This window comes from Mercenaria mercenaria, chromosome 13, assembly GCF_021730395.1.
Source record: "Mercenaria mercenaria strain notata chromosome 13, MADL_Memer_1, whole genome shotgun sequence".
NCBI classification, from domain to species: domain Eukaryota; kingdom Metazoa; phylum Mollusca; class Bivalvia; order Venerida; family Veneridae; genus Mercenaria; species Mercenaria mercenaria.
The window spans coordinates 52,266,969-52,408,526 of NC_069373.1; the positions used below are offsets into that span (position 1 = coordinate 52,266,969).

The following is a 141,558-nucleotide window of genomic DNA, read 5'->3' on the forward strand; positions in this document are numbered from 1 at the left end:
TACTTGATTGTACATAGGGAAATCTTCATAAATTCGCTAAAAATAAACCAGAAGGCCTAGATCTTAGATATTTGATATGTAACATTTCCTAGTAGACTTCTACAAACTTTATTCAAATCATGACCCCCGGGGTAAAATTGGCCCCGCCCCAGGGGTTACTTGATTGTACATCGGAAAATCTTCAAAATTTTCTAAAAATAAACCAGAAGGCCTAGAGCTTAGATATTTAACATGTAGCATTGCCTAGTGGACCTCTACAAAACTGGTTCAAATCTTGACCCCCCCTCCTCCCCAGGGTCAAACTGACCCATCCCCAGGGGTTACTTGATTGTACATAGGGAAATCTTCATAAATTTGCTAAAAATAAACCAGAAGGCCTAGATCTTAGATATTTGATATGTAACATTTCCTAGTAGACTTTTACAAACTTTGTTCAAATCATGACCCCCGGGGTAAAATTGGTCCTGCCCCAGGGGTTACTTGATTGTACATCGGAAAATCTTCCAAAAAATTTCTAAAAATCATCAGTTTGACATTAGAAACATGTAGCTCATATTACTCTGGTGAGCGATCCAGGGTCATCATGACCCTCTTGTTTTTCATTTTTAATTTTCCATCAATATTTATAATCAACATGTGAAATTTTGTTTCCTCTCCCATTCCCCCACACCCCCACACCCTTAAAAAATAAATATATATACATATATATATTTCCATTCCTTTTTTTTTTGTTCTTTTAAATGTTCAAACCTTCAACATGTTAAGTTGTGACTGCACAAGCCTTGCCCTCAGTCATGTTCAAGATATCTTACCAGTGTTCTCATAAGGACATCTGTTTTTTTAAGTTCAAATGTACATGTTAAACAACAACACCTGGTGCCAAACCACCCAAAGACAATATTTCGTTCCAGTTAAACTTCAAGCTCATATTTCAGTTAACTGCATTTAATTTTAAAAGCTAACCTTATTACAGTAAGCATATCCCATTCAAAATAAATTCTTTAGTCAGGATCAAAGTATCATACATTTATTATGTACTCTTTAATTAAACATTTGTTTTCTGTTAGATTGATTTTGACTAATGAAATTATTTGCTTCTTATCAACATCCTTAACTTTTTGCCGGATATATTTTTTTGCCATTCCTCACCGCAAACCCTTTCGGCGGGGGATACCAATTCATCGAATTTGCTTGTTCAACCTGTTATTATCCATTTTACTCATACGAACAATGAAATTATCAATGCTAATCCACTGTCTAGCGAGTGGCGGTGTCCAGCCCATATCGCCTGCTACTGCCCCGGTCGGCGTATATCGCCCCACACCGAGGAAAAACCTCATAGCCCTATGCTGAATAGCATCAACACAGGAATATGACCTTTCCCCCCAAATAGAGGCACCGTATGCAATAACAGGCCATACAAGACTATCATATAACTTAGAAAATACATCGAAAGGCATACCGCCTAATTTATTACATCTAGCAATAAGCAAGCCTAGAGCTCTACCAGCAGACTGTGCAACAAATTTTGCAGTTATTCCATATTCCAAATGTTCAGTTAGAGTAAGGCCTAAATAGACATATTTATCAACAACAGCTAGTGTATGTGGGCCACAGCAAAAAGCAATATTACTTCGAGGTTCACTCTTTGTCCTGAAATGGATAACTTGGCTTTTTGTTGCATTGACAGACATATTATTTGTCTCGGACCAGACACTAAGGACATCAAGCAACAACTGCAAATCTGTCTCACTCTCCGCTACTAGAACAATGTCGTCGGCATACAAAAGTATACATAGCTTTTCGTCTTCACCAATGTCTATACCAACATTCAGTAGTTTAACATTATTTACTAGGTCATTTATGAACAGATTAAACAAAATTGGGGATAAACTACATCCCTGACGTAAACCTGTCTTCACATTGAACCAATCACTATTGACCCCATTTAGTCTAATACAAGACTTAACTGAGCTATACAAAGATCTCAAAGCATTTAACATTTTTCCTTTCACTCCATAGTTATACAATTTTTCCCATAACTGATTTCTATCAATCAAGTCGTATGCTTTTCGAAAATCTATGAAAGCGCAGAAGGTCGACAATTTTTTCTTAATACGACTATCAACTAAGTTGGTTAATGACGAAATGTGATCAACAGTGCTCCTATTTTTCCGGAACCCGTTCTGTTCATCAGCCAGGATATTGTTATCCTCAACCCATTTTGACAACCTATTGTTTAACACTGCACAGTACAGTTTATACATACAAGGTGCTAAGCATATCCCCCTATAATTCATAGGGTCTCTTGGGTCTGCAGTATTAGACTTAGGTATTGGGTTGATGATACCCCTACCCCAGTCTGATGGAACATATCCATTACTAAAACAAGAATTGAATAATATATGTAAGGCAGATGTAGCATTATCATTTTTCAAAACTTCCATAGGTATATTGTCAAACCCACAAGCCTTGTTTCTCTTTGCATCAAGTACAGCTTTTCTTACTTCAAAAATAGAAAACGCATCCTCAAATAGAGTTTCATCTGTTAACAGTGTGTCATTTCTATAAAAATCAGGTGTAAAATACTCTGTATTATACAAGTTACTAAAACTAGTTTTCCATTTATCAAGAACAACATTTACATCTGCTGAGATAACATTATCATCTGTAATAACTTCAAAAGGAATAGATGTTTTTGAAGAAATACTTATTTTACCTATTCTCTTCCAAAATTCAGAACCATTACTATTAGCTTCATTTAAAATATCATTTTGTACCTTAAACCAGTAAAACCTCTTAGCCTTTTGTACCAATTTATCAAACTCTTTCCTTTTTTTACATAACATGCCTTTAAAATTGTTTTATCATGAGCATTTTTACACTGCAACCATCGCTTTTCATGTACACACATAGTATTCCATGCCAAAGTCAAATCATTATTCCACCAGGGTTTCCCCAACTTTCTCTTCTTATTACATGTACCTGACAAGATTTGGATAGATTTATGAGGCAAATGTTTCAACATATTTTCCTTTATAATTACACAGAGACTACTATATGCCGAATTTAAGTCAGATAGATTTTGGTGGCTGCTTTCAAGTTTAAAAATAACATCATGGACCTCACGTATACTATTTTCATCCATCAAAAACTGATTATCTACATTTTCAACATTAAACTTTATAAAAGAAGAATCTGGATTTGATACATGTACTGTCCTCTTCTCATGTTTAAAAGTACAATCAATATTGACATTCCATGTTAAAATCGAATGATCCGGATAGGATGTACATACATTTTTTATTAAACAATTATCACTTAAAATATCTGAGACTTTATGCACACAAAAATCTGTAAATATGTCTAACTGATTATATGGAACCAAACAGAAGTCAACAACAGAGCTTCCGAGGGTGTTTATACAGGTAAAATTATTGACTTTAGTATTTCTGCCATTTAAAATGCAAAAATTAGAATTCAGTAAAAAGTCAATTAATAAGTGGCCATTTTTATTGACACTATAATCTATAACTTGCCTTTCAATTACATTATCTATACCCTCAATATAGTCTGTTAGATCCCCACACCTACTATTAAGGTCTCCACAAATGAACACCTTGCCAAGAGACTGAAATTCATAAATATCAGCTAGCAGCGTATCATAAAAATGTTGAGCATCCACTTGTCTTGATGAGTTTATAGGTGGCAAATAGCAAGTACAGAAAATAAGTCGTGTATCACAAAATTTGTGTTCTAATGACAGCCATAAAATACCCTCATGACAATTTCTTAAAACCTTGACATTAAAATCTTCTAAAATACTATTTCTAATTAAAACTCCGACACCTCCAGAACCTGCTTTAGCATTTTTATGTAGTTTTGAACGATTATGACCATACCATGTATAATTATTAACATATAAAACTTGATCATCAACCAGATGAGTCTCTGCAATACCAATGATATCTAAGTTTAATTTTTCAATACAAGATGTTCGTAAAATACAATTATCAGATGATATGTCACTTGACCACTTCCTAACGTTCCAAAAACCCGCTGCTACCTAACAAGGCCCATAGCCCCGAGTAGCCCTGCGCCTTGAATAACTGCCATCATGATTACTCTGGGGTCTGTCATCATGACGGTATTCATCTCGTCTGTTGTAGTCGTCTCGCTCGCCATGTTTACTGTAAAAATCACGGTCGTCCCTGAAATTCCTTTGATCACGGTTAGTACGTTCCCCGTGCTTGTTCCATTCATAGTTGGGCCGGGAGTAGTCCCAACCCTGATCATACTTGCTGTAACCCTTACCACCAGAGTATTTCACTTTCCCGGAATAAGTATTATCTTCATATCTTTGATTATTGGGCCTAGACCGGGAGTTTCTACTGCTTTCATTTCTAGACATTGCATTATAGGAATCAGGCGATGCCCTATTGAAATCAGACTTTGCACTATTGAGATTAGAAACATTATCACTATTAACTACTCGACGGCCCTTGAAGTTGATATCTTTGTGTCGATTGTATTGAGGTCAACTGCCACATTATCAAAGTTTATTAGTAGGTGAAACGAAGTATAAATGAAAACAAGTCAAACTAAACAAGTATTCAAAACAAATAGAAAAAATAGCCTTTGTCAAGCGTACCATTACGCAAATTACGAACTGGAAAACCGAAGTTATTTTCGTACTTCAGCTAAGAAATATGAGGCCGAGTTTAATGGATATATGTGTTACATATGTCAATCGACATTTACAACCGAAAATATGTCAATCAGTAATTCATTATTTAACTGAGTCTAGATCAACATTCAGTACAGGTTTAATTCGCAAATGCCTAATATGAGGTTTCACATTTATTTAATTTTATTTCATACAATTTTGCTATGTATAGTTTACCATAATCTTGCTTGCATTAACTGTACAAAAAGCACAAATCTTACATTTAATTTAATAATTTAATGCTTAGATGACGCCTCTCAAATTATGTGCAACTGATTACAATCTCAAAAACCGAATTTTCCAAAGTTTTACTACATTTCGTTACGGAGTTGGCATCAATACTAGGTCACAAAGAGCATAAAAAATATCTGATTTAATCTTCTAGACAAATGTAACAGTTATTACAAAATCGAAGTTGTTTTTTACAATCACTGACAGTAACTGTTACTATCTTAAACCAGAGTTGTGCGGTATAATATGTTCTTCGGTTGTTTTAATGCATTTCTTTTTGTGCGTTTAGACGGGTATAACACATATTGCGACTACTTTCAAATCATGGTTTGTTTTACGTGCTTATTAAAAAACAAACAAAATAAACATCTTGATATCAATCTTTTCAACATCTAAATAGAACAGCCTAAATCGCCCGCCCACATAAAAGTGTAATCCAGTTCTTGATTTTTGTTTACATCCGTAAACCCAGATAAAAATTATTTAATCTTTTTGATTCAGTTTTGATCTTTACCGGCAAAAAGGCACTGGTTTTAGCTATAGTTTAATGCTCTTTTTGAATTTTTGTGTACAATTTTGAAAGATTTTTTTCGAACGAATTGTTTTTCATCTTTTATGAATAACATCAGACAGCGCGAGTAATCTCACTTGATACTATTGCCCCAATGCGGTTTATACAAAAAAACGTTGTTTTTTTCTTTCTATACAAAACATATAGTGGATATTATCTCTTAAAACAAACAAAGTAAATAATGACAATAAGGGAAAGAAGAAATCATGATATTATGAACAATATTTTTTATATTTTGTAAACTTTGTTCCTTCGTATAGTAGATCAGAAACTCAAAGATTATACTTGTGAAGATGTAACTTTTGTTTGAAAGTAGACTATGAAAAAATGAATGGTCCGCTGCAATTTAAGGGTCAGTGTCTTCCACTCGAAATTACGGAACGAAAGCAAGGGTTTTGACCATTAACCATTAGCCTGCTGGTGGCTAGTGATTCTACCTTTGCGACCAGTGCAGACCAAGATCAGTCTGTACATCAGAGTTCGCTTTTCAGTCAGTAAATTTTCAGTGAACAACCCTTCAAATGATAAATGGTACTGCCCAAATTGAATGACAGGCTAGTTTATTTTAGAAGTTTAGCAGGGTAAAGATTAAAAAAGCTGTTGAATGTTTGAATTTGTTTAGATGTTTATGACGAAGCAAACTTGCAATATGATGGATGATGAACAGGACAAAGCCTTATCTATAACATAGATCTAAGTGATTTCAGCTGATACAATCTTACCTGAAAACCTACAGAAAGATAATTAGAAACTTCCTGTTTCGTATACTAAAGATTATTATCACTCATAACTGCCATACAAATGACATTACGTAACATACAAGCATTTCTTGTATACAGTGGCACTCTGAGTGTCTGAAAGTTCGTCTAATGCGAAAATTAACTCAAATTCTAGTACCATAATTGTATAGCATGAGTGCACAAATCCACATTATTTCAACTGATAGACAAGTTACTTATGTATCTGAGAAGCAGTTGCTAATAAGTTCATCATTGATCTGATCCAGGGTGATATCTGATTTGTTAAACCTTTCTTTAATTGCACAGTAGTGCCTATATTTCTTTTCACATTCTTAATACCTTATTTTTGGGTTTAAGACTTTTTTTAAACTCTCAATGAGCGACTGCTCCTCACTTTTGTTATATAAATATGTGTTGATGTAAAAGATATGTGTGTGTATAGATTATCTGTGATAATAAGTATCCTGTAATTCAGTATTGAATTGCATTGTACTTTTACTGCATGCATAAATATGTTAAATACTTGAGCCGTGCCATGAGAAAACCAACATTGCGACTGGTCAGGATCCATGCTGGTCGCTAACGGCTTCTCTAATTGCAATAGGCTTTGAAAGCGAACAGAAAGGATCCTGACCAGACTGCGCGGATGGTCTGGATCCATGCTGGTCGCAAAGCCGCTATGTTGGTTTTCCCATGGTGCGGCTCATATGTAATCGCACGGTAATTTCCAAATATAATTCCGGGTTCACTACCTTAGGTTGTGATTGGCATATTATGTAAACCTCTTGAAAACCTCTCTGGAATAAGAATACGTCATGAATTAACTTTGGAATTACCATTTATGCATAAATATGTTAATTACTTGAGCCGTGCCATGAGAAAACCAACATAGTGGGTTTGCGACCGGCATGGATCCAGACCAGCCTGCGCACCCGCGCAGTCTGGTCAGGATCCATGCTGTTCGCTAACAGTTTCTCTAATTGCAATAGGCTTTGAAAGCGAACAGCAAGGATCCTGACCAGACTGCGCGGATGCGCAGGCTGGTCTGGATCCATGCTGGTCTCAAACCCACTATGTTGGTTTTCTCATGGCGCGGCTCACTTGTTGTACACTATTTCTGCTAAGTGTGGATTAATTGCCTATTTAAATGGCAAACGAATGACATTGCAATAATAGAAATTTACTGACTGTCAATTATTAAAATAAAATTAGGCGTGTGAATAACCGTTGATATGGATGAAAAGGATTGAAGTGCATTTATAATTGAAGGGTACAATAAACTTTGAGAATACTATAAATGCAACTATGCAGTGATACTTACCGTAGTATACTAAATATGTTCACTTGCGACTTCATTTTCGCGGGATTCGCGATGGATATGATTCCGCGAATATTTGTATCCGCGAAAATGTCCACGTTTTGAAAAACGCGAAATATAGTATCAGAAAACATTTCTAGGTTTACAGTAGTTCAAATTATATGTGTGTATAATACAATATACATAACAGTTTTTAAAAAATGTCTCACGATATGTCTGTATTTTGTAACTTTATCTTAAGAATTGACCAGAGTCAAATATGTATATGAGTCAAAAACGCATAAATCAAATAGTTACTCATGCCTTATAGAGAAGTCTGAAAAAGAAATTCTTATAGTCTGTTACATCATCAAGGATTTCCCTTCCCGGTGTAATTTAATGATAAGATTATTTGATATATTTAAGTCATAAAATGTTGTTTTTTTTTACACTTTTACTTTATGATCTTGTATAATCTAAAACAAGAAATTCTTAACTTTAGCCTACTGGCGGCAAGTGATTCTGCCTTTGCGTCTAGTGCAGACCAATTAGGTCAGCCGTGTAGGCTGATCATGGTCTGCACTGTTCGCTGTGCAGTCTGTAAATTTTCAGTGAACACCTTTCAAATAATAAATGGTACAGCCCAAGCTGGATGATAGACCAGTCCAATTCATAAACGTTAAACATTTATTTTGGCACATACGTAAAAAACAACAATCGAGTTATTGATATTCGCAAAGCGTGGGGTTATTAATTTTTAGATTTATACTCTCTGCGTACAGTGGTGTGTGTCTGAAAATTTAAATATGGAAACAAAAACTTCAGTTACAGTTTTAGATAAATATAAAGATGGAATAAATGTTGAGGCGGAAACAGCAAATTGCGGAAGATCTCTTTTTGTCACTAATGATGTTACGGAAGATCAAAATGCAGTAACGACAGGGGACACAAATGAGAAGAAACATGAAGGAGACAATAGTCATCTAAAAAGAGATCACTGGTCAAGTGATCTGGACTTCCTATTGTCTTGTGTTGGCCTGTCTGTTGGACTTGGAAACATCTGGCGATTTCCATACCTGTGTTACAAGAACGGCGGAGGTAAAATCTATGACACACAAACTTAATCAATTTATTCTTTTTCATTTTTTTTTTTTTCAAATTAGCGAATTTTATAATTCACACATGAATTGATATTTAAAAAAATTGTATTATTATTATATGCTCCAGGTTTAAAATGTTATCCTTGGTTTGCAATATAGGACATGAATTAAAACATTAAATAACAAATAAAAGTAATTATGTCTCCCCCAGGAGACATATTGTTTTTGCCCTGTCCGTCCGTCCGTCCTTCCGTCCGTCCGTCCGTCCGAACGTCACACTTCATGTCCGAGCAATAACTGGAGAACCATTTGACCTAGAACCTTCAAACTTCATAGGGTTGTAGGGTTGCTGGAGTAGACGATCCCTATTGTTTTTGGGGTCATTCCGTCAAAGGTCAAGGTCACAGGGGCCCGAACATTGAAAACCATTTCCGATCAATATCTAGAGAACCACTTGACCCAGAATGTTGAAACTTCATAGGATGTTTGTACATGCAAAGTAGATGACCCCTATCGATTTTGGGGTCACTCCATTAAAGGTCAAGGTCACAGGGGCCTGAAAATTGAAAACAATTTCCGGTCAGTAACTTGAGAACCACTTGACCCAGAATGTTGAAACTTCAGAGGATGATTGATCATGAAGAGTAGATGACCCCTATATGATTTTGGGGTCACTCTGTCAAAGATCAAGGTCACAGGGGCCTGAAAATGGAAAACCATTTTCGATCAATACTGAGAACACTTGACCCGAATGTTAAACTTCATAGGATGATTGTACATGCAAAGTAATGACCCTTATCGATTTGGGTCACTCCATAAAGGTCAGGTCACAGGGCCTGAACATTGAAAACCATTCCGGTCATAACTAGACACTTACCAATGTGAAACTTCACAGGATGATTGTCATGAAAGTAGATGACCCTATCGATTTTGGGTCACTTTGTCAAAGGTCAAGGTCACAGGGCCTGAACATTGAAAACATTTCGATCAATAACTAGAGAACCACTTGACCCAGAATGTTGAAACTTCATAGGATGATTGTCATGCAAAGTAGATGACCCCTATCGATTTGGGGTCACTTTAAAGGTCAAGGTCACAGGGCCTGAAATTGAAAACCATTTCGTCAGTAACTTAGAACCACTTGACCCAGAATGTAAACTCAGGAATTGTCTGAAGAGTAGATGACCCTACGATTTGGGTCATTTGTCAAAGGTCAAGGCCCACATTGGGACCATTTGACCATAACTGTATAAACCATTGACAGAATGTTGAAACTTCAAGATATTGATCTGAAGAGTAATACCCCTAGATTTTGGGGTCATTGAAGTCAAGGTACGGGCCGAACAGAAAACCATTTCCGACAATAACTGTTGAAACTTGACCCAGATGTTGAATTCATAGGATGATGACATAAGATTATGACCCTATTGATTGGGTCAATCCAAGGTCAGGTCCGCGGAAATTGAAAACCATTTCCGATTCAATAACTAGAGAACCACTTGACCAAGAATGTTGAAACTTCAAAGGATGAATGTCATAGAGAGTAGATGACCCCTATTGATTTTGGGTCACTTATCAAAGGTCAAGGTCCAGGGCCTGAAATGAAACCATTTCGATCAATAACTAGAGAACCACTTGACCAGAACGTTGAAACTTCATAGGATGATTGATCATGAAGAGTAAATGACCCCTATTGATTTTGGGGTCACTTTGTGAAAGGTCAAGGTCACAGGGGCCTGAATATTGAAAACCATTTCCGGTCAGTAACTTGAGAACCACTTGACCCAGAATGTTGAATCTTCATAGGATGATTGGTCATGAGGAGTAGATGACCCCTATCGATTTTGGGGTCACTTTGTCAAAGATCAAGGTCACAGGGGCCTGAACATGGAAATCAATTTTCGATCAATAACTAGAGAACCACTTGACCCAGAATGTTGAAACTTCATAGGATGATTGTACATGCAAAGTAGATGTTCCGTATCGATTTTGGGGTCACTCCATTAAAGGTCAAGGTCACAGGGGCCTGAACATTGAAAACCATTTCCGGTCAGTAACTTGAGAACCACTTGACCCAGAATGTTGAAACTTCAAAGGATGATTGGTCATGAAGAGTAGATGACCCCTATTGATTTTGGGGTCACTTTGTCAAAGGTCAAGGTCACAGGGGCCTGAACATTGAAAACCATTTCTGATCAATAACTAGAGAACCACTTGACCCAGAATGTTGAATCGTCATAGGATGATTGATCATGAAGAGTAAATGACCCCTATTGATTTTGGGGTCACTTTGTCTAAGGTCAAGGTCACAGGGGCCTGAACATTGAAAACCATTTCCGATCAATAACTAGAGAACCACTTGATCCAGAATGTTGAAACTTCATAGGATGATTGATCATGCAGAGCAGATGACCCCTATTTATTTTGGGGTCTCTCCATCAAAGGTCAAGGTCACAGGGGCCTGAACATGGAAAACAATTTTCGATCAATAACTAGAGAACCACCTGACCCAGAATGTTGAAACTTCATAGGATGATTGTACATGCAAAGTAGATGACCCTTATCGATTTTGGGGTCACTCCATTAAAGGTCAAGGTCACAGGGGCCTGAACATTGAAAACCATTTCCGGTCAGTAACTTGAGAACCACTTGACCCAGAATGTTGAAACTTCATAGGATGATTGGTCATGAAGAGTAGATGACCCCTATCGATTTTGGGGTCACTTTGTCAAAGGTCAAGGTCACAGGGGCCTGAACATTGAAAACCATTTCTGATCAATAACTAGAGAACCACTTGACCCAGAATGTTGAAACTTCGTAGGATGATTGTACATGCAAAGTAGATGACCCCTGTTGATTTTGGGGTCACTCCATTAAAGGTCAAGGTCACAGGGGCCTGAACATTGAAAACCATTTCCGGTCAGTAACTTGAGAACCACTTGACCCAGAATGTTGAAACCTAATAGGATGATTGGTCATGCAGAGTAGATGACCCCTAACGATTTTGGGGTCACTGTGTGAAAGGTCAAGGTCACAGGGGCTTGAACATTGAAAACCATTTCCGGTCAGTAACTTGAGAACCACTTGACCCAGAATGATGAAACTTCATAGGATGATTGGTCATGCAGAGTAGATGACCTCTAACGATTTTAGGGTCACTCTGTTAAAGGTCAAAGCCACAGGGGCCTGAACATGGAAAACCATTTCCAATCAATAACTTGAGAACCTCTCGACCCAGAATGTTGAAACTTCATAGGATGATTGTTCATGCAGCGTAGATGACCCCTATTGTTTTTGGGGTCATTCCATTAAAGGTCAAGGTCACAGGGGCCTGAACATTGATAACCAGTTCCGATCAATAACTTGAGAACCACTTGACCCAGAATGTTGAAACTTCATAGGATGATTGAACATGCAGAGTAGATGACCCCTATTGATTTTGGGGTCAGTCTATCAAAGGTCAAGGTCACAGTAGCCTGTTCATGTAAAATCATTTTTTGGAAATAACTTGAGAACCACTTGACCTACAATGTTGAAACTTAATAGGATGATTGGACATGCAGAGTAGATGACCCCTATTTATTTTGAGGTCAATTGATCAAAGGTCAAGGTCACAGAAGCCTGAACAGTGACTTGAGAACCACTAGGCCAAGAGTGTTGAAATTTAGCGGGATGATTGGACATGCCAAGTAGATGATCCCTATTGCAGCCAACCATCAGTGTCTCTTTGACTTTCGCTCCTGACCCCTATTGACTTCTTGCCTATAGGACTTTGCATTGGGGGAGACATGCGCTTTTTTACAAAAGCATTTTCTAGTTTACAACTGATATTCCTTAATTAATATGAATGTTTTGGAAGCCTATAAATCTACAACTAATTTAGATTTTCTTAAATTCATACTCATATTAAAAGTAATATTACAATCTGACAAAACCTGACAGCCAAGTGGAAATTGGTTGACTGCCGTGCAATTCATTTAAAAAAAGAAAGAAAATAATTTTAAAACTCTGCAAACTGACACAAGCTCCACCCATTTTCTGATAAATCAAATCTGCAATAGGCTTTTAAGTGAATCACAGCTGTTAGATACGCGAATCTGAATGTCATTAAAAAGTGGCAGTAGGTTCTTTTTGAATTATTAACAATATCAGTTTTGAGGCCAAAATATATTCTTCTTTCTAATAACAATTTCGAAAACGAAACAGTTTCTTTAAATCTTACAAATATTTTACATGACAATGTTGCTTTTATGCTAACTAAGGTATCCGGTAGGTGTATAACTATCAATTCACAAAAATGTATTTTAAAGAATAGCATCAAAAATGGTTGACATTTACAGTGAAAAGTCAAAAATGGTTGACATTTACAATGAAAAGTTAAAAATGGTTGACATTTACAATGCAAAGTAAAACAATGACTGACATTTACAAAGAAAGTCAAAAATGGTTGGCATTTACAACGAAAAGTCAAAAATGGTTGACATTTACAATGAAAAGTCAAAAATGGTTGACGTTTACAATGAAAAGTACCCATTTGACGATAATATAAAGCTGATCAAGATATTTTGAAAATCTAAAAAGTTCAGTTTTATAAACTTATGTAAATATATGGAAAATGACACTGTTTCATCAGGAAAAATTCTTTTTACACAAAAAGGTTGATGAAACAATGGTTAAAGACCCACCACGACCTAGTGACCTACTTTTTTCTCCCCCAAGAACTTCATGAAAATCATTCTTATAATACTGGTATAATACAGCTATATTACATGATGATAGGTGGACAATTTAGGCCCTCCCTGAATTAATATGTTTTCACAACTCCATCTACAAACTTATTCAGTCAATCGCTTTTCAGTATAGGTTTGAAAATATAGATAAATTACTATCTTACCACTCAGCTTAATATATCAAGTACTTTTCTTAATGCTACATTCATCCAATACAATGTTTAGACATTAAACACATTGTCTTGGCCTTATATATGTCACAGTAAACTTGTTAGTAGATACTTGTACTTCTCACTTTTTTTCATGCAAATCATGTATAATTACCATCATGGAAATACAAAAGAATACAGTTATTTTGTGGCGCGTCTTTAATATACAGGAAATGTATTGCCTACTGGATTGACTTGAAACCAATATGTACCCAAATAGTGTTATTTTGATATCTTTTACTCTTTCAAAGTTCCTCACAAATATTAAGTTGTAAACATTAACTTTCCACTCTTTGGGAATTTTCTAGAAGTGTTTATATCATTTATACAGTGGTTTTTATTGTGAACCATAATATTCCTTATGAAATCAAAGCACTGAAAGTACTGGAGGATCGATTGTCTCTGAACAACACAAATTGTACACATTATGCGTAAATATCAGGGGAACGTTTTGAAGGGTACACAAAATTTGACATTTAACCATATCTGTGAACTTTACTTTTGATATAAGAATGCATGTGCTTGCCTTTTGCATTCAGTTATCATATTTAACCATCCTACGAAGTATCACAGCAGTATCTTGAATGGTAATCGAGAGGTAGATTTTTTACAAAACTGAACTAAAAATCTACAGCTTGCACAACTAGTAAGTAAAGCGTACATTTTTTAAATTCGATTCAATATTTATCTATTGTCTGTAAACAATATAACATTACGAACATAAGCTATGTATAGCTTTCGACTTTAGTATATCTATTCGAGAGAGATTAGACTATATTTTTTACACTTTTTAAACACTTTTTTGCAGAGCAGGTGTGTTTTTGTCCAGTCTACAACTTTCTTATAGTAAAATACTCTCCACTGGGACTTCAACCCAGACCTCTTCCTACGTGGTGTAAGAAGCATTCTTACATTGAAATATGGTGAGGCAAAATGTTGTAAAACTAGACAATACAATATTTAAGCATATTTATCTGTAATCAGAAGAATTCAGAACAAATGTATAAATGTATATATTGTTATGCCTACATGAACTTTCCTCCAACTATTTCATTTCAAGAAAATGAGAATCATTAAGTTAATCCAGATGTAAATTCTTCAACCAAATTCAAGTTTAAGAAATTACTTCTGTAATCATTATAAAATAGGATGAGAATATCATTTCTTCATAAATACTTTCAAGTCTCTGTTGTGCAGCATTTTCTAAACCTTTAATTCTCTTGTCAAACTAGGAATAATTCAGTTATATTGGTAAAAAAGAAAACTAAAACTGAGTTGAAAGAACATACAAATTGGACATTCTGTTTTGGTTTTTTTTTTTTTTTTTTTTTTTTTTTTTGTAATCAGGAACAGAAGGAAAAGCACTTAACTGTAATGCATCAAATCAGAATATTTTCTACAATAATAGGGCAAAGTAGTTTTTAGATAAACTAAAAGTTTTAAAAAATGCTATTTTTTAAAAACTTTTGAAAATGTATTTCTAAAATAACTACCAGGAGTAATAACCATTAATCAGACATCAGTTGAGTTGTGACTTAATTACTAATATTCTAAAAAGCAAATCTGAGTTTCAATGAACTTATGGGAATTTATTTGGCTAGATGGAATCCTTAAAAGTTACCAGTGACAGAATACACTTATCTTTGCTCTTCATTATGTATGCATTGAAAAAAAGTTAAATGAAACAATATGTTGGTTAGGATTGTTTAAAAATGAAGAAGAAAAACATGACATTCAGCCCTAACATTTACTCAGTCATGCTTTATACAATGTAACATACAGTGAAATTCAAATAAGTTTTAGTTCATACATCATTAATTTCATCATCCGATTCAGGGACGTACCTGGGCATACGCCTATACACCTGTGCTAAATTCAAATAAGTTTTAGTTCATACATCATTAATTTCATCCTCTGATTCAGGGACGTACCTGGGCATACGCCTATACACCTGTGCATACAATTCAAAATTCGGCATCGTGAAAATCTAAAGGCTCAATATGCTAAAAATGCAATAAAATGAAAAGCTAAAGGAGGTTAGGTGGCTATTCAAAGTTCTTCATTTGAACAATATCATCTAAATGTGATTATCTAATTCGTTTTCGAATTATTGGACATACTTTGTTTTTTTTAATAATCGTAAATACCAAAATAAAAAAACATAAAAAGTAGGTGGAGATTTCCCGGAAGCATAGCAAACACAGCAAGTGACACAGATCGTCAAAAAGGCATGTCATAAATAAAAACTCGCACGCACGCACGCAGAAGTACACAAACTGACAGCGAGACCAAAACGAACGGATAAAGGAACACACTATGCACTGTCAATGAAGAGCCAGTGGCAACACAATCGAATGATACATCTATTTATATCTTTCTTCTTTCTAAGTCATATACTTCTTAAAAAGAAGCAATTTTACAGATGAAAGCTGGTCTTACTGACAGTGTTTTTCCTGTTTATCATATTTGCAGTTTGCAGTTCTCATTATAACCAATTTTTATCAGTGAAATCAATATTATTGTAACCAATAGCTCAAATGTAAACAAACTGGTATAAACTATTAGTTACACAGCTTGTTGGTGACATGATACGGGATATACAGAACAGAACAGAACATATTTTATTTCTCACAAAAACTATTACAGTTTCTAGTTACAAGCAAAAACATTTTAATATTCATGTGATAACGAAAATGTGACATTAAGAATACAGATGTGTCCAAATGAATGGATGGAAAATATTTTCGGAAGCTCGAGCCTGATATGGATTTTTCGAGACAGCGTATATCCCGTATCCTGTCACCGACAAGCTGTGTAACGATTTTATCTTGCCAACTACCCTTTACTTACATGCTATAATCTAATATTTTGTATATTAACAAAGCGGCAGCCATTTTTTTTAAATCAAAATTCGTATCTGAAATGTACTAGCAGGATATGGAATATATCCTGTCTCCACGTGACGTCTATTGACCAATAGAAATGCAAGAAACTTGTAGGAGGCAAGATAAATGTGTATATTCATATTGGACATCCCTTGGTTAAAGTTTTCTATAGAAAAAATTCACATAGATATGTCTCACAAGAACCAACAAGAGCTGTCTGTAAGATAGCACGCTCCACTTTTCTCAGTGCTTGACTCTGAATGAGAGTTTGGCCAGTAAAAAAATCCAAGTTAAAAAGGGACATAACTCTGTCAAAATTCAAATAAGAGTTATGTATGTTGTGTGTGTTATGTTATGAAATTGTGTCTCCTGGTGTAGTCTTTGATAGTAAATAACTATTTTGAGTTTCAAGTCAAAAGCTTTAATAGTAACAGAGATATTTGACTTCATCAAAAAATTCAACAAAAAAAATCTAAGTTAAAAAGGGACATAATTCTGTCAAAATTCAAATCAGAGTTATGGGGATTGTTTCTTCTGGTGTAGACTTTGATTGTAAACAAGTATTTTAAGTTTCAAGTCAAAAGCTTTGATAGTAACAGAGATATTTGACTTTATCAAAAACTTTAACCAAAAATTCTAAGTTAAAAAGGGGCACAATTCTGTCAAAATTGGAATCAGAGTTATGGGGATTGTTTCGCCTGGTGTAGACTTTGATGGTAAACAAGTTTTTTAAGTTTCAAGTCAATAGCTTTGATGGTAACAGAGATATTTGACTTTATCAAAAACTTTAACCAAAAATTCTAAGTTTAAAAGGGGCATAATTCTGTCAAAATTCAAATCAGAGTTATGGGGATTGTAGACTTTGATAGTAAATAACTATATTTTAATTTTCAAGTCAATAGCTTTGATAGTAACAGAGATATTTGACTTTATCAAAAACTTTAACCAACGGCGACGCCGACGCCGATGCCGGGGCGAGTACAATAGCTCTACTTTTTCTTCGAAAAGTCAAGCTAAAAATGCTCAGTTGGCAAACTGAAGTAGAAACATTCGAAAACATGTAAGTGAAGCAAGTGTATTAATGCAATGGGAAAGATGTAGGTAAACCCTAAAACGCTAAGGAAGTTTTTGCTAAAAATGAAACGTCGCTGAAATACATATTCAAAGATTTGACATATTACGAAAAAGCATCCGGTGCTAAACTCAATAAAGATAAAACATTTGGACTTTTTATTGGCAAACTAAAAGGGAAAACGCCGTCTTTCAAGGAAATCAAATGAACAAAATCGTATGTAAAAACACTTGGCGTTCACCACGGTTACAATATCGACAATGATGCAATATGGCGGGCTAAAATAAATAAAATAAAGAGCTCTTTACAAGTCTGGAAATCAAGAAATCTGACCATACAGGGTAAATCTTTATTGATAAAAACGTATGTTTTTTCTGTATTGAATTTTGAAATTGAAAGTAGAGGTATTCCGGAAAAATATGAAAAAGAACTTGAAGATTTGATTTCGAACTTTTTATGGAACGGAAAAAAGTCGCTTGTTGCTAAACTGACGTTGAAAAAAGAGAAATGGCAAGGGGGAATAAATTTATATAATATTTCAGATATACGAGAATCACTTAACATTAAAATGATTTATAAAATCATACACTCAAAGTTAGATAACTGGAACTCAATTGGTAAATATTATTTACAGTCGTCAGATAACATCTATTCACAGACATTCTTTCTTTGCAGATGTTCATATTTAAATAATATCAATTATGAAAGAAGAATGTCTTCGTATTATGCACTGGCAATAAAGCACTGGAGTAAACTACTTCAAAAAATAACACCAGTGACGGTAGAAGATATTTTAGATACTTCCTTGTTTAATAATATACTTTTTCATATGAATCCTATTCTCATTAAATCCTTTTTAGAAAGCGGTATTACAAGTATTAGACATATATGAGATCTGGAAAAAAAGCAATTTATATCAAGTAATCAGATTTTTCAAAAGCTAAAAAGAAGGGTAAATTGGATACCTGAATGGTCAGTTGTAAGAAGTAGTATTCCAGCAAAGTATTTATCTATTTTAAAGTCAAATGAAGACTCAAAAACAGCAAATAAGCCCTTTTTAAAGTTTAAAAATCTTGAACTTTTGACAAATGGGTTTAAATTGGTACATTACTCGAACTTGCAGATAGAGCATAAAATTGGCCCAATTTGGTGACACACTTTGCATATGTTACAAGAATAACATCAAGTAACAAGATGTAACATTAAGTAACATGTAAAGACGTTTAAATAGTGTTCAGTAGCATGCAGATAGTCGCCTACAAAAAGACGCCTCATTTCAAACACGCGTAACATAAGTAACATCCATGTAACATTCTTGTAACATCCTTGTTACATCTATATAACACTACTAAAGACGTTTTTCGGCAAAATTTAAGAAATGGGGTGTAACATGCGTAACATTTTGACTGCAAAAAAACGCCACTTCTCAGATACACGTAACATAAGTAACATCCATGTAACAGCCTTGTAACATTATTGTTACATCTATATAACACTACTAAAGACGTTTTTCGGCCAAACTTTAGAAATGAGGTGTAACATGTGTAACATTTTCACTACAAAAAGACGCCACTTCTCAGAAACAAGTAACATAAGTAACATCCATGTAACATCCTTGTAACATCCTTGTTACATCTATATAACACTACTAAAGACGTTTTACGGCCATATTTAAGAAATGAGGTGTAACATGTGTAACATTTTGACTACAAAACCACGCCACTTCTTAGACACACGTAACATAAGTAACATCCAATGTAACAGCCTTGTAACATGCTTGTTACATCTATATAACACTACTAAAGACGTTTTTCGGCCAAATTTAAGAAATGAGGTGTAACATGTGTAACATTTTGACTACAAAAAGGCGCCTCTTCTGAGACACACGTAACATAAGTAACATCCATGTAACAGCCTTGTATCATCCTTCTTACATCTATATAAAACTACTAAAGACGTTTTACGGCCAAATTTAAGAATTTAGGGTGTAACATGCGTAACATTTTGACTAGAAAAACACGCCACTTCTCAGACACACGTAACATAAGTAACATCCATGTAACATCCTTGTAACATCTTTGTTACATTTATATAACACTACTAAAGACGTTTTTCTGCCAAATTTAAGAAATGAGGTGTAACATGTGTAACATTTTCACTACAAAATGGCGCCTCTTCTCAGACACACGTAACATAAGTAACATCCATGTAACAGCCTTGTAACATGCTTGTTACATCTATATAACACTACTAAAGTCGTTTTACGGCCAAATTTAAGAAATGAGGTGTAACATGTGTAACATTTTGACTACAAAAGGCGCCTCTTCTCACACACACGTAACATAAGTAACATCCATGTAACAGCCTTGTAACATCCTTGTTACATCTATATAAAACTACTAAAGACGTTTTACGGCTAAATTTAAGAAATGAGGTGTAACATGTGTAACATTTTGACTACAAAAAGGCGCCTCTTCTCAGACAAAAGTAACATAAGTAAAATCCATGTAACAGCCTTGTAACATCCTTGTTACATCTATATAACACTACTAAAGACGTTTTACGGCCAAATTTAAGAAATGAGGTGTAACATTGTAACATTTTGCCTACAAAAAGACGCCACTTCTCAGACACAAGTAACATAAGTAACATCCATGTAACAGCCTTGTAACATCATTGTTACATCTATATAACACTACTAAAGACGTTTTACGGCCAAATTTAAGAAATGAGGTGTAACATGTGTAACATTGTAACATTTTGCCTACAAAAAGACGCCACTTCTCAGACACACGTAACATAAGTAACATCCATGTAACAGCCTTGTAACATCCTTGTTACATCTATATAACACTACTAAAGACGTTTTTCGGCCAAATTTAAGAAATGAGGTGTAACATGTGTAACATTTTGACTACAAAAAGGCGCCTCTTCTCAGACACACGTAACATAAGTAAAATCCATGTAACAGCCTTGTAACATCCTTGTTACATCTATATAACACTACTAAAGACGTTTTACGGCCAAATTTAAGAAACAAGGTGTAACATTGTAACATTTTGCCTACAAAAAGACGCCACTTCTCAGACACAAGTAACATAAGTAACATCCATGTAACAGCCTTGTAACATCATTGTTACATCTATATAACACTACTTAAGACGTTTTACGGCCAAATTTAAGAAATGAGGTGTAACATGTGTAACACTGTAACATTTTGCCTACAAAAAGACGCCACTTCTCAGACACACGTAACATAAGTAACATCCATGTAACAGCCTTGTAACATCCTTGTTACATCTATATAACACTACTAAAGACGTTTTTCGGCCAAATTTAAGAAATGAGGTGTAACATGTGTAACATTTTGACTACAAAAAGGCGCCTCTTCTCAGACACACGTAACATAAGTAAAATCCATGTAACAGCCTTGTAACATCCTTGTTACATCTATATAACACTACTAAAGACGTTTTACGGCCAAATTTAAGAAATGAGGTGTAACATTGTAACATTTTGCCTACAAAAAGACGCCACTTCTCAGACACAAGTAACATAAGTAACATCCATGTAACAGCCTTGTAACATCATTGTTACATCTATATAACACTACTAAAGACGTTTTTCTGCCAAATTTAAGAAATGAGGTTAAACATGTGTAATATTTTGACTACAAAATGGCGCCTCTTCTCAGTCACACGTAACATAAGTAACATCCATGTAACAGTCTTGTAACATCCTTGTTACATCTATATAACACTGCTAAAGACGTTTTTCGACCAAATTTAAGAAATGAGGTGTAACATGTGTAACATTGTAACATTTTGCCTACAAAAACACGCCACTTCTCAGACACACGTAACATAAGTAACATCCATGTAACATCCTTGTAACATCTTTGTTACATTTATATAACACTACTGAAGACGTTTTTCGACCAAATTTAAGAAATGAGGTGTAACATGTGTAACATTTTGACTACTAAAAGACGCCACTTCTCAGACACACGTAACATAAGTAACATCCATGTAACAGTCTTGTAACATCCTTGTTACATCTATATAACACTACTAAAGACGTTGTACGGCCAAATTTAAGAATTGAGGTGTAACATGCATAACATTTTAACTAGAAAAACACGCCACTTCTTAGACACACGTAACATAAGTAACTTCCATGTAACATCCTTGTAACATCTTTGTTACATCTATATAACACTACTAAAGACGTTTTTCGGTCAAATTTAAGAAATGAGGTGTAACATGTGTAACATTTTGACTACAAAAAGGCGCCTCTTCTCAGACACACGTTACATAAGTAACTTCCATGTAACTTCCTTGTAACATCTTTGTTACATCTATATAACACTACTAAAAACGTTTTTCGGTCAAATTTAAGAAATGAGGTGTAACATGTGTAACATTTGTAACATATTGCCTACAAAAAGACGCCTCTTCTCAGACACACGTAACATAAGTAACATCCATGTAACAGCCTTGTAACATCATTGTTACATCTATATAACACTACTAAAGACGTTTTTCGGCCAAATTTAAGAAATGAGGTGTAACATGTGTAACATTTTGACTACAAAAAGGCGCCTCTTCAACAATAAAGCTCCGCAGCTAGCCAGGAGAATGCAGAGCCTGATAATAACCTGCAAAGTAGCACTTCAGTGGATTCCATCCCATTGTGGACTTGCAGGCAATGAAGAGGCATACAAACTGGCTAAGCTAGGAGCTCCGTCAGAACAACCAACAGAACCTGTGAGTTACAAGGAGAAAGTCACCATCATCAAGGCACTAACGAGACCAAGGATGGAGGAAGATGCTTTTCATCTCATTGATCGGTCTGAACAAGTGATGATGGTCAGGCTCCGGTCAGGGCACAACAAGCTCAATGCTCACATGTACAAAAAATACAGACTGACACCATCACCAACTTGTCCATGTGGTGAAGAAGATCAGACTGCGGAGCATATACTTCAGAGATGTAAAAGGCATGACCAGGAGCGAGCTGCGACTTGGCCGATAGATACCTCAATCCATCAGAAATTGTATGGAGGCATTGAGGATCTGCGGCAAACCACAAGTTTCATCGAGGCTACTGGTCTGACAGTGTAGTCGCGAACGATAAGAAGAAGAAGAAGATGTGTAACATTTTGACTACAAAAACACGCCACTTCTTAGACACACGTAACATAAGTAACATCCATGTAACATCCTTGGCTAGGGGATTTTTGAAGTTGTTAAAGAGTTTTGCATGGATTTTAATTCTTTGGGGAATATTGATAGGGGCACCAAAGGAGCGTTTCTGTGAAATTTAGTGTATATCTGCCCAGTGGTTTTGAAATTTACAATAGGGTCACCAAGAGATCATTCCTACAAAATGTCTTTTAAATCCGGCTAACAGTTTCTGACAAGGGATTTTCAAAGTTTTTCCTTTCGGTTACCATGGCAACTAGTGGTCTGCGTGGAATTAAATTCTTTGGGCACTCTAGAAAGGGGGCCACCCAAGTATCATTCCTTAGAAGTTTGGTGTAAATCTGCCCAGTGGTTCTGAAGTTTTTTTTACAAATTGTTGACTCACGACGGACATCAAGCAGTCACAAAAGCTCACCTTGTCACTACGTGACAGGTAAGCTAAAAATGGTATATATGTATGTATGAATGTATGTATGCATGTATGTATGTATACTGCTTGACGCCCCTTTCGGGTATAACTAGCAGGTGCGCGTCTGTACCAGAATAAAAGTTAAAAGAATGACAGTAAGATGTCAAAGGAAGACAGTGCAAGATAAAACTGTATTAACAAGAGTAAAATCAGGATAAAAACAGGGTGTGGTCACTTAATAGTAGTGGGATGCGTTAACAGCATGTCTGAAATGTTCAGGATCAGGCTGATTAACGATCAGGGGTGGCAGTTGATTCCATAGGGTAACGGTGTATGGATAGAAAGAGACCTTAAAAACATTAATGTTTGTATGAATCTGCCTAAGAGAGTGGTCGTGCATATGACGTGTTCGTCTCCATGGCTGTACTAGATACGGAGGAATTGGAATAGCTACGTAACCATGAGCGATTTTGTAAAACATGAAAAGTCTAGCAATTGTCCGTCTGTCCTCGAGTGTCTGCCAACTGAGATCATTTAACATATTTGTTACACTATCATGATATGAGTATTGACCCTTTACCCACCTGGCAGCTCTTCTTTGCACCATTTCTATTTTATGTATGTTTCTTTGTGTGTGTGGTGACCATACCGTAGAGGCGTACTCTAGTTGTGGCCTAACTAGAGTCTTGTAGGAGGTTTCTTTAATATTTTGGTTTTTGACTGGGAGGTTTCTGCGTAAGAAACCAAGTGATTTGTTTGCATTGTTTGTGATTCTATCTACATGTGTGTTCCAGGAGAGATCATTTGCTATATCTACCCCTAGATATGGTGCGAGGGGGCTGGGGGAAGAGAAAGATATGCGTAATATTTTGACTACAATTTGACGCCTTTCCTCAGAATGGCGAGATACTTCCAATAGCTGGCACTTAATAGCAATTTTTTAAACACTTTTACCGTGCCGTTTTTTTTTATATAAATTTATGGTATTTCCTCAAGCTCAAGTAGAGACAAATTTCAAAGTGGTTGCCTTTATCCAAAACGTTTGCAGAGAATTCATTATGCCATTATTTTTTTATGAAAGAAACATCAAACTGTTGGTAAACAATTATAAAACTTAAAATAAAACCTGTCAATATCATTTTTTCTAGGGTGCCTCGAGTAAACGGATTTAATGAGACAGAATTCTAACTCCAACATTGAAATATTAAGGTCGAATCCTGCGGGTCTGCTTTGAATTTTGCTCACTTTATTCAAAAATAACCTTGGGGCAGAAGTAAAACCTACCTACATTTCTTCCACAATATGTAATCTAAAGAATTAAGGCAAAATAGAGAACTTTTACCGCATGTAACTCGGTATTTTTAAAGATGTCTAACCCTACCCCTTCTGTTTCAGAGGTAAATTCACTTTGAACAGCAAGAAAACGCTTATCAAATGAATATTTTCCATTTTTGTACAATAAAATCAATAACAGTCTTGAAAGAAGTTAAAACTTACTAGAAAAAAGGGAAAATAAGGGGGAAAAATTGGTCCCAGTGGGGCTTGAACCTACGCCCCCCTGAAAATTGCAGTCAAAGTAGGTTTATAGTAGGAATTGAATACTCTTCAAAAAGGAGGTACTCTATTATGGGCCTAATACCTTAACATGATCTTCAGGATCGAATGTAAAACATGTTTTTATCACGTGTCACAGTCAGAAATTTATCAGGTTTGAGAAAGAAATATGTTGCATTTCGTATCTGTTAATATAATGAGACTTATATGGTATTAACATTATTCAAACTCTATATCGCGTTGGTATTAATATTATTCAAACTCAATATCGCGTTATGTGAAAAAAGACCGTTTCCGGCAGGTATGCATGTTCCTTTTTGTCAGGACTTACCATTTATATATCAATTTTATACACTATTTAATTAATAATAATAATAAAATATAATTTTATCAAAAACGGTGTAAATATCAGATTGAAATCAATGAACATTTAATGTTCATGCCTCGCGCGGTGTCTTAAAAAAATATTTTTAGTGTTTTGGTTGTTGTTTGTGTGTGTGTGTGTTTTTTGTGTTTTTATTTTATTTTTTCTGTAAATGACAAGTTTGAAAAGGCAATGGTTCGAGATTATATGGCTATAATGTTACAAATGATTTAGTTATATTCCACGGAGTAATAAAAAGTAAAGGTGCTAAAACCCAAATAACCACTTTATCAACTTTGTGTACATAATAATATTTTATGATCGGATCAAACGATTAAATGTGATAAATATTTTGCAGCAAATATGACACGTATTTTTACATATCGTCGCGTGAGTGGAACGATGCTCTATCTACCATTTTTTAAACATGGCGAAAATCGCTTCCAAAGTTTAACTCTCGTCTAGTTTCTTTATGTCTGGGCGAAAAAGATGATAAATATATCTACTTGTTCCTTGCGTTTAGTTCTTTCAGATTGTAAATGTTTTCAAATACCTTTCGTTTTTACTTTTCTGCAATTATACATTTTTCACTTTGGAGATAGAGCAAATTTGAAAAAAAAAAAAATGTTTAAGGTGTATTGCTCTATCGGGACATAGAGCACTGTAAATTTACAAAATTGGACATAGAGCAAGATAATATTTATTACAATTGTATATGGAAAATAGGGCAAGAGCTCTTAAACAGTAATTACAGTCGTTGTACTCATTTTGAAATTATTTAAAGGAGGATTGGTTTTGGTTTTAGTATCGTCAAACTGACACAATATTATAGCCCATATTGCAACTTTTAAGATTGTCATTGTAGAGGAGGACTCTAGGCGCATTATTTTTGGCACGGGCGGATACCTGGGTATATGACTTCCTTCGTGTCAGCTAGATGGCTTCCTCACATGAAAAAGCGAGGTTTCAAACAGTGGTGAGGGGCAGGTGTTCAAAAATCAGAAGATTTGGACTGATTTGCCTATTTTTTACCATGCTGTCCAAATTGTTCAGAGTTAACTAAACTACTACGCTACAGACATAATTGACTATTAAACTAGGCATATTGGTCGAAATTATTTGCAGATATTGGATATTCGTAAAACCCTATCGTAGTATTGTGTTAAACAACAAAAAAATTTGAAGTTTAATTACTCAGTGACCGCAATAATTATTATCAACAATGAAAAACAGATCTAAAATCGTTTTTAGTCGTAACTATTCTACATGTATTTGCCAAATACAACTAACTTCTAATTACGCTGAGTAAGATTGTCCATGTTTTGTTATCGGTTGGCATTAAGTTTGACATAATACTAAGCATTATAACAATACCTAATAACATTGTCTTTGCAATTAAATATTCTCAGTAATAACTGTATTCTTTCATAAAACAACAGTTTTTATATTATGTTCAATTTCTGCATGTAACACAATGTGTTATTCATGTCTCTTTTTAGCTATTAGTATAGGTGGATTGTACGGCGTCCATCGTCCGTCTTCCTGCGTCAACAATGTACTTAAAATTCTTCTCCTCTGAAACTACTGGTTACATTTATACCAAAACTTGGTCAGTAGAATTTTCAGATAGATCTCTATCAAGTTTGATCAAATGGTTAATCTTGGCCCCTTTAAGGGCCGCCAGAGCAGAAAAAAAATAGGAAAAAACATTTAAAGAACTTCTCATGAACCTCTTGGTGGATCTTCATCAAACATAGTCTGTAGCATCATTTTAATATCCTCTCCCAAATTTGTTCAAATGGGGACGAGTGGCCCCTTTGAGGGGTTACCAGAGCTAAAATTATAAATGTCTTTAAATGATTTCTTCTCATGAACCACTCGATGGATCTTCTTCAAACTTGATTTGTAGCATCATTATAAGGATCTTCACCAAAATTGTTCTGTTGGGGGCATTTGGTCCCTTTCAGGGGCTGTTAGATTTCAAAATAAAAATACCTTTAAACGACTTCTCATGAACCACTTGATGGATATTCACCAAACTTGGTCTAGAGATCAGTATAAGGTCCTTTCTCAAATTTGTTTGATTAAGGGCACTTTGTCCCTTTTAGGGGCAACTAGAGCTACAAATAGAAATACTTTCTTGTCATGAAACCGCTTGACGGATCTTCATCAGAGATGGCCAGTGGCATCATTGGAGGGCTCTCTTCCAATTTTATTCAAGCGGAGGCTGTTTGCTCTTTCTAGGGCTAAAATTAAAACTACCTTTAATAACTACTTCTGATGAATCACTCAATGGATTGTCATCATTCTCTGTCCGTAGCATCATTATAAGGTCCCTCCATTTCTTTTTAATTGTGGGTAGGGATGGGGGGCACTTGGCCTTCTAAAGGGCCACTAAACCTTAAGCTACAAATGCCCTTAAATGACTACTTCTCAACCGCTTGATGGATCTTCATCAAACATTTATTAGGTCCTTTAACAAGAGTTAAAAATAGAGATATCTTTTACTAAATTCCTCTCTAACTCCTGAATGGGTCTTCATAAAACCTTGTCTGGAGCATCATTATAAGGTCCTTTACCATGTTATGTCTTATAGTCAAATAGGAACACTTTGGCCCTTTTAGGGACCACTGGAGTTGAAAAAGAAATAACTTTAAATGATTTCTTCCTATGGTTATGTGTTTTGGTGCGTGACAGCAAAATGATCATGATAAAAAATAATGACCAGCTTAAAAGATTTTCACCAACCCTAGTTAGAAGCAAAGTCAGATTGTTAAGGTTTTCTTCAGTTGAAGCATTTAGGCCCATTTAGGCCTCTTGTTAACTTTTCACATAATTCTGACAATTAAATCAAGGCTCAAAGATATTATATCGCAAATAATATGTCCCGGTCATACCTTTCATACTAATCTTATTGTATATATTCATTTTAGTTTCTGCATGTCGTACTCAAAACTGGTGGCATACATTTCAACTTAATACTGAGTATCATAACAAGAATTCATAGCATTAATTTTACAATTAACCATTTGCAGTCACAGCACATATGTTTTATATTCGGTACAGTTACATCATGTGATACTTTAATAGTTTTGTGGCATTGATTTTGATTCACACCAACCATTTGTAATAAGTATTGGTTACTTGAAATTCTAAGAAACATCTATTCTCTCTTACAAACACAATCGTTATTTATATTTCTCACAGTTTCTTCATGTACGTACTTTCATTTAGCATTAACGATAGGATTTTTGCATCTGGTAGTAGGGATATTGTACTGCCAGTTCTTGTTGTCTTATACTAAACAAGAAATATCTTTAAAAATGATGGTCGGCGAATTGTAATAAGGAAAGAAGTTTATGAATTTTTCATCTAACATTCATCTTTCATCTAACATTTTTCAAATTGCAAAACTAAACACCGCATTTTAACAATTTAAATGGTTCTCTTTTAATTTTTCGCAAAGGTTTCGTAGGGTTGCAATTTTGTTTCGTTTATCCTTAGACGAATAATTACAGCAGTAGTTTGATGAAGATTCATGAAGCGCTTCATGAGAAGAAGTCATTAAACGTGTTTATATTTTTAGCTAAATTGGTCCCTATCCCCATTTGTAACAAAATAGCAGGAGACCTTACGATATTGTTACACATCGAGTTTGATAAAAATCCATTACATTTTAGTGGTTAATGCGAAGAAAGGCATATCTACTTTGAGCTATAGTGGTCCCTAATAGGGCCCAAGTTCCTATATAAATAAATTTGGAAGAGGACCTTATAATGATGCTCCAGACCAAGTATGACAAAGATCCACCAAGCTGTTCATGAGACGCTGTATAAAGGCATTTCTAGTTTTAGCTCTAGCAGCCCCTAAAAGGGGTCAAATGTCCCAGCTGAACAAAGTTGGCTGCGGGCCTAATAAAGGTGCTAAAAAACAAGTTTGATTAGAATACATGAGAAAAAAATCAATTAAAGGATTTTTTTATTTATTATTTTTATTTATTTCTAAAATAGGCCAACTGATCCCGCCGCAAACAAATGCATATTCGCTATTCATGAATCTTTGGACAATGACGTCACACCTATAAAAAAGTGAAGGTCAAGCAAAACGTACAATTGTAATTATATCAATATTTCTGTTTCATAAGCAAAGTTTGACCGTAGTCATATCACATAGATAAACTGTATGCAGCGTACCTTCATTTCAGTGTAATGAGATCCAGTCATTATATAGCATATATATAATAAAACAGATTTCAACCGAGTTCAATATTTGCATACCATACTAAAGAAAAATATTCACATATAATAAATCAGTTAAATAATTTATAACAAATATATCAAAGCAAACAAGTACTCATTTTAATATGCAATCTGAATAAGTCACAAAAGCAAGAAACCTTTTCATATACAGACGACAATTGTAACAAGGAAAATCTTTTAAAAAGCACTTCTCTACATAAAAGACTCTTATCACACCCTTATTCATGTCATACGCAGACCGTATTCAGCTCTTTCTTTAATTTGATATATGTTGGTATTTGAACAGGTTTTTATCATATTTATTAAACTTACTTATCATTTTGAGATATATCAATATTCTTGCTAAATATACTGAGCCAAAGAAAGCTTTAAAACTGTGAACAGCGTCGTTTAGGATAAACGCTTTGTCTACATTTCACTCAGCGTAGCACAATCAACAGAGTGAAAGAAATTGACACTCTCGTCCAATCAGGCAGAGTGTTGCATAAATCTTCCATTTTGATAAATTATCTATAATGCGTTATCAAGTAGTTTGACTTGCAAACTGAAGTCACGTGGCATAGGTAACGAAAACGAATTTAGACGGCGTTCGCCGAAAAAAGTGATCAAAAACAAAATTAGTTGGTGCCTTATTGTAACTTTGTAAAGTAAAATATGTTCTGTTTTGGTTTTATTTCTACTGCTTTTAATAGACAATAACACAAATTTGCTTCACGGAAACATGTTTGCAAATATCGCTGTTATATCAGGCGCGTAGCTGGGACATTTTACATAGTACGCAGAGGCGATGTGGGGGTCGGGGTATCCACCCCTTGATTATTTTTTTAATGTGAGAACGGCAAATGGTGCAAATTTTAGCGTATATTTGAAGCATAAATATTGCAAGAATAATTTATCCTTTCTCATTTCTTTTATATAAAATGTATTGTTTTACTAGCTGTTCGTGTAATATTGCACATATAAACTGTGGTTCATGTAGGCCTACATGTGTGCAAATATTTATTCAAAACAGATGGTTCGTGGTAACACATTTTCAAAATATTATTATGACTGGATATATCATTCAAGGGATATGTCTATAAGTATATATATATGCGATAGTTGTTAACAGGAATTTTGCCATATCGCAAGCTTTGCCATCGTGATTCCGCGCTTCACGTATCGCCTGTCCATGATGGAGAAGCGTGACACGCGAAATGACGACGACGAAGCGCAAGATTATGATTGCAAAGTGCGAAATTAAGCAATGTTCGTGATTTCACGCTCTGCTTTCTCTATGAATATGAGAAGCGCGAGGCCACGACGGCGAAATGGGAGATTTGAACAATTTCGTGCTTCGCCATTCGCGTATCACCTGCGCATGTTAGCGAAGCGTGAAGAGCGAAATAACGGTGGCGAAGCGAGAGATCACGATGGCGAAGTGCGAAATTAAGAAAATTTCGAGATTTTGCGCTTGTGATCTCGTGCTTTGCCGTCATGATTTCGTGTTTCGCCGTCGTGATCAAACAGTTCGCTTATCACCTGATGGAGAAGCACAAAACGCAAAATTATGTTCGTGATCTCGTACCTCGCCATTATGATTTCACGCTAGCAAAATTAATGTATACAGTTAACTTCAAATATAACGAGCACAGTTATAATGAATTTTCGATAAATTTTTGGTTATAAGGAACAATTTAAAATGTCCCTTCAATGTAAAACAAAGTGGTTATAGCAAACATGATTATAGAAACTATCGGGTGTAAGGAACATATTTCCACGTCCCAGTGTTGAAATATACATTGAAATAACATATATTAGGCTATAGCCTAATAGTCCTTTTAAGAAGTTTTATACAAGGGTTGAACATTAGCACTGGGCAGACATTGTACTAACATACTGATTCATAAAACAAATGTTAAAAACATAGCGTGATGGCTGATATATCTCAACGACATCTAAAACCAAGTACATTGTATTACTCTGAAATCTTGATCTGATAAATTTTAAGAATCTTGTTTAAGGTCTTCTGAAATATAATACATATAATTTAGTTACCTATTAGGCCATTGAAAATTATGTAATTACCAATAATAAAGAAAGAAGATATTTATCTCACTGTGAACTGGTTCACGAACTATCTGAATTAGTCTCTAACCTAGGATGACATGTACCGGTGTCATACCCGGGCAATAATTGGGTATAATTATTTGATTTCTATTTGATTTTATTTTCTTCAATAATGTGACCATGGAATAATTGATAATTGTATGGCGTCTGAAAATAACTTAATAACCACTATGCATGAAAATTACGTCTGCAGTATTATATATATCCTATTCAAAATTTCTTTTAGGCTTGAAAGCCACCAATTTCTTTTCAATTTTTGATATTGTGTTATAGTTCTATTATAGAAGTTTGCCTTTTTAAACCGTTAGCATAGACGGCGTACGATTGTAATATTTCACATGTTCAGGATTATTACAAAATAAGTAATCAAATAGTAGGATAGAGCGCTCTAGATAACGAAATAAATTGCAAAACTGTACCTAAATTGTTAAACAGAATATGAAGTAAGCAATGATTGCGTATGAAGCAACTTCCGTTGCATGATATAGACTTCTTATTGCAACGAAAGAGATTAGCCAATTTAATTGCGTATGCTTGCCAGATTTTCACTACGCAGCTGCGTATCTATAATATTCAGTGGTATTTCTCAAGATACAGCTTCAGAATGATGAAAATAACTTCTATCCGAAATCCACATCACTACAGGTTTGTTGAAAAATCTTGCATGTATTTTCTTGCCTATAGCTTGACAAAGCTATGTGTTTGTATAAGTATTAAAATGATAAAATAATTAATCTATGTAAGCAATCTCGCCTATGCATGTCGTGTAGATAGGCATTCTAAGTATATTTCAAACTGCCTATCCGCCATATTTTGTTGTGATCACTATGTAACTGTGCATTCTATTGGTTAAAATGGAGTTAGGGCAATTCTGGATTAAGTTACCTGGAGATAGAACACTCCTTTACAAAGTCTAATGATGATCACATGATGTTAGTTTATGTGTATGATTGGTCAGAATAATTTTAAACATTACAGTGCTTTAAGTCCTGGAGATTACTTTAATCGTAACTGTTACATTCGAACAGAGGACATAGAGCAAAGTAATGCCCAGGATCTTCCTCTATGACGTCAAAAGTTACGTTTTCTTGCTCCAGAACTAGAGCTCGGCGCGACAAACAAAATGATGTAAAAATCTCATTTTTTCAAAACATGGAGATAGAGCACTATAAGAATCAGGCGACGATATGGATAATGCTTCAATACTTTCATTCAGTAGATTAATAAATGCATGTTATAATGCTTTTCATTCGACGACCTGTCGGCGTTAATCTCTGGCTTATGCAAATAATGGTAATCGAAAAAAAAACACGAGCTAAATGTATAGGATATAAGACGAAAACGATCCAATATGTGAAATACTGGACTGTCCGAAGCGCGTCAGTGCTGAGGACAGTCTAGTATTTTACATATTGGATCGTTTTAGGGTTATATCGTACTTAAAACATTGTTTTTATGACATGACCATTAAAAAAGTACGTATAAACCATTGACGTATAATATTCTTAAATTAATTCGGTTTTTATTCACTTTACCGCATTTAATAACAGTTTCTACATGATTATGAAATACCCTGTAGATCCTCATGACCATTCTACGCACGTTTTTCTCATAATGCACGATTGCGTTTTTCCCGGATTTCTCGCCTTCGTAATATTGGACTTTCTTTAGCCCGGGATTCTCGGGATGATCATGATTTACACATGTACGGAATAAGCAGTAGTATTCCCACGAGTGGCAGAGGGAGGAAAGAAATTTTGTGACATTTTAGGAAAAAAAAAACTGGATTTATTTTAATTCATGGCAAGGGTTAAGTGGTTCTATTCTTTTTATTTATACGACTATACCCCTAGCTTTTGTAAAAGTGTCTTCTTACGGTTGTAAGCGGACACTTTATAAATAGAAGTGTCCTGTATTAAAGACCTGCTCCCGTCCTACCTTTTAATCTTAAACTATCACTGAAAAAGCATGAAAATCCTGACTATACACAGTGCCGCATGTCAGTATAGTGTCTATGGGCTTATATCCATAGTCGTCACTCAAACTCACACTTGACTCAAACTTGGGTAAGTAACACTCAAGTGAACCTCGAGTAGACCTTGCGGGAGTGTGAGTGGAGTTCGAAAGTCATATTCATAAATCCCACTCAATCTTAACTTTCGGAAGGACAGCTCGTGTAATGGTTTCATTGTACACAATGGGTTTAGAGGATTATAACGGTTTATATGACAATAACATCAAAGTGCTGATCATTATTTTGGTAGTTGGAACTTGTCATCTTATTGCTCGTCTGTATGTTTATCCGTCCGTTTGTTCGTCTATTTGTTTTATAATACATCCTTCTGTCCGTTCGTCCGTCCATCAGCCAATCTACTCATCTGCATTAGTAGAATTTAATTAATATTTAGAAATACAGAGTTTAACTTTCGCTGAAATTGAAATTTATTTAAACAGCTGAATTTTTAACTCTGCCATTAATTGTTGGTGTTTCCCGAATGCCAGTCCGCGTATCTTTTTAAAGTGCAATTACTAAAATCATAACTGAGCTGCACCATGAGAAAACCAACATAGTGCGTTTGTGACCAGCACAAATCCAGATCAACCTACGGATCGGCGCACTCTGCTCATGATTCATACTGTTCGCTAATAGTTTCGCTATTTGCATTAGGCTTTGAAAGCGAATAGCATGGATTCTGACCAGACTGCAAACGCATTTTGTTGGTTTTCCCATGGCTCGGCTCATATCTTTTTGTATAATTAAACAATGAGATTTAATAATGATAGGTTCTTCATGACATTTAATTTGACGAATTGTATATATTTCAGTATGAATGAACGGATCTCTAGGCTTGTGAAATGTAAATATTTGTTACTACGTCGTGTGTTTCTGGGAAAGACTGATGAGCCCCGTAAGGCTAGGTTTCGTAGATGTATATTTGGTTTCCTATGTCTTTTTCAACCGTTTATATTAATTAAACGGTCTTAACTTGTTGGGTATTATTTTGCGTTTTCGTCGTCCTCAACAACATGTATTTAAAAAAGAACATAATATATTTTTCCAAAATACCTTGCACAAATATGAACTTCCGCTTTAACATGACACTGTTATCTTACCTTCCAATAAATTAAATACTGTAAATTTATCATCTAAACTTACATTATGAGACCTTGAGAAACACTCAAGGGACCCCAGGCCCTCCCTCAACAGTCATTCACTCTTGGGAGTTGACTCGACTGTCACTCACCTTTATGAATACAAATGGAATCTTTCCTGAGTAAAGACGTGACCGTTAGACGATTTATTTGAGTGTACTCAATGAGTGGTGTTGGAGTATTGTCTATGAATATAGCCCTATTTTATATTAAATTCTATATAAAATACCTGTAGTTTTGCGTGCAGAAATGAGGCACGTGGCCGTTAACTGTTACATATTGTAATCATGGGTTGCATACACACAATAGAATTTGAATAGCCGCGGAGCAGATCTTTAACGCACTCTATCAGTTAACTACCTGCACGTGAAAATCGTGAACAAAGTCATAAACTGTGCCTGATGTAAGAATGTCCCTTTTCAAGACGAATTAATTTTTGACTATCTTCTGTTGAAGATATCAATATGCAAATAAAGCTTTTTAAACAACATAAGAAAGATTATTACATACCTAAAATTATTTTCCATTGGGTTTCAATGGACTGCGATCGTGCAATATTTTTCCATATCATGACGTGGAACGCTTTCATATCGGACGTGGAATGTTTTCTTAACGTTGTAATGGAAAGAATCGCGTGACGTCCATGGCGTCCACGCGCACGTTGCGACAACAAGTTGACATCATTTTTGCGGGAAAATATTTATGCGCGTCAGTTTGATCTGTTTATTACATTTTCGGAGAAATTCTTTTCGTATTTTTCTTTGTCTTTCGTTACAAAACGATAATTTAGACATAATATAATTATTTGTTTGTGGGTATGTAATAAAAAGGTTATCAACTTTGTATGTGGATATATGCACTCGTTCTTTCGCGTCATTCAAATATATATTAAGACAAATACGATATGTCTGCGGAACTGAAACAAACGCATAGGCTTATTTTGATGTTTCTAATTTTATTTACCAAACATTGCAGAGTTAGCAACTACGCGCCCAGGGCGGGTTTACCCACCCGGGAAAACCCGGGTTTTCCCGGGTTCGGCAATACTCACAAAAATGAATGAAGAGGGCAATACTGGGCAATAAGAAGTTTTTCTACTTTTTTGGAAGATACTGTGTAAATCATTACATGAACTGATCATGACATGAACTGTGTATTTTGTATAAACCTATTAAACTATTTAATATACCTACATGTGAAAATATTTCTAAGTGCTATACCTACTATATGAAAAGAGAAATTTATGTGGAAACAAACAAAAAGTGAAAAGTATTTTATCAAATTGTGCATATATGAACTATCACATAAACATATACTATTAAATGTTCCTTGACACGAGTTATTTGTCAACAAGCATATAACAATGATATATTTTTATGAGACTATAACATATTGCTACTGCTCATATTCATGAAACTATTGCATAAATATGTAGACATTATATTTTGAAAAAGGTACAAATATGATACTTTTTATAATGTTATAACATTATATTTTGAAAAAGGTACAGATATGATACTTTTTATAATGTAATAACATTTATTGTCTAAGACTGAAATTCTGTCCTGCATATCTATAGGTTTGGACCAACTATAACTGTGGATTTTATAAAAAGACAAGGCTGTAAAAAGTTTTAATGTATAGCACCATTTAAAAATGAAACAGCCCTGTAAACAAGTCTTTTTTTCGCTTTTCGCTTTTTTAACTAAAACAGACTAGTTTCACATACAGGAATTATAAATTTATTCTTCAACCAATTCCTACGTTTGCTCTTTCTTTGCTTTGTAATTGAAGTAAAGGGCAAAACGTGGATCTTTGGTAATCTGACATCCCTTGATTTTGACGTTTGTCAACTGTCAAAATATTGAGGGCAGTAATGTTTACAAAACAACACAATCGCTCTAAAGGTATATGACCTATGTTTATGCACCACTGATAAATTATTCTTTCAACACACCACTACTTTTAACATTGCATTAAATAGAAAACAGGGATGTTCAATCATTATACCTAGTTTCTTTTTGTTTCTGTTTTTGTTTTTTTGTACTGCGTAATATTGAATTACACGTAGTATTTTTGTTTTGAGAAATTAGTTTGATAAAAAGTAGCACCGTGTCCAGTATTCTATGTTTTTTTCCAATGCTACTACTAGCTCTATGACGCATTTCAGCTTAAAAAATGCATGTGGTATCTACTGATAAATCTGTATTTTATTGACAAACTAAACTCGCTTTAAATATTTAAAATCATGTTCATATGATAAATTGTAAATGATCATAAATATTCTGTATGTGACAAAATACAAAAAAAAACATATACCTTTAACAGGTGAAATGAAAATCACCAGTGCATTACTGATCATGTTCAAAATAGACTATTTTTAACACAAGGTCAGTTATGAATAAATAGTTGTAGCTAATTATAGATCTGGAAAACCTACAAAAGTAAGATAATTTAATACAAATAAGAATGTTTTCAAAAAATGATAACGGAACATAGAATATTTAATCGGTATTTTTTTTTCTTTCTTAAGCTGAAAAAGAATTCTAAGATCACATGTTACTGGTCATATATGAATGTTGAAAAATGGCACTGAGGCCTATGTTTTGTATTTTTGTGTTTTTTGTGCGTAGGGTGTGTGTTTTTGTTTTTATTTTTCTAAATGTAATTTGCATTTATCTTGCGTAGAAATAACTTTCAGCTATAGAAAAAATGTTGATAGTTCTCACTATATATAAGCTCACTACTTAAAAACTGGTACCCTTGACGTCTTTTCAAAATATGTTTTCCACTAAAAACAAATTCAGTGTTAGGAAAATGATCATTTCCATGTTAAGTAAGGTTTTAGTAGCACTACTAAATAGTTCATGGCATCCGTAATTAGCTCAATGAATGTTAGGGGTTTAGGAAATTCAAATAAAAGAAAGCATGTATTCCAATGGTTAAAATCTCAAAAATTCTCAATATGTCTTCTTCAGAAAACACATTTACCAGATAACAAAAGTACATTCTGGCAATCTGATTGGAATGGTGAATCTTACTTCAGCGGAAATAGTTCCAATAGCGAAGGAGTCGCTATTTTACTCAATATAGAAGAATCACATAATATAATTAGTTTCAAAGAATTAGTTAAAGGACGACTTATTGCCTTAGAATTAAATTATAAGGACCAAGATATAACAATGATTAATATATATGGCCCAAATAAAGATGACGTCAACTTTTTTTAAATCTCTTGAAGATTTTTTAATTGAAAATAATGACAAAAGCTTTATCATTGGGGGAGATTTTAATAGAGTATTAGATATAACAAAAGACAAACGAAATGGGAGAGTCGACACTCAACTAAAATCAAGAAATAAACTTAAAGCAATTATACAAGAATGTAGCTTAATTGATATATGGCGAAATATGAACAATTCATCCACCCAATTTACATGGAAATCAAACTCAACACAACGTATATACTGTAGACTCCATTATTTTTTAATTTCCGAATACTTATGTAACTTATCAAATAATTGTTATATAAAACCAGGCTTTAAAACCGACCACTCGTGTGTTAATCTGCAAATAAATTTTGACAAATGTAAACGAGGTCCAGGTTATTTTAAGCTAAACAACAGTATTCTTTTAGATGATGATTTTAAATCATTGATAAAAGACAATATTAAGGAAATAGTTAGACAAAACTCTGAAGCTGAACCTGATATTTTATGGGAAATTATCAAAGGTACTATTAGAAATACAGCAATTAAATATTCTACATACAAAAGGAAAATTGAAACAGACCAGGAAAGTAAACTGATAAAAGAAATTGAAAGTTTAAATAATCAGGTACTTCACGAAAATGAAGACATAAATAATATTAAAGATACAATAACAGAAAAACAGAATGAGCTGGACTGTTTATACGAGAAAAAAGTCAATGGTTTTTTTATTAGATCAAAAGCTATACATATTGAAGGTAATGAAAAGAATTCTAAATATTTCTCAAACATAGAGAAACGACGTGCAGAAAAAAAGAACATTACAAAACTAATAATTAATGGTCAAGAAATAACAAAAAATGATCAGATTTTAAAAGAAGAAGTAAACTATTATAGAACTTTATACGAAAAACATGAACAAAACCAAAGAAATATAAATTTTTTGGATCAGAACATAAACAAATTATTAAATGATGAAATGGAAACATGTGAAGGTTTATTGACAGAAAACGAGTGTAAACACGCACAACTTGATATGAAAAACAACAAAAGTCCCGGTTCTGACGGGCTAACAACAGAATTTTATAAACTCTTTTGGAACGAAATAAAACTCTACCTCATAAACTCCTTAAATTTCTCGTATAGAAAAGGTGAATTAACAGATTTACAAAAGCAAAGTATATTGACACTATTACCAAAGACTGAAAAAGTTTAATCATTACTTTCAAACTGGCGACCTATCAGTCTTTTAAATATAGATTACAAAATTGCAACCAGAACTATTGCCAATAGAATTAAAAAAGTTTTAGATAAAATTATTACTCAAGAACAAACCGGTTTTATGAAAGGCCGCTATATTGGTGAAAATGTTCGCTTAATTTATGAAATCATTGAATACATTGAAGCTAATAATCAACCTGGTCTACTCTTTTTTTCTGACTACCAAAAAGCGTTTGACAGCTTAAATCACGGCTTTATGATGCAATGTCTCCATCATTTCAACTTCGGACCATCTTTAATTACATGGGTATAACTATTTTACACCAAAATAAACAGTGTAATAATAAATAATGGTTATATGTCAGAAAGCTTTCCAATAAAGAAGGGTGTTAGACAATGATGTCCTCTCTCCTCTTCTTTGTTCATAATATGCATTCAATTACTGACAAATTTTATAGCAAAAGATAATACAATAAAAGGTATAACAATAGACAACACAGAAATTAAACAAACCTTGTTCGCAGATGATGCCACTTATGTAAATAACGGACAGAAAGAATCTTTTGAACGACTTATACAAGTTATAAATGAATTTGGCAAAATGTCTGGACTTACACTTAATACAACAAAATCTATAGTTCTAAAGGCTGGCTCACTTAAACAGAGGAACTTAAAATATGCTGAAAAACAAGCTAGAACACTTGGAATGACATTTTACGCAGATTTAGAATCAAATAATAATCTCAACCTCGAACCTAAATTGCAAGAATTCAAACATTGTCTGCAACAGTGGCAACATCGAAAACTAACCCTATTGGGTCAAGTAACTGTGATTAAAACATATGCTCTACCGAAACTTGTTTATCCATTTACGGTGCTTGAAAACCCATCGGAAGATACTATCAAAGATATAACGTCAACTATTTTTAAATTTTTATGGGACGGAAAAAATGAAAAAATAAAGCGCAAAACATTAGTAAATAACTATGATCTGGGAGGACTTAAACTCACAGACATTAAAGTTTTTCTGTACTCAATCAAAGCATGTTGGGTTAAAAGAATAATTTCGAATGAAAATAACGGCTTTTGGAAAATATTGTATAAGAAATTCCTTAAAAACTTTGGGGGCAATTTAATTTTCGAATGTAATTTACACACACAAGATATTGCTAGAATTTGCAAAAATCACAAATTTATGAAAGATATATTAACTTCGTGGTTTACAATCATGAATTCTTCAAACACAAATAATGAAGTGAAAAAACATATAATATGGAACAACTCCGACATTAAATTACAACAAAATACAATATATTGGGACAATTGGAGCAGAAAGGGAATAAAATATATTGATCAATTATTTGATTTCCGAACAAACAGGTTTTATAAGTTCGAAGAAGCAGAACGAATACTTAACTTGGAAAAAAGTGAATATCTCAAATACTACCAATTGGTTACAAAGATACCGAAAATATTAATAGAAAGCATCTCTGAAAATTTTCTGTACGGAAATAAAACAAACATTCATATAGAAAAACTAAAAGTTTGTAAAACACCCAACCAGTATCTTTATAAATTACAAGCAACCAATGTACCATATGAAAAACCAACTGCTGCTGTGAAATGGGACTTTTTTTTTTTTTGAAAATGAACACCTAAATGCGGAAGAATATTTTTAGCGTACCATTCCTTTCTACCATTGATACAAATCTACGCAGTTTTCAATACAAATTTTTAATGCGTCTGTTGCCCACAAATAAATATCTATTTATCTGTAAGCTGGCCCCCAGTAACCTATGTGACTTCTGCTGCATGAATACAGAAACAATTGAACACATAATATGGGAATGCCCCAAACTACAAACCTTTTGGAACAATATTCAAAATCTATTGACTACTAAAGGAATTGACGTGAAACTGAACATCAAAGACATATGTTTCGGTGTAACACAAAACAATAAGAAAAATGTTCTAATCTTTATAATAATAGTATGTAAATATTTTATATTTAAATCTAAGTACAGCAAAAACATTCCAATGTTTGACTGCTTTGTACAATACTTGAAAGCTAGGATAAATTTTTTAAAAAGATATCGCATTAATGCAAAACAAGTTAGATAGACATGAAGAAAAATGGTTCAATGAAATATAATAGCTGACTAAACTAAACTTTACAACCCCTAAAACTCTCGTACACATACTAGTATTGAGCACTTACTACTGAAACCAGGAAACGATCATCTCTTGTGGGGTAATAGAAATAAAGTCAAGTTTGTTTCTAGTCGCTTGATAATCATTGTCAGGAAGGTCCTTATTAGAGTCGATTAGCGAAGCCTGGCTGCAAAAGAATTCATTCAATAGATCAGATTTTGATTTAGAATCAAAGACAAGTTCCCGAGTGGCAGGGTTTGTGAGTGATGGTATAGTTTGTTTATCAGTTGTAGAGATGAAGCCTTTAATAACTTTCCACCAATCTTTAGCCGTAGTAGAGTCAGATTTAAGTGTGTCAGCAAGTTTTGAGAAGTGATTTTTGTTTAGCTGTGCGGATTAATGATACAATTTCATTACGAACCTTTCTGAATTTATTCCAGTGCCCTGGGTTCTGAGAAAGTTTGGCTCTGTGATTTTTTGCGTTTCTGAATTTTTTTCTTAATTTGTGCTGTGATCCAAGGTTTATCATTAGGTTTCACAGTGATATTTCTTCAAGGAATACATTCCTTAGACAGTTCGAGGAGTTTATTAGTAACAGATGTAGTATAGTTATTAATGTCTTCAGTTTTGAAAAGATCCTAGTTGGTATCCTTGATTTTACGTCTTAGTGATGTATAATCGCCGCGGTAGTATTGCCATATTAAACGTTTAAAGGGCTTGACACGAGGCGTAGAAAATGTAAATAGAGCATAAACAGGACAATGGAACCATTGATTCTGGTCTAGAATTGGTTCCCCAACGCCAGAGGTTATAACTTTATGACTACAAGATACAAGAAAGAGGTCTAGAAGAGCAGAAGAAGACTGTGAAGTGGGTCGGTTCATTAATAAGTTGCTCTAGATTAAACTGCTGGCAAATAGAATTAAGGAGGAACCACACTATAACTTTTTTTCAGAGCCCACGTTATTGACTGGTACCAACAAAAACTGGAGGATATTTCTTATTTAGATCTGTGTGTATTTTTACGTTTAATGTATCAGTGACGTTTCCATGACGTCGCAAACATGACCACTTCGCGCACTTTTGACGTCAGATATACGGGGACAAAATCTGCCTTGAAATTATTGTACCGGCAATATTTTTTGACGTAAACCTATAAATAATACATGAAATGAAAGCTGACATGAAACTCCAGACGATGATTTAATCGGAATTGCTCTACGTTTTCGCGTAATAAAATGAGAGCCAAAAAACGAGTTTTCTTTTTACTTAAATTTTCCACAAAAAATAGCTTCGCTCAGCATTAAAAAAAATCCATCCGTAATTTTTTTACCAAAATTGAATATGTTTTACACTAATACGTCCTGTAAATATGTAGTAAAAAACAGAAAGTTTTACCGTGCCGTTTTGTGGCTATAAGAAATTTTTAAGCATCACTACAGTAACAGTTTTCGACGCTGAAAAAAATGACGTGAATGTGAAGATATGACCCTTAAGGTTAGGCAAAAAAAGTTTGTTTCTGGTAACATGCTAAACAAATAGGGTAGGTAGCTAAAGTGCCGCCAGTTTTTATTTACACGTTTACAATCAACTATAATAAATTTTTATTTAATGATGATTTAATCGGAATTGCTCTACGTTTTCGCGTAATAAAATGAGAGCCGAAAAACGAGTTTTGTTTTTACTTAAATTTTTTTCACAAACATAGCTTCGCTCAGCGTTAAAAAATATCCATCCGTATTTTTTTTACCAAAATAGAATATGTTTTACATTAATACGTCCTGTAAATATATAGTAAAAAACAGAAAGTTTTACCGTGCCGCTTTGTGGCTATAAGAGCTTTTTAAACATCACTACAGTAACATTTTTCGACGCTGAAAAAAATGACGTGAATGTGGAGATATGGCCCTTAAGGTTAGGCAAAAAAAGTTTGTTTCTGGTAACATGCTAAAAACATAGGGTAGGTAGCTAAAGTGCCGCCAGTTTTTATTTACACAATTACAATTAACTGTAATATATTTATTATTAGGTATAAGGCCATGTCACGGCTACGAAGTAGGTTCGAAGTGGCTTTTTTGACCATGTCTGGAAGGTTTTCAACCCAGTTGGGTCCCTTTTGACCTGAACTTGTACCATTTTAATACATGGTCGACTAGGTATGGGTCCTGGCTACGGATTAAGACCATGTTGAAAACCTGGGTTAGCCATATGTGTCAGGGGAGGTAATACATGGAGGAATAGTATTTTATTAAATTCATACATATGAATTTCAGCTGATAATGACACTATGTAAGATTTTGACCCTTGTTCGAGTCTCTACAGACCAGGTACCTACCTATACCATATATGAATATGTTTGTAGATGTCTTAGCTTTACATTTAATCTACTTACAAGTCCATATGATGCCATCAGAGCTCAGGACAGGTATCAGAAAATGACCAAACTTGTTATTTGCAGTAGGGTGCTGGCCAAGACTAAGCTCACCCGTCCCGGGGAGCCGTGAGAATTGCTCCAATGGCGTCATTGGACTCAGTGATGGTAGTGCTTGAATTTTTAGGACTGCCTTGACTGCTCTGAAAAGTTCATATTTTGAGAATATTACCGGAATTTGACCTATGACCTTGACCCCTAGTCGACCGGGTTCGAACCTGACGTGGCCTGTTTTCTCTAGGTACTTGCTTGCCCTTCGCAACAAGGTATCATTTATTAAAATCGGACATCAGGTTATGAAGATATGACTCCTCTGACAAGGCCAGCCCCTCTATTTAATATATGAAAGAAGTATACAGCTTTTATCCTAAATTACGTACAGACGGACGAAAAGATGTTGTCTTTTTTGTCACAAACTTTCAAATTTTGTCATTTTCTGTCAAAACAAGTTTTAATTTGCAGTTATTTCGCCAAAGTAAATATTTTATAAGCACTTTTTCCTTATTTTACGGCAAATATTTTAAGCCAAAAATGGCAAAGTTCAGCAAATGTTCCCGACGGCGTGCTCATCGGAGAAGACAATTGTTTTTCATATTCGATTAGACAAAATTTCCAACTACTTTTTAAAAGAAATTTCAGTTTGATATCTTACTCTTAACGCATTTTATAATAAAAAGAAATTGATGAATTTTTCGAAAAAAATGCGACCAAGATTAGCGTTATACGATCCCTATAGCAAGTCTACAGATCGTACTGACGGACAAAACTTACCTTAAACTATTTATTTCCATAGAAATAATTGATATTCGCCAAAACGTGTTACTTAAGAGCCTTAGTTGATGTAAAATATTTCTTCACAAAAATAAAGTGTATTCTCGTAATGTTTTTGCTTTTTAACTCCCTGGGGCTGAAATGCGACTATAGGCGTTATATTTTCTACCCCTGTAGCGTCGATATGCGACTATACGCGCGTTATCAGGACTCCCCAGGACGGCGATTGACGAGTATAGTCGCGGCATCGAGATCATGATGATTGCGATAAGTACTTGTTAATTTTTGATAATCTTGACAAAAGAAAAATTACTTTGCATACTGGCTATTATTTCTTTGTTAAAATAAATGTCTGTAACTATGCGGTAATGTAAATGAAATAAAAAGACGATCTCCGCTGTGTTTCGTTCATACTGTATTTCAAAAGAGTAAAATAATGTCGTCGGCCAGAGATCTTTCTTAAAATGATGAAAATATTTATTTATTATCATGCTGATTCTGAAATATTAGTTCCGTCGGATGATGATTCCGACGATGCGATTCCATTATCAGATAAATGAATGGTCGTAAAATGTTAAGTTTTAGAAGGCTGAAATATTGGTACACTTACATTACATACGATACAAATGGATAAAAAAATAACACAACAAAGCATGTTTCATAAAATACAAAAAAGTATATGTAAATAAACGCATATTTGTAACTTTAATAATTATTCAAAGATGGATGTAAATATTACAACTTAACTGTCTCAGCGCGTGACACACAACAATTGTGTACATGTTTAGAAATAGATTATGCATCAAAATAAACCACTGACATTCACACAAAAACGGGTGTAAATTTATGTAATGCTGATGTAAATATTCAGTGTTAATGATGCATTTCTATTTATGGGAATTTAATGTTCAAATATCTATTAAACGCAGTAGCTGTGTTAAAATTATGAATATTTCGAAGTGAAAATTTCAATGTATATTTCAGTTTACACCCAAGTTAATCATGTTTCCCTGCATGATTTCAACTGACTGTATGCGAGTGTGATTATGATAAGGTTAGATAATGTTCTTCGACGTCAGGTGGTAATTCTTATCCCGCCGCAGCAGGTATGTTACGATATCGATGGCACCCATGTTCGAGCCCGGACGACCCTTGGGGTCGGGTTTGAGCCTTGCGCTATACCTTTATGAAATAGTTCTTGAATAGTTCTACAAATGAATGTAACTTTCATTAAGATATCTAGAGTAATATATTGTATACCTAGTAATAAAGAAGCGATAAAAATCGTAAAATAATACGTCGAGAAATCCGTGCAGAACTTAGCGCTATTATCTGAGTCTACATGTCTTTTTGACCACACCAAGCACGTGATCGCGATCGGCCAATTTGCTCTGAACAAATGTGTAATATTTTATGCTATTATAGACAAATTTGGTCATTTCTGTAAAATTACTATATAAATATGGTACGCTTTATACAAAGTATATAAAATATGTTAACTATTTGCGTTGTTAAATAGGCTCAGGTCTATAACTCTCTTTTGCGGAAAATGTATTAGCAATAATTTTGTATATGTTAGAAGTTTCAAATAATACATGTTTATTACCTTGCATAACTTCGAATATGACCACGCAGATAATGAGGTCACTGAAAGGAAATTTACACTAGTGTTTCCACTGATGTGATACTTATTCTTATCACTATAAACGAATGCCATAGTCTCAGTCTATTCTTTAATTAGCACTTATCCTCGCAGAAACATAATATTTCCGTATTTCGGGTCTGAACGGTAGATATTCGGATCTGGCAGTATGTTAACTAATGATAGTGTTACCGTCTGTGTGATTACACATTCCATAAAAGCTACCACAATTACTAAAAAAAAAATGGGATAACTAATGTAATTTCACGTTTATCTGAACGTCGCGTAACTTGTCAATTCTTCAAAAACAATTTGAAACGGTGACGTCGAAAAAACGTAAATTTGTTGACCTAGTATCAACGCATTAAAACAGCTATTTACCTAAAAACGACACCGCAGAACTTTCTAAAATTTGACAGTTTTTCAGAAAACATACTAATGTAAAACATATTCAGTTTTAATAAAAACAAGAGCTGTCTCCATAGGATGACACATGCCCCCGATGGCACTTTGAATGAATAGTTATGGCCGATGTTAGAGTTTAGGACCTTTGAGCTACGGACCTGGGTCTTGGGCGCGACACGTCGTCTTACTGTGGTACACATTCATGCCAAGTTATTTGAAAATCCATCCATGGATGACAAAGATATGGACCGGACACGCCCATCAATGCACTATCCTTTAACGTCTAAGTGTGACCTTGACCTTTGAGCTACGGACCTGGGTCTTGCGCGCGACACGTCGTCTTACTGTGGTACACATTCATGCCAAGTTATTTGAAAATCCATCCATGGATGATAAAGATATGGACCGGACACGCCCATCAATGCACTATCCTTTAACGTCTAAGTGTGACCTTGATCTTTGAGCTACGGACCTGGGTCTTGCGCGCGACACGTCGTCTGACTGTGGTACACATTCATGCCAAGTTATTTGAAAATCCATCCACCGATGACAAAGATATGGACTGGACACGCCCATCAATGCACTATCCTTTAACGTCTAAGTGTGACCTTGACCTTTGAGCTACGGACCTGGGTCTTGCGCGCGACACGTCGTCTTACTGTGGTACACATTCATGCCAAGTTATTTGAAAATCCATCCATCGATGACAAAGATATGGACCGGACACGAAAATTGCGGACAGACTGACAGACCGACAGACCGACAGACGGTTCAAAAACTATATGCCTCCCTTCGGGGGCATAAAAATTGCGAATGGATATTTTTTTAATGCTGAGCGAAGCTATTTTTGTGGAAATTTTAAGTAAAAACAAAACTCGTTTTTTGGCTCTCATTTTATTAAGCGAAAACGTAGAGCAATTCCGATTAAATCATCATCAAATAAAAATCTATTATAGTTGATTGTAAATGTGTAAATAAAAACTGGCGGCACTTTAGCTACCTACCCTATTTGTTTAGCATGTTACCAGAAACAGACATTTTTTGCCTAACCTTAACTCATTCTGCCCGCGCGACGCATTATTGCGTCGGCCGATTGTTATCTGTACACCGCGTGCCGCTTCTAGGCGGTGTTGTTATCTACATCTGGAAACCGCACGCCGAATACATGCGTCTTTACAGTAATAGCTCTGAATTCCGCGTAACGCTTTCAGTCGTCACATTTCATTGGTCTTAAACAAAATCTTTTGGTTCTTTCTAACAAATTGGACCAATCAAAATATTTTTGGTGCGTAACATTTTTAGAACATAAATAAAACCGGACATTGTGAAAAATGAATGCTTTCGCTGAAGAAAGCTGTAAAAGCTACCGTCGTTCAAGCTATAATTTGTTTATTTTTTCGAAGCCTGAAAATTACTGATGATTTTTTATATGATCGAAACATGAAAAATATAAGTAAAAGATGAATAAATAAATAGATACCAACGAAGATTCACTGAGCAATGGCAATTGAAATTAACGCAACCCAAAATATAAACTTTTTCGCTCGCCGCTATGCGGCAAATAATGCCATCTGCGGGATTAAACAATTTTACGGCTAAATCGTTCTTACGTTTTATTACAATAAAATAATCATTAAATATTGTGCCAACATTTCATTCAAATCTGTCAAAATTTAGCGGAGATAAAAAACAAACCCCAGCTACGGAGCTAGAAAAGTTGTTGAGTATATTCTTTATAAGTACGGATCTAAACATTTGAGTGCGGAAAAAAAATGTAAATAATTGGGGGTTGTTATAAAACACACTTCAGTAAAGACAGACGTACATAATTACTGCACAAAAATAACGTGCAGTCATCATACCGATCAAAATGCAAGAAAATCTCATAAAATTATTTTATATTTTCATACCGCGTGAACTTTGTCAAGTGACGATGCATATTGAAAGGAAAAGAACTAAAATATTTTCTTTCACATATAAGATTAAACTATCTTGCACTCATGCACACCAGACCTTTCATTTTTACCTATGCGATATGACAATGCTCATGTGTGTACGAAAAAGTAAAATCATCTTCCTGGGTATCTATTTAATATTTATTTATTTGTTGTTAAACTTCAAAACTGTCTCTTGATCTATAGAATAAACTGTTAATAATAACTCAATCAATTTGACACTATAGAAACTCTACAAAATTGTTTCAAAATTCAAATTTTCATAAAGTACATGTTTTCTAAAAATTAGTCCAAAATAATCTCATTTTCAGGCTAGTAGTTTCTGTCTAAAATAGTTGAAATATTTACTTATTTTCATTTTATTACATCTTCATATCAAATACATACACTACTTTTATGAGAAATAACTTTATTTTGATGCGTTTTGATTGCCTTAGTGCATATAACTGAGTAAAATCAGTGTTAGAAAATGACAATAATATGTATTTAAAATTATTTTTAAGAATTGTTCTTATTTGTTGTTTAAATCTGTGCATGATAAAATTTAGCATTTTATAAATGTTGTTTAGCCCAAACAAAATCTTACACAGCTGCATGAAATTAGCTTTGTTGTGTAGCTACTTCAATTTACTTACAAAGAGTGCAAATTCCATACCTATTAACACATATTTGATGTGATATGTCATTAATTAATAACAATATCCCAAGCAAAAAAAACTACAAAATCAATGTTATCTCTCAAAACACCTCTAGGTATTCAGGGGCAGATTGGCTTATCAGCTTCCTAGGTGGCTGAAAGATAAATATCACCAGGGTAGAAGTGGAGATAACACTTTAGGACAGAATGAGTTAAGGGCCATATCTTCACATTCACGTCATTTTTTTCAGCGTCGAAAACTGTTACTGTAGTGATGCTTAAAAGGTTCTTATAGCCACAAAACGGCACGGTAAAACTTTCTGGTTTTTACTACATATTTACAGGACGTATTAGTGTAAAACATATTCAATTTTGGTAAAAAATGTACGGATGGATTTTTTTTTAATGCTGAGCGAAGCTATTTTTTGTGGAAAATTTAAGTAAAAAGAAAACTCGTTTTTTGGCTCTCATTTTATTACGCGAAAACGTAGAGCAATTCCGAGTAAATCATCGTCTGGAGTTTCATGTCAGCTTTCATTTCATGTATTATTTATGGGTTTACGTTAAAAAATATTGCCGGTACAATAATTTCAATGCAGATTTTGTCCCCGTATATCTGACGTCAAAAGTGCGCGAAGTGGTCATGTTTGCGACGTCATGGAAACGTCACTGATGCATTAAACGTATAAATATACACAGATCTAAATCAGAAATATCTTCCAGTTTTTGTTGGTACCAGTCAATAACGTGAGCTCTGAAAAAAAGTTATAGTGTGGTTCCTCCTTAAGAATGCGAGTCATGTGTGGGATCGGCTGATTAAAGTTAAAGTCGCCAGTGACAATTATGTCTGATATACCTGTATCTAGTGCTAAACCGAGAGAATCTTCAATCAGATTTGTATGATAGGCGCCGGCGTTGGGGGACGATAAAAACAGCAAACAGGATATGCTTGGAATGAGAAGGGATCAGTTCAATCCAGATACACTCCAGACCTCTGGGTTCGAGATCTAACCTTCTTTTGTAGTGTAGGGTCTCCTTTAAGTAAACTATTACTCCACCGTAGCCATTCTCAGTTCTGTCTTTTCTTTCTGGAGTGTGAAAGCAAGGAAGATTAATATCGTTAGAAGATATGTTTGGATTAAACCATGTTTCTGGATACCAAACTCTGCACCTAGAAGGTCAGTCTTATTTAAAAGGCTTTGTACATTATATTGTAAGACTGAAAGGCATCTAGTACTAGTTATTATTTCTGATAAAGTGTTTGACATTGAAGAAAAGGCGGATGAGGAAGAACTATTGGAACTCACTGACAGTGGGCCAGGATTCGGTTGAACGTCACCAGCTAAAGCTATTAAGAAACATAGCCAAGTTGTACACAAAGATCCTGTAAACACAAGAATAACATATCTCATAAAAGAAAGGTTTTGTTTGAATTTAATCCCAGGAATCATATGCTTATTTGGGTATATAATGTTATCTTTCAACTGGAGCTTTAATTGAATGGTCAGAGAGTATGTAAATAATATGTTTGAAATAGTGACCAGAAGTACAACACAGTGCAAAAGTAATGGGAATTTCCATGGGCAAGTATAAGTTTGCATGACCGTGGGAAGGAACAAGTTATCCATTATGTTATAGCTGACAATGACAACAAAAACAGTTTAGCCACAGCCATGCGCACTCGCAGAGGAATACTTGATGCCAAGTGCATTCCATTTGAATTGGTCCGAATGATTAGGTTGAAACTTATAAAAAGAAATGTAAGAGTATTAAGTAAATAGTGAAATTGTACTGAATTACAGAAAAGTGCGTATAGAGAAAGTAAAGAGTCCATATAATATTGAACGAATTATGGTAACTGAAAAATGATATAAACTGACGTTTAAATTTCACGTTATTATACATAGTTAGTTGTATAACTGCGAAAATTTGACTATGAGAGTGAAACAATATTTTTCTAAAATATTGAGAATGAAAGCTACGTCTAGATACACAGATGAATCTGCTGGCAATGCTATAGTACTTTTATTGGTAGGTAGTAAATATTTATGTTGTCTGAGTAAAATATAAAAAATATACAACATCAAAACACACAGAAGCAAAACTGAAAGCTACATATACAAAGGGATATGCTGGGAATGTAAAGGTACTTGGTCACATTCGTAAATACTGTTTAGAAAACATGATGAAAAGGTTACATATATCTGTCTTTTAACTGAGATAACATTGTTATTTAGCATAAGATGTAAGGATTTTGATAAGAAATGAAAAACCAAACTCCAACAAAACGACATCATATTCTAAATGATATCAGTCCGAAGAGGATTTCACTTTATACATGACTCTAAAGAACAAATGACTTTGTTAAGAAGGTTTCAATTTTCAAACCTAATATAGTAACTATATAAAGTACGTTACATGTACTGCAAGTATATCCGATATATATAGGTACTACAAATATTAACATGTTTCAAAATAGGTATATACCAATAGAATATCACCGCAAAAAGAAAACATATCTACATATATTCACAATCTGAGATGAAAACTTTAATACAAAATACAAAACTATCATTATATATCTTTCAATCTTGTAGTGACAATCAAAATTCAAATATAGAAACCTGACTATATTGTCAATGTTTATAGCCCATGTAAATCAAAAATACATTGTGATAATTCTATAAGATCAATAGAGCATCACTGCAAATAGAAAATATATCTACATGTATTTACAATTTGAGATGAAAATTTTCATACAAAATGCAAAACTATCATTATCTTTCAATCGTGCAGTGACAATTGAAATTCGGATATAGAAACCTGGCTACATTGTCGATATTTATGGCGCATGCAAATCAAAAATACATTGTGATATTTGCTATAAAATCACTCAAATTTTGTTAAGTCAAGTTCTCCTTAATAGCGCCCAGTACTATATAAAGCGTATCAATATCAAGGTGAAGTTTACAGGTTATTTTATTGTACGGTTCAGTAATTTTGCACAGGTAGAGTTGTATATATACTGTTTATCAAAAGTGCAGAGTCAATAATAATTTTAGTCCAAATTGACGTCTGCTCCATGATATAAAGTAGAGTCTGGTCTATTTTGTGGCTGAGCTGGAATTGGTTCAGGACTTTTTACCTTCATCAGGTCGTTTTCACTGGTAATACGGTGTATCTTACGGACTGAGTCCTTAACCATTACCGTGCCATCGTACGTCCAAGCACCGACTAGGTGATTGCCCTTTACCAGCTGCCTGGCTTTGAAGAAGAGTGCTGATCGCATGCGAGTAAGGTCTTCATTTATAAAAACACCAGAGTGGCCGCATTTTTTCAGACCTACCCTTGCCCTGTAAACAGCATTTCTCACCTTGTATGAGGAGAATTTGACAATTATGTCACGTGGTTTGCCATCCTTCTTTTGTCCTACACGGTGTGACCTGTCAATGTCAGAAATGTGCACATCTAAGTCAAGCGCATTAGCGATTTCTAGAATTTTGCCGTCAGTAAGTTCGTTGTTATGTGAAGGGACATTATCATTTATCATGGCTGTTTCTTCGTTTTGCTCCAATGGAGGAAATTCATGACCAAAGGAGTTAGTAGGTGTATGTTTGACTTCAGGAATACCACTAAAACGAAGACAGTTTCGTCGGCTGTACTGCTCTGCAATAGCATCACGCTCTAGTTTTGAAACGCGCATGCGCAGTTTGTCATTTTCTTCCTCTAAGTGGCGAATTTTGGTGTTTAAACCAGCAAGAACACCATCTACAATAGCTTGGACTTGCGTGTCTACATCAACAACGTTACGGTGACTTGGAAAGTTCAGACCTAAATGTGTCCCTTAGTACGTTTGCTATTGACTGGATGTCTTCACTAGAAAGAATTATTTCCGATTCCGCCATTTTTGACTTTTTAGTGTCCATATAATCTAATGGAGATGATAGTCCTCTCTTTTTGTTTTCAGTCACTGGTGTTGAACAATCAGCTGTACTATTGTCACTCATAGTATTTTAATGTTACAAACTTTTTTCGATTAGTATAGATCTCAAAGATTTTGCGCGGGTGGGATCTCTATTTATAGCTTTTTCTATATATATATAGAGGGTGATACACAGTTTTCACGAATTTCACGAGATATAAATGACTAAAGTGCAAAATTTCAGAATTCAGAATTCCAACTCTTGCTGGTTCACAAATTACTTTTAAACCATAACCGTCAATATCTGTTCACATCACAGAGTCCTCCGTCCGTCAGTTATATCATTTTACAATTTTTTCTTTGTTTACATTTTTTTCATAGCTGCCATACCAGAAGCGGAACTCTTACTGTTTTAGATTAAGGGCATATTAGAATCGAAATAATTTATAGCAAAAGAGTGTTTTAAAACTATTTATACACTTGGGCTGTAGTACGTCATACAAATAATTTCACTTGGGTTGCGCCCTCGTGCAATTATTACGCCCGACGTATAACCGCCCAGCATGCATAAATAGTGTTTAAGCACTCTTTTGCTATAATTTATTTATAACATTAAAAAGCACCATTATCATTATAAACAAACGATCCGAAAGTAATCTTACTTCAAAGCGTTTGCCAACTTGATCAATCGTGATCAACAGACGCTTACAATGAGATCTCATTCAGCTGTCATGGGATGTTGGCGAGATTTGCCCTATATGCCTTTCAAGTTGCCAATTTATTTATTTTTACAGCTCTTTGAGATAAAGAAGCTGATTGTGTGTCTTTTATATTTTTGCTTAATCTGTAATTTACACAACATGCTCATTTAAAGTTTACTGGACCCAATACTATTCTAAAATCTGAAAGAAATATATAATGTTTCATATTCAATATTCTAACATTATCACAGTAAGAGAAACAAGAGGGCCAAGATGGCCCTAGGTTGCTCACCTGAGAAACACACCATAATACACCATAACAGTGTAAACATGTTTGACCTAGTGATTTCATGGAAAAAAATATTCTGACCAATTATCATTAAAATTGGAGCAAAAACAAGTATTTTCTTTGATTTGACCTAGCGACCTAGTTTTTGACCCCAGATGATCCATATTAGATCTTGACTTAGATTTCATCAAGGCTATCATTCTGACCAAATTTCATGAAGATCAATTGAAAAATACAGCCTCTATCGCATACACAAGGTTTTTCTTTGATTTGACCTAGTGATCTAATTTTTGAACCCAGATGACCCATATTCGAACTTGACCTAGATTTTATCAAGACTATCATTCTGACAAAATTTCATGAAGATCAGTTGAAAAATACAGCCTCTATCACATACACGAGGTTTTTCTTTTGATTTAAGCTAGTGACCTACTTTCTGACTACAAATGACCCATATTCAAATTCTACCTAGATTTCATATAGGCAATCATTCTGACTTACTTTCAGGAAGATCAATTGAAAAAAAAAGGTTTCCCTTTGATTTGACCTAGTGACCTACTTTTTGACCCCAGATGACCCATATTCGAACTTGACCTAGATTTCATCAAGGCAATTATTCTGACTAAATTTCATGAAGATCAATTGAAAAATACAGCCTCTATGCATTCACAAGGTTTTTCTTCGATTTGACCTAGTGACCTACTTTTTGACCCACAGATAACCAGTAATCAGACTCAACCTAGATTTTATCAAGGCAATCATTCTGACCAAATTTCATAAAGATCAATTGAAAAATACAGCCTCTATCGCATACACAAGGTTTTTATTTGATTTGACCTAGTGACCTAATTTTTGATCTAAGATGACCCATATTCAAATTTGACCTAGATTTCATCAAGACAATCATTCTGACCAAAATTCATGAAGATTAATTGAAAAATACAGCCTCTGTCGCATATACAAGGTTGATTTGACATAGTGACCTAGTTTTTGACCCCAGATAACCTATTTTCAAACTAGGCCCAGATTTTATCAAGATAATCATTCTGACCAAAATTCATGAAGATTAATTGAAAAGTACAGCCTCTATCGCATACACAAGGTTTTTCTTTGATTTGACCTAGGACCTAGTTTTTGATCCCAAATAACCCATTTTCGAAATCATCCTAGATTTCATCAAGGTAATCATTTTGACCAAATTTCATGAAGATCAGTTGGAAAATACAGCCTCTATCGCATACACAAGCTAAATGTACAGGACAATAATATGAATAATGTGAATGGTATAATTTACAAAGAGGAGACATATTTTATCTTTAAAATCAGGAGATGATTTCAAAAGTTTGCTCACGTACCATTTTTTTCTCGTACGTTTACATGGTAAGTGACAGGAAACACAAGTATTTGTAATTCTTTAATCTCCGGTGAAAATACAATCACAAATTCGACAAATAATAAAATAGCAATTTCACTCCGGGAGAACTACGTTCCAGCGTAAGTCATGTCTCTACGATATCATGTGACATATCTCAACGCTGTCTGGTTACGGTATCGCTCAATATGACGCGGTTTATATACTTTTCATATATTATAATTACTTTGATCATATTTTCTTGTTTCTTTGCGTGAACATGTACTCAGGTTTTAAAAGTAATCGCATAATTATGTTGATTAAAACATTTAGATTTTAAAAACAGTCGTCTGTTACTTGAAAAATAGAAGTATTTTGCTATTTTCCAGAACAAAAATATACTACACGTTTTCAAAAACAATATTTACAGACAGTCAATGATCGATTGAAGGCAATGTCAGTTTTAATCTTAGAAATATATTTCTGCAACTGCCTTATCATAAACAGGCGATATTTATCTAATATCCTGTTCCTCACTCTAACCGATGATGTTACTAACTCTAAACGCGACATAGACAAGCGTTACTGACACTCATCGAAGTCTTGCGGCTAAACACATTACTTATATTCGAGTAAAATATACCAGCAAATCTAAATGTGACTGAAAATCAGATTTTGTTCTAAGTATGTAGTATTTTCTGCCTGGTTTTCCATTTATTTAGGAAGAATGAATGCACATTTCTCGATGCAAATCTAATAATCTTTTTATAATTACTACACGTGTATTATTCATTATATCAACGATACAAATTTTGTTCTTTAGCTCGAGTTGAACTGAAAATGTCGTGGTTAAAGAACTTAAAAACAGGACGACATTCATGAATCAATGAAAGTTACGTCACAATTGACGACACGCACCCAATATGAAACTGGAACGTCAATATGGAAAAATATTTCTTGCACACAGGACTGGCGTTTCCGTTGGTACATTGAGAGCTTCTCTCCGTCCCTTTTACATGAAGTTTATTCCCCGTCCCAAAAATTTATTTTAAGGAAAGAACATACCGTTACGCTAGAAACGATAAAAACTAAAGTGGAACTTTGTTATTGTGCTTCACTGCAACGTCACTTCAGCTTATGGACGTAAATTTCCCGCGCTGTGCGTACATACCCTATTATAAGAAAGAGTGCTGCAAATAAAGTCTTTATATATTTGCTTTTTTTCTTCTATCATTTGTAAAATACGGTATGCAAAAAAGTAATATGTCAGAATAAAACGCTTATTTGTATATGATATGCAAAAAAAAATTCAGTCATGTGTTTACGAATCGGGTAGAATTATCCGTCCTGAGGGCACCTGCGCCTTTGGCGGTTACAAGTTATGACGTCTCGGGTTCCTAATACATTAGCACGTAATAATAATTATTATGTGCGGACAAAATGAGTGACACGCCTGCACATGATGACGAAAACATTTGTTACGAAATAGCTAATTTCTGTACAAAGCTCTGGAAGTAATGCTTCACGATCCGGATAATTTATACAGTATTGATTAACGGCGTACGCAATCCATGTATCAGTTATTACGTGTTCTTACGTGAACACAGGCTATTTAATATGTGTGAACGTATAAGCTATTTTGAGCCGATTTAGTAACATTAATGAAAAGTTTTACGTCACTCTGATAAATTTTAGGTACTAAGGTTTGAACATTATTTCATCTACGGACGGACGTCTTTGTAGAGCAAACGACCTACTGCAAGCGTATTGGATAGCTTTCTTACATGAAAATGCCACACCCAAAGCAGCTTAATTACAAACACATAGTTGAGAGGGCAAGTGACTCGAAGTCAGCGACCATTGGCCTCGGAGGTCTTTCACGTTATAACTTACTATGGGCACACAGAACATACAATGCCAATTTAAATGATTTTTGTAAAATTCATACACAGTCCTATTATAGATCTTGCGGATCATACATTAACTCTAAAAGAAGATTTTTTTAAAGGAATCTATTGCAACAAAAACAAAGTCTTTTCACAAGAAATATAATTGTTGAAAAGCAAGTTTATTTGGTTTGTTTTTTTAGAAAGGGATGCAGTAAAATGCAAAGAAAGGAAAAGGGCGATTCAGTAAAACGACAAAAGTAAAAGAGATTCGAGTAACTGCACGACTTTTATGAATTTAGTTTGAAAAAGAAAATTAAAAAGGCATTGCAATAAATTGCATAAGTATGGCGTTACGTAGTAAAACACAAGTTTCGTGAATTTAATTGATAAATGAGGAAAAAATTTCAAGAAATGCGCGTGTTAAAAAGGACGAGAAAGAATGAAATGCCGTAATGTATATATAACAAAATTGTAATGTTCTTCCGAGTATTAAAACCTTACATGTTCTCTACCCACTTTTAACGTAAAATGTAAACATTGAAATGCATAACATGTATGCACTTTTTTAAAACTGAGTGTATGAGTAATGTTTCTGCTGAACACCACTATTGCGTAGAAGTCACCGACAATGCTTACAACATTCCATGGTATTTAAATTAAGTGGAAATATTTCTATAGCGAACACCTGAAGATTCTTGTTTCTATTGTAGAACATTAACCTTACGTTTTAATTTTCATGCTGAAATTGTATATAATTGTATGCATCCATTTCAAATACTTTTACACCAGCCTGCGTAAGACTATAATGTGTAAAATGATAACGACAACTGAGCCGCACAATGTGAAAACCAACATAGTAGGTTTGCGACCAGTATGGATCCAGACAGTCTGGATGAGGATCCATGTTGTTCGCTAACGATTTCTCTAATTGCAATAGGCTTTGACAGCGAACAGCATCGATCCTGACCAGACTGTGTGGATGTGCAGGCTGATCTGAATCCATGCTGGTCGCAGAGGCACTTTGTTGGTTTTCTCATTGCGCGGCTCAAATACATTTTTCATACTGATTAAATTGTTGTACCTTACTCAGACGTCATCCAGTCATTTACGAAAGTGTCTATGAAATGTTCTCAACGAAAAGATAAAATGTACATACGAATATTTTACAAGTTCAAATGGTAATTATGATGTTAAGACTTTGCAACACTGTATGTGAGACGTTGTCGCGTATTGTCCGTTATCGTTGCGGCCTTGCAACATTTATGTAGCTTACATAAGTTTATTTGTAGCTAGTTCGTTTTATCTTCCAAAATTCTGCAAATAGCTAATATTGCTTACACGCATTAAACTCATCTTTTCAGTTATGAAAACGTAGATTCAATGCTTTATTGCACATAATAAATGAATCAACAAGGTCATTCTGAGCGACACCGTAGCTTCATCGTTGAGGTATGTCACATGATATCGATGAGACTTGACTTACGTTGGAACGTAGTTCTCCTGGAGTGAATTTGTACACCATAATCAGAAGCTTTTCTTTATCTTATATGTTTCGGCACCGATGAATGAAAATAACTAACGTTTTCTTTAGTATAAGGCATAGATTGTGCTCATGACTTGTTGAATTTGTTTTTCTACTTGATTGAGTAAATACATAATCGCTGTTAAAGTTTCATACCTATGCCTTGAACCTAGGTCAGAGCTACATTTATAATTATAAATAGAACATTACAAAAATCGCAATAACTGTCATGGTATAGGACTTGAAAATTAAATGGGGAGGAAATGTGAAGACGGCCTGGTACCTTGGTCGGCAGAGCATCGGAACGGCATTCAGAGACCCCGGGTTTGAGTATCCGTCTGGCTGCACATCTTTCTCACCCGTGACATTTGGCGCCCAACGTAGGGCCATGAACAAATAAACCTCGATCTTCTATTCACCTTATTGTCTTTCCCATTAGAAATTCGAGGATGAATTCAGAGCGGGGGAGTAAGTCACAGTATTTGACTTGAATATTAAAACGGGGAGAATAAGTGTAGGCAGCCGGGTAGCTTGGTCGGTAAAGCAACAGAACGGTATTCCAAAACCCCCAGGTTGAGTCCCGGTATGGCTGCACATTTTTCTCACTCTGTGACATAGCAACTAATCATAACAAGTATCACCAATTACTTTATACACTTGCAATACAGTACATAATATGTACATGTTACTTATCGTATACCGAGTACCTTACATTAAAATTGAGGACGAACTGACTGGGGCGAAATTACGCCTGATTTTGCATAAACAGATAAATACTTTCACTAAACTAGAGTATTACAGACTTAATCAGCATATCTGATGTACAATAAAGTTATGATTTGCCTGATGATCTGAATGGTTAGAATGAGATGTTTACCTCTTTTTGTTAGAGGGAATTTCTGACATGCAAAGGACGTAAAAGAAACAAAGGGAGGTAACTTTTTAAAGACTAATCGAACTACAGCTGTTTGCTAAATATTTAATTAACTCTAACTTTAAAAGTGTAACACACAACACTGATTAAACAGAATCTAACAAAAAAACAAAAAAAAAAAAAAATAGGGAGATCTCACGGAAATGCATTAAGGTCAACAAAAACTTCACCATCTCTGTAGTTAGTAACCGAATTTTTTAGTTACCGATGCTCGGCCCTAAGAAAAGAAGACAGAATATTTCCATTAAGTCAGGCATTCATATGTATACATTCTTACATATTTATTGGTGACTATTCGTCCAGAAATTGTTACATACCACCAAAATCGTTAGGCCTATCCACTGAGTTGTATTTTACAATTCTTTGGGCCTACCTAAGTTTATCTGATTCAACAATTTTTCTTCCTTTCTCGGACAGCTTTTTTTTCAGTGCAATAAAATCTTATCGATGTTACCATCAAAATCGCTACAAAAAATTGCAACTCTTATAGGCTAGCTGTAATCTGTAGTAATCAGAGGCGTAGCGTGATCCATTTAGATGTTATTGGATCCCCTCCCCCGGCGTGGTCCGGGGAGCCTCCCCGTGGAAATTTTAGAGCAAATTTTTGGTGACTTTTCTAACCAAAACTATGCTCCTTTAGTTTAGAACAAAATATTCACAAACGGTTCGGAATGTAAAGAAAGGTCTATATAAGTTGATAAACGTTACAAATCGGGGTCGGGGAGAGGAGTGGGGCTTACATTTTGGAAGGACTTGGACTAGGCAGTACGAAATTTGTTATTCACAAATTAACAACATGAGTTCTTTTTCCAAACTTATTTGTTGTATACAAAATTTGCATTCACTATAGGCCTACATCTTATATGGAAAGACAAACGCGTTAATTTTCATAAAAACAACATTAGAGTAACAATATCAATGACGACCCTTTCCGCGAGAATGCGCGCGTAATCAGACGTCCTTCACCAAAAACATGAACAGAATGGTCACGTTCCAAAAATTATTTCAAGATTGGACGCCAAAACTTTGAAAAAGAACATTTAATTATAGCTTTAACTATTTTTTCTGGTGCCACAGATCACAGAACACGACTGTATGAATTTTCACTGGAGTTAAAAATTTTCAAACAAAAACCAGGAACTGTATTTTTATCGGAAGGCGAATTATAGTTGAACGTGGGCGGGCGTTTTTGACTGTTCTGTTATAGGATGGTGGAAAGATCAATATCTTGTAGACATTGTAACTAAAAAATTTAAAACCGGAATTTTTAACATTTTGACTCCAAATATATATTGCTAAGTGCATCAGATAATATATATACAATATTAAAATGCTGTGTGTTATTTTTTAAAAGAGATATTTACTCCAAAAAATTTAGCCCCCATAGCATTTTTGGAAATAGGATAGACAACTCCTGAATGACTATCTCATCAAATTTGCTGATATAAAAATAAACTTAGGTATTTTCCCGGGATACCCTCATTAAAGTCTGTTTCTTCATTTCATTCAGACATGGAATGTAAACAAACACAGGAACAACTTAACAGTACAAGGACATCAAACAACCTTTTTTTATTTTCCTTCAGGACAGGTACACATGTTAGGTCATACTTGTAGTTAATAAACCAAAATGTAAAACAATTAATTAGCTCATCAAAGAAATGAAGACTAATAACTTCACAATATTTTATTACCTCCCTTCATTACATTTATCATCTACATTCTACATATTTTTTTTATGGAATTACCTCCCTTTATCTCAAATAAGATTTCTTATATTGCAATTTAATCAGTCAGTATTTTTACCTTAATTTTCAGACAAATAAATTTATATTTTTTTAATCCATGGTAAGATGAAAAGCATAAATTATATTAAAGAATACCATAAAAGCATTTATCACACATGAATGCAAGGTATACACAACAAATAATTTTGAGCCTTGTTGCCAATGACAATGTTGAAAAATATTAAAGCTCAGATGGCATAACAGTGAGATAAAATCTTTTTAAGTTAAGTTAATAATTCCCATATTAACTTATGACTACAAAAATTTAAAGTATGTTGTTATTCCCATTTCAGTCCAACATATCTAAAGAAGTAAATACTACAAAGACTGTATATCAAATTTTTGAAAATAAAATTCCACCAACATATTTTATTCTTATTTCTTTTATCTTGATTATGTAGTGTACTTATCTGGAATGATGAGATATTTTGAAATGTATATTTCTTTATTCTCCTGGATGGAAAAAAAATATATATAAACAAAACAACCATTTATACCAACCAAATTGTAAAATACTTAAGTTTCTTTGATGTTAGTAATTATATGTTGAGACACGAAAACAACATAAAGTATCAACATAAAATATAACTAAAAAATTGTGGAACATCATTATGTAGATTAGATTAGACTGTATTATACAAATATTTATATGAAAATATGTGACAACTCTGGTTAAATAGAATATTAGTTAACTTATGGTAAAATGTTGAACTGCTTTAACATTAATCTACAAGTGATGAATGAGTTCATCTTACCATAACTTTGACATTTAATGTATTATTAAGAAAACTATAACATACAAGAAATGACACACAGACAGTATAAGTTGCTGAATGACTGGGTCAGTCTCCACCACAAATACTATGAAACTTAAAAGTCCAATTAAATGTGTTTCTTTAAATTAGATTGATCACATTTTAACACTTCTATGAATGCAATTGTTAAATGCTTGCTTCTTACATGCATGCAATAATGGAAATAAAAAATGATTTAACAATATATGTATACAGTCTTGTCATGAACACATTCTGTACAGATGATAATACATAGAAAAGTCAACATATTTATTATATGGGTCCATCTCAGTTTACAGCTGGTGCATGGCTGTCTTGCACTTGAATATACATCTTGCAGCACAGTTGGGGTAAATTCCATTTCACATGACAACACACTTGTAGCACTTCTGGAAATACAAATGTAAAACTTTATTACATAAAGAGAATAAAACATGATAGTTTTTAAAACAATTATAACATCATTTTAGACATTTGCAGATATTCTAATCTTAGAAATATATTATCAAGCAGCAAGTCAGGTAAATCTACAAATTGACATTTTGTCTAATTTCAACTTGTCTAAGGAATTACCTGTTTTAAGCAGCAAGATTGTGTTGCTACTTGGCTTGCTGCTTTATTTAAATTTTACATATACTTAGATCCACTAAATGACAAGTTATTTAATAGGACTGTCTGAAAAGATTGCATATTTTATAACATTCAATGTACATATTAAATAAAATGGTGAAAAAAATAAACAGATAAATCTGATGATGTTCACCTATGATCTCACCTAAAAGCTCCAACAACAACCTACAACCTCTGATTAGTATATGATGTAATAATGATAAACTACCTAAAGTGTTTTTATATAGCATGCAAAAACAATGAACTTGAGAACTGCCAAAACTTCACCTTATGAGTAATATATGTTCCTTGTTGAAAGTGTTGTTTTTCTTAAAGCATTTGAAATCATAGATATTATAAGTACAATGCAACCTCTGTAGAGCAATACCCTGTGGGATATACAAATATTTTAGTTATTTTGAGGTTGTTGTTCTGGAGAAGTAAATTTGATAGTTATATTTCAGCTTAGGGAAATTCTCATGATGTTGTTATAGAGAGGTTTTTGCTTCAGAGTGAGCTATTCTGGAGAGGTTGTACTGTGAAAATTGCTTCAAACTTCATCTCCTTCAACTGAGCTAAATGAAGAAAAACAACAAAGGATTTTCCAAATTTAGAATTTCCTTGTTTACAATTTGACATTTAATGTTAGGCAACTATGCAGGCATATTTTTATGTGACACAATGCCGCCTTTAACTATCTTATTCCAATGAACAAATTGTCAGTCTTGACAAAATGATGTGAAAAAAAGATCACAGTAAAAAAAATTAATCCTAATCATTTTATATATATTGCAAAATCAGCTTTACAGAACTCATAAGTGACAAAAAATTAAATTCAAATATTGCCTTTGTGATGTGCAGCACTGGCCATGTCTTTTTATCACAATAGTTTACCTTATTTATATCTGTTACTTTTGTCATAACTTTTATGTCCCTTCTGCACTAACCATTGTCTTCAAGTTCTGAAATATTGTAAAACATTAATTCACACACATTCTAGGAAATCAACATAAAATCAGTGTCAAAGCATTTGAATATAATTGTTTTAATTATCTTAATACAAAGATACAAATGTACTTCATGTTTTTGCTGACTGATACAATATACTGAAATTTGTATTTCAATATTTATTATCAAAGTACATGTTCATTCTATTTTTGAAATGTTGACATTACAAAGCTATCACACATTTATTACTAAACCATATCTATTATCATTATTTTTAATGGAGATATGTACTTAGTAAATTGAGGGATACACAAAGCTACAGGAAAGAAATGTTTATGCCAGGCTGACATAAAGTCCAGAAGGTTCACATCTTGTCAGGAATGTCAGTCTTATAGCTGTCTTGTACAGTTATTTCAGGAGCAAGAATATAGCCATACAGCATATAAATGCTTTGAGACCTTTGTTTAACATACAAAAGCATAATACCTCCTGCATTTTTCATAATGGTAACATCTTCTTGGACTGCCACAGGGTAAGACAGGTCAAACAACTGTACATGTACATACTCAAACTTTTCCCTACCAAAACTGAAAATGAAAATTATACATTTTTTTCCTTTATTTTTGTACAAAAGATGACCTATGCATTTAATACAGACTTTTTACATTTTAAATATATTAAAATTAATAAAATATCTCATAACTCATTGTATGATTAAAATTATAATCATTAATAAACTATATCAAACATGAACCTGAAGTGTTCCAATTTATAAAGCTGCAATTAATATTGAAAAAAATGCAACTATTGTATACAATGTATATTAAAAAAGTATCATGAACCTGATTATAAAACAGTCTCAGTTCAAATGTTATAACACATGACTGTCAGAAAATCAATGTATGTTGTACTTTAATGATATCATCATGACATGAATGCCATCAATAAACTTCATATATAACAAACTATACCACTATGTCAGCCTCTTTCTTGTTGTTTCTACAGCTTCCAAAGACAGACTGCAACTACATGTATCAGACACTGTAAGTAAAATATACAAGTAATCATTACACAAGAGAATTTTTCATGTTAAATAAAGGGAGTTAATTAAATGCAATCTGAGAATTTTTGCTAAACATAAAGGGAAGTAATTATCAATAAAATGAATGAAGAAAAATGCATATATAAGGGAGGTAATTTAGAAAAAAACAACAACTTCAAATGTCAGTATAATGATAGTTGACATTGACAATGACCTATATCAAGTATGCACAACATAAGAAACAGCAAGCACTTGAAAAATGCATTATATTTCACTGCAATATCAAGAATATTTGACTGTATGTAAGTGTTCTCTACATGCTGTTACACTGAAAAAAACTTTAGTCTAAATATAGCTTAGATCTATTTATATCTTCAAAAAAAGGAAGTCCCAAATTTCCACAGCTATTCACAGGCTGAAAATTTTAGGTACTAATATCAGCAAAGAGGTTGATATCTATACTTTTTAATAACTATCGTCAAAGGTAGGGAAAAACTTACTGGAAAGGCATAAACTTCTGATCTAGTCATTTCAATACATTTTCAGCTCATTTGCATATAGGAAGAAATTTACAGAATTCCCCCTGTTTCTCTTCATTTTCAAAAAAACCTGTAAGATGGATATAAACCAAAACATTCTCCTATGTGTCAGCTATCAGATATATATTTCAACAAAAACTGTCAACTTACCTTGTTTTTAGAAGAAGATAAAATTCCATGACAACTTTCGCTTCCCCGCAAAACTGTACCGGTGCACACATAAAAAAATCTCAACTGTGATTTTCAAAATAATACAGTCAGACCACAATTATTTCCCTTGAAAATAAAATGCTCTAGTTAAATGCCTATATCTTGACATTTATTTTGATTTTCTGATACTCCTAGAAAGCAAATCAGTTATTTTTGTAGCAAGCTATCGTAAAATGTAAATATAAGAATTGAATGCTATTTTTTTTGTGCGTTCATATGGGTATGAACCACATTGGAAGGCCAATTAAGAATCGCTTACGCGATTCATGAATTTGCAGAAAGTCCCAATGTGCTTTATACCCGTATAAACGCACATAAAATAGTATTCAATTCTTAAATAAAGTACACATGTGTTCATACGTGTTACAACAGAATATATGCAAATTACCTTGCAGTAAATACTCTGAAATGCCTATGAACTGATCAGACTGCTGAGGACAAACTTTGACTTATGCACAATTTCAAAACAGACAAAATGATGAAGCTATTTCAACAGATTCTTATTTCTTTCACCAACTATATTTACGGTAAATTCTCTTTTAAATATTGCAGTTACAGGAAAATATTGTAAGCATTATATTGATTTCTAGACCAAGTTATTGTTTGCCATCTGTTGCGTGTTTTTGATATTACAATCGTCTTCCTTTCAAAACCTTACAATTTCCGTGAAATGTATCACTGCATTATTGCCATCAAGTAGGTTATGATACAAAGATAAAAATCTTGTGACAGGTGTTTAGGCTGAAATATAAAATCTATATCACGAAACAATAATAAAGGAATTGTCCAGACGATATTAGTTGCTGGTTTTGAGTATTTATTACACAGATAGATAGATAGATAGATTATTCAAACAAAAGGCAATATCCTTTCCTATTAACGTCTGATGGCCCTTTCACGCTTCCGTAGAAACAACATTTATTACACGAAACTTAATTTTGAAAATATTTCTGAAATGTCTAGGTCTGCAGCCACGCGCATACATTTAGACGGGGTGACCCCTGCGCGTGACCCCTGACTATCTACGAATCAAAATGCGGCTTAGCATTTCTACTTTCATTTTATTTACTTCCGGAAAATATCTGAAGGTCGAGTGACGTCATTTTCTGTGTTGTCAAAAACATACATATACCTGACGAGGTTGCACGAATATGTGCTGGCCGTCCTATGGTTATGCACATATGTATATCCTAGGTTTCTAAATTACTTTCTGGTACTTATAATATGTGTAAATGTTTAGTTCTGCTCAACTTGGGGCTAGAGGGCTTGCACTTTTACGACCGTCAATCAAACCGAACCTGCAACATTTTCGTTTATGTCGTGTTGGGCGACCTGTGGTTTTCCACTTTTTTATTTTAAAGAAATCGAGGTATTTACGTATTTCAAACGTATTAAGCTATAGGATGTATACTTATTTCGTGCTTTAAATAATTTTGATTGATGTATTTTTTCTGCAATAAAATTTGGGAGATGAGTGTAAGGGCATAAGAAATCTGAGGCGACTTGAATTGAAATTTGGTTTCTTTATACTACCCCCTCCCTCGACGGAGTGATGTAAGGTTGAGTAGGTGCTCAGTGGCGTAGCTTCTATAAGGCACTGCAGGCCCGGGCCTGCAGATTATCCGAGAAAGTGAAAAAATAAAAATGCCAAATATGCAATAAAAATCGAAGGGTAAGGGGGTTAGGCTGTAGGAGGTAATGAATCAGTCACTAACGGGAGCTCCCTTACCTGGATGATTTTGAACTGTACGCTAGATATGAGCAGCATAGTTACGAACGAAGCAGCGATGCTGCGAGTATGATGCAGGTGAGGGAAGGGGGTCTCCATCTCCAAGAAAATTGAGATTTAGTGAATGTTTTAGGCAAGAGATGCGTTCTCTTGCTATATTCCAGCGTTAATCTATTTTGTTTGTCACATTTGTACTACATATTACGGCGGTAATCATTTAAAATTAAAGTTTAGCACACCGCTCATGCTTAATGGCAGGGATCGTGATATTGTCTAAAAGCAAAACCTGCAACTCGAGCAGCCCAGGATATTTTGAGGAATACAACCATTTTTCGTATACTTTATTTACAATTAAGGGTCCTAATTAACTTGACCATGAAATTGTGTATCGCTCTAGCACGGCTGAGACTTAGAACGTTGAAGAATCATAGTTCTACACAATATACTCCCTGTTTTCGTACATTAGACATCAATAGTAACAGTAGATATATGGTTATGTTTCAAAATAGTTGTGTCACTGAAACACTGTGTCATTCTATTAATATATATTTTATTGTACAACTGCCAAGACAAGCTCACGCCAAAGGGGCCTAACACTATGGCAGTTTGGGTAACTGCATCTGACTGCTACACACGTGAAAAAAAATCGAATATTCGAACCGTGTGCAAAGCTGTCACTATGATTATTTATTCATTTATTTATTTATTTATTATTCATTTAATATCCTCCACAACGTCAAGATTACATGTAGGCAATGAATGGAACGTTACCTAACACATTAATGTTATACTAGGTTTTTTTGTTTTTATCGTATTTGAAATCTTCGTCAATGCATTAATGCATTGCGTCTGCATCAGCATTTTGGTAAGTTTTTGATACCTCGCACTTTACAAATTGAGTATACCGAGGTTCAATGGGCAAAGTGATATGTAGGTATGTTTGTAGAAAACGAGCGCCCGGTTTGTTGTCGTAAAAACTTGCATGCACAACAGAATCTCGCTTTTGACTGAGTATCGCAACTAGGGGTTTGCGGCAAAACGTTTCGCCTGAAGTGGTGGTCTAAATCTAAAACATACAAACATCCAGTTAATATACATGTACCGGTATGCAGAGATTTAGTGTCAATTAAATATAAATCATTTGCTAAACTTTTTGTAATAGCAGCAAATATTTATACTGTGTTTAGCTATACATGCATTGCGTCTTATTTTAAACCTAGGGCATATAGTACTGTTAATACAGATAAACCTGTTACTTTATGTTTACATAAACTATATGTAGTAACTGTTCATATTTTCAAATATGAAACTCAGATCTAGTATACCCCAGAGACATAGTCTTTAGCTTGTATCCGCTTGTATCTTTGTATGTTCGAAACCTCGCACGAGGTTGGCTTTCTGAACAATTTATGGCTTTATCCAGGTATCAGTTCAAGCCTAAAGTTTATGTCCGAAGGAGACATCCGGGGTCTTCCTCCCAACATTAAACATTGTTAAAAACTGGATAGTTCTTTTGAGACATAAACACGTACTTGTAAAAATTACAGTTGATGATTTTATACTAAACCTCTGAAACTGTTTAGGGTTAACCTACCTAATTGTTTTCCGTGGCATTAAAACACTTGCTTTATTTTCATTTTTCGTTTGTTTCTACTTAAGTTTTCACTTAGGCAGACAAAATTTTTGGTTCTTGTGACAAATATCTATGCGAAATGTCTTCTACATGTATAGAAAACTTCAACTAAACGGATGCACAATATACACATATGTAATTAAGATCATATGACATTACGAATTCATTTAAAATATACGAAACTTAAAATGATTCACAATATATGTTCGACATCAAATGATATGTCCGTACTCCCTACATAAGGTTTGTTCACTTTTACGCTATAGATCACAATAATCCAGATGCCACTGATCATGTGAACTGCAAACTGCAAAGAAGATAAGTATGATATACATAAATGAAGCACTATCAGTATGCCCAGCTTTGTAAGCAATGTGTAATTTAAAAAGAAGAAAAATACACATAGATGTACCGTTCGAAGGTGTTGCCACCGGCCGTTCCTGTGCGGTTCCCACTGTGTTCCTTTATATGTTCGTTTTGTTCTCACTGACAGTTTGTGTCGAATTTGAATTGTACGCACAGGCGTATAGGCGTATGCCCGGATACGCGCCTGACCAATATTGAACATATAATAGATATTTCCATGATTAAAAAATAAAACAGATACCAGTAGTCTTAATTATTTTCTCTCTCGTATACCACCGCCCCGCCAATTATCGCCCCGCAACTTTATTAATGTTGGCAAATAGACAGTACTTACGCCGAAGGAAGGGGTTGCGAATGTCATGATCAAACTACGCGGACGGGATTCGAACCCGCGACCTCCGGGTTAGGAGTCCGACGGTATTTACAGGTTGTTTTCTTTTTACCAAGAGGGGTAGGGGCCCAGGCCTGTTTGTGTGTGTGTGTGTGGGGGGGGGGGGGGTAGCTAGGTATATGAGCAAAGGGGAATAAAAACCTGATGTAAAGTCAATTTTTGTGGAAAACTGCATGATTTAAAAGAAATTTACTGAGGGGAAGGGGCTTAACAGCGGCCCCTATTATGATGGAGTAAAAACCCTGATTTAATTCTACCCCTACACCTCGGTGCCTCTCAATAATCTGTGAATCTAATGCTTATTGAAAACAAAAACTGTTTCAAGTTTATTAAAGTTTGAAAGTATTGCTTTTGATTAAAAAAGCCTAGACTGCTGTAAAATCTGTTTCATAGTACAAAATGCATATCTTGAAGTGCGTATACAGCTTATTTTCCAGTTGAATAATTATTGAAATGTGCATCTGTTTAATAAATAATGATTTACTACATTTTATCGGTGAATAAATATAATCAGAACTTCGGATGCTTAGTAATTAAATCAGGAGTGCGTAGCACGAGTGATCTAATTATTCGCATCATTTTATCCATCAACAAAATACAGGAACATATTTTTTATCAGTCACACTGTGAGTGATATAGGTTTGCTATTTCTTTTATAAGTATTCAGCAAAAAATAAACAGAATTTGTTTGTTGTGAATGGATATGGAATATCACATCGAGAACTGATACAATAACTCGCGCTACCTGCTAATGAAAATATTTAATTGCATCAACTGTCAATGTGATATATTCCATATCCACTCAAAACAAACAAATTCTGTTTATTTTGTTTTGCTGAATGCTAATAAAAGAAATAGAAAACCTATATCACTTACAGTGTGACTGATATGGAACTGATAATACTGATGTTGGGTCAGTTATACGTAGTTATGATAACTTAGTCACAAAATGAACTTTGATCGTTTTTTGTGTGTTTTTATTGAATTAAACTCCTCCGCTTAGGATTGGGTTTATTCCGACAGAATGGCTCAGAATGCACAACAGACACGCTAGTTTTTCAAAATGTTCATGGGGAGGATACCACATACCCCACTAACAAGTCGCTTCTTCGGCGCATCGGGCCTGCAATTTATAAAATGCCAACTACGCCCCTGGTGCTTTGCAGTATAATGACCCGGAAATATATATTCATAACGGTATATGTGTTCCAAGTAGAAATTAATGAATTGATAGTTTATATGACTGAAATTGAGTGTTATACTATGGCAATGAGGATAACAAAGCCTAAATGTTAATTTATGAATCTGTTCTTTTTGCTCTCGTTGATTCTCTTTGATTATGGGAAAGATAACTTGTTTAGGAAATAATGCTTGGGAATTGATAGTTGTTACAGACACGGTTGCTTATCCTTCCAAATTTTACTTGTGATGGACAATTGCCATTAGGAGTGGAGCAAGAAAAAATTTATAAATTTTGATCGAAATTTTGATAAAAGAGCAACAGCAATCTGCCGTCACAAAACTTTTAGTCAAGGACCAAGACAACAACATACTCATATGCTATGACATTGTCCCTACCCCCATACCCACTCCTGATCAGTTTTACATTGCTTCTACGGAGGTTTTAGCCTTTTTTACATGTTACTCGGCCGAGTAACTGAGTATGCCACGCTACGCGCATGGTAATAAATCTTTAAATAACGTCTTAAGGATTACTGTGTGCGTGTTCAGCTGTGAACAAATTTATATATGGCGTCGTAGGTTTGTCTGGTGATCTAGTTTTCGCGCATTAATATGTTACAGCAGTCAGTAAATAAACACAACAGAAATATATATTAAAATAGTTGAAAATACGTTTAAAATTGTATTTTTTGACGTTCGATAGCTGAAAATACAGTCGTGTCAGAATAATTATATTTTAATGGTTGACTACATCTGTGGCATGGAACTACTTTCGGCACTATTTTGTTCGGTTTGCAGTAAGGAAATTTCTGCATTGCTAACTTTGAATCGATTGTGAGACAATCGATCCAAAAACTGGAGGTGTTACTTACTTGTAAGTGTGCGTATTTTGAGTTCAGGTTAATGCCACGCGCATGCGCAGGCTGGTCTGGATCCATGCTGGTCGCAAAGCCGCTATGTTGGTTTTCCTATAGTGCGGCTCATATGTAATCGCACGGTAATTTCCAAATATAATTCCGAGTTCACTACCTTAGGTTGTGATTGGCATATTATGTAAACCTCTTGGAAACCTCTCTGGAATAACACTATGTCATGAATTAACTTTGGAATTACCATTTATGCTTTCAGGAGCATTTCTGATTCCCTACATGATATGTTTATTCACATCTGGGATACCTATGTTTATGATGGAACTGGCGATTGGACAGTATATGAACATTGGAAGCCTAGAAGCATGGGCAAGGATTGCCCCTGCATTCAAAGGTAGGTCTGATAAAACTTTTATAAATAATTAAGACATGATGTCTCTCTTGCTCCTGAACAAAGTGCACAATTTGTAATTTTAAACATACCTGTTCTCGTAGAAACAAAGGTATTTTTCAGCGAATTCAGAGAATCTATATCCGAGCACTTTGGCGTTCGCACATGTTGTCAATAGCGCGTACAAAAAAATCATTATAGTTAGATGCAACATTTTCTCTTTCACTGTGTAGATAGATAGGCAGTTTGTTAACGAAATCTTCGATGCATGAACAGCCAAGCATATAACAGAAGACTAGGTTTTAATTAGTTCGTTCACATGAGGCAATAAAATTAAAACACAACGTAGCACTGGCTTAAGCGGAATTCTGTTGCAGAGGTGTGACCAGAACGGACTAGAGAACACTGAGCCAAAGTATTTTGAACCTGCTATTGCTAAAAGTCCATCGAGAGTGAGCTGCTTTAATGTTTGTCTGCTGACCCTTTTCGTCGGGCCTTTAATGATGTTTCTTATGTTTCTTTTTAGTCTTTAAAGGTACCGAGTACATGCGTGTGGCTCTTTTTAGATTTCCCTTATTATACTTTTTTACGTGAGCACTTTTGTGTTTTACCTATCGAGCTTTTGATACCGTTACTCAGTATGAGTTTCACCAGGATAAATTTAAATTATGCTACAAGTTCAGAAATTTCAGTAATTAAGAATGAAGGTTTGCGTGCAACTCACCAATATTTCTGCCTCTAACCGTTTACTACTTTCGGTGCCAAACAGTCCTTTACCTTTTTTATTTACTCCATCTATGTATTTTAGTGTAAATGCATATTCTTTATACATCCATATATGCATTGCTTCAGGGCTTTGTTTTGAACAGGCTCAAATTTTGAAATATGGTTATTCCTATTGTATATTTGTTCTTTGGCTTGTTTTTTTTTTTTTTTTTTTTTTTTTTTTTTTTTTTTTGTTTTTTTTTTGTGGAAGCTGATGAAAGAATTATTTTGGTACGTTCGTGTAATCATTCTAAAACAAAAGACGCTATAAAACAAAATAGACGAAAGGAAACGCCGCGTTCATGTTGTGTAGGTTTACATGCGTAACCCCTGCATGATTATGAATAGTTTACTTACGTCAGAAAACCCCGGTCTGAAATAATGTAAAATATAATGACTACGAAGAAATACTTCTAAGTCTTCAAATGTAAATGTCAGCTGTAACTGTCCCCTGTTATATGATGATAAATCGATCGTTAAAATCCGTTTGTAGAGTTTGACGTTGCGTCATGTTGGCGTGCGTACATATGAGTAATATAACGTGTTGCTTTATTTCTCTTGTTGACGTCGTGAAAAAAGAAGTCATATAATCAAACAGCAGTACTATAGTGAAGGATGCAATACTGAATCATATTGGCTTTTTCGCAGTGATGCTGAACAGCATAGTTATTCGTTCTATTCACAATAACAGATTAAAAAAGACATATTTTGAAGGTTGCGCTTCGTAAAAGTTAGGCGACGTATCTTCACAACGTTCGGCATTACAAAATGTCAAAACATTGCTTACCTCATATTTAGGGTAAAAATATAATTTAAATTACAGGACAGCGTGTAATAAATGTTCACGTGTTTTATTGTTACAGGTATAGGAATAGCATCCATTGCCGTGATATTCCAGGGCAACCTCTACTACATTGTAATTCTTGCTTGGGCACTGTATTATCTCTACATGTCTTTTACTATAGTACTTCCTTGGTCGCACTGTAACAATGAGTGGAATACAGACCGGTAAGAACAAAATCGGCTGATACTGTTGTCTCAGAACAAATGTGTTGTGAAATATTCATTATTATATAGTTTTAGTAAAAAAGGCTATACACTGTTTATTCATGGTCAGCTTTTACCTTAATATAAGAGCTGAAATAAGACTTTTCTCGAAACACTTCACAATTAGTCTTAATAGTCATAAGTCGATTGTATATGTTATAAAATGATGTTTTCAATGCAAAATAATCATTAAATTTGAAAAAAAATGAATTTTGACCATAAAAAAGGCTAATATTTTGTCTCTAGAATGTGTGAAAATGCACAAAATGCATCCATTTGATTCATATTCATGACGGAATGAATGATATTTAAGAATCAAAGTGAAAAGTAATGCATACAGGTGAAACTTTTACCAAAATTTACAATGAAGCGACCATAGAGCCTAAATTTAGCCTAGAAAATGGGTAGGGGGTGGCCTCACTTAAATGTCTATATTTCTCTAAAAATTCGAATTTTCACAATGAGACTTGTTAACATGTTCGGTATTACATCTTTCTTGAAAATAGAGATGAAAATGTTATAAAATTTAATAAATAGATATTTCTTATAGGTTATAATGCAGTAATTCGGTCCAAAATGTGCTTCCGTGGTGTAGTCGAAAGAAGTCCCTAATAAATAGATCCTAATTTTTCCATTTTTCGCGCATTTGCGCGTAAATCGGGGGCCAAATGGGCATTATTTCACTCGTTGAATGAATTTTATATAAAATAGGACACGTTTCATGCTAATACTCGCATGTTTTCGAGTTGTTTACTTGAAAACGAAAGTAGGGTGTTTATTCTGCGGACCGCTTTCTGAAATATGGCAATATGAGGGTACCTGACTTCAGTTGACTTGCATTTTTTCTGCATACTATTCAACACCCCTTTTTCTTTTCGTTTTTCTTGAAGCAAATGTATGGATATCTTGTGGAAAATAGGTCTACGAAGGAGTGAAAATCTAGAAACTGTAACAAAATTGTGCTGAAGTAGCTGAATTTTATATGAAACAAAGAACAATTTCTTTTATTGGTATATAGCCTTAACGAGAATTTGCAAGAATTCTCTCCCTTAATTATTGACTGTGTTAAAGCAATTCCCTTCAAATTGGATTGCCTCTCTTACCTTAGCTAAAGTCCTGTCATTCATGACCTAAGTCAATAATTCTTTGTCATGGGTTTTGCATTGATCTAATATTTTGCTTTAGGTAATACACGGAAATAAGGCTCGCATGTTACTCCATAGAAAGCAACAAAACATGTAGTCAGTTTTTGATATAAATCATGTTGTTTTATAGATTTATATAGAAGTATTATTCATGTAAAGATATAAAACATTTCTGTAAAAAAAACATTATGTTAGCTTATGATATTGCGAAATTCGTGTTGTCATTTAACAGAAAATGAAAACATTTAAATAAATTTCTTTTCTTTTGAAACTTTGAATCCCACCAAACATTGAAATCCGAAAATTATTTCATAAACGAGCTTTCCCACTAACACATGTATATATAATAGTTTTCCTTGAGAAAAACGAAACTTGTGTGAAGATACATGTTTTCCCATTTTGACTTATTGTTCTTGTCCATATAACGGTAGTTTTGTTTAACTTTCATGCTTAGAAGTTTACCTTTCAAAACATGATAAAATAAAGTAATAAACTAAGCAATACTGTATTTGACAGGCAATGGCAAAGAAAAACCCGAGCAATTTAACAAACTTAAAAAACCATACATGTTACGCACACACATGTTTTATTAACTGGTCTTGATCCAAGGTTTTCTATAGAAATCAAAGAAAGGAAGAAAGAATCTATTGAATTATGAATCAAGTTTCTGATTTTTTTCTGATCAGCATTGGTGTCTGTGTACCATAGAGCTCCTAACTCATTTTTTTAAAACAATTAGCTCTGATTCACCCTGTCTACGTATTTATAGTGTCTAAGTTACTTAATTATACATAAATCAAATATGCCATTCAGATATGTGTTTGTATATACTATACAATTCAATATTATGAAATCAAATTTATCGTGTAAACTAAAGTCTTTAGCTGTAAAGGTGGCTGTTTTTCATGCTTTCCACGAACAAAACCGTGACATAAAATGTAGGTCGTACTAAAGAGATAATCCTACCGTGCAAACTCATGGAAAGCATGCCAATTTTTTTTCAAGCTTCGATTTCATTTATAAAATAGACAGATATTGGGCGTCTGTTAAGGCGTCGCCACAGTCACAACTCAGTATCAGTTCATATTTTCAGGCCGAGTATTTTTCTCTTGAAAATTGCACTAAAGCCTTAACAGCTGGTCAAATTATCATCAACATAAGAAGCATATGATGATTTATAGTACATATGCCGCTTGTAAAATATTTGAGTCTCGTTTAGACCGAAAATTTACCACAAAATATTGAAATTTTATGTGCAGTAGAACTCCAATATAAAAATATTACAAAGACAAAATTTAGTTAATTTCATAGTACGATATGTATACTGCAAACTCCTACGGATTTTTGTCGAAATTGTTCCTGGTTATTGCATTAGACACAAAAAGACAACCCCATGTAAATTTAATTTAAGGTTTAGCAGTATATCACAAAACAACAGATTTTTTTAACGAATGAACAGCATCTTGACACACAACTTATCTGTCCAATACATGTTTTACTGTTCTGTCCCACAGAGTTGGATACTTAAAATATTCTTAATGAGTTGTCCCCCTTTTAAATAAGAATGCCATTTGTAAAGAAATAAATGTAAACAATTGTCAAAAACGATGTTTTACCTAGTTATGTAAAGTTTAAACACTCGCACGATGTTGCAAATGCATCAAAACGAAGACGTGTAACAGCTTTTAAAAAATGGTGAGTTTTTAAAGGCGCTGAACTGCCCAGAAGTGTGGCCCCTTCATGCAGTCCCTTTCCGGAATTCAATACATATATCAGTAAATTGACAATGGTTTTGTAGAATAATATAAATGTTTTATACGCTGTTAAAGTTTCAAGTAAAACAGTGCTTTCTTTCTATGATTTGATGACGTTCGAACTTTTTTCTCCGAAACATGGACCTATACCTTAAAATGTTGTTTGTACATGCATTACTGACCACAGGTAGCCAGGTAAACCTATACATAATCCTATAATATCACCTGTTTATATACATGTAAATTATGTGTGAACAGATAACACAAATTGGATAAATTGATGGTGTTGGGATTTTTGTGTATAATTCAGTAATCAGGTAAAATTTCAAAATAATTTCTGAAGACTTTATTCTTCACGGTCTGCTTTACAATTGGCTGTAATTATCTTTGAAATGTATTGAATATATATTGAGTTTGACTGCAGATAAAATTGCAAAATTTTGTCATAAAAATATCGAATAAAGGCATAATACAGGTAGTGAAATGCACATCCTTCTACTTGCATATGTTCACATAGATAATATTATTTAAAACATAATTATGACAAATTTTTTGACTTTATAGTTACCACTTAGTCATCTTTTATTTTTATGAAAATTTGCATGTAAAATTTTGAGTCAAATGGCTACCCCTGTAGGCGATGCCTTAATTTCACTCTTTCTTTGCACATCGTGGAAACCATGCTGTGTCTTTTGTTTAAATAAATTTACACATTCTCTCCCCACTCTCACCAGCTTTCAATGAGCGCCTAACTTGCAAATTACACTATCCTTTTAAATCCTTTTGAACTGTTTCATTAGAAAATTATTCTTTGAAGTAGTTTTTCCCCTGTCGTCGAATGTTTCAATATTCCAAAGATATTTAGCTTTGAGTCGGAAATTATGTAATTTATGTTGATTCGTATTGTTCTCATAAACAGTCTGGTGAAAAATCAAAGCTCTGTTCTATTCTGTTCTTTTCATTTTTTTCTATATTTTCTTTTTTACTAATTAGACAATTATGAACTTTATTATTCTAAAAGACTATATTGAATCGTACGTCAGTTGTTGGTATACACGGTTTAAGTTACATCAGAACTTTAAGAAATCCACAAGTTTTTTTATTTCTTGGTACACTTTGAAGTAAAATGGAAACAAGAAGCCTTTACCCTATTACACTTAAAATTATATTATTGTATTGTTTATAAAGTCAAGAATACCTACATGTCATATGTGATAATAAATTGTCATGCTTTGGAAAATATGATTTATTTGCCTCTAAAGTAAAAGAAATTGAAAAGTTTACTGTTTTTCACTATATGTTCAATATAAGCGACGGTGATACTTTTAAAACAAAATGGGAAGCAAGTAGATGTTCAGTTAGAATAAATAATTTCACATTAAATTGAAGAGAAGAAATTGAAGTTTACTGTCATATCTGGTAAAATATTCACAAACCAAAAGACATATTTGAAATTAATCATTAAAAATAAATTTCCTATATAATCTATTGCTCAAAGTAATGTCAATAGGGAAACCAATATTGATTATCGGATAATGTTCAAGGGGGACAACCTACTATGATAAGCCAGTCAAATATAATAAAAGCTGGGGATGGTGCAATTCGTTCTGATGAATTTACAACGCCGTTGCTTGCCCTCCAGGATGTTTTGAATTTAATGCGCATGCGCTCTTTGCGTGTGGCAAAAAGACCGCTCAACAAATAGGTGAACCTACATGAAATAATCATTATGTAACGAATTTTATTGCCACAATACAAAAGATTTTGATCACAGTTTATCACAAAGAATGTCTTGATTAAAAATAGATTGTTACTGATTATGTCTTACCTGAGGTTCTGCCTTTTCTTCTTAATTTTGGTTCGCCCGAAGGTACTTTCAAGAGTATATCCACTCAGAAAACAAACATAAAACTTGTTCCTTACATTAGAAAATGTCATATTTTCTTTTATTCTTATCTTTTTCTTTCAATAGCTCTAGTATGTATTTTTGTCCAACTTGAATGATATTTATAATAGGTAAGGAGACGCGGCACTTTGTCACTGAAGTTGCTGTTTTTGTTAATATACGGGATATTATCACGTTATTATTAGGTAGATGATATGATAAAACATGGGCCACATTGGTGATCAAGACCATAACATTGGACTTGTTTGTGATTTCGAGGGATCACCTAATTAGACCGGGTCATAAAAGTTACTGAAGCATATAAGATGTCTACTGAAGCATATAAGATGCCTATGGTGTAACTCACTGACTTTTGACCTTCAGACATCAACGTATTCGGACAAATATATCACTTGGCGGAGGTGTTAAATGAAAAAATAACATAATTGTCACATGATACCAAAAATTGCAAATAAAAAATACGAAGATCCTTTGGAAATTTGATGGAAATTTCCTATTACAATGATGTTCGTACTGAAAAAAGTCTAAATTCGTACGATCTCCATTGTATCAAGGACTTAAATTAATTTGGTATTTATTTACTGGAGGGGAATAACTAATGTATCACCATTTCTTGTTTGTAATATGGATCACTTTTATTTCCTTAATGTAATTGAAAATATACAGTGCAGAGAAATCAACAACGTTCAATTAAAATCATCTCTGTTAATTTTAGTCAATGTATTTGCACGTTTTCAATAAAATTCAACTCTTCAAACTATTTGTAGCATGTGCTTGTATCATTTACGATGGATTGTTACTTCAAATAATCTATTTAAACTATGAGGCTCCTATTTATATTATTTATTCACATTAATATCCAGGTTTTCAATTTCGATTCTGTCCATTGCATCTTACCAATAAACACGAGTAATATATTACAAAGAAATTTTCTATTATTTACGAGGATTGTTCAAATATGAATGCATCTAGAACGTTATCTCGCTTAATAATGCGAAAATCACGAGGAAATTAAGATTATTGGGTAGATAAACATGCCAGCTTTACATTGATACCACACCCATTAAAATCCGTTCACTTTAGCCGTGTCTATCGCTCGCTAAACATTGCCTACTTGTGTATGCTAACAGATCTTTACAACGGAATCGGAGATGTAAATGTAAATGTAGACGTACTCTGTACTTTGGTCAAATTCCGACGGGGGGGGGGGGGGGGGGGGGGGAGGATTTCTCAAAACATAAAATTCGAAACAATCAATTTCAATAAACAATGGCGTCGCAAAAAAGTCACAAATTTGGCCTTTATATATGCAGGTTATATATCATGTTTGGTGGATAATATGTCCCTCTAAGCTTTAGTTGTTGGCCGAATACTGTTTTTCATCTATTTCTATTAACTACCTTGAGCGGCCCCAATTACAGTCTAAGCCTTTCTATCCTAGTAAGCTTCGTGGTGATATTTCAGTCTTATTACGAGTTATTTAGCTGATATTTTTTCTGCTTTAAATATTACTATTTCAGTGTTTATATCACACCATGATTATATTATACTGTGTTTAAGTCAACTTGATTGAATAACCTACTTGATTGAATTATCTTCTGTTCTGTTCTATTCTCAATATTGGCGACCTTGACATTGACTACAGCAGTTTGCTATATACATTGTTTGGTGACAATTTATGTACATTAGCTATAAACTGGAAACCATCTGTTCTGCTCGACGATCCAATTACTGAATCATTTTTTCTTCTATTTTTAGTACATGTATAATATTTTGACCTTGGCAGCATTTACCCTAATGCCATCAAAACTGATGCCATCAAAACTGACAAAACAAAGTAAAGTAAGATTTTAACCACAAATCTTCAAAATTCGTAAATGTGAAAATGTACTCTAGATCAGCGCCTAAGATCGCTGCATACACTGGAATTTTTCAAGTACAGCATATTTAGTATTGAAACTTCTGGCTGCAAACACAATTCGAGCCTTGGTTTTTCTTGAAGCTACCTTTAGGCAAGGTTTCACTCATATAAATTCATTGAGATGACACATTAAAAAAATGTTTTTAGCAATAGTGATCTTGACATTGAATCTAGTGCCTCAAACACTATCCCAAGCTAGGTCTCCAAATAAATTAGCTATATACTATTTATCTTGGAAATGTGCCAATCTGAAAAGTTGTTGACCAGAACTACCTTACCCAAAAGTAGTAATAACCAGGCATTTTCTGTGCCGGAACTTTTTCTGAATTCTTGTACAACATGCAACTTTACTGGGATAAACGCAGTTTCATTTAAGCGCATTTTAACGTGTAATTGTATAAAAAAGGCTTAAAGTATTGGAATGCAAGAAGGAGGATCAAATCAAAATTGAAATATTTGTACCATTTTATAACTAAGACTGTATCAGTAATAACGTCACAGAATTTTATAAAAAGTGAATTGTCCATAGAACACATGTAGTACTGTTTTTTCCTAAACTAAACGGATTAAAGCCACGAAGACATGACTGGGGGTCTTCGTGGCTGAAATTTATGAAAACTTTGGACTAGTTTGCTAAAACGTTATGATTTCTAATAACATTTTGTTAATTATAAGAACGAGGAAGAAACACTTGCCATATTCATTTAAAGATAAAATGCTCGTCATGAGCCTTGCGTTTTGTTATGTTTAATTAACTAGCTGAATGAATTCAGTAAAAAAACTCACTTATGTAAGATCATCTGTTTATTTCGCCAACATCCGTAACATTCAAGTATATAAAGATTAATAATTCACTCAAATGAATATCTATTAAAATTATGTAAATCTGTATTACGCTGAAAGAATATATAGAATTTGAATTTTCAACCGTTCCACTGAAATCGATGATAAATCGAATGAAAAGTTGATTGCTTCGATGCATTCGTAAAAGTTTGAGATTTTAAGCAGTGTAGTTTATAAAACTTCTACAGTGTGTATGTTTCATTAGATTTGATTATGCATGACACATCGCTATAGCTATCAAACTATGGAGACCCACGCATATATTTTCTAATTAATGTTAATCTGAAAGCGGCACATGATAAGTAAAGTATATTATAACTTAAAACATATTTCATTTTTGACTAAGTTACCTTCAAAATGTTGAAATATAGTTTACTCTTCCAAAATACCTCTTACTGCCAAACTGTAGATCTAATCGTGTTACGAATCTGCAGGGACTATATCTTCCGGATAGACTCTCGTCTCATATTAATATTCAATAAAGAAATTGTCAAGATAGTTTTCATATCTCCATACTTCAATGTGCTGTCGTTCAAAGAACACATAAATTTTAGTAAAATATATTTAGCTTCTTTAAAAAAAGTAACACTTACAAGATATCAGACCTTCGAAAAACACTCAGTATTCGCGAACGGTAAACTTTACAAATTTTGTTGTGATAGAGATAACTCTTCCGTCAATATGACCACGTAAATAATAGAAAGTTTTTCCATTGCGGATTGTTTTTTTCTTTTGTTGTTGTTGTTGTTTTTATTATTATTATTATTATTATTTTATAGCAAAAACACGTTTTTTTCTAGCGTTATACACTATTTCGCATGTAAATGACGTATGTCATCAGTGACGCCACAGCTAGAAACGCTAATAACGTTATTTCCACCATGACGTTAAAATACTTACTTGTAGATGTATCAGCATTATTTATCCATCTAAATATTTAATTGCAGAAAACCATAGCCCATTGAGAGAAATTTACAACATTCCTAACTTTAATCTGCACATTTTGATAGAGAAAAAAATGAAAATATGAAATACTACTAGATCTAGCTTCTTTTTGCACAAAGCCCTTAATATATCCTTAATATACACGCGCGTTCAACATGACAGTAAAGTTGGTAGGCAGTTGGTAGTTGGTAGTTGAACATTCGAATAACCAACTACTTACTAGTTGCCAGTTGGTTATTCAAAATGTATAAGCAAGTCTGATTACCTTTTAAAACATAATGATAATAAAACAATCATTCTAATACATGTTTTGTTCTTTAAAATTAATCTTCATTTCTTAAAATGCATTCAGCAGTCTCAAAAAGTACCTTGAGAGCCAGTTGCCAATTCGCGATATGTTTCAGAAAAGCTTTTTTTTCAGTCACAAATGGATAAAATCATTCAATATGACATTTTATATGGTTTTTAATATCAATATCTGACGCTTTCAACATAAAGATCAGTCTTGGAAACACTAAGGAGAGCCAGTTGCCAATTCGCGTGCGAATAACCAACTGCCTACTGGTAGGCAGTTGGTTATTCGGCATTTTACATACAGTCAGTGTTTTGATAGAACATGATAAAAAATTTATTCTAACCCTTGTTTTGTTATTGTTTTATGTTAGTATTTATTCTTTAAAATGCATTCAACAGTCTCAAAATGCACCAGGAGAGCCAGTTGCCAATTCGCAATATGTTTCAGAAAAGCCAATTTTTCAGGCACATATGACTAAAATAAATCAATTTTACATATATTTTGTCCTTTCATATCAATATCCGACACTTTCAACGTATAGTTCCGTCTTGGAAGCACTCAGGAGAGCCAGTTGCCAATTCGCGTGCGAATAACCAACTGCCTACTGGTAGGCAGTTGGTTATTCGACATTTTACAGACAGTCATAGTTTTGGTCGAAAATGATAAAAATATCAATCTAGACCTTGTTTCGTTCTTTAATGTTAATATTTATTCCTTTCAATGCATTCAACAGTCTCAAAATGCATCAGGAGAGCCAGTTGCCAATTCGCGATATGTTTCAGAAAAGCCGATTTTTCAGACACATATGCATAAAATATTTCAATTTTACATATATTTTGTTCTTTCATATCAATATCCGACACTAACAACGTATAGATTAGTCTTGGAAACACTCAGGAGAGCCAGATGCCAATTCGCGTGCGAATAACCAACTGCCTACTGGTAGGCAGTTGGTTATTCAACATTTTACTGTCAGTCATTGTTTTGGTAGAACATGATAAAAAATTCATTCTAACTTTTGTTTTGTTGTTGTTTTATGTTAGTATTTATTCTTTTAAATGCATTCAACAGTCCTAAAATACACCAGGAGAGCCAGTTGCCAATTCGCGATATGTTTCAGAAAAGCCGATTTTTCAGACACATATGCATAAAATAATTCAATTTTACATATATTTTGTTCTTTCGTACCAATATCCGACACTTTCAACGTATAGGTCAGTCTTGGAAACACTCAGGAGAGTCAGTTGCCAATTCGCGTGCGAATAACCAACTGCCTACTGGTAGGCAGTTGGTTATTCGGCATTTTACAGACAGTCATAGTTTTGGTCGAAAATGATAAAAAATATCAACCTAGCCCTTGTTTCGTTCTTTAATGTTAATATTTATTCCTTTCAATGCATTCAACAGTCTCAAAATGCACCAGGAGAGCCAGTTGTCAATTCGCGATATGTTTCAGAAAAGCCTTTTTTTCAGACACATATGAAGAAAATAATTCAATTTTACATATATTTTGTTCTTTCGTATCAATATCCGACACTTACAACATATAGGTCGGTCTTGGAAACACTCAAGAGAGCCAGTTGCCAATTCGCATGCGAATAACCAACTGCCTACTGGTAGGCAGTTGGTTATTCGACATTTTAATGGCAGTCATTGTTTTGGGAGAACATGATAAAAAATTCATTCTAACCCTTGTTTTGTTGTTGTTTTATGTTAGTATCTATTCTTTTAAATGCATGCAAGAGTGTCAAAATGCACCAGGAGAGCCAGTTGCCAATTCGCGATATGTTTCAGAAAAGCTTTTTTTTTCAGACACATATGAATAAAATAATTCAATTTTACATATATTTTGTTCTTTCGTATCAATATCCGACACTTTCAACGTATAGGTCAGTCTTGGAAACACTCAGGAGAGCCAGTTGCCAATTCGCGTGCGAATAACCAACTGCCTACTGGTAGGCAGTTGGTTATTCGACATTTTACTGACAGTCATTGTTTTGGTAGAACATGATAAAAAATTCATTCTAACCCTTGTTTTGTTGTTGTTTTATGTTAGTATTTATTCTTTTAAATTCATTCAACACTCAACAGTCTCAAAATGCACCAGGAGAGCCAGTTGCCAATTCGCGATATGTTTCAGAAAAGCCTTTTTGTCAGACACATATGAATAAAATAATTCAATTTTACATATATTGTGTTCTTTCGTATCAATATCTGACACTTTCAAGGTATAGGTCAGTCTTGGAAACACTCAGGAGAGCCAGTTGCCAATTCGCGTGCGAATAACAAACTGCCTACTGGTAGGCAGTTGGTTATTCAACATTTTACTGTCAGTCATTGTTTTGGTAGAACATGATAAAAAATTCATTCTAACCCATGTTTTGTTGTTGTTTTATGTTAGTATTTATTCTTTTAAATGCATTCACAGTCTCAAAATACACCAGGAGAGCCAGTTGCCAATTCGTGATATGTTTCAGAAAAGCCGATTTTTCAGACACATATGCATAAAATAATTCAATTTTACATATATTTTGTTCTTTCGTACCAATATCCGACACTTTCAACGTATAGGTCAGTCTTGGAAACACTCAGGAGAGCCAGTTGCCAATTCGCGTGCGAATAACCAACTGCCAACTGGTAGGCAGTTGGTTATTCGGCATTTTACAGACAGTCATAGTTTTGGTCGAAAATGATAAAAATATCAATCTAGCCCTTGTTTTGTTCTTTAATGTTAATATTTATTCCTTTCAATGCATTCAACAGTCTCAAAATGCACCAGGAGAGCCAGTTGCCAATTCGCGATATGTTTCAGTAAAGCCTTTTTGTCAGACACATATGAATAAAATAATTCAATTTTACATATATTTTGTTCTTTTGTATCAATATCCGACACTTCCAACATATAGGTCAGTCTTGTAAACACCCAAGAGAGCCAGTTGCCAATTCGCGTGCGAATAACCAACTGCCTACTGGTAGGCAGTTGGTTATTCGACATTTTATTGACAGTCATAGTTTTGGTCGAAAATGATAAAAAAGTCAATCTAGTCCTTGTTTCGTTCTTTAGTGTTAATATTTATTCCTTTCAATGCATTCAACAGTCTCAAAATGCACCAGGAGAGCCAGTTGCCAATTCGCGATATGTTTCAGACAAGCCGATTTTTCAGACACATATGAATAAAATAATTCCTAATTTTAAATATATTTTGTTCTTTCGTATCAATAACTGACACTTTCAACGTAAAGGTCAGTCTTGGAAACACTCAGGAGAGTCAGTTGCCAATTCGCGTGCGAATAACCAACTGCCTACTGGTAGGCAGTTGGTTATTCGACATTTTTAATGGCAGTCATTGTTTTGGGAGAACATGATAAAAAATTCATTCTAACCCTTGTTTTGTTGTTGTTTTATGTTAGTATCTATTCTTTTAAATGCATGCAAGAGTGTCAAAATGCACCAGGAGAGCCAGTTGCCAATTCGCGATATGTTTCAGAAAAGCTTTTTTTTTCAGACACATATGAATAAAATAATTCAATTTTACATATATTTTGTTCTTTCGTATCAATATCCAACACTTCCAACATATAGGTCAGTCTTGGAAACACCCAGGAGAGCCAGTTGCCAATTCGCGTGCGAATAACCAACTGCCTACTGGTAGGCCGTTGGTTATTCGACATTTTACTGACAGTCATTGTTTTGGGAGAACATGATAAAAAAATCATTCTAACCCTTGTTTCGTTTTTTTATGTTAGTATTTATTCTTTTAAATGCATTCAACAGTCTCAATATGCACCAGGAGAGCCAGTTGCCAATTCGCGATATGTTTCAGAGAAGCCGATTTTTCAGACACATATGCATAAAATAATTCAATTTTACATATATTTTGTTCTTTCGTATCAATATCCGACACTTTCAACGTATATGTCAGTCTTGGAAACAATCAAGAGAGCCAGTTGCCAATTCGCGTGCGAATAACCAACTGCCTACTTGTAGGCAGTTGGTTATTCGACATTTTACATACAGTCAGTGTTTTGGTAGAACATGAAAAAAATTTCATTCTAACCCTTTTTTTTTGTTCTTTAATGATATTATTGATTCTTTTAAATGCAACTAGCAGTCTCAAAAGCGCCAGGAGAGCCAGTTGCCAATTCGCGATATGTTTCAGAAAAGCCTTTTTTTCAGACACATATGCATAAAATAATTCAATTTTACCTATATTTTGTTCTTTCATATCAATATCCGACACTTTCAACGTATAGGTCAGTCCTGGAAATACTCAGGAAAGCCAGTTGCCGATTCGCATGCGAATAACCAACTGCCTACTGGTAGGCAGTTGGTTATTGAACATTTTACAGACAGTAAGTGTTTAGGTCGAAAATGATAAATAATTCATTTTAATCCTTGTTTTGTTCTTTAATGTTAATTTTTATTCCTTTAAATGCATTCAAAACAAAAAAAAAAAACAATTCTTTTTACGCCTTAAAAATGGCATCAACAATCTTACTGCTACATTTCGCGTCAATATTAAATCGCCCCTATTTGATATGCGCACTATTGTGTGTTTTATATACTGACTAAAGGTTAGGGTTATGTTTAACATAGGGTTTACTAGTGTATATTCAATGTATGCGTAAACTCAATGCGTGAGATTTAATGCCGACTACATGTAGGTAGTTGTTTTTTTGCACGCCACAGGCTCTCCTGAATGTTTCCAAATGAAAGTGTCAGATATTGATGTGTAAGTACAAACTAAATGTTTAAATGGATATATCTATTAATATTGAATACTTCTATGACTTTCGACCTAAATAGTGAATTTTTGACAAATGTAAAATAACCAGCTGCATACCATTTAATATATTCACATGGCAGCAAGTCACCAATTAAAATCCTCGGGAAAACAAAGCTGCAGGTCAAGTTCATAACACCGTTCATGAGATCGAGTTTCAAGAAGTTTCAAGTCATAAATCAAGCTGGACGAAGAATCTTAGGTCATGAATCGGTTGTGCTAATGGGCATATTACGCATCGGAATTTAAGCAATGTGCAGAGTTCATCAGGGCTGAACATCTGACTGGGTTAAAATGCCATTTCAGGACAGGTTCAAAGGCATTGTAAAATTGAAAGATTATCAGTTAAAGGCCGACCAAACCAGTTGCTCAACCCACGAGAAAATTAACCTTCCAAACTGGAAAAAAATGTTGAAAACGAAAAAAGACAAAAAAAAAAAGATAAATAAAAAAAAAACTGGTCTTCCTGAAAAATGCCGAAAAACAAACTGTTAGTAGAATTTATAGTCTCATATTGCTAATATCCATCAATATGTAGACTACAAAAGAGAAAAGAGTTATATATAACTTATATACATTTTTCATTGATTATTAAAAGAATCAGTGCTTTTGTTGTATGTATAGTATATTGTAAACAAATCTGATATGCAACACTCATTTACCTTTCTGTACGTCTGTTTCATTTTTAACCATAATTTAAATGTAATTTAATTCACAAGTTTTTGGTTATTGCTTTGATATTTTCAATAACTAAATAGTCGAGTTGAGGTGTTTCAAATTCATGATTTATATATAGTCTACTATATCATAATGAGCCGCGCCATGAGAAAACCAACATAGTGGTCAGGATCCATGCTGTTCGCTAACGGTTTCTCTAATTGCAATAGACTTTGAAAGTGAACAGCTAGCTTGGATCCTGACCAGACTGTGCAGATGCGCAGACTGTTCTGGATCCATGCTGGTCGCAAACACACTATGTTGGTTTTCTCATGGTGCAGCTCATATAACAATGTTTTTGTTTTACACATTCCTTCTAATTATTTCACACACTGTCCAGTGTAATTACCAAAGTTGACCACTGCCGTAATCTATAGTCCCGCTGCTGAGTGTTAATGTCCATTTTATTGACTTGGGAGTAATATTAATGACATGCATCGTCTTAGCAATCTAGGACCTGATATATGATGTGGTAAATGCACTTCCGCATTTGACTTATTTATACAAAGACATAACTACTCTATATAATGAACAATCCACTACGCATAATGACATAATGATTATATTATCAAATATCCTCTTCATATAATTTAATAACGACTCTATTATACGGCAGCGCAAGCTTCGTATGAGGATTTGGGGACCGTTTTTTTCTTTTTAAAAAGTATCCGCTTTATATAAAGAAGTACTTACTTTATGTAATGGTATTTGAACGAACTCCATGTAAAGAAATATGTATTATATATAAGGATGAAACCACTTAATATAAAAAAGTTTGCACTTTAAATAATGCCAAATATGCAAGCAGTTCTTTGTTGCATAATAAAATTTCAGTTGCTATTACTATTTTTCTTGTTTTGTTGCTTCTATATAATAAAGTGAATAACGTGTTATTGATATTGTCAACCCAAAAACTGAATTTTCATCCGAGCCGATGCAGTGAGGGTGTCGTTGACATTTTTATCATTTTAGACTAAAAATGGACTTTCTTGAAAATGTCGATTTACTAACTTTCTACCAGTAGGCATTTGGTAATTCACAAGCGAATTGGCAACAGACATACCATGGTGTTCCCTGGATCTATTTACTTGTTGAAAATATTTGATACTGAAAGAACAAAATATATGTAATTATATGAATTATTTTATGCACATGTGTTTGAAAAAATCGGCTTTTCTGAAACATATCGCGAATTGGCAACTGGCTCTCCTGGTGAATTTTCAGACTGTTGAATGCATTAAAAAGAATAAATACTAACATAAAAGAACAAAAAAAGGGTTTGAATGATTTTTTTATCATGTTCTACCAAAACAATGACTGTCAGTAAAATGTCGAATAACCAACTGCCTACAAGTAGGCAGTTGGTTATTCGCACGCGAATTGGCAACTGGCTCTCCTGAGTGTTTCCAAGACTGACCTATACGTTGGAAGTGCCGGATATTGATACGAAGAACAAAATATATGTAAAATTGAATTATTTTATTCATATGTGTTTGAAAAAAAAGGCTTTTCTGAAACATATCGCGAATTGACAACTGGCTCTCCTGGTGCATTTTGAGACTTTTGAATGCATTGAAAGGAATAAAAATTAACATTAAAGAACAAAACAAGGATAAAACTGAATTATTTATCATTTTCGACCTACACACAGACTGTCTGTAAAATGTCGAATAACCAACGGCCTACCAGTAGGCAGTTGGTTATTCGCACGCGAATTGGCAACTGGCTCTCCTGAGTGTTTCCAAGACTGACCTATACGTTGACAGTGTCGGATATTGGTACGAAAGAACAAAATATATGTAAAACTGAATTATTTTATGCATATGTGTCTGAAAAATCGGCTTTTCTAAAACATATCGCGAATTGGCAACTGGCTCTCCTGGTGCATTTTGAGACTATTGAATGCATTGAAAGGAATAAATATTAACATTAAAGAACGAAACAAGGACTACATTGATTTTTTTTATCATGTTCTACCAAAACAATGCCTGTCTGTAAAATGTCGAATAACCAACTGCCTACCTATATGTAAAAGTGAATTATTTTATGCATATGTGTCTGAAAAATCGGCTTTTCTAAAACATATCGCGAATTGGCAACTGGCTCTCCTGGTGCATTTTGAGACTATTGAATGCATTGAAAGGAATAAATATTAACATTAAAGAACGAAACAAGGACTAGATTGATACTTTTAATTATTTTCGACCTAAACAATGACTGTCTGTAAAATGCTGAATAGCCAACTGCCTACCAGTAGGCAGTTGGTTATTCGCACGCAAATTGGCAACTGGCTCTCCTGAGTGTTTCCAAGACTGACCTATACGTTGAAAGTGTCAGATATTGATACGAAATACAAAAATATATGTAAAATTGAATTATTTTATTCATTTGTGTCTGAAAAATCGGCTTTTCTGAAACATATCGCGAATTGGCAACTGGCTGTTCTGGTGCGTTTTGCGACTGTTGAATGCATTTGGAAGAATAAATACTAACATAAAACAACAAAACAAGGGTAAGAATGAATTTTTTATCATGTTCTACTAAAACTATGACTGTCAGTAAAATGTCGAATAACCATCTGCCTACCAGTAGGCAGTTGGTTATTCGCACGCGAATTGGCAACTGGCTCTGCTGAGTGTTTCCAAGACTGACTTATACGTTGGAAGTGTCTGATATTGATATGAAAGAATAAAATATCTGTAAAATTGAATTATTTTATGCATATGTGTCTGAAAAATCGACTTTTCTGAAACATATCGCGAATTGGCAACTGGCTCTCCTGGTGCATTCTGAGACTGTTGAATGCATTTAAAGGAATAAATATTAACATTAAAGAACGAAACAAGGACTAGATTGATTTTTTTTATCATTTTCGACCAAAACTTTGACTGTCTGTAAAATGTTGAATAACCAACTGCCTACCAGTATGCAGTTGGATATTCGCACGCGAATTGGCAACTGGCTCTCCTGATTGTTTCCAAGACGGACCTATACGTTGAAAGTGTCGGGTATTGATACAAAGGAACAAAATATATGTAAAATTGAATTATTTTAGTTATATGTGTCTGAAAAATCGGCTTTTCTGAAACATATCGCGATTGTCAACTGGCTCTCCTGGTGCTTTTGAGACTGCTGAATGCATTTAAAGGAATAAATATTATCATTAAAGAACAAAAAAGGGTTAGAATAAACGTTTTATAATTTTCTACCAAAACACTGACTGTATGTAAAATGTCGAATAACCAACTGCCTACCAGTAGGCAGTTGGTTATTCGCACGCGAATTGGCAACTGGCTCTCCTTAGTGTTTCCAAGACTGATCTTTATGTTGAAAGTGTCAGATATTGATATGAAAGACCATATAAAATGTCATATTGAATGATTTTATCTTTATTTTAATGAAGATTAATATTAAAGAACAAAACATGGATAAGAATGATTTTTCATCAGTATGTTTTGAAAGGTAATCAGACTTGCTTATACATTTTGAATAACCAACTGGCAACTAGTACGTAGTTGGTTATTCGAATGTTCAACTACCAACTACCAACTGCCTACCAACTTTACTGTCATGCGTTCAACAACTAATTTACAGTTTTGAGATGGCCCCTCAAATTTGACCGAAGTACAGAGTACATATACGTTTACATTTCCACGTCCGTTTCCGTGAAAAAGGTCTAATACAAAAATGGTTGGAAGAAGGTCAGCGTACGCCTATGAAATACGGTCCTATATTAAGAATCGTTGTATTCTTGGCATAGGGTGTAAAGACATTTTTGATGAAATATGTTCTGTTTATGGGCATAATGAAATGTCTTTTTCGACAGTTATTCGTTGATTAAGAAATTCAAATGTGGGTTAGTTTCAACAGAAGATGCACAACATGGCCGTCTGCCGAAAACAGCAACGTCTGCAAAGATGGTTGCTAGAGTGAAAGAAATAATTGCTACTGATGCAAGATACACCGCTAGGTAAATAGCTAGTATGGTTGGCATCTCATTAGGAGCAGCTCATATAATTCTGAAACGTAATTTGAAAATGAGAAAGATCTGTGCTGGATGGATTCCCCATCTGTTCACAGATGAGCAGAAAAAGGCACGCGTGCAATGCGCAAAATTGTTGCTTAAACAGTTTCCAAATTACAATGCACGGTCTTTCGTAAATATCGTCACTGGTGACGAGACATGGGTTCACTTTTTTGAGCCCAAACGAAATATTCAGAACAAAATATGGGCAACAAAGTCTGGCAAAAGACCATGCATTGCAAAGCGGTCCATGGGTGTCAAAAAGGTAATGTATGCCATATTCTTCACAACTCAGGGTCCTTCCATTCAGGTTGCTGTACCTAAAGGCAAATCCGTAAATGCGAAGTTTTACAAGACTAAAGTTCTTCGAAAACTGAAGAAATATTTCAAAAATCGAAGACCCGCAACTGGTTTGGCCAATGTTAGATTGCTACATAACAATGCGTCATCGCACAAGGCGTCTATTGTACAAGGCTTTCTGAAGCAGGAAAAGGTTGTTGTGCTTCCTCACCCTCCTTATTCGCCTGACCTTGCCCCGTGTGACTTCTTTTTGTTCCCAAGGCTCAAAAATACCTTTCTGGTCGAAAATTTGTGCAGTGCAAACACCTCGGTTCTGCAATATTCCAGTGTCTTCATAGTATACCTAGAAAAGACTATGAAAATGCCTTCAAGGATTGGATTAGAAGACTGAAACTTTGCATATCTGTTGGAGGTGAATAATTCGAGGGGACCAAATAAAATTTTCATTGAAATCTATCAAGGAAACATTTTTATTTGCTTAGATGCATTCATATTTGAACAATCCTCGTATCTATCCTTATTATTGAAATGACATCATTTATCCTGTTTAATTTTTTGTCTTAAAGGTTTTGTCGCAAATCAGTCTTGTTGTGCTCTTTACAATTAATCTTATATATTTGTAGCTGTTTCGCTGGTAAATCGTCAACGTCAGTTAAAAACCTATCTACAGAGATGTTTGGAAATACCTCGTACACGGCTAGTCTTACAAATGCAAGCGCCATCATCAATGAAACAACAACAAATGCAACACACACAGAGGCGATGAACACAACCGTAGACCCAGCCATTGAATTCTGGGAGTATGATAACATTAACGTTCGAAATGCTATCAGAAAACAAAAAAAGTCATTATCCGAATCTTTACTAATAAGAGGAAACATGTTGTGGAAAACTGTTTTATTTATTTTGGCTTTTAAGCATAGAGCATTTAAAGTGAAATTTATCTCTTTACCGTACATGGTTGCTTTATATATATATATATATATTCTTTTTTCAAGTTTTATAAAGAAATATAGAACAAGAATTCTAAACATAACTGTAATTCTTATTTTGCTATTTGTGTTAATAGTTTCGTAAGTTAAATTTATTTGCAGGAGAAAAATTTTGCACATATCTAACGGAATCGAGGAACCTGGCAGTGTGGTGTGGGAACTAGCTTTGTCTCTATTGGTTGTATGGATATTGGTGTATTTCTGTGTGTGGAGAGGCGTCAAATGGTCTGGAAAGGTACAATAGAATGGTGCAAGGAAGCTCTATATATTTTATAAATACAGCTCAGGTAGTGTTGGAAGGGTTATTGTTCATATCCAGCACGTATTGCCGTTATCAGTTCTGATGACATTGTCAAACTGTCAGCAACTGTCAGCAAAACTGTAATTATACTTACAGATTAAATTTAACGTTCAAATTGAACAAGCAGTTTCAAATATTGTATTCGTTTGTGCGCATGTATGTTTGCCGGATGATTATATTTAAACCGATTAAAGATTTATACCACCTATCTGATATCTGCTAGATTATAAAATAGTAAAACCATTAAATGATCCTGTACGTTTATATGCTGTCAGGCTCAGTCGTAGATTGTAGTTGCTTTTTATTATCTTCAATGGAACATAAAAAGAAGTCAGTTAAGATCAAACTCAATTTGTGCAACACCCTTTACACATCCTAGCAACTTTATTACTGTAAGCTGGAGACTTTAAGTGTTAGTGTTTTTACCGATTTCGTGGTTAACAGTCTCGTCTGAAGTGTTAAGAATTCGTGAAAAGTGATTATTTGTGTTTTAAGAAATGAAGTAGGCATTATTTGCGAATATTTTGAACTCACGAAAGGTATTATTTGCGAATATTTGCGAAAAACCAGTGCGGGTATTTTCCAAGCTGGAAGATATTTAAGAGCAAACACGCAACAAAGCCAAATAATAGCAGACTCTGTTTTATTAAAGGTGCAAAATAAAGACAAATGAATAGACATAAATCTTAAAAAAAGACTACACATTTTGTAATATAGTACTAAACATAATGATAGCCGTGCAATATTCCCTTGAAATCAACACAAGAATAGAGAAACAAATGATTGTTTCTGTATTTTCTTAGACTGACATGGGGGGTCATTTTGTCCTACTTTCATGCCATCGTTTTTCCGTAATCGGTCGGAAATTCTTCGGGATCACGTGATTTTAAAATTGTTTCAAACGAATATCCGTTTAAAGACGCACGACAAAATAACTGTATTTCCATGATGGTAATTATACACGACTTTCATGAAAAATATGAAATGTACAAAATTTATGTTTAAAATTGACAGTGACATATATTAGGCCAAGACAATGTGTTTAATGTCTAAAATCTACTTAAATTAATGTAGCCATATGTACATAAATCAGTGTATTTAGGTAAATTTCAATCAAATTTTGTTTCGGCAGTGTAAGACAGTTATTCATTTATATTCTTAAAACTATACTAAAAAGAGATTAACTGAAAAAGTTTGCAGACGAAGTTGTAAAAACACTTTTATTCGGGAAAGGCCTGAATTGTCCTCCCGCAAACTTGTAGTATAGCTGTTTATTACCTGTATTATAAGGATGATTTTCATGAAGGTTTTGTGAGTTACAAAATTGTTGAATTCCATGTGCTAAGTTTGTAAAAATCACGTTATCGTTTGGGCATATAATATATTTTACATCTATTTATAAATTATAACCTCGTTTCGGAGGATTCTTCCGGAAAAATCCGAAGATGCTCGACGGGTTCGTAAGCGGTCGGAAAACATACTTTCGGTTTGACATAGGCAACATTTTTTGTTTATTTGTTAGTTATTCGTGAACATATTCATGACTATTTGGTCAGATCTGATGCAGTGAGTCATATTTTCAGTAAATAGGAAGTCTCAGCTACAAACTCCTGTTTTCATATAATACTCGTTCGGGTTTTAGTAATGGACCTTTAAGTCTGTTCATGTAACGTTATCAAATGTATAACATCCTCGTGCTTTGAATAGACCCGACGAATTCAAAGACCAATACATAATTAAAGCACTTTATAAATGTTCATCTGATAGTAAACGCTGCAGTATTAAATTGACTATAAAAATAAATCTTCTATCGGAATAATAATTTTCACTTCAGGTTGTATACTTTACAGCACTGTTTCCGTACGTTATTCTTACAATCCTGTTAATCCGGGGTGTGACACTAGATGGCGCTGTAGACGGTATCTGTTTCTATCTGAAACCAGACTTCTCCAGATTAGCTGATCCACAGGTAGGAAATAGTCGTAAGTTTGTTAACCACTACACTGAAATATTTCGAAGCCTTTTGTATTTTGGGAGAAAAATTGTCATTTTCTTCTAAATATAATGCATGCTTAAAGAAAATGCCGTTCATCTGATTTTTAACGAAGACAATTACGATTCCTTTATTCTAGCTAAGTAACTGTAATAAAAGTTATAATGTTTACATAAAGTAGAACTTACACATTGGCAGAAATCATATCGATATGTCTGTTTCTGTAGGTGTGGATAGATGGTGGCACTCAAGTTTTGAATTCATTTGACCTTGCTTTCGGTGCTATCATTACTCTTGGCAGCTATAGTAAATTCAACAATAACTTCTATAGGTATTTAAGTTCATTGTTTTCTAAAAAATAAATTTTTAACTTTTATACCAAACCCTTTGAAGTTTATCAACATCTCATTACTTCTTGTGTGGTTGTTTGATTTTACATTACACCGACACTGTTTAGTTTAAGGTCACACCTACACACTTCTAGGTCATACAGCATTTCATGATGGAAGAGGATCTAACTTAGCACCCCTTTTAACAGTTGATGGTACTGTCCAAATTGAAAGATGGACAAGTTCATTATAGAAATTTAGCAGGGTAAGGTGCCCCTTCGTGCATTGTTTCAGGCATAGGCGAGCATCTGGGTTGAACCACCAGTCTTCCGTAGGTTTCCTTACATGAACGAATTTTACACCCTTAGCTTAGTTTCGAACCAACAACGGTAAGGGGGTAAGTGCTTCGAGGTAAGCGAGTTTCACCAACTGGCCGCTCCTCAGTTTAAACCCTCTCACAGTTAATATCAGAATGATGATTATTCAACACGAGGGATTTGGGAAGACCTGGATGCCTTTCAGAACATTATTTCAGGCTTGAAAACCATCAGGATAGAACCAGCGGTTTCCTAGCGCATAAAATAATTCTTACCAACCATAGTGCGATTTCGAACCCGCAGCAAAGTGAGCCGTGCCATGAGCAAACCAACATAGTGGCTTTGCGACCAGCATGGTTCCAGACCAGCCTGCGCATCCGCGCAGTCTGGTCAGGATCCATGCTGTTCACTAAAGGTTTCTCTAATTGCAATAGGCTTTGAAAGCGAACAGCATGGATCCTGACCAGACTGCGCAGATGCGCAGGCTGGTCTGGATCCATGCTGGTCGCAAACCCACTATGTTGGTTTTCTCATGGCACGGCTCAAGTCTTTAACCACTCGTACATTTATGTATAATCTTCGAGCTGGATTTTTGTCAAATACTGCAATAACATAGAAAAAAAGACAATATAGTATGGAGAATCTCCACGAATGGGATTATAGAATGGTTCAACTTATAAATGCATAATTTAACAGTTTCCATTTTGGCCTTCGAACTTCTTACAATAGTCAAGCCATTCAGTAAGAGTATACCAAAACGCCTTTCAAAATTTTATTTATTTTCTGTTGTCAAATTATAATTCTGTATTGCATTGATGTCTGTCCCGATATTTGTCTGCTTTCTTCACAGAGATGCATTTATTATAACAAGTATAAACTGCGGTACAAGTCTGTATGCCGGATTTGCTGTATTTTCCATCCTTGGTTTCATGGCTAAGGAACAGAACGTTACAGTAGCTGAAGTAGCGACCTCAGGTTATAGCACAATTATGTAAAATGTTGTGAAACATAAGCAATATAGATATTCAAATCTGCAGCAACTTAACGTTAGTACAAAACTGTGCAAAAGTTTGTGTAACATGAGAAATCAGATATCATAATATAGCTTTGACTTCAAAACGTACCTTTATTAGACGGAATAGTTTGTTTTATGAAGACATGTCAATTCGTACTTTTTCTAATATACATAAGTACTTAAAAACGAAGGTGTTTACAAATGTAAATCTTTAATTAACGGGCATGGAAATTTGTATGATGTATGAAAAATCAACATATTTTTGTCTCTCTGTTTGCGTAGGACCTGGTTTAATATTTCTAACGTATCCAAAGGCAATCACCCAACTTCCAGGATCTCCGGTCTGGGCAGTTTTATTCTTTATAATGGTAATATTTGTTGGACTTGATAGCCAGGTAAATATTGTACAACTGTATGGTTGTGTTGATAATTTCTTTTGTCTTTTGCATTGAACAATATGTTGAATCAAAACTTTGAACTACTGTTTATGAATTTCTGTTGTTTTTTACTGTACTCATATGAAGCAAATATATTTCAGAATTACACATTACATGGACATAAAACCTTAAATACAATATGGCAGAACACGCAACTCATATAATGCCCGACTTAATACTTGGGTACCTAATCATTTTTCGTTTCAGCGTGCGTTGAAAGTGTTGTTTTGGTTCTTATGAATGAATAAGCTACAATGCTTCCCGCCGAAAAGTCGCCTTTTTATAAATTTGAAATTAGTTTGTTGCAGTTGAGGGTTTCCTGACACCAGTTTTCGACGGTTTTCCACAGGTATTGCATGGCATGAGGACCAGAATGGCCGTGACTGCAGTATACTGTGCTGTATCGTTCTTCCTTGGATTGTGCATTGTCACAGAGGTTCTTGTTGATATTTATATTTGTTAACTTCTATTATGATAAATTTATATGAAATTTTCTAGCTTACATTGCCACGACGTTTTTACTGTCCAAGAACTTGTCAAAGTGTAAGTAATGTCAGCGGGTCATGTAGAATTCTAGTGAATTTATAGTTTGTTATCACTGCGTAAATCTAAATATGATCTAAAAAGAGACAAATCGGACTGTTCATATCCAGACGTTTATCAGATTTCATTTTCGTTCAAAACATAGGTTATTGGTTGTAAATTAATTTCAGAATCGTGCAGAAACTATTATCAAAATTATCAAAACCGAATTACGCAGTTTCCTGGAAATCAAAGACGATTATAAAACCTAAATACATTTGTACTGAAAAAGAAAAACATAATTATATTGGGACGTATCATTAAAGTCTAAAGCAGAGCAGATATAAACACCACGTACTTCAGATACATAGACAAATAATAAATTCTCCGGCAAGATCCGTTTGAAACGCTACTAAACAACATAATAGGAGACTAGGTTTGGTTGAGTCTATTCATGAGAGGTATTGAAATGTACAACACCCCTCATGTCTCCTAGCAGCGGTTTAAGAGGAATTCTATCATATTAAAATCAGATGGACTCCAATGATTGCCAAGGAAAAGAAAATATTACAACACTAAGTCAAAGTATAAAGGAGAGAATTTTTACAGCCGCCACAGGCACTGGAAATGATACAGAAAATAAAGAATGGCTCAGTTACTTACTACAAAAACCAAACGGATTTATATAATAATTGTTTATAGATTAAAGTTGTGTATAAAAAGATGAAAGCGTGTAACAAATGACAGAAAGTCTTTTCCAATTCATTTTGTGAATACATGGAATTACCAAAATGTCTGTAGCGTATCAAAAAGTGTAGCTTTCATGAAAACAACGACGAAAATGCAGTAGGCATATCCTTTTCCAAGAACGCAGCATCTCCAAAACTGAAATTTAATATATACACGAATACATACACAAAGTGAAACAAATCGACAACAGGTTCAGATTCTGCTGGTTTAACAACTGTATATTAGGCAAATGTTTCTGCAATTCCCTTTGTTATTTGTGTAAACATGTTGAGTTTTCAAAACAAATATTTTTTTACTTTTTTTTTCTAAAAGATGATACTGTATTGTACAGTTACTGAATGGCTTACCAGTCAGTAGTGAAAATTATTATATGACCGTGCCATGGGAAAACCAACATAGTGGCTTTGTGACCAGCATGGATCCAGACCTGCCTACGCATCCGCGCAGTCTGGTCAGGATCCATGCTGTTCGCTAACGGTTTCTCTAATTGCAATAGGCTTTGAAAGCGAACAGCATGGATCCTGGCCAGCGGATGCGCAGGCTGGTCTGGATCCATGCTGGTCGCAAAGCCACTATGTTGGTTTTCTCATGGCGCGGCTCATATGACTCTATGTATATCGCCGGCCAGTAGTTTGTGCTACATGACCAGTCTTTTTGTTAAAACAAGTTTACTGAGCTGATATGTCAAATACTGTGAAATAACATTCCTTATGTCGGACCTAGGACAATTGTTCTAACAGTTCTAACTTTCGACCGACTAGTTATTCAGTAAGTATATGCTATTTGCCTGAAGTCAAATTATGTGTATATTATCATGAAATCTGAAATATTTTTCCTCTATTTTTTTGTACTTAAGAACAGAAAATCTATATTGGACTATTGTCAGAATAATTTGTATATTTAATATATTGATAACGTAACACATAAGCACAGATAGTGCTTGACTCCCTTTTTATGCTGTCTTTGCTATAATTATTGTTGAATTGCTGTTAATAATAGAATTTGGGTCATTTATGGCTGATTTGGGTTTATTATATGGATGACTGGGTCCCTGCTTCGCACATTGTCATATACAAAAGTTAAAAGGGAACCAGATAGTTAATAGAGCAGGTACTCGTTGTAAGACGTTGTGTTTAAATTTGGACCAATCAGAAACAAGTTCTAAAAATAGCACGTCTAAAAATAGCACGTCTGCTGGGGTATAAATAGATGGATGGATGACAGAGAGGACATTCGGTATCCAGCGGTTGAAGAAGACACATCGAGGATTCAACTAATAATTTATCCCAGTACCTTGATAAGGAAGTTATTGCAACTACACTGTCAGGGCGGATAAATTATTAAAAGGAAAAAAATAGAAGTTCGTAGACTAAAGAAGAGTAGCAGAATTTCGATAAGGTTTCGAGCTATAGGGCCAGCGCATAGGAGTTTTACCTTAAAGGTAATTGAATGCTATAGACCATAGCATATATAGGCTGAGCATCGGGAAGCTGAGACAGAGACCCGGAGTTTGGTAATCTACTGAGATAGTAGGAGGGTTCCAGCTTATAGACGATTCAGCATTATTGGCGAAGTACAGCCAAGGCATCGGGGATATACCTATATGGTAGTTGAATGCTATATATGATAGCATATAGGCGCTGAGCATCCAGGAATCAGGGCATTCATATAGAGTTGAGAGGACAGAGGCCGAGCATCTATGCGATAGGACTCGTATGTTGTTGATTCAAAGACATTGTCTGACGGGAACTTCAACAAAAAGACCAGTCAAGTATAGAGTCTCCAGCCTATAGGAGTTTGAGCTAATCATTTTTAATTAAAGATTGTTAGTTTGAAACATTTAGTGATCTACCTGATCCCTGAAATTGTCTAGCTCATAATAAGAAATCATTTACGAATCATTGGTACACGAATCATTTAGGCAAGGTAGCCAGAGGAAAATTCTATATTTGAGATATTTGGTCTCACCAGCTCTACGTTTTAACAAAGGACAATCTACATCGTTTGTCAGCTAGTCTAAGACATAGTCACCTTAGCGATTGGACCCAAACCATTGTTCAAGATACTAAAGGCGTAGGCACTTCCCTGGGTCATATAACCAGTATCCTGACAACTAAATACCGATCAAAAGTACACATTATAGACCGATTATTTCTATAGCCCGATGATTTCTATAGGAGTTTTGATTTTGATTCCATACCTCATGTTTTTATTTCGATGAAATGAGATGTGGAACCAAAATTTGTAGTCCTGTTTGACGCCATATAACCTAAACTGTGTTGGTGCGCCGTAAAACCCAAATAAATAAATAAATAGGAGTTTTGTAATAGTTATTTATATGGGTATATCGTAGCACTGATTTTTCTAAGATTTTCAAAAAAAAAAACAAACATTGAAGTCGATTTGCAGTAATACCAAAACGTAATGGTGGTATGCAAACTTTTTTGCAGGGCGGAATGTACGTCTTTCAACTTTTTGACTTCTATAGTTGTAGCGGACTCGTCTTATTGTGGATTGTCTTTTTTGAAGCCGTCGTTGTCACCTGGGTTTTTGGTAACATATTATGACTTGTTATATAGTACAATAAAGATCAGCTTCACAGATCCTGATGCTGAGGATAGGTTATACCCAAATACTATTTAAATGTATAAAATGTCCAGGTTTCTGTCGAAGGAGCTATTTTGGGGGACATTGTTTCTTTGATTTCAAGTTTTAGTGATTAAATTAAATGATGTTTTATTTTTTTTACGGTATGATTTACTTAGTCGTGAAAAATATTCCCCATAAATAGTAATGCATTAATGGTATTATTTTCAATTATTAATTGTTTCTTCTTGTTAACATTTTACCGTAATTTCTTAAATTCTTATAGCATAAAGTAACGGGAACGTAGTGCACTATTTAGTGTCAGTAGTTTGAAATAATGGGAACGTATACTATTTATATTTCCAGGATCGTCAAAATTCCAGGATGCAGTAGAGCTGATGATAGGGAGGCGGTTACCGTATTATTTCGTCCTCTGTTGGAAATTCGTTACACCAGCTGTCTCCTTAGTAAGTAGATAGTTGCTGGGAAAAACAAAACAAAATAATTATGATAAGTCTGACATGTTATGTTGCTCAAGAAGCTGGTATGGTTCTTTTCTCGGTTTCTTAAAAACAATCATTTGAAAAATAACTTCAGTTTAAGCTAGAATTCGTTCCTTTTCAATATTTTCCATTATGCATGACTCTAAAGGCATAGAAATGCGTTACTTCGCTTAACCCTTACCATGCTGGACATGATTGATTCTGCATTTGTGACCATCTGCACTGTTCGCCATTCTTTCAGTATCTTTTTGGTAAGCACCCCTTGTAACAGTTAATGATACTGTCCAAACTGAAAGATGGACAATGAGAGTAATTTAGCAGGGTAAGGGCTAATATGTTCAACCTATACGATATGCGCATGATCTTTGTTCACTTTCTACAAAATGTCTTAAACATATAGCCTGAGAAAAACAAGAAAAATTGTAATATCTATCATTTTAGGGCATATTTCTGTTTATGGTGTTTGACTTTGTGCCATTAAAATACGGCAAGGATTATGTGTATCCGGGCTGGGCCCAGGGTATCGGTGTGTGTTTGGGATTAGTACCAATGGTGTGCATACCTCTGGCGTTCGTACATACCATTTACAAAGCCAAAGGCACGTTATGGCAAGTAAGTACAAAAGATTAAAAAAAAAAACACTTTATTTCAACTATATCCATATTACTTGAACTTCAAAGACGATGCATCATCCATTCTCACGTACAAGAGGTCAACCATGGTTCGTCTCGGGATTTTGACGAACCTCTGATGGATGAGAATGTAACTCAACTCGCTCTCACTAATATCATTTCCAGAAATATTTATTACCAATTAAGTACACATTCTGGTTCATTCATGACTGTGTTTGTAAATAAGGTATCTAAGATATTGTTTCCCTTTTGTCAATTCTTTGTTTAAGCATTGTGTTTGTTATTTTGTGTATATCTTAAAAATGTGATATCTGCAATTCATTTTATTAATAGTTTACTTTTAACTGTTATAAACTGTCTTCTACATTACTTCTATTATTCTACTTAAAGATATATTATGCCCAACTTTCGTATATGGAAATATAAGCATAGCTTCACCGTTTCTATGTCAAGAGAAAAGATAAACGGTTGGCGTGTATAAATGTGTCAGGTTTAAAATTCTGCATATATATTTGCACAAGTTAAAACAGTATGAACAAACAATGGAAATTCTTTTTACAAATTAATTTTATTTGGTTTGACCAGTAAATATATCTGTTTAGCCAAGTTAAATGTATTAAATCAGGATTATCAAGACTTAAATTAAAATCTAATGACAAGCTATTTTAGTGAAAAATAGTGCATCCTTAAAGGGTTTCTGTCTCAGCAATTCTTTATAATACAGCGCTGGCAAACAGTAACAAAACCGGCGCTACAAAGTCACCAGATAAAACACCGTATATTAGCCAGTGAAGAAGCTAAAAAGGTCAGTAAAGATGCGCACGAGGAATCAGCAACGCTCGTTTGAACCAAGGAGCACATTGAGCACACAGGACAAGATGCTTGCTGTGTACATGGACTATTGCAGTGTTTTCGTGCTACACTTGAATGCTGTGTTCATGTAAATTTGTACACTTTGTTAACTTTATAGACAAAATGTTGCCCTCAAGAATGGTTAAGGCAAGCATATTCAATTGTTGTAGCTATTTGTCAGATGTAATACATGTGTTATAACGTGCATAAATATGCATCAATGAATTGCCAAAATATATTCTAAAGGCATAAGAGGCATTGTGTCATTGTAAGAAGTACTTTTGGTGTGTTTACTTTATCGTACATGTAAATATTGTAAAAACTAATTAATAGTGTCAAAATGACGAAACTAGACAAACCCAAATTGCAAGTAGCTGATGACTTCCTAACCTAGAACAATTATAGGCGACAATTCCTCACTCAAGTCGAGCATCTTTTTCAGGGGACTGAGCCTGTCCTCTCCCTACTGGCCATGGAAAGCAAGCAAAAGAAGGCGTATTCTCGTAATCCAAGGACGGAATGAAAAAACTGAAATATTTTATTGGTAGAAACAATCTCCCGTGAATATACAGTGATGGCACAAAATGTTTTGTTCTGTCTCTAATTAGTTTGCAATTCAATTTTAATGAATTACTCATTTTGAGTTTCCTATAACGAGAGAATTTGAAAATTGTTGCCATGTTATATGATTGTTTCCATACAGTCGAAAATACTGTTCTGTGAAAAAAATTGCATATCATTTTACTACACATGCCATTTAATTGTACCGGATCTATTTCCTGTCTGTACCTTTTGATACTATAATTATTTAACTTTAAGTTGAAGTAATCCAATCAAGCCAAATCGTATCTGCTGATAATGCCAATGAAAGAAAATAAAACATCAATTCAACATCATTTGTTTTCTTCCAGAAATAAAGAATCGTGTAAAAATATACTTCGGAGGGGACGAAATGCTTAAAGCAGCTGAGTTTATATGAAAAACCATAGTTAAGCGATTTATAATGGTAAAAAAGGTTTAAAAATCGGACCACTATTGAACACAATATGGTTGTATGAAATTTAAGAAGGATGTGGCAATTTTGGTTTGTCTAGCTTCTTTATTTTGACACTACTAAATTATTAATACATTGAAATAAATTATTTTATGCAGTTTCCCGAGTTTACGATGTTGGAAATGTACAGAATTATGAATATACAGTTCAAATAATTATTTAAAACAAATATATTCTTCATTTGTTTTACGTTGCCATGAAAACGAAATGACTGCCATTTTGATAAAATACTAAAAGGTTAATTCATAATCTTCTCACCTTTAAGCCGGATATGTATTCTTTAGATACAAATGTATATCCGTATTTATTTTTTTGTAAAAGAAAATTGTAATTTTACAGTATATCCCCATTTTTTGTATATATGGAAAATAGATAACAAAAGACCATGTATAAACATATATGAGCCGCGCCATGAGAAAACCAACATAGTGGGTATGCGACCAGCATGGATCCAGACCAGCCTGCGCATCCGCGCAGTCTGGCCAGGATCCATGCTGTTCGCTATTAGTTTCTCTAATTCCATTAGGCTTTGAAGGCGAACAGCATGGATCCTGACCAGACTGCGCGGATGCGCAGGCTTGTCTGGATCCATGCTGGTCGCAAACCCACTATGTTGGTTTTCTCATGGCACGGCTCATATGTATAAACATATGATTATATGTAGAAGAGTGGTGTGATTCCTCTTCTATTTAAGTTCATAATGATCCCTATTCATTAGCTCTATAATATTAGGTTATTTAACATTGTTCTGTACAATACGGAGATATATTTGGACGAGTACCCAGCTGAGAAAAACCATATTGGACGAGCCGCTAGGCGAGTTCAATATGGTTTTCTCAGCTGGGTACGAGTCCAAATATATCTCGTATTGTACAGTACAATGTTAAATAACCTTTTTGTTCTATATCTATTTTATCTTACTATAATAATAGTTTAAATTAAAAATGTTTCACTGAATATTGTATTCCTGCCTTTTCTAGTTTCTCCCAGCTTGCTACGAGTGCAAATATACATTATACAGAACAATGTTAGACCTTAAATAACCTTTTTATTCTATATCTATTTCACTTCATACGTAATATACGCAATTCATTGAATGTTGTTTTTTTCTGCGTATCATCATTAAAAAAAGTATATGGTGCAACCTCCCTACAACAGCGATTTGGCGATTTGGGTGATAATAATACTTGGCCGAGATATTATGCCCACAAATATTGTCAGCAGGTTTGGTGAAGATCGGATGAAAACTGTTCGACTTAAGAGGGGACAAGGCTAAATTCCCCGTTTTTCGAGTAATTCAAGGACTATAATCAAAGAGTGTCTGGTACAATTTGGCTGGTTATCGAAACTGACCGAGATGTAATGCCCACAAACATTGTCAGCAAGTTTGGTGAAGATCCGACGAAAACTGAATTATAGAGCAGACATGTTTTGGATGCTGACCGCCCGTCCATTGCCATTCATAATCTTCTCCATTTTATTTCTTAACCGTTAAATAAAAACTGCTGAGGTAGCTATTCAGTCAGTCAGGGCTGATACCAATTTCTAGGTTTCGTCCGGAACGTCTTCTTTAAGCGACTGTTCAAATATTCCAACATCTGATGATCCTTTTTACTGTATTTTTAAGTTTTTGATTATTAACGAACGTTTTAATATCTAGATCAGATAGCATTGTTATCCCTTGAATCGTTTTTGTGTGTTGTAAACAAAAAAACTCAAATTAAATCCACATTTCAAGACTCATAATCAAACTCTGTACATAGAGCGCCTACTTCATCCGTTTTACATTCGGAACATTTTCACGCGTTTCGGGCTTTATCGTATGTTTAACATGGGACTGCTGAACCGTCCAAATACAGAAAATACAGGATTTTTTGTACGCGCGTGCGTCCAAATACAGAAAATACAGGATTTTTGTACGCACGTGCATCCAAATACCGTAATATATTGTACGGTCACGTGTTGCAAATGAACGTTCGCGATTGGATAGATAAAATAGGTATAGAATAATTTTATATATCTTACAAAGCAGGTACTGACGTGTTCCTTCTTCAGACAGTGAAACACAAATGAGGTGGCCTAACTTTAAATTGAATCAACGATTGACCAAAGAACGTCCGAAACATTGAAATTACTCTTTGCAGGTGGGGGTAATAGACACATTTTCATGAAAGTAATATTTAGGTATCTTAAGGGCCTCAGATGTAAGATGTTATGGAAATCCTAAAGCAAAATTACTTATGATTTGAAATCCATCTACCGGCTTTGTGAAGAAATTAGTTTGAAATAGAAAAATATACTTCAAAGTGCTAAATTGCCAAAATAGTAGTAAGACACCCTTTTTCAATATTAGACTAATTTCTTTGATGCTTATTAAATTTCTTTAAAAAAATAACAGACAGAATGATTATTTCCGGAGTTGTCTTCTTGTAACAATACCTCACGAGCGCCAATATTAATAGCATCTACTACAAACTTAAATGGTTTTACAAAATTTGGTGCCGAAACAACTGGTTCACTCTTGAGTATAACCTTCAATTTTTCAAATGATTTTTGACATTTATCATTGCAGGTAAATATTGAATATTTAGTAAGTAAACTTGTTAGTGGTTTAGTAAATGAAGAAAAAGTTTGATAAAATTTCCCGTCATACCCAGCAACACCGAGAAAACGCATACGTGGTCCTTAAAATTTACTGGTTAGAACAGGAAAATTAGAGACTTATTTAACTTTAGCATCCATGGGTTTTACTTGACCCTGTTCCACAACATGACCTAAGGAAAATCACAAACCTTACAAAATTCACTTTTTTGATAAAATAATTGTCAACTTTGTGTTTTTGAAAAATTCCTCAGTCGTCTACAGATGACTTTCCCAAGTGTCATTGTATATGATGACATCGTCAGTGTATCAATCACATCCTGTAAAAGCACATCTGACAGTTTCCTATATGTATATAGGCAAAAATTTTCCTACGGACAGAATTTCTTTAAACTTTGTACACTGAATGAGAATCAACTTTAAAACGGAAATATGTATTAAAAAGCATAGGTACCGGTGCTTGATCTTGAATTATCTGCCCTTGAAAATTAGAAAATACTAAAATATCCAATTTTCAAGGGCAGATAATTCAAGATTAAGGCAAGGAAACTGCATTTTAATTTATATTTCTGTTAAGTCATCATTTGCATTCAGTGTACAAAGTTTAAAGAAATTCAGTCCATGGGAAAGAACATGCCTTTCATGTTCATAGTCAAGGACAATTGCCACAATGTCTATATTGACATGGGGCAAAGTTTTCTTACAGACAGAAATTCTTCTTTAAACTGTGTTTTCTGACGGAGAATCAAATCAAAAACATGAAATAAAACAAATCATAGGTACCCAGCCTTGGTCATGAATTGTCTGCCCTTGAAAGTCGGAAAATACTGAACAATCTATTTTCAAGGGCAGATAATTCAAGATCAAGCACAGGTAACTATGATTTTTAATACATATTTCTCAGTTAGTACTCAAAGTTTTAAGAAATTCTGTCCGTAGAAAAATGTTTGCCTATATACATATAGAAAACTGTCAGATGTGTCTTTAAGTCCAGAAATAACGGAATTTACAAGTCGCAGAAACGTTCATTCCAAATGACAAGACTTTATGCTGGAATAATCCTTCAGGGGTAACCATGACTGAAACTTGTTTAGCTCTTTCAGTGAGAGGAACTCGCCAAAACCCTCTGAACAAACCAAATTTTGTTACAAATTTTGCATGTCAAACTCATCAATACAGTGGTCAGCTCTAGGCATAGGAAATGAATCAGTTTTGTGACGCTGTTAACTTTCCTGTAATCTGTAAGTTCAATGGTCAGGAAAGATTTTATAAGTTTTGTTGTTTGTTTTTTGTGTGTTTCTTTTGGGGGGGGGGGGGGGGAATTACGTCGCACCGACACAATTATAGGTCATATGGCAACTTTCCATTTTTGATGGTGGAGGAAGACCCCCGGTGCCCCTCCGGGCATTATTTCATCACCGGCGGGCACCTGGGTAGAACCACCGGCCGTAAGCTGGATGCCTTCCTCACATGAAGAATTCTACGCCCCTTTCCGTATTTAGTATATCTAAAGAATATAAATCCTCTCTTCAAAGATATTTTTAATCCAGTGTTAATGTATATCCATCAAGTGTTAAATGTCCAAACTGGTAATATTTTGCTATTAAAACATACAGAAAAGTTTTCCAATAAGATCTTACTTTATCTGCCCTGTCCTCAGACAACGTCGTATTTAAAGCTAAATAACAACTATCAATTCAAGATAAATATATAACCAAAGTGAAATTAGTGAAATTACTCTATGCAGTTTTAATAACTGTTATTGTTTTCGTGTAAAAGAATGCATTATAACAAAAAGCGTTGCATATAATAATAGTTTTTCCCAGCTTGGTTTGAGTGTAAATATATATTATACAGAACAATGTTAGACCTTAAATAACCTTTTTCATCTATATTTATTTCACTTCATACGTAATATACATAATTCATTGAATGTTGTTTTTTCTGCGTATCATCATTAAAAAAGTATATGGTGCAACCTCCCTACAATAGCCATTTGGCGATCTGGGTGGTAATAATACTTGGCTGAGATATTATGCCCACAAACATTGTCAGCAAGTTTGGAGAAGATCGGATGAAAACTGTTCGACTTAAAAGAGCGGACAAGGCTAAATTCCCCCTTTTTTCGAGTAATTCAAGGACTATAATCAAAGAGTGTCTGGTACAATTTGGCTGGTTATCGAAACTGGCCGAGATGTAATGCCCACAAACATTGTCAGCAGTTTGGTGAAGATCCGACGAAAACTGAATTATAGAGCAGACATGTTTTGGATGCTGACCGCCCGTCCGCTGCCATTCATAATCTTCTCGATTTTGTTTCTTAACCGTTAAATAAAAACTGCTGAGGTAGCTATTCAGACAGTCAGGGCTGATACCAATTTCTAGGTTTCGTCCGGAACGGCTTCATTTAGCGACTTTTTAAATATTCCAACATCTGATGATCCTTTTTACTGTATTTTTAAGTTTTTGATTATTAACAAATGTTTTAATATCTAAATCAGATAGCACTGTTATCCCTTGAATCGTTTTTGTGTGTTGTAAACTAAAAAACTCAAATTAAATCCAGATTTCAAGACGCATAATCAAACTCTGTACGCCTGCTTCATCCGATTTACATTCGGAACATTTTCACGCGTTTCGGGCTTTATCGTATGTTTAACATGGGACTGTTGAACCGTCCAAATACAGAAAACATAGGACTTTTTGTACGCCTGCGTCCAAATACAGAAAATACAGGATTTTTGTACGCACGTGCATCCAAATACCGTAATTTATTATATACCTATATAAATTCTGTAAAAAGTCGGCTTGTATTCACAATTAAATATGAACAGACAAAAATTCCGTATTGTACCTTTTAAAGTCCGTATTGTACATTCCGTATTGTATGCTGCCGGACTATTTTCATTAATATGCACGACCCGGCACATTTCTATAAATAGCGCACATAAAAACTTCACTAAGTTCCATTAAATATTGATAAACATTGCAGATTTCGTTCAAGAACAAATCAAGAATCAAAATGGTAAAGGTATATAACAAAAGGGTCATTATAACAGCAGCTAGATCTGGGAATTTGTATTCGGCTCTCGTGGATTTTGCAAGGTCGGATCACACTCGGCGCTTGCGCGCCTCGTGAGATCCGATCTGGCAAAATCCACTCGAGCCGAATACTGCATCCCAGATCAAGCTACTGTTATAATAACCCTTTTATATTGTACGGTCACGTGTTGCAAATGAACGTTCGCGATTGGATAGATAAAATAGGTATAGAATAAATGCTCTTATTATTCTAGTAAGAAATTGCTTTGATACATTATGAGAAAGTACATAAAATATGGGAGAGGAGTAAGAAGGCAGAAGTAATTAGTTTTATATTCGACGTTCGTCTTTCGATATTTTTTATGTAACAAAATGGTTTTAGGCCGAAATGTACATAGAATATATGTCTTTTTTTCATTCTTAAACTTATATTTTCTAGTTGTTTTTGTATATTTTTGCATGCAGTTCTGTTGTGTTCAGTTCAGAATAGTTGTGCGCATGTCTAACGGAAAAGGCCAAAACGAAAACACTCCTCGTGTTGATGTGGCGAAAACACGACAACACGAAAACACGACAAATACCAAATAATTATGTCATTTTTTTATTCTTAAACTTATATTTTCTAGTTGTTTTTGTATATTTTTGCATGCAGTTATGTTGTGTTCAGTTCAGAAAAGTTGTGCGCATGTCTGACGGAAAAGGCCGAAACGAAAGCACTCTTCGTGTTGATGTGGCGAAAACATGACAACACGAAAACTCGACAAATACCAAATATGTCAAGTTTTTTGTGTTTTCGTGTCGGCGGGGCGAAAACAGGAAAACGTGACAGCACGACAAATAAAGGGCGCCAATACGACATATTCATACCCGCCAACACGAAAACTCGACCGTGAGATAAGTTTGTCGTGTCGGCGCCCTCTAAACGTCGAGTTTCCGCGTAAAATGTGTCGTGTTTTCGTATTTTCGGCCCGCCGACACGACAACATCGAGTTTTCGTGTTTTCGTGTTGTCGTGTTTTCGTCCCGCCAACACACCAACACGAAATGGCAGAAATCAGCCACCATAAAAACTCGACACATAAATATATCGTGACGGCGCCCTCTAAACGTTCTGTTTTCGTGTAAAATTTGTCGTGTTTCGTGTTGTGTTTTCGTGCCCCGCCAACACGAAAACACGAAATGGCAGAAATCAGCCACCATAGTTATTAATATTTTTCACGAGGAAGGAATGAACTTATGATTGAAGTCTGAGAAATCAACAGTGAATATTTGACCCGATTCAATGAGTTTAATTCTTAATAAGCGTCACGAGTTATCCGGTCAGCAAACGCTTCAATAAGAAAACGCCGGAAAACGCGGAGATACAAGACTACGCGAGATTATCTTGTTGCGATTCTGTGTATTTTATACTTCTTTGGTGATTGCGTTTAATCTTTTATCGAACAGAATGGAACAAATATTAAAAAAAAAAAAACATATGTCATGGTTCCTGCCGAGAGATGGAAATTTTTTTATCACTTGAGGCTTGCCGAACAGGAAATTTTCCTCCTTCTCGCAGGAACTACGTTTTCTATTTATCTTGTTTCTACCAAAGAAGTATAGAATACACAAATAAGGTCAGTAATTTGGTCGAAAATGTGCTTCCGTGGAGTAGTCGAAAGAAGTCCAAAGTAAATAGATCCTAATTTTCCCATTTTCGTTATGCGCAAATTCGTGTAGAACGAGTGCTTTTATCATACGTTTTCAGTGCTAGAATACATTCTGCATAAAATGAGACGGTTTTCATGTTTATACACCTAATATGGCAAGTTTTGCAAATCGAAACCAAAAGTAGGGGTTTATTTTTGCGGAAAAGAGCAAATATGTACCATTTTTAGGGAAGCAGACCACAACTGACTGGCATTTCTCTAGGAACTATTCAACCCCCTATTTTCCTTCCATTTTTTTCTTTGATTTATGGTAGAACTTTCACGAAACATAGGTGTAGGAAAAGGTGATGTTCTGTAAAGGTATGTTAATGCGACCTAAAGTTGTCGTTTTTATATGAGACGAAGAAGGATTTGAATTCCTTTATAAAAATAAGGTCAGTAATTCGGTCAAAAATGTGCTATCTGTATGGAAATGGATAATTTCGGACGTAAATAGTACATTTAGAACTTTTAGTTTTTCTTAGCGCCATTGTGAACAAATGAACCAAAGTGTATCAAAATGGCAAAGCTTTTGTCAAGGCCGATGTCTTTAAGCTTCAACACAAAGTATTTAGATAGACTTACACACGGCGAAGTAATGGAAGCTGTTCGAGAAAAGGTACCAATAACAATTAAAGCGATCCAAATAACTGAGAAAAAAATGCTGCATTATAACAGTGACTGATTCAGATATAAAACAAAGCCTCATATTGAGCGGACTCGCGTTACACAACCGTTATATACCAATGTCTGATGTTGACAATATAATAAATTTTTGACAATCAAAGGTGCTCCATTTGAAATGGCAGGTACTACTATATTATGCTGCTGTGTCAGTTCGGAGAGGTTTTAAATGGCAGTGTTATTAGAGGCAAGATGCGAAACACAAACATAGAAAATGGAACACATTATGTCAAAATACTAAACAGTTTCCCACTTCTCCCCCACACAATTGAAATAGGACGGTTTATGTTCCGCGTATTTGCGGACAATAACCGTACAGCATGCAAAATATGTGGCGAAACCAATCATGCCTACTTCAGATGTCCAAATAAACAGACAGGCAAGCCGAGGGGGACAAAAGATCACAAACATACAGTACGGTTGTAAAGCTAAAGCAATGCTTCAACTGTAAAAGTCATAACCATGAGAGAAAAAGCTGTATACCCTCGGCTCTTGATCGTTTTCCTTTCTTGTGTAACTTATTTTTCTCGTTTATCTTTAAAGGCTAGTGCCAGGCCAGACATTAACATGAAAAGTTGAAATTTTGCAAATTTAAAGGACAAAATCGTCATTTACGAAATACATTGCGCTGAAAAAATGCCATCACAAATACTCCGCGCCAGTTGCGTTCATAGCTTTTTTATAGCAGAGGAATTCTAGGTACTGCATTTGTAATATGGAAATCTCAAAGAAAATGATGCTATGGTCCGTCGTGGCAATACCTGGTGACATATTCTTGGGCTATACCACGTCTGTTACTCATTTGGCATCAATTCACGTACATTTTAACGATGATTTAATTATTCTCGAATGAAAGAATTTTCAAATATATTCCTTGAAAAGAATCAGAGCATGTGAGCGTTCTTTTATTGGACATCATGTTATTTTATGCATAGACCTTCTAGATTTTTCGAAAATGTAAACTATTATTTTGAAACTACTCTGATAGTTAAGTTAAGTTAAAGATTTCGTCGTTCAGGTATTAGAAATATGAAGAAAAATTATTCATGTTGGTTTTTATTAATAGTCAATGAAATTAACTCTGAGTCCGTCTTACTCCAAAAAGGAGATCGTAAACGTGCGTTCACTGACCCCAAAAAGGGTACGGTAAACGATTTGAAATGCAGCGATCAAGTCAGATTTTGAAACACAGTTGTTCTATCAATCGTCATTGAAAAGTTTGCTTTTTGATTAAAGACTTTTTTCTATATTTGGAGTGCATTTTCTTCTAATAGTTCTGTAGATCAACGAGAAAGCTGACCGTTGTATAATAAGTTATTTTTTATATTTATTTCGTTCACATGTTGACAAAGAAAATCGGCAGTTAACTTAAATTCACAGTTAACAGAAATGTGTAGCGTTTGCAGAATTATAACCTGAAACATGTTTCTGGCAACAATAAATGTCGTCCCACCTCTAAAGAACGCAACCGCCGTTAAATGTCGGAAGGTTGTCGTTAAATGTCGCAACCACCTCTAAATATCGCAAAATCTTCTGCCGCTCTATGTCGCACTTTTAACGCTAAATGTCGCAAGAAATTGACCACCGTTATATGTCGCAACATCAACGCTAAATGTCGCACTAAAACATATATTAACCATTCATAAAAACTTGTTCAATAACTAAATGGTATTAGCTGTAAGCGGAAATCATACAATCTTGTATACTTTCTCGAGAGTAGCAGATTTAACATGTTAATGTTTTATGAACAATTAACTCTATACTAAATGCAGAGTTTCACAGCTTGCTTAGACAGTTTTGACAGCGGGTCACAAATTACTTTGAACAGATCAGAACAGAACAGAAATTTTATTGACAACTTGACTGGAACATAGGTCTTACTTTAACTACTAGATAAACCAACAACACTGTTGTGCAATCAGCGAGATGATTTTATTACGAGATCTGCATTCATTTAGCATAGATATATTCATCTCAATGAAACATGTATGAAGCATATCACGATCAAAACTGTCATATAAAATCCAACAAATATTTTTTTAGAAAACAACTGTAAAAGTCTAACAAACTTTGTAACAGGTTCGATCGTATATTCGTCAAAGGAATACTGGCCGCCTGCGTAAAACCCATTTTTATTTCTTTTTTAATTTAAGAGGAACCATAGAATCCGTGGCATGCACGGAGATCACATTTTAAGTGAATCTCCTCAGACTATTCCTCGGAATATCAAACAACGGACCGTGCTTAGACATGCTTACATACATATTTGTTATCATAAAACATACATATTTGTTATCAAAAAATTTTCATAAAACAAATTTTCGTTCCGAACTTTTGTTAACATAATATTATAACATTATGCTATGTATATCTCATATATCTTACATTCTAACATGGCTCGATTTGATTTCCAGTTAAACAAAGAAGAAAATCAAGCTCTATATATTCTGCGATAAACAACGGTTGACGCGCGAGAGCATTATGACGTCACTTATGACGTCAAATTGCTGCATGACGTCTGATACATTACTCCTCGCGTAAATGAAGTCCAGCATAATATTTATTAAAATGTATCAATGAGCATGTCAGAATGAAAACAATCAAGACCTTCTTGTGATTTATCATCTAATTTACCACGGTTCATCGCTCAGATGCTTCAGTATTTAACCACTCGGGCTAACGCCCTCGTGGTTCAATTCCTACGCATCTGAACTCTAAACCGTGGTAAATCAGACGATAAACCACTCGAAGGCCTTGATTATTTGTTAATTATGACATATTTCAATATGCTACTTCGTTTACCTGATACTTTAAGTATTGTCTTACATTATAACAAATAATGATATATTCTAATATACTCTGAATCTATTTCTGTGCTTTTTAAACATTGCCCGACATTTTCTTAAAAAACAGATATATTTCAATACGCTCAGTGTGTATGATTATACTTTCAAAAAACATGATAAATATCATAAATTGAATTTGAATGCAGATGTTCTCGTAAGAGAAACTCGCTAGAACTGATTTCTATACAACGCCTCTCGTATAAATACCCATACATGAATGCACATGTATGCTTGAATGCTTATCAAACCGTAAAGACCGGTTTATGTAATCCGTTACAGTTAGACAAAGGTTCTCCGCTATACGATGTAACGCGGAGAACCAGTAAGTCTTACTTTAACTACTAGATAAACCAACAACACTGTTGTGCAATCAGCGAGATGATTTTATAGACATACAAAGTTTAGAATGTATGCTGCATTCAAATTCAATTTTTATTACATTTTTAACGTTTTGGTTATAAACAATCTCTTTTCTAACGAGTCTTCAATGTAACCATCTTTTGCCTGATCTGATTTCCATCGACCATGACGTTTAAGACACTTGTCGGAAACGCCCGATGCATTTGTAGCCATGGAAGCACCACTTGCCCTTAAGGAATGAGTTCCCAACTTAAGATTAGGAGCAACTACCTTAAGCTTTTTCACAATACATTCTTTTGCTCTTGGATAACTTAATTTTTTATTTTGTTTGATGAGTGAAGATTTTCCTTTTGATCTAAAAGCAGGTTTAAAAAGATAATTATCTGAAGTTTCTGACAAATGAGCTGCGGTCATATACCTTTGCAACATTAAGTAACAAGCTACAGAAGAGCCTTTAGCAATTAATACTTCTTTGCCAGATCTATATATATCGGTTTTGCTTTTTTGTATTTTGACATTAAGATGATCAATCTTAAATTCTATATCTTTACACAATAAATTGCTCAATTCATTAAACCTGAGAAATCCTGCATACCCTAGTAAAATCATTGAAAAATCTCTCAATTCTACAACGTCTACAGAATTTTCATACAAAGAACATAAAGTTTTTAACATTTCAGTATCAACCACATCTTTCTTTGAAGTTGGCGTAGAACGAATCCTCTTCGCTGTTTCTAACAAATTTTGAACAATACTACTTTCAGTAGGATCTAACAGTTCATTTAGTTTGTGTACCCATTTGATTGCATAAAATGCCGAAGAAATAACGTGATACGACTTTCCTTGATCTAATAAGTTCACTATATACATAGCAACAATAATTGGTTTCGCGGGTTGTGCCGTAGATGAATTCACTTTACAGTATTCTTCAAATAAAGTAAAACAGTTTTTATATTTTGTTGTTGTACTTCCTGCACGTGATTGCAATAAATAACTTGCCATATTACTAGCAATATTGTCCATTTCTTTGTTGCAAACTCCCGCATTATGCATTTTACGTTTCAGCGTAGATTTTAGGCCAACACCTGAAAACATTTACGTACATATAATAATTTTGTTTCAGCTAACAAAACACACATATACATATATATATAGTTTTAGTCAAGATATAATTTTTAATGCTATCATATCGAACTTTAGTGGTTCGTTATCAAATGTACCATTATAACCGTTTCCGACAACAACATTTGACCTTGACAGATTAAGTGTCTGTTTTATAAATTTTTTGAAATTTCTATCTTCATTTAACAGAAATGGCCAAAAAGAGGCACTTTTCCATTTTGGTATGATCAAACTACATTCTACATGCTCGCTATTAATCTTATTTATACAATCTACTATAAGTCTTGGTGGTGGAACAAGCCAATTATTTTCATTTTTCCAGACTTCATTCAAGGAGTCAATGCCTTTAGCTCCTGGTACCCACCAACGGGAGTTGAACCTAGAACACTTATTATTCAAGTGTGACGCAAAACGATCAATCGTATGCGGTCCCCATAAACAATCAATACGTGAAAATACACTGTCATGTATTTCCCAATCATCACAATCTGTATATCTACTCAAATAATCTGCAAGCTCATTGTCTACTCTAGGAATCCATTCCGGACGAAATGAAATATTTTCGTTTTCGCAAAAGTTGGCTAAGTCTAAAGCTGTTCTTTGGATACTTGGAGTTTTACTCTCATTTAATAAGATCGATTTTACATTTTTATTATCTGTAAATATGTGCACTAGTTTATTCTTTAATACATGTGCATTGCTCTTAATTATTCTACTAACAGCTTCAGTTTCTCTCCAAGTGGAACTTTGAACCTTTTCAAAAGTGTCCCACTTACCAATTACCTGAGATTCTGTTTCCGGAAATGCTATCTTAATTTTAGAAACTTTTGGTAGCGTACCCTTCTCACCTTTGCTGATAATACCATTTGTTCTAAACGAATTCTTTTCAGAATCGTTTTCACTTCTCTCTCGAGTGTTAACCTGAGATTCAAAACCCCTATCCGGGGGTTTTACTTTCAATGTCGAATTACCTTCGATCTTTTGAAATCTGTTGGCGCAGTACGCGCTTGTTTCATGCCTGGATGCATTATGATTACTATTTTTAAAACATTTATGCACTGATTTGCTTACCGTAACAATATTTTTGTTCGCTTCCGGGGAACCTTTTAAATACTTGCTCTCTTCCGGGAGCAATTTATCAATATTTCCACCTTCTGGGAACCATTCATGTCCCTCTTCCGGGAGACACTCAGAATCAAAACTTGCTTCCGGGAGCTTGCTACTACTTTTTCTATCTACTTCTGATATACAGTAAGAATAAATGGTCACTTCCGGGACCCTACCATGATTTCTACACACTTCCGATGCACAATCGGAATTTATGCTCACTTCCGGGAGCCGAACTCTTTCCGTTATCGTTTCTGGTATTAACGTTTTGTCAAAACCCTGTTCTGTTTTCTCAGTTCTCTCTGGGAACTGCTTACACATACATGTTACACTTACTTTCTTACTGTCGTATTCCTGAGAACCTAAGCAATCATCTTTTTTCTTGATAAAACCGCCATAGCCTTCCGCTCTGGCATCAGCATAGATACTTACTGCGCAAACTGACATGTTTTTGAAATATTTCCCTTTGTGGTTAATTTTTCTCACGTTTTCTCGCCAGAATTTTAATTCTGCGATTGCCTGTTCACTTACCAGTACTGGAGCGTTCCAACTTGCTCTAGATAGTATGCATCTATACATTTCTCTGGTTCTCATTCTAACTTTATTGCCTATTACATTTTGAAGAGATATAATTTTTCCCACAACAGATGCCAAAGCTTTTACGTTGATAATATTACATTTGTCCATTCTTATCTGATACAAAACAGAATCTATCGATACTTCAGGATTATCAATTCTTGAATCTGTTATGACGAATAGGTTTTTTGACATGTCAATCACGTGTCCTAACCAAACGACTCTAGATGTCGGCTGCCAATTACATTTTTCGTCTGCTAATAGAAAACCGAATTCACAAAGCGTTTTTCTTACGTAAACACTCGATCTTTCTGCTAGAACATATTCAACATGTCCCCCTATCCCGTCATCTAAGAACTACATGAAAGAACTAGATTGATCTCCCCTGTTGCTAACAGTATCTTGTTTAACCCCTGAAGGCTGTAGTTTAACAGAACTCTTTGGTCTTGCACCAGTATCTGTTGATGTGTTTACAGCAGCTGTTTCAATTGTTGATAACGAGGCAATTAAATTTTCTATATCTTTATTACCTATACCTTGACTATAGCGTAAAAGATAATCAAGTGCACCTGTTAGGTCATGGACATTACTGCTTGAAGGTAATTGTACACCTTGGGCACTGCCTTGTGTTGACACCCTTGGCCTGGTATTAACAATGGTATTGACTGTTGTTGTTGTTGTTGAGGGGGCTTTATTTACTGTTGTTGTCATAACTACAGATGTAGTTTGGGTGTTATTTCCTAATTTTGTTATGGGTGTGGAAAATAAAGGAGCTTTATTTGATCCGGTGGTACTGAAAGTAACCACAGGTGAAATTTCTTGTGCACCTCTCCCCCTTCCCATTCTTGAAAGTTCTTCAGGTGGCATGAAGTTAATAGAGTCTAAGATATCTTTTGGTACTTCTCCTGGGAATGCCAAACAGAAGATGTCCTTTGTTATACACCCATATGTGTGTCTATAATTTAACAAATTGGCAGCTCTTCTAGGCCCAATGCATGGTATTGACCTCAGTTCTTCTTCAGAAGCTTGATTTATGAAAATCATGGTCAATGTCTATGTCAATTAATGTCGGTCAACAATAATTAATTTTGTGTGTGAAATACTCAAAATTATCTCAATTTATGTGAACCGAAATTTTTATATGTGGTTAAGCCCAAATATTTTTTCAGACAAACTACAGTTGGTTCGAATGTAGCAGATACACTACTAATTCAAATATTTAGACCGGCCACCCAGACGCTTCAATAAATGAGCCGTGCCATGAGAAAACCAACATAGTGGGTTGGCGACCAGCATGGATCCAGACCAGCCTGCGCATCCGCGCAGTCTGGTCAGGATCCATGCTGTTCGCTAACAGTTTCTCTAATTGCTATAGGCTCTGAAAGCGAACAGCATGGATCCTGATCAGACTGCGCGGATGCGCAGGCTGGTCTGGATCCATGCTGGTCGCAAAGCCACTATGTTGGTTTTCTCATGGCACGGCTCAAATATTTGATTTCTCAAGGTAGTGTATAGGTTACACTGGTTCGAATGCGGCACTGGCCCTTTGAGAATCCAGTTTTCAAAAATAAAAAGCACTAACCTGCAGTGTCTTTCAATATGTATAGGTGGGTCCTGTAGACGTCCACTCTATCTTGTTATACCTGTAAAGGGCTTTAGTGAGTGTGGGAGACTTTCACAGAGACAGAGGTTTCCTTACCCAGAAAGTAATAAGTTACTTGTCAGAAACCTGCAGCTAGATTTATCTTAGCTTGGTAGAACCAATGCTCTTTGGTAGAACGCCTTGTTGATGTACAGAGAGTACTTTAGACTGAAAGTCGTGAAAGCCTCTTTCTGTTCAATATCAACTTTATTTCAGGCAGAGCTGGCTTAGTGTTTAGAAAACACTCTAATATTTATGTAGTTAGGCTGTTCTTGAATTTTTCCTTAAGTAGAAAAGTCCACGCGAGTAGAAAATTCCACGGGAAAAATCCTAAGGTAAATTTAGCAGCCTTCTACCAAATAAAATTCTGCCAGCGTAATCCAATTTATATCCTCGTCGACATTATTGTAAACCTTGTTTCTCTGCCTAATAAAACGGGATAAGAGTGGGTTATACTTAGCAATTGGTTGTTGGCTCCTCTAGCTGTGCACTTCTGCTCTGTTGGGCGATCAGCTGTTCAACTGAAGTTCCGTGCGCAATTACCGCCAAAAGTTACCCCTACACCGGCTAAACTTCCGGAGGTATAACACCACTAAATACCGATGGTGTCCGCTAGATGGAGTACCGTCACAACACAGACAATACTTTGCAACTTTATCGATAATTTTTTTCATTTTTCACTAAAACGCACTCGTGCGTGCGAAATACTAAATTTTACATACCTGCATCTCAGCGGCGGATATCTATGTATTTCATACGTGTACTAATCATTTCTATAAAAATTCCACAATTTTGCTAAATTTAACGAATAATTATAAATTACCTTCTGCTATATTCGCTCTACATTCCTCCAATTTCTTCTCTTGTAAATCATGATTAGCCTCGTCTAATTTCAGTATGACCTTAGAATTGTGCTTATATTGCTCTTCATTGCTTTTGCGTTTAAATTTTTCAGTGTTTATCATCATATTTGAAATTTTATTTGTAGAATGACCACTTATCTTTTCAAATAGGCTTCCAATTTCCTTCAGCATCACCTATTTGTGGCCTTCCAGTGACGTCCTGACTTTATCTTCTACTATTCTGTCCCACTCTAAATTTTCCTCTCTATCTCTCAGTGGGTTTCCCTCCATATTTTCTTCCATGTGTAAACGTTGAACAGTTGAATGCAGATATTCTCGTAAGAGAAACTCGCTAGAACTGATTTCTATACAACGCCTCTCGTATATATACCCATACATGAATGCACATGTATGCTTGAATGCTTATCAAACCGTAAAGACCGGTTTATGTAATCCGTTACAGTTAGACAAAGGTTCTCCGCTATACGATGTAACGCGGAGAACCAGTAATTCATCGTCACATAAACTGTACATGCATGCGTGTATACGAGAGAGTATAACAATATATACATATGAAATAAATTAAACTAAAAACATGCTGAAATTGTTCAAATTGCACTTCTTAATTTTTAACGTGCTACCAAATTAGTACCAATTAATATATTAATTTTTGACTTCATTGATATATTAATTGGTACTAATTTGGTAGCACGTTAAAAGTGTATCATGGCATTTTTTATATATCAGTGAATGAGTTCAAATTTCACAATTAAACTAACAATATAATCAATTTGAAATAGGGCCAGTGTTTTCTTATAGGTAGATTTTATAGTTTCAACAAAATAAATACGGATTGGAAGTGACAGTTTGTGTTGGGAATGTAAGGGTGGGGAAAGGGGTGAATAATGACACAGGCATTTAAGACACAACACCAACAAATAGTTAAAAATGATTTTTGTGGAGTCGGGGGTGGGTGGAGTTAGGGGTTAATGTGTGGGGGTAAGAGCTGAGGAGTGAAGGAGACAATATGAGCAGGGAGGATGATGATACGATACTAAGAAACATTTTTTAAAAGCAAAAGTCACGGTGACTGCTCGTAACTTGAGCTCAAACTTGACTCAAACTTTGGTAAGTATCACCCAAGTGGACCTCGAGTAGACCTTGCGGGAGTGTGAGTGGAGTTCTAAAGTCATATTTCATAAATTCCACTCAATCTTAACTTTCGAAAGGACAGCTCGAGTAATGGTTTCATTGTACACAATGGATTTAGAGGATTATAAACGGTTTATATGACAATAACATCAAAGGTATGCAAAAGTGCTGATCATTATTTTTTGTAGTCGGAAGTTGTCATCTTATTGCTTGTCTGTATGTTTGTCCGTCCGTCTATTTGTTTTATAATACATCCTTCCGTCCGTTCGTCCGTCCGTCCGTCAGTCAGTCTACTCATCTGTATTAGTAGAATGAAATTTATACTTAAAAATACACGAGTTTAATTTTCGATGAATAACAATTGATTTTTTAACTTTACCATTAGTTGTTGGTGTTTCCCGAATGCCAGCCCGCGTATTTTTTTAATTTCAATTACTAAAAACACATCTTTTTTATAAAATAAATGTTTCCGTTGTCATTTAAACAATGAGATTTGATAAATATAGGTTTGCTTCATGATATTTAATTTGAGGGAATGTTTATATTTTTCAGTATGAATTAACCGATATCTAGGCTTGTGAAATGTAAATATTTGTTACTACGACGTGTTTTTCTGGGAGTGACTGATGAGCCCGTTAGACTAGGTTTCGTAGATGTATATTTGATTCCTTATATCCATTTTTAACCGTTTGCATCAATTTACTGTTCCAAAATACCTTGCACAAATATGAACTTTCGTTTTAAATACATACTTGACACTGTTATCTTACCTTCAAATTAATTAAATATTGTAAATTTATCGTCTAAACTTACATTATGCGATCTTGAGAAACACTCAAGTGTCCCCTGGACCGCCCTCGACATTCACTCACTCTTGGGAGTTGACTCGACTGTCACCCACCTTTATGAATACAAATCGAATCTTTCCTAAGTACAGAGGTGACCGTTAGGCAATTTATTTTAGTGTACTCAATGAGTGGTGTTGGAGTATTGTCTATGAATATAGCCCATAGGATCTTCCTCCGTAATATAAAAACCGCCTTATGACCTTAACTGTAATATTCTAACAAAGAAATAGAACCCATGACCAAATAATAGCTCTAAGATGTCTCGCTTTCGAAGTAAGACGATAATACATCGAGCGCTCGAGATAATTATATCTTTTGACAAGAGAGTTATAATAGCCTTAGATCGAGCAACCGTATTGTACAGCTTAAAGCATAATTATATGGAACAAGTCCCGTTTACTAGCGGCCAATCAAAAGTGTGAGCAGTCTTAGTTAAATGTTCAAACGACATATTGTTTTTCCAAAACATATAGTAAAAACAAGAGGGCATGAAGGCCCTGTATCGCTCACCTGACCTACTGACCTAAAGATCATCAAAATTAACATGCTGACCAAGTTTCATTAAGATATGGTCATAAATGTGGTCTCTACAGTGTTAACTAGCTTTTCCTTTGATTTGGCCCGTTGAACTAGTTTTTGACCCCACATAACCCAGATTCGAAAGTAACCTAAAGATCATCAAGATTAACATTCTGACCAGGTTACATGAAGATACAGTCATAAATGTGGCCTCTAGATTGTTGACAAGCTATTCCTTTGATTTGACCTTGTGACCTAGTTTCTGATTCCACCTAACCCAGATTTGAACTTGATCTATAAATCATCAAGATCAACATTCTGACCAAGATTCATTAAGATATGGTCATAAATGTGGCCTCTACAGTGTTAACTAGCTTTTCTTTTGATTTGACCTGGTGACCTAGTTTTTAATCCTACATGACCCAAATTCAAACTGGACCATCAAGATTAACCTTCTGACCACGATTCATGAAGATACAGTCATAAATGTGGCCTCTACATTGTTAACAATCTTTTCCTTTGATTTAATCTGGTGACCTAGTTTTTGATCCCATATAATTCAATATCAAATTCTTCTAAGATTTTATTAAGGGTAACATTCTGACCAAGTTTCATTCAGATTGGGCTAAAATTGTGACCTCTAGAGTGTTAACAAGCTTTATCTTTGATTTGACCTGGTGACCTAGTTTTTGATTCCAGATAACTCAATATCAAACTCATCCAAGATTTTATTAAGTGTAACATTTTGAACAAGTTTCATTAAGATTGGGCCTAAATTATGAACTCTAGAGTGTTAACAAGCTTTTCCTTTGATTTGACCTGGTGACCTAGTTTTTGACACCAGATAACCCAATATCAAACTTTTCCAAGATTTTATTGAGGGTAACATTCTGACCAAGTTTCATTAAGATTGGTCCAAAACTGTGACCTCTAGAGTGTTAACAGTCAAATTGTTGACGACGGACGACTGACGACGGACGACTGACGGACGGTCGGACGACGATGGACGACGGACACAGGGTGGTCACAAAAGCTCGCCTTTGAGCACTTCGTGCTTAGGTGAGATAAAAATAACCATTAAACAACTGCAGTTATAATGTATTCTGAAATTGAACAAGCTATGTATCTGCTCTGTTCATATAAAAATAATAAGTCCGTCCATTGTTTGAACTTTGTTTGAAATAAGAATGATTACAAACATTTTTTTTTCTTTTTGTGTTGTTTAAGGACGCTCGCTACAGTTTCGTAATTTTTTTCTCAATAATAGATTTTGATGAAATGTTTTGTATTAAAAGATCATGTTATGATGTATTGAAAAATGAAATAAAAATACTAGGTCACCAGCTTTGTTTCAATTTAATTTGCACCTAGATATGGTGCTATTTTAAACATTTTTCAAAATTTCTGTAATCCTAAAATATATTTCAGTAAAGTACAATAATCAGCATAAATTTGATTATCTAAGCATTTTTATAACGGAAAACAATATATCTATTTGAAACATGCTCAGAGAAATCAAAAGAACATGATTTTGTAAAGAAAGGAATACTTGTTCAGCAGACCAAAGGGCTATTTTTGCATATTTTTGTCAATTATAAGCTGGTACTTCTGATATTTAATCGAGTTTCACATAATAGAATTTAATCAAATTCTGCATATACCTTTGGTTATGTCTACCTAATCTGAAACAAAAAGAAAATTGATAGGTCACCATATTAGATTTCGCTTAAATCTAATTACCACGAGGTGGGGTGTGGCGGGCATTTATACAACGCAGGTTGGTACGAAATACTCATTCAGTGTTTGAGCAAATGACTTAGAAATATATATATAAAATTATCAAACGGCAGATTTCTTAATAAGCGGATTTTAAGGTGTTTCAGAAGCATTTTGATGGCATAGAACGATGCAAGTTTCCGCCCCATTTTTCTAACAAAACCTACGGTTTACGAAAAAAACAAAAACAAATAGAATTTTTTTAAAAAAAAAACTCTCATGAGGATTCGAACCCACAAAATGATTTGATTATATCCAATTGTTATCTGCGTTTTACCCGACTGTGCTATGTTGGCATATTATCATAGAATATTTAAGATGAAAGAAATACTAATATTTACTTGCCAGGTAATGTGCAAGCATTATGAATTGTTATTTCATCGGTTATAATGAAATAGAGTCGTCCTCGCGTTTCGGCGGGAATCTCGTTATCATTGGGGATTAGTAAAGTAAATCCCAGTGACATTTCAAAACACAGGAGATCAATGTATTATTGTACTATTACATTGACGTCAATTTAAGAAAAAATTAACATGTTAATACCTATTCCCTTATTATTGTATGAAATAATTCGCTTAATCCATATATTGATTGACCTTATAATAGTCCAGCCGTCAACATTAGGTATTAAAAATAAATGGCTCGCGGTCAAATTGCATTCTTTTTGTGAAAGATTGAAAATACGTTTAAACAGGTTTAGATTGTTGAAGTGGTAATGCGGTCAAATAGTATTTTATATTACACTTTTAAATAAGAAGTGACAGAGCAAAAATGGTTACCGGATTTATTAATAGGTAAATAATTTACTTTCTATTCTTTTCTTTTGTTTCTTAGTGGTTTTGAATGAATATCATTGAATACAAAAATGTAAAAAAAAAAAAAAAAAAAAAAAAAAGTCGCAAAAAGCATGTGCCTATAAATAAAGTATTTGATAGATTTACATGAAAATTACTTTATTCTATAAAAATATAGATATATTTAAATAATGATGATAAGTTTAATGCTGTTTTCTTATGTTTGTTTATATCTTCGTTTTATTTGGTAATTATAGTGGCATAAAACTGCCACAACTTAGCTATTAGTTTTCATGAAAACTTTCACCAAAATGAAGGAAGTTGTCATGTTAATAATGGTAGATTTCATTTATAACACAGAACATATCATGAAGACTTAGTAGAAATATCTTAACTCGAAATTATGCTACTTAGTGCTATGAAATGACACCATTTAAAGAATTTTTCATGAAAATTTTCGGGAAAGTAAAAGTGGTTTGTATGAAACCAGCTAAATTTTCATGAAAGCAAAATTATATTTGCTCTGAATTGAAACCACTTAAAAAAATTTTTCATGATTTTTTTCGCGAAAATAATTATAATGGTTTTCATAAAACCAGTAAAATTTTCATGAAAGCGAAATTATATATGGCATGAAATTGTCACCTGTTGTTCAAGGTCAAGCGGTCTATGAAAATAAATAATCATAGTCACAATGCTTTGGCAAACTAAACAATACCCCTGTGACACCACCTGAATGAAATAAAGACATATGAACCGCGCCATGAGAAAACTAACATAGTGACCTTGCGACCAGCATGTATCCAGACCAGCCTGCGCATCCGCGCAGTCTGGACAGGGTCCAAGCTGTTCGCTAACGGTTTCTCTAATTGCATTAGGCTTTGAAAGCGAACAGCATGGATCCTGACCAGTCTGCGCGGATGCCACTATATGTTGGTTTTCTCATGGCATGGCTCATATATTAAAGCTGCATGCCCTTTATTCCAAGGATCATTAGGCTATTGCGACAAACTTTTCAGAAAAGTTCGAAATATTAAGATAATTGCTGAAAATATCGAGATAGGTAATCTAGCTAATAAATGGCAGTTTCAGGCACTCACAAAAACAGTATAGAGAAAATAATATAACTTATCGCAATAACAATTTCCAGGAAACCTTCCACTATTGAGATAATCTTTTCAGGAAACTTTCCCCAATCAAGATGATTTTTTTAAGTTTTGCGATTGCTACCTGACTATCTCATGGGCAGAAATATGCCAACAAAGTTTTATTTTCGCGAAAGTTTTCATGAAAATTAATTGTTAAGTGGTGGCAGTGTTATCTTTGGCAAACTATACAATACCCTCGTAACACCACCTGAACAAAATAAAGAACAAGAGCCACCTCAGACATGGCCAATCCCCACGCCGAAGCAAAGTTTTCATCTAAAATGCTGTGAAATAAATTATTTCTTTGGTACTGAAATATACACATATCAGTAAGAAGAGCTGGTTTATTCATGGTCATAAACTTAATATCCTCTATTCTGGTGTGAAGAATTAATTCAATAAAGGGAGATCATTGAAAAAAGTCATGGTAGAGTTATGGTTCTTGCACTTTTCCTTATCGTCCTCTCTCTATGTATGCAGTTGGAATAAATTCCCTTAAGTACTTTTAGAGTTAAGCCCGAGACAAGTTTATTGATTAAATGGAGATAATTAAAAATGTGCAGAGTATATGTTTCTTCTACATTGCACTTCCCCTTTATGTCCTCTATGTATGCAGTTTGAATGAATTCCGTTCAGTTCTTCAAGCCCCGAACAAGTAGATTTAATAAAAGGAGATAATTCAAAAAGTGGGCAAGGTAGAGTTATGGTTCTTATACGCTGAATATTTCCTCAATGTCCTCTATCTATGTATGCAGTTTGAATAAATTCCCTTGAGTACTTCAAGAGTTACGCCCCGGACAAGGAAAATAATTTAAAAAGTGGACAAGGTATGTAACAGGCTGAAAATATTTCAGGCCTGGCCGGGAATCGAACCCGGGACCTCTCACACCTAAGGCGAACACTCTACCACGTCGCTATAAAAGCTAGCTCAATAGCAATGAAATATAAGTGCACCCTTATACTCTACCCTACTACATACACCCCCTCCATTTTAGAATTCGTCCAAGGTGTCCATTCATATCTACTCGTGAGTTATTTACGTTGGGCGCCAAATGTAACAGGCTGAAAATATTTAAGACCTGGCCGGGAATCGAACCCGGGACCTCTCACACCTAAGGCTAAGTGCACCCTTATACTCTACCCTACTACAGGTAGAGTTATGGTTCTTGTACAGTGCACTTTCCCGTAATATCCTCTAACATCGTGTCCATTATGAATTAAATCCCTTTAACAGTAGTAGAGTTATTATACGGAACGACAGAACGAGTGCTGAAGGCAAAAGAAGCGTTTCGAATGTTTCTCCCTCCTCTATCTATATTTGGCATTAATTTATATGTACTTGTTAGATTTCTGAAGCAACCCGTCTGTAATATTTGTCCATTACGGCTTCTTTTTGTTGTGGGCCTACTTTGCAAATACGTGGCTCTGAGGGTGTGATTTTGGTGCCCTGTGCTTCCGAAAAATCTACGCTTACCTATTATCTTTTGTTTCTATTTTTAGTAAAGTAGACTAATTTGAGACGTGCCATGGGAAAACCAACATAGTGGCTTTGCGACCAGCATGGATCCAGACCAGCCTGCGCATCCGTGCAGTCTGGTCAGGATCCATGCTGTTCGCTAACAGTTTCTCTAATAGCAATAGGCTTTGAAAGCGAACAGCATGGATCCTGACCAGAATGTGCGGATGCGCAGGCTGGTCTGGATCCATGCTGGTCGCAAAGCCATTATGTTGGTTTTCTCATGGCGCGGCTCATTTATTTCTCACGAAAAACTTTTCTCAGAAAGTAAAAAATATCATGACAAGTTTACTTTCATGAAAAGTTAACTGGTATCTTAAAACTTTATCTTGTATGTATGTTGCCATATTTCTGACACGAGATAGCTAGGTAGCTATCGCGATAATATTGTTAACGTTCAAGGAAATATGATATTTTCTAGATATTTTGTTTCCTGGAAGTATTTTAGCGCAAAATTTCGCGTAAGTGCTTGAAACTACAACGAGATACTTGGTAGCTATCATGATAATATGCTAAACTTTCCAGAAAAGTTGTGCATTTTTCTGAAAACATTATCGCAATAAATTATTTTTCTCAATATCCTTTTTATTTCCGCGAAACTTTTAGCAATTAATATAAACTTTTCAGAAAATTACGAAATATCAAGATAATTTTAGAAAGTATCGAAGTAGCTAATATAATCTAGGTAATAAATGGCAGTTGTGGGCACTTACACAAAAGGTATTGTGATTATAATACAAATTATCGCAATAACATTTCCAGGAAACCTTCCAATATTGAAAAAATCTTTTCAGAAAAGTTCGCTTTATCAAGATAATTTATTGAAGTATCGCGATAGCTATCAAGCTATCTCGTGGCAGAAAAATGCCACCATAGGTATGTTGTGGCAGTTTAAAGCACCAAGCACTAACTAGCACATTTTCATGTTAAGATTGTTATTTTGCATTCATGAAAGATGTATCTGTTTTCACGATATTTTTTAGTTTTCATTAAAACTAGATCTACTATCGCGAAATTTTTCATTAAAAGTGATAGTTAAGTGGTGGCAGTTTTATGCCACCATAGGTATTGCTAGGTATTTCTAGCCATATGAGCAATCGTGAAACATCGTGTATTTCCGTATCCTCCGAATTGCAACAGAAGCTGAGCGTTTTAGCGTTATGTAACCTTTTAACCATTATAATGCCTGTAGGGTGAAATGTGTGGACATGGAAAAAAGTGAACCCAAGGTCATGTGCGCATGCGCTTATCTATATATAGTTAATGGGCGGAGCGCGCTAAATATAATCTCAGGGTACATCTCAAAACCTAATATGACTGGTTTGCCGATTGATAAAAACGGCCAGTAACAAATAAATATCCTCTGGATTCAAGACATTTAAGTTTCCGTGTATAAATTGGGCTATTATACTACAGCTGACTTATCTTAATACGACGGACATTGGTATCATCATAAGGTCTAAAAAATAGTTCCTGTGTTTTCCCGGTTATGTTTTACCTATATATAATGCGCAGCATGAAATCTCCAGCGAATAGTGAGTTGTGGGTTCGAGTCCAGTCAGATTTTTTTTTTTCATTTTGTCTTTTACTGTGTAATTGTTTCATGGTCTTATAATAACCCAATTATGTAAAGAGTAGATTTACAGCAAATTCGGTTTAAAGCAATACGAATTTTGCCCTGCGGGTATCTATATCAAGTTAAATGCCATTTCTCTTTATTGTTTGAAAAGTTTTAATGATATGGCATTTAGATGAACAGAGTAATGTGAGAATGGCATGCAACTAGAATATAAATGTATAAATAATATACGTGTACACGCATAAGAAACACAACTTAGGAATTAATAGACATACATTTACTATCAATCAACTGGGATATAAGTGGATATAAGTGGACGTGTGAGACAGAGATGAAAAATTGGTAGATATACTTATAAATCCTGTGAAACATGCGGACACAACACATATGAGACACAGCTCATAAAATGGTAGACATAGTAAGAATCTCATGGGAAAGAAGCGGACACGACATTGAAACACAGCTGAGTAACTTGTAGACATAATAATATTTCTTCTGTGAGATAAGTGGACACGACATATATGAGACACAGCTGAGGAATTAGTAGACATACTAACAGTCCACTGGGAAATAAGTGGAAGTGTGAGGCAGAGATGAGTAATTGGTAGATATACTAATATTCTCCTGAGAAATAAATGAACACAACACACATAAGACACAGCTGACGAAATGGTAGACATAGAATCTTCTGGAAAATAAGTGGACTCGACATATATGTAACACAGCTGAGTAACTGGTAGACATTATAAGAATCTCCTATGAGATAAGTGGACACGATATATAGGAGACATATCTGCGGAATTGGTAGACATAATAAGAATATACTGGGAAATAAGTGGACATCGTATATACGAGGCACACTTGAGGAATTGGAACACATGATGAGACTCTCCAAGGTAATAAGTGGACACGATATATATATGAGACACTGTTAAACAATGTTATACTTAAGAATCTATTGGGAGTTATATGGACGTGATATATATCAGATACAGCTGAGAAAATGGTAGGCATTATAAGAATACAACACATATGTATGATTAATTGTATGGACTGTCAAGTTTACATTACATCAATGAAAACAGTTATCACCAGTATGCATTTTCATGTTTGATTAAATGTGTGGACTATCAAGTTTACCTTACACAACATTAAAACAGTTCTCTCAAGTATGTATTTTCATGTTTGTAATTGATATTTTGTTTTGTTTTTGATATCGTGACGTACGTTTGCGTTTTGAGAAATCTATTTCATTTCTTTTAAAGTAGCGACATTTCACACTATAAATGCTTCATACACGGTAAGTGATGTTATAAATCAACTTACTGATGTTCAAAAGCCCAACCCCATATCAATGCGGTATGTTCTCATGACTTAAAAAAAATAAATGCATGTATGATAAAAATATTTGCGACATACTCTGGATTGTTAGGGAGGGTTGGGGCGTGAAATAAGTGAACCCATGACGATAAGTAACTGATAGAGACAGACATAATAAGAATCTCATGTGAAACATATGGACACGATATGTATGAGGCACTAAGAAATAGGTACATATATCATGAGACACATAACAAGAATTCACGTGGAAATAATTGGAAACTATATATATGCGACACAGGCGAGGAATATGCATACATATAAAGAATCACCGTCGAAATGAGTGGACATGATATACACAGCTGAGGAATTGATAGACATGATAAGAATCTTCTGGGAAATAAATGGATATGATATTTATGAGACACAGCTGATGAAATGGTTAACATAATACGAATCCTCTGAAAAATAAGTGGACAAGAAATATATTAGACACAGCTGAGGAATTGGTAGATATAATAGGAATCACCTAGGAAATAAGAAGACATATGAGACTCAGCTGAGGAATTGGTAGACATAATAAGAAACCTCTGATAGAAAGTGGACAGGATATATATGAGACAAAATTGAGGAATTGGTTTACATATAAGAATCACCTGGGAAAAATATGGATATGATATTTTTGAGACACAGCTGTGGGATATGTATACATAATATACAGAAGAGGAATTCGTAGACATAATAATAATCCACTGGGAAACTGGGAGACTCAGCTGAGAAATTGATATACATAATAAGAAACTTTTTGGAAAATAGTGAATACGTTATATAAGATACACAGCCGAAAACTTAGTAGACATAATAAGAAACTTGTGGGAAATAAGTGGACATATAATACAGAGCCGAGGAAATGGTAAACAAAATAAGAAACTTGTAGGAAATAAGTGGACATTTTAGAGATGGCTGAAGAATGTTTAGACAAAAATAAGAATCCCCTAGGAAATAAATAGACATATGCGACAGAACTGAGGAATAGGAAGACAAATTAGAAACTTCTGGGAAAAAAGCGGACATATGAGACAGAGCTGAGGAATTAGTATACAAAATAAGAAACTTATGGGAAATAAATGGACATACAGAACTGAGGAACTGGTAGACAATATAAGAAACGTCTGGGATATAAGTGGACATATGAGACAGAACTGAGGAATTGGTAGACAATATAAGAATCTCCTGGGAAATAAGTGGACATGTGAGACAGAACTGAGGAATTGGTAAACAATATAAAAATCCTCTGGGAAATAAGTGGACATATGAGACAGAGCTGATAAATTGGTAGACAATATAAGAATCCCCTGGGAAATAAGTGGACCTATGCGACAGAGCTGAGGAATAGGAGGACAAAATTAGAAACTTCTTGGAAAAAAGTGGACATATGACACAGAGCTGAGGAAATGGTACACAAAATAAGAAATTTGTGGAAAATAAATGGACATATGAGACTGAGCTGAGGAATAGGCAGACACGATTAGAACCTTCTGTGAATAAAGCGGATATATGAGACAGAGCTGTGGAATTAGTAGACATAATAAGAAACCTGTGGGAAATAAGTAGACATATGAGATAGGACTGAGATATTGTCAGACAATATAAGAATCTCCTGGGAAATAAGTGGACATATCAGACAGAACTGAGGAATTGGTAAACAATATAAGAATCTCCTGGGATTTAAGTGGATGTATGAAGCAGAACTGAGGGCTTGGTAGACAATATAAAATCCCCTGGGAAATAAGTGGACATATGAAACAGAGCTGAGGAATTGGTAGACAATATAAGAATCCCCTGGGAAATAAGTAGACATATGAGACAGAATTGAGGAATTGGTAGACAATATAAGAATCCCCTGGGAAATAAGTGGAAATGTAAGACAGAACTGAGGAATTGGTAGACACCATAAGAATCCCCTGGGAAATAAGTGGAAATGTAAAACAGAACTGAGGAATCGGTAGACATTATAAGAATCCCCTAGGATATAAGTGGACATATGAGACAGAACTGAGAAATTGGTAGACAATAAAAGAATCTCATAGGATATAAGTGGACATATGAGACAGAACTGAGGAATTGGTAGACAATATAAGAATCCGCTGGGAAATAAGTAGACATATGAGACAGAACTGAGACATTGGTAGACAACATAAGAATCCCCTGGTAAAAAATTGGACATATGAGACAGAACTGAGGAATTGGTAGACAACATAAGAATCTCATAGGATATAAGTGGTCATATGAGACAGAACTGAGGAATTGGTAGACAATATAAGAATCCCCTGGGAAATAAGTGGACAAATGAGACAGAACTGAGGAATTGGTAGACAATATAAGAATCCCCTGGGAAATAAGTGGACAAATGAGACAGAACTGAGAAATTGGTAGACAATATAAGAATCCCTGGGAAATAAGTGGACATATGAGACAGAACTGAGGAATTGGTAGACAACATAAGAATACCTGATGGGCAAAGAACCCCTAAATGGACATATGAGACAGAACTGAGGAATTGGTAGACAATATAGAATCCCCAGGGAAATTAGTAGACATATGAGACAGAACTGAGGAATTGGTAGACCATAAGAATCCCTGGGAAATAAGTGACATATGAGACAGAACTGAGGAATTGGTAGACAATATAAGAATCCCCTGGGAAATAAGTAGACATATGAGACAGAACTGAGGAATTGGTAGACAACATAAGAATCCCCTGGGAAATAAGTGGACATATGAGACAGAACTGAGGAATTGGTAGACAACATAAGAATCCCCTGGGAAATAAGTGGACATATGAGACAGAACTGAGGAATTGGTAGACAACATAAGAATCCCCTGGGAAATAAGTAGACAAATGAGACAGAACTGAGGAATTGGTAGACAATATAAGAATCCCCTGGGAAATAAGTAGACATATGAGACAGAACTGAGGAATTGGTAGACAATATAAGAATCCCCTGGGAAATAAGTAGACATATGAGACAGAACTGAGGAATTGGTAGACAACATAAGAATCCCCTGGGAAATAAGTAGACATATGAGACAGAACTGAGAAATTGGTAGACATTATAAGAATCCCCAGGGAAATAAGTAGACATATGAGACAGAACTGAGGAATTGGTAGACAATATAAGAATCCCCTGGGAAATAAGTAGACATATGAGACAGAACTGAGGAATTGGTAGACATTATAAGAATCCCCAGGGAAATAAGTAGACATATGAGACAGAACTGAGAAATTGGTAGACATTATAAGAATCCCCAGGGAAATAAGTAGACATATGAGACAGAACTGAGAAATTGGTAGACAATATAAGAATCCCCTGGGAAATAAGTAGACATATGAGACAGAACTGAGAAATTGGTAGACATTATAAAAATCCCCTGGTAAAAAAGTGGACATATGAGACAGAACTGAGGAACTGGTAGACAACGTAAGAATCCCCTAGGAAACAAGTGGAAATGTAAGACGGAACTGAGAAATTGGTAGAAAACATAAGAATCCCCTAGGATATAAGTGAACATAAGAGACAGAACTGAGGAATTTGTAGACAATATAAGAATCCCCTGGGAAATAAGTAGACATATGAGACAGAACTAAGAAATTGGTAGACAACATAAGAATCCCCTGGGAAATAAGTGGACATATGAGACAGAACTGAGAAATTGGTAGACAACATAAGAATCCCCTGAGAAATAAGTAGACATATGAGACAGAGCTGATGAATTGGTAGACAAAATAAAGTCCAATGGACGAAAAATGTTACTTTTAAAGCAAAAAGTAGATATCTGATATTTGTTCTTCTCTTTATCTCTTATAGTAGATAAAATAAAAAAAACTCATGGGAAATAAATGGTCATATGAGACAGAGATTAGGATTTAGTAGACAACATAAGAATCCCCTGGCAAATAAATAGACATATGAGACTGAGCTGTGGAAAAGGTAGACAAAATAGAATCCCCTGGGATATAAGTAGACATATGAGACAGAACTGAGAAATTGGTAGACAATATTAGAATCCACTGGGATATAAGTGGACATATGAGACAGAACTGAGGAACTGGTACACAATATAAGAATCCCCTAGGATATAACTGGACTTATGAGACAGAACTGAGAAATTGGTAGACAATATAAGAATGCCCTGGAAAATAAGTGGACATATGAGACAGAACTAAGGAATTGGTAGACATTACAATCCCCTTTGAAATAAGTGCACATATGAGACAGAGCTGATGAATTTGTAGACAAAATAAAGTCCAATGGACGAAAAATGTTACTTTTAAAGCAAAAAGTAGATATCTGATATTTGTTCTTCTCTTTATCTATTATGGTAGACAAAATAAGAAAGTTGTGGGAAATAAGTGGTCATATGAGACAGAGATGTGGATTTAGTAGACAATATAAGTCTCCCCTTGGAAATAAATGGACATATAAGACGGAGCTGATAAAGTGGTAGACAAAATAAGACAATATATATATGAGACACAGCCGAGGACTTGGTAGACATAATAAGAAACCTGTGGTAAAACGTGGACAGGATATATATGAGAGACAGTTGAGGAATTGATTTACATAATAAGAATCACCTGGGAAATATATGGACGCGATGTATATGAGACACAGCTCCGGAATTAATAGGCATAATTAGAGTCTCCTGTAAAGTAAGTGAACACGATATATAATAGACACAGTTGAAAAGTCCGTAGACATAATAATAATCCACTTTGAAATAAATGGTCATATGAGACACAGCTGATGACTTCGTAGATATAATAAGAAACGTCTGAGGAAAATGTGGACACGATATATATGATACCCAGCCGAGAACTTGGTAGACATAATAAGAAACCTGTGGTAAAATGTGGACACGATATGTATGAGACACAGCTGGGGAATGGTAGACAAAATAAGAACCTCTGGAAATTAAGTTGACAGGAAATATATAAGACTCAGCTGAGGAATTTGTAGACATAATAAGAATCCCCTGTGAAATAAGTGGACACGATATATATGAGACACAGCTGAGGAAATCGTAGACATAATAATAAAGTGAACACGATATATATATTATACCTAACCGTGAACTTGGTTGACATAATTAGAAAATTGTGGAAAATAAGTGGACAAAAGAGACAGAGCTGAGGAATTGGTAGACGAAATAGGAATCCCTTGGGGCATAAGTTATTATGTGAGACGGTGGTAAGAAATTGTCAGACAAAATAAGAAATATCTTGGAAATACGTGCACATGATACTTATTAGACACAACCGAGGACTTGGTAGACACGATAGATATAAGACACAGCAGAGGAATTGGTAGACATTAGATATATCCACTGGGAAATAAGTGGACATATGAGACTAAGGTGAGGAATTGGTAGACAAGATAAGGAACTTGTTGAAAATAAATGGACATATGGGACAGAACTGAGAAATTGGTAATAGAAATAAGAAACAACTGGGAAATAATTGGACATACGAGACAGAGCTGAGGAATTGGTAGAAATAAATAAGAATCCCCTGGGAAATAAGTGGACATATGAGACAGAGCGGAGGAATGGGAAGAAAATATAAGAATACTCCTGGAAATAAGTGGAACAGAAATGAGGAATTTGTAGAGAAAACAAGAAACATGTGGGAAATAAGTGGACATATGAGACAGAGCTGAAAAATTTGTAGACAAAATGAGAAACCTGTGGAAAATAAGTGGACATATGTGACAGAGCTGAAAAATTGGCAGACAAAATAAGAAACCTGTGGAAAATAAGTGGACATATGTGACAGAGCTGAAAAATTGGTAGACAAAATAAGAAACCTGTGGAAAATAAGTGGACATATGGGACAGAGCTGAAAAATTGGTAGACAAAATAAGAAACCTGTGGAAATAATGGGATATTAGAGACAGAGCTGAGGAATTTGTAGAAAAAAATAAAAATACCCTTTGAAATAAGTGGACATATAAAACAGAGCTGAGGAATGTAAAGAAAAGATAAGAATCTTCTGTGAATTAAGTGGACATATGAGACAGAGCTGAGAAATTTGTAGACAAAATAAGAATCTCCTGGGAAATAAGTGGACACGATATATATACATGAAACATCTGAGATATTGGTAGATAATTAGAATCTCCTGGGAAAACAGTGAACACGATATTTATAAAACACAGGTTACGTGGACACGACATATATGACATATATGACACAGCACAGGAATTAGTACATGTAGCTTTGGGACATGTTGACATATGAGATAGAGCTGAGAAATTGGCAGACCAAAAAGGAACATATAGGAAATAACTGGACGCGATATATATGTGAGATTCAGCCGAGGAATTGGTAGACCTAAAAAGAATCCACTGGGAAATACGTGAACACGATATCCTCGAATAAGTGGACATGATATACATAATACATAGCTGATGAAATGGTTGACATAATAAGAATCCAATGGGAAGTACGTGGACACGATATTATAAAAGACACAACTGACGAAATGGTAGACATAATAAGAATCTTCTGGGAAATAATTGGGCATGATATATATGATACACAGCTGATGAATTAGTTGACTATAACACGAATCCACTGGGAAATAAGTGGACACGATGTATATGAGGCACAGCCGAGGGATTAATAGACATAATATGAATCTTCTGGAAAATAAGTGGACACGACATATATAACACACAGCCCAGGAATTGGTAGATATGAAAAAAATAATAAATGTAATCCCCTTGGAAATAAATGAACATATAAGACACCGGTGAGGAATCGGTAGACAAAACAAGAAACTTCTGGGAAAAAGTGGTACGATATATATGCGACACAGCTGATAAATTGGTTGACATTATTCTAATTCACTGGGAAATAAGTTGAAGTAAGAAATATATGACACACAGCAGAGGTATTGGTAGATATTATAGGAAGCACCTTGGAAAGTAGTGGACATATGAGACACAGCTCTAGAATTGGTACACATAATAAGAAATCTCTCAAAAATAAGTGAACACGATGTATATGAGACACAGCTGAGAAATTGGTAGACATAATAAGAAAAGGTGGACACGATAAATATGAGACATAATAAGAATCTCCTTGAAATATGTGGACGCGATATATATGAAACACAGCCAGTGTTACGTACTCTTTGCTACAATTGACCTCGTAATGGTGTTGATTTCCTTGTGGAGCTCAGTATTTCTACAGTTTTTGCTGTATCTTATTCAGACGTCAAAGAAGTGATTGACATGTTAAGACACAGTGTCAGACATAAACATTTTTTGATTGGATACAAGATAGCCAACTGGCGGCCGTATTAGATTTTATAATTTCCTTGTGCAGCGAACTACTTCTACAGTTTTCATTGCATTCTCTTCAAACATCACAGAAGTGACCGACATAATAAATGCCCAGCGCGTGACATAAAAATGTTCTTATAAATGTTCCCTTGGACATAGACAGAATATCTTTATCTGATGCAAGATGGACGTCTGTGTCAATTTGCCATTTCGTGGTATTTGTCATCTTCCATGGCTGCTGTAATGTCTAATTCCACATCTATACCATATTTTTCGTGTCCACTTATTTTCCCAGAAGATTCTTTTATGTCTTCCAATCCCTCAGCTTAGTTTCATACATGTATATACTGTGTCCACTTATTATCCAGTAAATTCCTATTACATTTGTATATCTACCAATTTCTCAGCTACGTCTCATATATACTGTATTCACTTATTCACCCGGAGATTCGTACTGTATCTACGATTTCACTTATTTCCCAGTAGATTCTTATCATATCTACCAATTTCTCAGTTGTGTCACATATATTGTATTCACTTATTTCTTAATGGATTCCTTTTATGTATAGCATTTCCTCAGCTGTATCAAATACATTATGTCTTATTATGTCTTCCAGTTACCCATCTCTATTTCATATATTCCATGTCTCCTTATTTCTGAGGAGAATCTAACTATGTCTAACATTTCGTCAGCTGTATCTTGTATGTATTGTGTACACTTATTTCCTTGGAGATTCTTATTATGCCTACTGTTTCTTCGCCTGTGTCTGGTATATATCGTTCCACATAATTCCCAACAGGCTCTTATAAAATATAGTATTCCTTAAGAGTGTCTCATATATATCCTGGCCACTCATTTCCTGGCTGGAGTGTCTTATTATGTCCACCATTTTCATAGCTTTGTCTCACATATATCTTGTCCACTTATTTCCTACGAACTTAACATGTATACGAATTCAACAGCTGCGTCTCATATTTATTGTGTCCAATTATTTCACAGGAAATTCTTATTATGTCCACCACTTCGTAAGCTGTGCCTCATAAGTATTGTGTCCACCCACTCATTTCCTATGTGATTCTTATTATATCTACTGTTTCCTCAGCTGTGTCTCACATTTATTGTGTCCACTTATTTCCTAGAAAATTTTTACTATGTCTTGCATTTCGTCAGCTGTGTCTCATATGTATCATGTCCACTTATTTCTCAAGGAAATAAGTGGACACAAAACATATGAGATAAAGCTGACGAAATGAGAGACATAGTTAGAACTATGTCTCCCATTTCATCCTTATTATGCTTACTGTTTCCTCACCTGTGTCCACTTATTTCCTAGAAAATTTTTACTATGTCTTGCATTTCGTCAGCTGTGTCTCATATGTATCATGTCCACTTATTTCTCAAGGGAATAAGTGGACACAAAACATATGAAATAAAGCTGACGAAATGGGAGACATAGAACTATGTCTCCCATTTCATCCTTATTATGCTTACTGTTTCCTCACCTGTGACTGGTATATATCGCGTCCATTTAATTCCCAACAGCCTCATATTGAGTATAGTTTTTCTCAACAGTGTCTAGTATATATCGTGTCCACTTATTTCCCGGCTGGAGGGTCTTATTATGTCCGCCATTTTCTCAGATGAATTCTTCGTGAGGAAGCAATCCAGCTGACTTACAAAAGATCGGTGGTTCTGCCCGCTCGTGATGAAATAATGCACGGAGGGGTACTTGGTGTCTTCCTCCACCATCAAAGCTGGAAGTCGCTATATGATTTATAATTGTGTCGGTGCGACGTTAAACCCAACAAAATAAAAAATATATATCATGTCCAATTATTTCTCATCAGTGTCTCATATACATCGTGACCACTTATTTCCTAGATAAATGATGTCTTCCAATCCCTCAGCTGTGTCTCATATATAGTGACCACTTATTTTCCAGATGATTCTTGTAATGTCTTCCAATCCCTCAGCTGTGTCTCATATATATCGTGTTCAAATATTTACCAAATGATTCTAACTACAATGTATGTCTTCCAGTTCCTCAGCTGTGTCTCAAATATATCTTGTCCACTTTTTTCTGTATTCTGTCCACTTCTTTCCCAGAACATTCTTATCATGTCGTACAATTCCTAAGCTGTGGCTCATATGTCAACTTATTATTTTCAAATAGATTGTTATCAAG

At 34.6% G+C, this 141,558-nt stretch overlaps 1 protein-coding gene and 1 long non-coding RNA gene across 2 annotated transcripts; one reads left to right on the forward strand and one right to left on the reverse strand.

Annotated features, from left to right (window-relative positions):
* The first annotated feature begins 8,258 nt into the window (after positions 1 to 8,258).
* On the forward strand, positions 8,259 to 105,304 carry LOC123528532 (sodium- and chloride-dependent GABA transporter 2-like). The gene is made up of 14 exons (XM_045308299.2): positions 8,259 to 8,663; positions 72,002 to 72,136; positions 73,762 to 73,906; positions 93,203 to 93,379; positions 93,674 to 93,806; positions 95,707 to 95,841; positions 96,093 to 96,196; positions 97,362 to 97,486; positions 97,809 to 97,921; positions 98,262 to 98,399; positions 101,686 to 101,788; positions 102,188 to 102,288; positions 102,766 to 102,936; positions 103,681 to 105,304. Exons 1-14 carry the CDS (start codon positions 8,372 to 8,374, stop codon positions 103,801 to 103,803), a joined length of 1,995 nt encoding a protein of 664 aa, XP_045164234.2. The 5' UTR covers positions 8,259 to 8,371; the 3' UTR covers positions 103,804 to 105,304.
* On the reverse strand, positions 61,316 to 65,624 carry LOC128547936 (uncharacterized). The gene is made up of 5 exons (XR_008366779.1): positions 65,513 to 65,624; positions 64,753 to 64,822; positions 64,268 to 64,368; positions 63,728 to 63,795; positions 61,316 to 62,613 (listed from the first exon to the last, which is right to left on the reverse strand). It is a non-coding gene; the product is annotated as an uncharacterized LOC128547936 (long non-coding RNA).
* Positions 105,305 to 141,558: the final 36,254 nt, after the last annotated feature.

Excerpts from the sequence above, each read along its gene's own strand:
- LOC123528532 (XM_045308299.2), top strand. The coding sequence starts at position 8,372 with ATGGAAACAAAAACTTCAGTTACAGTTTTAGATAAATATAAAGATGGA. Across the intron at positions 95,842-96,092 it reads CCAGATTAGCTGATCCACAG|GTGTGGATAGATGGTGGCAC; the intron begins GTAGGAAATAGT and ends CTGTTTCTGTAG. Across the intron at positions 98,400-101,685 it reads GATTGTGCATTGTCACAGAG|GGCGGAATGTACGTCTTTCA; the intron begins GTTCTTGTTGAT and ends ACTTTTTTGCAG.